The 144179-nt window shown below is 37.3% G+C and overlaps 1 protein-coding gene across 14 annotated transcripts; it reads left to right on the plus strand.

Moving 5' to 3' along the window:
* The first annotated feature begins 43991 nt into the window (after positions 1-43991).
* RRAGB (Ras related GTP binding B) lies at positions 43992-112981 on the plus strand. Of its 14 annotated transcripts, none has more exons than XM_082444971.1 (13): positions 47919-54733; positions 55559-55631; positions 58626-58725; positions 63101-63184; positions 65116-65182; positions 98833-99055; positions 101513-101608; positions 103776-103898; positions 104235-104313; positions 108882-108961; positions 110271-110362; positions 111426-111541; positions 112449-112981. In XM_082444971.1, the coding sequence occupies exons 1-13, from the start codon at positions 54642-54644 to the stop codon at positions 112544-112546; spliced, it is 1323 nt and encodes a 440-aa protein (XP_082301097.1). In that variant the 5' UTR covers positions 47919-54641; the 3' UTR covers positions 112547-112981. The 14 variants fall into 14 exon arrangements, 13 of the variants coding, with proteins under 13 accessions (XP_082301097.1, XP_082301104.1, XP_082301103.1 ...); XM_082444978.1 differs by having other exon boundaries at positions 47925-54251; XM_082444980.1 differs by having other exon boundaries at positions 47926-54251; positions 55559-55592.
* Positions 112982-144179: the final 31198 nt, after the last annotated feature.

Here is a 144179-nt window from a genome sequence, read left to right on the forward strand (position 1 = left end):
GGAAGTCTTAGCCAGAGCAATTGGGCAAGCAAAAGAAATAAAAGTCATCCAAATTTGAAAGGAAGAAGTAAAAGTGTCTCTTTTCACACACTTGTATTACTTATATGGAGAAAACCCTAATGGCTCCACAAAAACAAATTTAAAAAATTGTTACAACTAACAAATGGATTTAGGAGAATTACAGGCCACAAAATCAACAAACAAAAATTATTGCATTTCTACACACTAACAATGAATAATCTGAAAAGGAAATTAAGGAAACTATTCCATTGAAAAAAATCAAAAAGAATAAAAAACATAAAAATAAATTTAACCAGGGAGGCAAAAGACTTATACACTGAAAACTATAAAACATTGCTGAAAGACATTAAAGAAGATTCCAATACATAGAAGGATATCCTGTGTTCATGGACTGGAAGACATAATATTGTAAAGATATCATTACTATCTAATGCAATCTATGACTTCTTTGTAAACCCTATCAAAATTCTAATGCTGTTCTTTCTGGAAATAGAAAATTTCATACTAAAATTCATATGGAATCTCAAGGGAAACCAAATTACCAAAATAATCTTGAAAAAGAAGAACAAAGATGGAAGTATCACACTTCCTGATTCCAACTCACTGCAAAGTTAAAGTAATCAAAATAGTGTAGTAGTGCCATAAAGAGAGATACATAAGTCAACGTAACAGAGAGTCCATAAATAAACCCTGACATATATGGTCTAACGTTTTTTGACAAGGATGTTAAGAGCATTCAATGAGGATTTTGTTCAAGATGGCAGAGTAGAAGGACATGCTCTCACTCCCTCCTGTGAGAGCACCGGAATCACAACTAACTGCTGAACAATCATTGACAGGAAGACACTGGACCTCACCAAAAATGATACCCCACATCGAAAGACAAAGGAGAAGCCACAATGAGATGGTAGGAGGGGCTCAATCACAATAAAATCAAATCCCATAACTGCTGGGAGGGTGACGCTTAGACTGGAAAACACTTATACCACAGAAGTCCACCAACTGGAGTGAAAGTTCTGAACCCCATGTCAGGCTTCCCAACCTGGGGGTCCAGCAACTGGAATAGGAATTGCTAGAGAATCAGACTTTGAAGACTAGTGGAATTTGATTTCAGGACTTCAACAGGACTGGGGGAAACAGAGACTCCACGCTTGGAGGGCACACACAAAGTAGTTTGTGCATTGGGACCCAGGGGAAGGAGCAGTGACCCCATAGGAGACTGAACCAGACCTACTTGCTAGTGTTGGAAGGTCTTCTGCAGAGGCAGGGGGTGGCAGTGTCTCAGCATGAGGACAAGGACACTGGCAGCAGAAGCTCTGCAAAGTACTCTGTGGCGTGAGCACTCCCACAGTCCGCCACTAGCCCCACCAAAGAGCCAGGGTAGGCTCCAGTGTTGGGCCGCCTCAGGCAAAACAATCAACAGGGAGGGAATCCAGCCCTGCCCATCAGCAGACAAGCGGATTAAAGTTTTAGTGAGCTCTGCCCACCACAGCAACAGCCAGCTCAACCCACCACCAGTCCCTCCCATCAGGAAACTTGCTCAAGCCTCTTAGATAGACTCATCCACCAGAGGGCAGACAGCAGAAGCAAGAAGAACTACAATCCTGCAGCCTGTGGAACGAAAACCACATTCACAGAGAGATAGACAAAATGAAAAGGCAGAGGGCTAGGTAGGAGATGAAGGAACAGGATAAAACCCCAGAAAAACAACTAAATGAAGTGGAGATAGGCAACCTTCCAGAAAAAGAATTCAGAATACTGATAGTGAAGATGATCCAGGACCTCGGAAAAAGAATGGAGGCAAAGATAGAGAAGATGCAAGAAATGTTTAACAAAGACCTAGAAGAACTAAAGAACAAACAAACAGAGATGAACAATACAATAACTGAAATGAAAAACACACTAGAAGGAATCACTACCAGAAAAACTGAGGCAGAAGAATGGATAAGTGACCTGGAAGACAGAATGGTGGAATTCTCTGCTGCAGAACTGAATAAAGAAAAGAGAATGAAAAGAAATGAAGACAGCCTAAGAGACCTCTGGGACAACATTAAAGGCAACAACATTTGCATTATAGGGGTCTCAGATGGAGAAGAGAGAGAGAAAGGACCTGAGAAAATATTTGAAAAGATTATAGTCGAAAACTTCCCTAACATGGGAAAGGAAAGAGCCACCAAGTCCAGGAAATTCACAGTCCCATACAGGATAAACCCAAGGAGAAACACGCCGAGACACATAGAAATCAAATTGGCTAAAATTAAACACAAAGAAAAATTATTGAAAGCAGTAAGGGAAAAATGACAAATAACATACAAGGGAACTCCCATATGGTTAACAGCTGATTTCTCAGAAGAAACTCTACGAGCCAGAAAGGAGTGGCATGACATACTTAAGTGATGTAAGGGAAGAACCTAAAACCAAGATTACTCTACCTGGCAAGGATCTTATTCAGATTCGATGGAGAAATCAAAAGCTTTACAGATAAACAAAAGCTAAGAGAATTCAGCACCACCAAATCAGATCTACAACAAATGCTAAAGGAACTTCTCTAAGTAGGAAACACAAGAGAAGAAAAGGACCTACAAAAACAAACCCAAAACAATTAAGAAAATGGTCATAGGAATATACATATTGATAATTACCTTAAACGTGAATGAATTAAATGCTCCAACTAAAAGACACAGGCTCACTGAATGGATACAAAAACAAGACACATATATATGCTGTCTACAAGAGACCCACGTCAGACCTAGGGACACATAAAGATGTAAAGTGAGGGGAAGGAAAAAGATATTCCCAGCAAATGGAAATCAAAAGAAAGCTGGAGTAGCAATACTCATATCAGATAAAATAGATTTCAAATAAAGAATGTTACAAAAGACAAGGAAGGACACTACATAATGATCAAGGGATCAATCCAAGAAGAAGATATAACAATTATAAATATATATGCACCCAACATAGGAGCACCTCAATACATAAGGCAACTGCTAACAGCTATAAAAGAAGAAATCAACAGCAACACATTATTAGTAGGGGATTTTAACACCTCACTTACACCAAGGGACAGATCATCCAAAAGGAAATTAATAAGGAAACACAAGCTTTAAATGACACAACAGACCAGATAGATTTAAGTGATATTTATAGGACATTCCATCCAAAAACAGCAGATTACACTTTCTTCTCAAGTGCGCACAGAAAATTCTCCAGGATAGATCATATCTTGGGTCACAAATCAAGCCTCAGTAAATTTAAGAAAATTGAAATCATATCAAGCATCTTTTCTACCACAATGCTATGAGATTAGAAATCAATTAGAGGGGAAAAAAACGTAAAAAACACAAACACATAGAGGCTAAACAATACGTTACTAAATAACCAAGAGATCACTGAAGAAATCAAAGAGGAAATCAAAAAATACCTAGAGACAAATGACAATGAAAACACGACGATCCAAAACCTATGGGATGCACTAAAAGCAGTTCTAAGCTGGAAGTTTATAGCAATACAATCCTACCTCAAAAAAAAAAAGAAAAATCTCAAATAAAAAATCTAAACTTACACCTAAAGGGACTAGAGAAAGGAGAACAAACAAAACCCAAAGTTAGTAGAAGAAAAGAAATAATAAAAATCAGAGCAGAAATAAATGAAATAGAAATGAAGAAAGCAATAGAAAAGATCAATAAAACTAAAAGTTGGTTTGTTGAGAAGATAAACAAAATTGATAAACCATTAGCCAGACTCATCAAGAAAAAGAGGGAAAGGACTCAAATCAATAAAATTAGAAATAAAAAAGGAGAAGTTACAACAGACACCGCAGAAATAAAAAGCATCCTAAGAGACTACCACAAGCAACTCTATGCCAATAAAATGGACAACCTGGAAGAAATGGACAAATTCTTAGAAAGGTATAGCCTTCCAAGACTGAACCAGAAAGAAATAGAAAATATGAACAGACCAATCACAAGTAATGAAATTGAAATTGTGATTAAAACCTTCCAACAAACAAAAGTCCAGGACCAGATGGCTTCACAGGTGAATTCTATCAAACATTTAGAGAAGAGCTAACACCCATCCTTCTCAAAATCTTCCAAAAAATTGCAGAGGAAGGAACACTCCCAACCTCATTTTAAGAGGCCACCATCCCCTGAAAACAAAACCAGACAAAGATACTACAAATAAAGAAAATTACAGACCAATACCACTGATGAATATAGATGTAACTATCCTCAACAAAATTCTAGCAAACAGAATCCAAGAACACATTAAAAAGATCATACACCATGATTAAGTGGGATTTATCCCAGGGATGCAAGGATTCTTCAATATATGCAAATAATCAATGTGATACACCATCTTAACAAATGGAAGAATAAAAACCATAGGATCATCTCAATAGATGCAGGAAAAGCTTTTGACAAAATTCAGCACCCATTTATGATAAAAACTCTCCAGAAAGTGGGCATAGAGGGAACCTACCTCAATATAATAAGGGCCATATACGACAAACCCACAGCCAACATCATGCTCAATGGTGTAAAATTGAAAGCATTTCCTCTAAGATCAGGAACAAGACAAGATGTCCACTCTCACCACTATTATTCAACATAGTTTTGAAAGTCATAGCCACGGCAATCAGAGAAGGAAAAGAAGTAAAAGGAATACAAATTGGAAAAGAAGAAATAAAACGGTCACTGTTTGCAGATGACATGATATTATACATAGAGCATCCTAAAGATGCCACCAGAAAACTACTAGAGCTAATCAATGGATTTGGTAAATCCAAATTTTGTAGGATACAAAATTAATGCACAGAAATCTCTTGCATTCCTATACACTAATGATGAAAAATCTGAAAGAGAAATTAAGGAAACACTCCCATTTAGCATTTCAAGAAAAGAATAAAATACCTAGGAATAAACCTACCTAAGGAGACAAAAGGTCTGTATGCAGAAAACTGTAAGACACTGATGAAAGAAATTAAAGATGATACAAACAGATGGAGAGATATACCATGTTCTAGGATTGGAAGAATCAATATTGTGAAAATGACTATACCATCCAAAGCAATCTACAGATTCAATGTAATCCCTATCAAATTACCAATGGCATTTTTTACAGAAATAGAACAAAAAATCTTAAAATTTGTATGGAGATACAAAAGACCGTGAACAGCCAAAACGGTCTTCAGGGAAAAACCAGAGCTGGAGGAATCAGACTCCCTGACTTCAGATTATACTACAAAGCTACAGTAACCGAGACAATATGGTACTGGCACAAAAACAGATATATAGATCAATGGAACAGGACAGAAAGCCCAGAGATAAACCCATGCACCTATGGTCAACTAATCTATGAGAAAGGAGGCAAGGATATACAATGGAGAAAAGACAGTCTCTTCAATAAGTGGTGCTGGGAAAACTGGACAGCTACCTGTAAAAGAAAGAAATTAGATCACTCCCTAACACCATACACAAAAATAAACTCAAGATGGATTAGAGACCTAAATGTAAGACTGGACACTGTGAAACGCTTAGAGGAAAACATAGGAAGAACACTCTTTGACATAAATCACAGCAAGATCTTTTTTGATCCACCTCCTAGAGTAATGGAAATAAAAACAATAATAAACAAATGGGACCTAATGAAACTTAAAAGCTTTTGCACAGCAAAAGAAACTACAAACAAGACGAAAAGACAACTCTCAGAATGGGAGAAAACATTTGCAAATGAATCAATGGACAAAGGATTAATCTCCAATATATATAAACAGCTCAGACAGCTCAGTATTTAAAAAAACAAACAACCCAATCCAAAAATGAGCAGAAGATCTAAATAGACATTTCTCCAAAGAAGACATACAGATGGCCAAGAAGCACATGAAAAGCTGCTCAACATCACTAATTATTAGAGAAATGCAAATCAAAGTTATAATGAGATACCACCTCACACCAGTTAGAATGAGCATCATCAGAAAATCTACAAACAACAAATGCTGGAGAGGGTGTGGAGAAAAGGGAACCCTCTTGCACTGTTGGTGGTAATGTAAATCGATACAGTCACTATGTTAAACAGTATGGAGGTTCCTTAAAAAACTAAAATAGAATTACCATATGACCCAGAAATCCCACTACTGGCCCTATGCCCAGAGAAAACCATAATTCAAAAAGACACATGCACCCCAATGTTCATTGCAGCACTATTTACAATAGCCAGGACATGGAAGCAAACTACATGCCCATCGACAGACAAATGGATAAAGATGTGTACACATATACAATGGAATATTACTCAGCCATAAAAAGGAACGACATTGGGTCATTTGTAGAGACATGGATGGATCTAGAGACTGTCATACAGAGTGAAGTAAGTCAGAAAGAGAAAATCAAATATTGTATATTAACGCATATATGTGGAACCTAGAAAAATGGTAGAGATGAACTGGTTTGCAGTGCAGAAATTGAGACACAGATGTAGAGAACAAATGTATGGACACCAAGGGGGGAAAGTGACGGGGGGTTGTTCGTGGTGTGATGAATTGGGAGATTGAATTGACATATATACACTAATATGTATAAAATGGATAATGAATAAGAACCTGCTATATAAAAAAATAAATTAAATAAAATTTAAAAGTTAAAAAAAAATAAAGTCCAGGAGAAGAAAATTGGCTCTAGGTTGACATTGAATGCTGATTGGCTGGGGAAAGCATCATGATGCACTAATAAAGCTAATTGAAATCTCTGGGGAAAAAAAAGCATTCAACGAGGAAAGAACAGTCTTTTCAACAAATGGTGATTGAAAAATTGGATATCCACATGCAAAAGAATGATGTTTTACCCTTACCTTACAACATATACAAAAATTAACTTCACCTAAACATAAGACTTAAAATTGTAAAACTCTTAGAAGAAAACATAATGGAAATGTTTCATGGCATTGGATTTGTCAGTGATTTATTGGATATGACACCAAAAGCAAAGGCAAGAAGGAAAAAATTGATAAATTATACTACATCAAAATTCAAAACTTTGGTACATCAAAGGGAACAATCAACACAGTGAAAAGGCACTCTATGGAATGAGAGAAAATATTTACACATCATATATCTGATTAAGGGTTAACATCAAGGATATATAAAGAACTTCTAGAACAACAACAAAAAAACTCAATTAAAAATGAGCAAAGGAGAGGGATATCAAGATGGCAAATAAGAGGATATAGAACTCGCCTCCCCCCACAAACACATGAAAAATACATCCATATGGGGAGCAATTCTCCCTGAAAACAAAATGGAGACTGGCAGAAAGATTCTTATACAACCAAGGCTACAGGAAAAATCCACATGTATCAGGGAAGGGAAGAGAAGTGATCAGGTAAGGACCTGTGCCCCTGGGAGGGGACACAGAAGAGGAGGGGGATTACATGGGCTCAGAGATCCTCCCTGGGGAGTGAGCAATTTGAACCACATATTGGGTATCCCAGCCCTGGGGTCACACCAGGAGGATGAGTTCCCTTAGCTAGTTTGAAAACCAGTGGGACTGAAAACAGGGCTTTAAGAAACATAGACTCTGCTCATGAAGAGCACACACACGCTTGCTTACTCCTGAAACAAAGTAGAGAAAGCCAATTGAAATTGCCTGGGACTCTGGTTGGTTTCCGGCAAACACCCAAGTGTGCACCCCAGCCCCAGCCAAGCCCCCCCTCTGGCCCTGCTTCTTCCACAGTGCAGCACACACACGCTTGCTTACTCCTGAAACAAAGTAGAGAAAGCCAATTGAAATTGCTTGGGATTCTGGCTGGTTTCCTGCAAACACCCAAGCGTGCACCCCAGCCCCAGCCGAGCACCCACTCTGGCCCTGCTTCTTCCACAGTGCAGCTCCACACTAGGTTGAGGGCTGTGGCAGCTAAAGAGAGTGAACAGTTGTAGGGCACAGAGTTGGTTTGGACCTGGCATGACATCTGAACAGGGCAAGGGCAGCCATTGCTTGCACTCCTGAAGGCATCAGGTTGGGAGACATTCAGAAATCTGACTGGTGCAGGGACTAGAGCAGCCTGTGCATGACCCATGCCTAGTACCCACTCTGGCCCCTCTTACTATACAGTGCAACTCCACACTAGGGCAAGTGCTGTTGCAGCCAAGGGGAGTGCTCAGTTTGGGGGGACAGACTTGGGTTGGACATAGCAAGGCATCTGGATGGGGCAAGAGTGGTCATTGCTGGTGCTCATGGAGGCAGCAGATTAAGAGCAGTCCAGAACAATGAATGGTAATAGGAGAGCCACAGCCTGTGCCCCAACACATGACAAATGCCTGCTCCAGTCCTGTTCACCTCTGGGGCAAGAGTGACATTGCTGGAAGCAGGGAGAGCAAACACTAAGGGGAATGGAGCCAGCTTGAACCCAAACTTCAAAGTTTCTACTCCAGCAACTTGGGAATGGCCCACACCACCAATATGGTGGTGTAGGTCACTGAGCAGAAGGGAGTGTCTAGCTCACACCTTGCTCTGGCTCTAGCCCCTTCACCTGCAGCCCCACCTCCTACCAAGGTGATAGCTGCCAGCACAAACTGGGAAAAGACATGACTCATACTTACATCAGATTCAGCTCTCTCACCAAGGCCAATGGGCACATGCAGACTGTATAGGGATGCTCCCACACAAGGACACCAATTCAAGATTTGGATAAGTAACTCTTTCACCTAATTTAACAGAGACAGAGAAAGTTAAGCAAAATAAGAAGACAGAGTAATTTGTTTCAAGTGAAAGAACAAGAGAAAAACCCTGAGAAGACCACTAATGAAACAGAAACAATTAAACTGACAAAGAGTTCAAAACAATAGTAATAAGAGTGTTCACTTTTTTTTAATTTTATTTATTTTTTATACAGCAGGTTCTTATTATTCATCCATTTTATACACATCAGTGTATACATGTCAATCCCAATCTCCCAATACATGACACCACCACTCCCCACCCCCACCGCTTTCCCCCCTTGGTGTCCATACGTTTTTTTCTCTACTTCTGTGTCTCAATTTCTGCTCTGCAAACCGGTTCATCTGTACCATGTTCTAGGTTCCACATATATGTGTTAATATACGATATTTGTTTTTCTCTTTCTGACTTACTTCACTCTGTATGACAGTCTCTAGATGCATCCACGTCTCAACAAATGACCCAATGTCGTTCCTTTTTATGGCTGAGTAATATTCCATTGTATATATGTACCACATCTTCTTTAACCATTCGTCTGTTGATGGGCATTTAGGTTGCTTCCATGACCTGGCTATTGTAAACAGTGCTGCAATGAACATTGGGGTGCATGTGTCTTTTTGAGTAATGGTTTTCTCTGGGTATATGCCCAGTAGTGGGATTTCTGGGTCATATGGTAATTCTATTTTTAGTTTTTTAAGGAACCTCCATATGGTTCTCCATATTGGTTGTATCAGTTTACATTCCCACCAACAGTGCAAGAGGGTTCCCTTTTCTCCACACCCTCTCCAGCATTTGTTGTTTGTAGATTTTCTGATGACACCCATTCTAACTGGTGTGAGGTGGTACCTCATTGTAGTTTTGATTTGCATTTCTCTAACAATTGATGATGTTGAGCAGCTTTTCATGTGCCTCTTGGCCATCTGTATGTCTTCTTTGGAGAAATGTCTATTTAGGTCTTCTGCCCGTTTTTGGATTGGGTTGTTTGTTTTTTTAATTTTGAGCTGTATGTGCTTTATGTATTTTGGAGATTAATCCTTCATCCATTGATTCATTTGCAAATATTTTCTCCCATTCTGAGGGTTGTCTTTTTGTCTTGTTTATGGTTTCCTTTGCTGTGACAAATGTTAACTTAATTAGGTAAAAGAATAGATGAACACAGTGAGAATATTAAAAAGGAACTAGAAAAAAATTATTTTAGCTTGCTTTTTCTGAGAATATATTTTACTTTTATACTAGGACAATCCAAACTGCAGGTTGATTGTCACTACTCTACTGAATGCTTTGACAGAACAGTCCAGAACCACTCATGCCAGGTACTGGTATTTTCCAGAGTAGTCGGTGGAAATAACCTTTGGATGTAAGCTTCCTTTTAACTTATTTAAATGATTTTAACATACCCACCCGTAATATTACTAGATGAGAAAATGAAGATTTGGGTATTGTTTTATTTTACTTAGTGGTTAAGAGCATTTAAAATAATAAATATTCGATTTGATATGAGTTTGAATTTCTAAACTTCTGAAAATCCTACTGTCTCAGAAGTTGAGACCTATTCAGTGTTCATATTATAGCTGGCTCTGAATAAAATGTTTAAAACCACCACAAAGTTCAGTTCAATATATATATATATTATATATATATATATATATATATAATATATATATATATATATATATATATATATATATATATATATATAATCACTAAGCAGTTAAAACAATAGTTTTTGTTTCTGGAAAGGAAGCTTCAAAGCATTACTATTAATCCTAAAGAATACTCATTTATTCACTTTGCTGTGCAGCAGAAATTAACAAAACATTGTAAATCAACTATACTTCAATAAAATGTAAAAAAAAAAAAACTAGAAAATATAAAAAAGAACAAGTCTGAACTGAAGAATACAACAGCTTAAATAAAAAACACACTAGGAGAATTAACAGCAGACTATTAGATACAGAAGAACACATAAGTAACCTGAAAGAAAGATTGATAGAAATCACCTAATCAGAACAGCAAAAAGAAAAATAAATTTTAAAAAATGAGAAAAGTTAAAGCGACCTCTGAGACAACATCAAGCATAACAACATCTGTATAATAGGAGGCCCCAGAAGGAGAAGAGATAGAGAAAAGTGTTGAAAATGTATTAGATAAATTTATGGCTGAAACTTCCCAAACCTGAAGAAGGAAATGAATATCCAGGTACAGGAATTACAAAGAGTCCAAAAAAAGATGGCCACCAAGGCATATCATAATTAAAATAGCAAAAGTTAAATAGAGAATTCTAAAGGCAGCAAGAGGAAACCAAATAGGTATATACAAGAGAACCCCCATAAGTTTATAAGTTGATTTTTCTGCAGAAACTTTGCAGACCGAAAGGTAGTGGTATGACATATTTAAGTACTGAAAGGGAAAACCCTACAATCTAGGTTATTGCACCCAGCAAGATTCTCATTTAGGATAGAAGGAGACATAAATCACCTCTCAGACAAGCACAAACTAAAAGAGTTAATCAATACTAAACCTACCAAAAAAAAAGAAATATTAAAGGGACTTCTCTAAATGGAAAAGAAAAGGCTACAACAAGAAGTAAGACTCCATAGAAAAGTTAAAATCCCAGTAGTAAAGGAAAAACATATAGTAAAAGCTGTGGATCAACCACTTAAATAAGAAAGTACAAGGATTATGAGATAAAAAATTATACAATCAACTATAACTACAATAAACAGTGAAGGGATAAACATGGAGTTGTAAAATATGACATTAAAAACACAAAACTGGGGAAAGGGAGTAAAAAATGTAGATGCTTTAGAATGTGTTTGAACTTGAATGACTACCAGTTTAAAATACATGAACCCCATGGTAACCAGAAATATAAAACCTAAAGTAGATACACAAAAACTACAGAGAAAGAAGGAAAATAATACCAATAAAAAAAATCATTAAAACACAAGGGAAGAAACTAAAAGAAGAAGAAAAACACTGAAAAGATCTACAAAAACAACCAAAACACAAGTAACAAAATGAACCCCAATGTTCATTGCAGCACTATTTACAATAGCCAGGACATGGAAGCAACCTAAATATCCATCGACAGATGAATGTATAAAGAAGACATAGTACATATGTACAATGGAATATTACTCAGCCATAAAACAGAAACAAAATGCCACTTGCAGTGACATGGATGGACCTAGAGACTGTCATACTGAGTGAAGTAAGTCAGACACAGAAAGACAAAACCATATAATATCACTTATATATGGAATCTAAAAACATGGTACAAATGAACTTATTTACAAAACAGAAATAGAGTCACAGATGTAGAAAACAAACTTATGGCTACCAAGGGGGAAGAGGGGAGGGATAAATTGGGAGATTGGGATTGACATATATACACTACTATATATAAAATAGATAACTAATAAGAACCTACAGTATAGCACAGGGAACTCTACTCAATACTCTGTAATGACCTATATGGGAAAAGAATATAAAAAAGAGTGGACATATGTATATGTATAACTGATTCACTTTCTGTATAGCAGAAACTAACACAACATTGTATATCCAATAAAAGTTAATTATACTCCAATAAAAATTAATATTTAAAAAAAGGCAATAAGTACATACCTATAAATAATCACTGTAAATGTCAATGGACTAAATGTTCCATTCAAAACACATAGGGTGGCAGATTAGATAAAAAATAAGATCCATCTACATATTGCTTACAAGAGACTCACTTCAGAGCTAAAAACACACACAGACTGAAAGTGAGGGGATGGAAAATGATATTTATGCAATTGGAAATGAAAAGAAGCTAGGGTAGCAATACTTAGACAAAATAGACTATAACAAAAGACAAAGAAAGGCATTATATAATGATGCAGTGATCATACAAGAAGAGGAAACAAAACTTGTTAATATATATGTACTGAATATAGGAGCACATAAATATAGAAAATAAATATTAACAGACATAAAGGGAGAAATTGACAATAATACAATAATAGTAGGAAAAGTTAGCATCCCACTTACATAAATAGATCATAACAGACAGAAAATCAATTAGGAAACATTATCTTAAATGACATATTAGACCAGTTGAATTTAATAGATACTACTGGACATTCCATCCAAAAAACAGCAGAATATACATTCTTTTCAAGTGTCCATAGAACTTTCTCCAGGATAAATCACATGCAAGACCACTAAACAAGTCTCAACAAATTTAAGAGAATAGAAATTAAATCAAGCTTGTTTTCTGCCCCCCAGTGTATGAAACTAGAAATCAATTACAGGAAGAAAACTGGGAAAAACACATACATGTGGAGACAAAGCAACATGTAACTAAAAAGCAATAAGTCACTGAAGAAATCAAAGAGAAAATCAGAAAATACCTGGGGACAAGTGAAAATGGAAACAAAACACACCAAAATCTATGAGAAGCAGCAAAAGCAGTTCTAAGAGGAAAAGCAGTTCTAAGAGGGAAGAGCAATACCAGCCTTCCTTAAGAAATAAGAAAAATCTCAAATAAACAACCTAAACTACCACCAAGAGTTAGAAAAAGAACAAACAAAACCCAAAGTCAGCAGGAGAGAAACAATAAAGATCAGAGAGGAAATAAATAAAATAGAGATTTAAAAAATAGAAAATATCAATGAAACCAAAAACTGTTTTTTTGAAAAAATAAAAAATTGATAGGCCTTTAGCCAGGCTGATCAAGAAAAAGAGAGAGGAGAGCCCAATAAACAAAAAAGAATTGAAAGAGGAAAAATACCAATACCACAGAGATACAAAAAAATCATAAGAGAACACTATCAACAGTTATATGCCAACAAATTGTACAACCTAGAAGGAATGGATAAATTTGTAGGAAAATACAAACTTCCAAGACTGAATCACGAAGAAATAGATAATTTGAACACACCTATCACTAGTAGCAAAATTGAATTTATAACCAAAAAAAAGCTCCCATCAAACAAAATCCATGACTGGACAGCTTCACAGGGAAATTCTACTAAAAATATAAAGAAGAGACAATACTGCTCCTTTGCAAAGTAATCCAAAAAATTGAAGAGGAGGGAACACTCTCAAATTTATTCTATGAAGCCACCATCACCCTGATACCAATACCATGCAAAGACACTACAAAAAAAAGAAAATTACAGACCAATATTTCTCATGAATATAGATAAAATATCCTCAGTAAAATATTAGTAAACCGAATTCAAAAATATGTGAAAAAAATCATACACCATAATCAAGTGTGCTTATTCCAGGGATACAAGGATTGGCCAATATCCAGAAATCAATCTGTGTGATAAACCACATTAACAAAAGGAAGGATAAAAATCACATGATCATCTCGGTAGACGTAAAAAACAAAATTGACAAAATTCAACATCCATTCATGATAAAAACGCTAATCAAAGATGATATAGTGTCCAGTCTCACATTTAGATCTTTGAGACTGGACACTATAAAACTCTTTGAAGAAAACATAGGTAGAACACTCTCTGACATAAATTGCAGCAATATCTTTTTTGATCCATCTCCCAGAGTAATGTAAATAAAAACAAAAATAAACAAATTGGACTTAATTAAACTAAAAAATTTTTGCACAGCAAAGGAAACCATAAACCATACGAAAAGACAACCCAGGAATTTACTGAGGAAATTACACAGCAACCTCCAGAGGACAAGCTGAGTTAAATTAAGATCTGAAATAATTAGGAATAAAACTTGTCCTACCTCTAGGTTCAGTCAATTCATTCCAGTTAAGTAAACATTTACAAATCAAGCATGACAAAAATTGTGTTAATTTCCAAAGGAGATTAATAATACCTGAAAGCTATTGAATGTTTATATATATTAATTCATTTAATCATTACTACAGCCCTATGAGAAAAGTTATATTCTCATTTTTTCTTTCTTCTTTGTCAAAATTTTAATAGTGGTAAAATACATATACATAAAATTTACCATCTTAACAATTTTAAAGTGTACAGTTCAGTAGAATTAAGTACATTTACATTGTGGTGCAACCATCACCACTGTCCATCTCTAGAACCATTTTTGTCTTGCAAAATTGAAACACTTTATCCATTAAATACTAACTCTCCAATAGCCCCACCCCTCAACCTGGCAACCACCATTTTACTTTCTGTATGAATATGGCTACTCTGGGTGCCTCATGTAAATGAAATAATAAGGTATTTGGTTTTTGTGACTGGCTTAATTCACTTGGCATACGTTCTCAAGTTTCACACATGTTGTAGTGTGTGTCAGAATTTCTTTCTTTTTTTAAAGGCTGAATAGTATTCCATTCTATGTATATACAATATTTTGTTTATCCATTCATTCATCAATGGACAATTGAGATGTTTCCATTTCTATATCTCTTCAGGACTGCTTTTAATTTTGGGGTGTAAGTACCCAGAAATCGAATTGCTAAATCATAAGACATTTCTATTTTTAATTTTTTAAAGAACCATAATACTGTTTTCCATAGTGGCTGCACCATTTTACATTCCTAATAAAAGTGCACAAGGGTTCCAATTTTTCCACATCCTCACCAATACCTGTTATTTCTGTCTCTCTCGTTTTTTGTTTTTTTTTTTTTGATAGTAGCTTTCCTTATGAGTGTGAGGTAGTGTTTCAACTTGTTTTTTATTTACATTTTCCTAATGATTAGTGATGCTGAGCATCTTTTAATGTGCTTATTGTCCATTTGTATATCATCTTTGGGGAAATGTCTGTTCAAGTTCTTTCCCCTTTTTGTATGGGGGTGTTTTTTGTTGAGTTATATATTTTTGATATTAACTCTTTATCAGATATATGATTTGCACATATTTTCTCCCATTCCATGGGTTGCCTTTTTACTATGTTGATTGTCCCTTTTGATGCACAGAAGTTTTAAATCTTGAGGTAATTCAAGTTGCCTGTTTTTTTTTTTTTCTTTTGTTGCCTGTGCTTTTGGTGTCATATCCAGTAAACAACTGTGAAATCCAATTTCATGAAGATTTCTCCTATGTTTTCTTCTAAAGGTTTTATAATTTTAGCTCTTACATATAGATGCTTGATCCATTTTTAGTTACCTTTTGCATATGGTGTAAGGTAAGGGTCCATGGTCATCATTTTGAATGTGGATACCCAGTTTTCCCAGCATCATTTGTTAAAAGGCTGTCTTTTCCCCTTTTAATACTCTTTGCATATGCTATGGGCTGAATTGTTTCCCCTCAAAATTCATATAAGTCCTAACACCCAGTACCTCAGAATGTGACTCTATTTGGAGATAGGGCCTTTAAAGAGGTAATTAAGTAAAATGAAGTCATTAAGGTGGTCCATAATCTAACAATGACAGATACCCTAATAAGAAGAGGAAATTAGGACATAGACAAACACAGAGGGAAGATATGTGGAGACACCAAAGGAAGACAGCCATCTACAAGTCAAGGAGAAAGACCTTACAAGAAAATAATCTTACTGGCATATTGATCTCAGACTTCTAGCCTCCAGAATTGCAAAAAAATAAATTTCTATTGCCTAAACCACCTAGTCTGTGGTACTTTGTAATGGCAGATCTAGCAAACTAATACAACACCCTTGTTGAGAATCATTTGATCGTATATCCAAGAGTTTATTTTCTGGGATGCCTATTGTATTCCATTGATCTATATGTTTGTTTTTCTGCCAATACAACACTATTTGAATAAATTTTGAAATCAGGAAGTGTGAAACCTACAACTTTGTTCTTCTTTTTCAAGATTATTTGGACTCTTCAAGGCTCCTTGAGATTCCATATAAATTTTAGGATAAATTTTTCTATTTCTGCAAAAATGCTTTTGGAATATTGTTAAGTATTTCATTGAACAAGTAGATCATTTGGGTAGGATTGATATCTTAACAATATTAAGTTTTCCAATCTGTAAATATGAGATGTCTTTCTATTTATTAGTTTTGTCTTTATTTTCTTTCAGCAACTTTTTGTAGTTTTTAGTGTACAAGTCTTTTACTTCCTTGCTTAAGTTTATTCCTAATAATTTTATTATTTTAATGCTATTATAAATGGAATTATTTTAACTTTTTTTTCAGATTGTTCACTGTTAGTATATACAAATGCAAATTTTTCTGAGTTAATTTTATATACTCCAACTTTGCTGAATTTGCTTATTAGTTCTAACAGTTTTTTTGTGAAACTGTTCATGTTTTCTGCATATAAGATTATGTCATCTGTGAACGGAGATAACTTTACTTCATTCTTTCCAATTTGGAAGACTCAATTTATTTCTTTTCCTTGCCTAATTGCTCTGGATAGAACTTCCAGTAGTATGTTGGATAGGAGTGGTGAAAGCAGATATTCTTGCCTTGTTCCTGATCTTAGAGGAAAAGCTTTTAGTCTGTATTCTGTTATCTGTTGGATTTTTATATATGGCTTTTATTATGATGACATAGTTTCCTTCTATTCATAGTTTTAGTAGACTGCTTTTATTATGAAAGGGTGTTAAATTTTGTCAAATAGTTTTTCTACATCTATTAAGATGAATTTTCCCCTTCATTCTATTAATGTGGTATATTATATTGATTGACTTTCACGTGTTGAAACATTATTGCATTCCAGGAATAAATTGCATTTGGATATGAAGTATAATCCTTTTAATGTGCTGTTGAATTGTCTTTGCTAGTGTTTTGTTGAGGATTTTTGCATCAATATTCACCATAGATACTAGTTGGTAGTTTTCTTTTCTTGCAGTGTCTTTGTCTGGCTTAGGATCAGGGTAATTCTGGCCCCAAAGAATGAGTTTGGATTTTCAAAATTTTGAAAAAAATAACAATTTTTTTGGAAGAGGTTAGGAGAATTGGTGTTAATTCTTCTTTAACTATTTGGTAGAATTTACCAGTAAAGCCATGTGGTTCTTGGCTTTTCTTTTTGGGGGAGGATTTTGATTACGGATTCAATGTCTTTACTAGTAATTGGTCTGTTCAGATTTTTCTATTTCTTCATGATTAAGTCTTGGTATGTTGTTGTTTCTAAAAATTTGACTATTTCATCTACATTATCTAATTTGCTTGCACACAATTATTCATAGCACTCTCTTATAATCATTTTTTGTTAAAATTGGTTGTAATGTTTACTCTTTCCTTGATGGTTTTAGTTATTTGTGTCTTGCCCCTTTGTTAGTCAATGCTGTTAAAGATTTGTCAATTTTATTGATCTTTTTGAAGAATCAACTCGATTTATTGATTTTCTTTATTGTTTTGTATTACCTATTTATTTATCACTGCTCTAATCTTTATTAATTCCTTCCTTCTGCTAATTTTGGGTGCAGTTTGTTCTTGTTTTCCTAGTTCCATAAGGTGTAAAGTTAGACTATTAATTTGAGATCTTTCTTTTCTTTTTTTTATAAATTTATTTATTTTTTATTGATTTTTGGCTGTGTTGGGTCTTCATTGCTTTGCACAGTCTTTCTCTAGTTGTGGCAAGCGAGGGCTACTCTTCATTGTGGTGCATGGGCTTCTCATTGCAGTGGCTTCTCTTGTTGTGGATCATGGGCTCTAGGTGTGCGGGCTTCAGTAGTTGTGGCACACGGGCTCAGTAGTTGTGGCTCATGGGCTCTAGAGTGCAGGCTCAGTAGTTGTGGTGCATAGGCTTTGTTGCTCCGCGGCATGTGGGATCTTCCTGGACCAAGACTCTAACCCGTGTCCCCTGCATTGGCAGGCAGATTCTTAACCACTGTACCACCAGGGAAGCCTGAGATCTTTATTTTCTTAATGTAAACATTTGCAGCTATAAATTTCCCTCTTACCACTCTTTAGCTGCATTCCACAACTTTTGTTATATCTTGGTTTGGTTTTCATTTGTCTTAGAATATTTTCTAATTTCCTTGTGATTTCTTCTTTGGCCCATTGGTTGCTTAAGGGTATGTTAACATATTTGTGTATTTTCTAGTGTTCTTTTGCTATTGATTTCTAGTTTCATTCTATTATGAATGGAAAATATTATTTTTATGATTTTAATCTTTTAAAATTTATTAAACTTTTTTGTGGATGACCATATGGTCTATCCTGGAGAATGTTTCATATGTACTTGATTAAAATGTGCATTCTGTTCTTTTGGGGTGGAATGCTTTATATTTGTCTACTATGTCCAAATGTCCTATTATAGTGTTGTTTCAGGCTGTAGTGTTTTTCATTGATTTTATTTCTGGTTCTTCTATACAATTTTGAAGGTGGAGTATGAAATCTCCTACTATCATTTGAGCTGTCTTTTTTTCCCCTTCAATCTATCAATCTTTGCCGTATATCATAGAGCCTCTGAAGCTGATGCATATATATTTATAATTGTTATATATTTGCTATTGTCTACATGTTTTCCCTACCACAAATTCATATGTTGAAATACTGGCTCCCAAAGATGATGGTATTGGTAGTTAGGACCTTTAGGAGGTGCTTAAGTCATGAAGGTGAACCCATAACAAAAGGAATTATGTTTTTGCAAAAGAGACCCCACAGAACTCCCTAGCCCCTTCCATCATGTAAGGACACAGCTGGAGGAATCCATTTCTGTCCAGCAGCACAGATTTGTGAGGAGAGACGTCTGTGACTGGGGGAGAGAGAGGGAAGGGAAAGAAGTAGACAAGAATAACAAAGGTCATTGAAGGGACATGTTCCCTGCTGTCTGCGTTGGAATTTTAGCAGGAGGTTGGCCCATAGACCTCTGGGAGTACCCTCACTTGAGGATCCCCCTACCAGACTGTGGGAACCCACAAATCCCCAAATGCTAAGCCCACACCTCCCCCCACTCTGTCACCAGCATTTTCTATGCCAACTTTTTAATGTGCTTTCCTGAGTGTAGCCCCAGAGCAGGCACAGGAAAAGAGAAACCAAAACCTTGAGCTATAGCTCCACCTTCTGGAAAAAAGATATGTTTCTAATTGCCATTGTGTTGAACTGTAAAATCAAAGTAAAAACTAAGAAAGGTGTGTGCTACAACAAATGTGATGTCAGAGGCACTTCATATCAAACACTATGAAAAATCATGTTAATATGGTGTCACAAAAAGAAAATAATAATTCTCCAACAACCAAATCCAAAGATATGGAATATTTCAATCTAACTGATAAATAATTCATAATACCTGTTGTGAAGTGATTCAACAATCTAAACAAAAACCCAGGAAGGCACTTAAAAAAAAAACAACTTAGAAACAAAAGAAGGAGTTCTTAACCAAAAAGATTGAAATTTTTAAAATGAACCAGAGAAATTCTGGAACTGTAGAATTCAATGACTGAGATGAAAAATGCATGAGAGAGCTTAGGAAATAGGGCAGATCAGATTGAAGAAAGAATTAGCAACTTGGAGGATAGGAATTTAGAAATTACTCAGATGAGGAGAGAGAACTAAGATTTTTTTTTTTAATGAAGAAGTCCTACAAGACCTATCAGATATGATGAGAAAAACAAATATAAGAATAATTGGTCTACTAGAAGAAGAGAAGGAGAAAGGAGCAGAGAGCATATTTAGAGAAATAATAGCTGAAAACTTCCCAAACCTGGGGAAGGAATTGGACATACAAAGTTCAAGAAGCTAATAAAATGCCTATTACCTCAATGCAAAAAGACCTTCCCTAGATTGGTGATGTCAGCATGATGGAGGCATGAGTTGCTCCTTTTCCCTCCCATTTTATTTGCACCTAATTGGACATTTATAACTGAACAAAGGTGTTTCTGCACTGCATACTAGGACACAAGAGAGATCCATCCCTCCTTGCATCCAAATGTGAGTAGATTGGACCTTTAGGAGTCTGTGAAGCCAGTGGAGTTGCAGCAGCAACACTGGTGTGACAGTGATCACTCTAGCAGAAGAGGTAGAAAGTGAAAGGGGTCAGTGGAAGTATGTCCAGGCATAGGGGTTTCAACTGGAGGGACCCACTGCTCTTCAGTAAAACCTGGATTTTTTGGGAGAGACCTCCATGACTCAGGAGAGGGGAAAAAAAGGGGGGGAAAGCAAAGAAAACTAAATTAACATATTTCCTGCTGTCTACCCATGATTCCAGTAAGACCTCTGGAACTCACCCACATGAGGATCCCCCTGCTGAGCTGTAGGCACACACAAAGCCTCAAGATCTAAGCACACACCTCATCCACTCTGTTGCCAATCCTTTTTTGCTTCCCCTGCAAGCATATATGTGCACACTCCCTAATTTAGCAGCAAGTCAACTCCAGTAAGAGAAACAAAAAACTTGAGCTCTAGCATCACCTTCTGCCAACTAATTGAATTGTTGGAAACTAAGATTTTTTAAAAGGCTTTAGATTTCGCATATAAGTGATATCATATGATATTTGTCTTTCTCTGTCTGACTTACTTCACTTCGTATGATAATGTCCAGGTCCATCCATGTTGCTGCAAATGGCATTATTTCATTCTTTTTAATGGCTGAGTAATATTCCATTGTGTATATGTACCACATCTTCTGTATCCATTCACCTGTCAATGGACATTTAGGTTGCTCTCATGTCCTGGCTATTGTAAACAGAGCTGCAATGAACCTTGGGGTGCATATATCCTTTTGAACCATGCTTTTCTCTGGATATATGCCCAGGATAGGGATTGCTGGATCATGCAGTAGCACTATTTTTAGTTTCTTAAGGAACCTCCATATTGTTCTTTGTAGTGGCTCTATCAATTTACATTCCCACCAACAGTTTAGTAGGGTTCCTTTTTCTCCACACCCTCTCCAGCATTTATTGTTTGTAGACTTTTTGAAGATGGTCATTCTGACTGGTGAGAGGTGATATCTCATTTTAGTTTTGATTTGAATTTCTCTAATAATTAGTGACGTTGAGCATCTTTTCATGTGCCTCCTACCATCTGTATGTCTTGTTTGGAGAAATGTCTATTTAGGTTTTGTACCCATTCTTTGATTGAGTTGTTTGTTCTTTTGATATTGAGCAGCCTGAGCTGTTTGTAAATTATGGAGACTAATTCCTTGTCTGCTACATCATTTAGAAAATTTTCTGTGATTCTGTGGGTTGTATTTTCGTTTTGTTTATGGTTTCCTTTGCTGTGTAAAAGCTTTTGAGTCCCATTTCTTTAAAATTTCCATTAATCTAAGAGATGGCTCAAGAAAGATATTGCTGCAGACATAGAGAATGGACCTGAGGGCACAGGGAGGGGGAAGGGTAAGCTGGGATGAAGTGAGAGAGTGGCATGGACATACATACACTACCAAATGTAAAATAGATAGCTAGTGGGAAGCAGCCACATAGCACAGGGAGATCAGCTCAGTGCTTTGTGACCACCTAGAGGGGTGGGATAGGGAGGGTGAGAGGGAGACGCAAGAGGGAGGAGATATTGGGATATATGCATATATATAGCTGATTCACTTTCTTATACAGCAGAGACTAACACACCATTGTAAAGCAATTATACTCCAATAAAGGTGTTAAAAAAAAAAAGATATTGCTGCAATTTATGTCAAAGAGTGTTCTGCCTGTGTTTTCCTCTAGGAGTCTTATAGTATCCGGTCTTACATTTAGGTCTTTAATACATTTTGAGTTTTAATTTTGTGTATGGTGTTAAAGAATGTTCTAATTTCATTTTCTTACATGTAGCTGTCCAGTCTTCCCAGCATCATTAATTGAAGAGACATCTTTCCTCTATTGTATAGTTTTGCCTCCTTTGTTATAGATTAATTGACCATGGATGCGTGGGTTTACTTCTGGGCTTTCTATCCTATTCCATTCATCTATATTTCTGTTTTTGTGCAAGTACCATACTGTTTTGATGACTGTAGCTTTGTAGTATAGTCTGAAGTCAGGGAGCCTGATTCCTCCAGCTCCGTTTTTTTTTTTTTTTGTTTTGGCTATTCGGGGTCTTTTGTGTCTCCAGACAAATTTTAAGACTTTTTGTTCTAGTTCTGTGAAAAATGCCATTGGTAATTTGATAGGGTTCACACTGAATCTATAGATTGCCTTGGGCAGTATGGTCATTTTAACAATATTGATTTTTCCTACCCAAGAACATGCTATATCTTTCCATCAGTTTGTGTCATCTTCAATCTCTTTCATCAGCATCTTATAGTTTTTGGAATACAGGTCTTTTGTCTCCTTAGCTCAGTTTATTCCTAGGTATTTTGTTCTTTTCTTTTCTGGCTGCAGCACGTGGCTTGTGGGATCTTAGTTCCCAGACCTGGGATTGAACCCAGGCCCTCAGAAATGAAAGTGCAGGGTCTTAATCACTGGACCACCAGGGAATTCCCTATTCTTTTTGATGCAATGGTAAACGGGATTGTTTCTTTAATTTCTCTTTCTGATTTTTTCATTGTTAGCATACAGAAATGCAACAGATTTCTGTGTATTAACTTTGTATCCTGCAACTTTACCCAATTCAATGATGAACTCTAACAGTTTTCTGGTAGCATCTTTAGGATTTTCTATGTATAGTATCATGTCATATGCAAACAGAGACTATTTTACTTCTTCTTTAGCAATTTGGATTCTTTTATTTCTTTTTCTTCTCTGATTGCCATGGCTAGGACTTCCAAAACTATTTTGAACGAAAGTGGTGAGATTGGACATCCTTGTCTTGTTCCTGATCTTAGAGGAAATGCTTTCCGTTTTTCACCATTGAGTATGATGTTAACTGTAGGTTTGTTATATATGGCCTTTATTATGTTGAGGTATGTTCCCTCTATGCCCACTTTCTGGAGAGTTTTTATCATAAATGTGTGTTGAATTTTGTCAAAAGCTTTTTTCTGCATCTATTGAGATGATCATATGGTTTTTATTCTTCAATTTGTTGATGTGGTGTATCACACTGATTGATTTGGGGATATTGAAAAATCCTTACATCCCTGGGATAAATCCCACTTGATCATGCTGTATGATCCTTTTAATGTATTGTTGTATTCATATTGCTAGTATTTTGTTGAGGATTTTTGTGTCTGTGTTCATCAGTGATATTGACTTGTAATTTTCTCTTTTTTGTGGTATCTTTGTCTGGTTTTGGTATCAGGGTGATGGTGGCCTCATAGAATTAATTTGGGAGTATTTCTTCCTCTGCAATTTTTTGGAATAATTTCAGAAGGATGGGTGTTAACTCTTCTCTAAATGTTTGATTGAAGTTATTTACAAAACAGAAACAGACTCACAGACTTAGAGAACTTATGGTTACGGGGGGGTGGGGCGGCGGAGGGGAAGGACGGATAGATTGGGAGTTTGGGGTTGACATGTACACACTGCTATATTTAAAATAGATAACCAACAAGGTCATAATATAGCACAGGGAATGCTGCTCAATATTCTGTAATAACCTAAATGGGAAAATAATTTGAAAAAGAATAGATACATGTATATGTATAATTGAATCACTTTGCTGTATGCCTGAAACTAATGCAACATTGTTAATCAATTATGCTCTGATAGAAAATAAAAATTAAAAAATGATAAAATAAAAAAAAAAATTTTAAAGGCTTACCTAAATAAGAATGGCCTTTGTTACTTCAAATGCAGTGGGAGTGGCACAATGCATCAAACAGTATAAAAATCATCATAATACAGGTTCACAAAAAGAAAATGACAATTCTCTGGCAACCAAACCCAAATACACAGAATGTTACATATAACTAATAAGGAATTCAAATTACCTATCATGAAAAAATCCAGCGAGCTACAAGAAACATCAGAAAGGCAATTCAATAAACTCAGGAATAAAATTTATGAAGCGAAGGAGTACCTTACCAAAGAGATTGAAATTCTAAATGAGAACCAAACAGAAATTCTGGAGCTGAAGTATTCAACAAATAATAAGACGAATGCATTAGAAAGTATTAGAAATAGAGCAGATCAAATGGAAGAGAAAATAGGTGAGCTCAAAAATAGGAACTTAGACATTACTCAGGTGGAAGAGGAGAGAGAACTAAGATTTTTAAAAAGTGAAAAAAAACTCTACAAGAGCTCTAAGACTCCATTTTAAAAAGGCCAAAATAAGATTAATGGGTAGACAGAAAGAGAAGAGAAGGAGAAGGGGTCAGAGAGTTTATTAAGAAATAATTGCTGAGAACTTCCCAAAACTGGGGAAGAAACTGGGTATAAAATTCATGAAACTAATAGAACTCCTTATTTTAGCAATGAAATAGACCTTCTGCAAGACAAAATATAATGAAACTGTCAAAATCAATGATAAAGAAAGATTTTTAAAGGTGACCAAGGTGGGGTGGGGGGAACCAGTAACCTACAAAGGAACCCCCATTAGGCTATGAGCAGAATTCTCAGCAGAAACTATACTAGCCAGGAGAGAGCAGAATGACACATTTCAAGTATTGAAAGATAAAAATTGTCAACCAAGAGCACTCTATCCAGCAAAGTTATTCTTCAGATATGAAGGAGAAATTAACGTTTTCCCAAACAAAGGAAGCCAAGGGAACTCACCACCACTAGAAATGACTTACAAGAAATGCAGAAAAGAGCTCTTTAAGCTGAAAAGTCAAAGGTATGCAAAACTCTGATTAAGGTGATAGACAGAATTAGAAAACTACCTCTAGTTTAGAATAGTATATTAAACAATTAATGCATAAAGTTTAAAGAGAAAGAGCACACACATAACTATAACTACTACAATTTGGTAACAAATCCACAGCTTAAAAAGAGATAATTTGTGACATCAAAAACAAAGAGGGCAGTAGTAAAAGGGTGGAACATTTACAGGCAAATGAAGATAAATTGCTATCAGCATAAATAGAACTATTTTATCTATAAGATGTTTTATGTAAATCTCATGGTAACCACAAAGCAAATATCTAGGACAGAGACACAAAATGTAAAAAAGAGGAGATTGAGCAATCCATCATGGAAAATTACCAACTTACAAAAATAGACAGAAATAGAAGAAAAAAGTAATAATGGAGAGATAAAATAGCCAATCAAAAGACACAGAGTGGCCTACTAGACTCAACTACATGCTGCCTACAGGAAGTGAGCTTCACTTCTAAAGATACATATAAGCTCAAATTGAAGGGATGAAAGATGATATTCCAAGCAAGTGGAAAGAAAAAGAGAGTGGGCATTGCCATACTTGTATAAGACAAAATAGACTTCAAGCCAAAAATGCTAATGAGTCAAAGAAGAACATTATATAATAATAAAGGGGTCAATCGTCAAGAAAATATAAATTCATAAATATATATGCTCCCAATACCTGAGCACCAAAATATACTAAGCTGATACAAACAGAACTTAAGGGAAATATAGACAACAACATAATAATAGTAAGGGACTTTAATACTGCACTATTAGAAATGGATAGATCATCCAGAGAGAAAATCAACAAGAAAACATTGGAATTGTGTCATACTTTAGAACAAATATACTTAGCATATATGTACAGAACATTTCATCCAAATGAAGCAGAATTCACATTCTTCAAAAGTGCACACGGAACATCCTCCAGGGTAGATTATATAATAGTGCATGCACACACACACACACACACACACACACACACACACACACACACACACAGTTAGCAAATTTAAGAAGATGGAAATCATACCAACTATCTTTTCTGACCACAATGGTATGAAACTAGAAGTCAACATCAAGAGGAAAGTGACAAGATCTATAAATATGTGGATACTAAACAACACACTTCAGAACTACTAATGGGTCAAAGAAAAAATCAAAAGGGAAATAAAAAGCTATTTTGAAATAAATTAAAATGTCAATATTACATATCAGATTATATGGGATGCAGAAAAACAGTTCTGGGAGGAGAATTTATAGAGATCAATGCTTATATTAAAACATTAGAAAGATATTAAGCCACCTAATTTTATACTTCAAGTAACTAGAAAAAAGAAGAACAAATTTGGCCCAAAGTTAGCAAAAGGAGGCAAATAATAAAGAACAGAACAGACATAAATGAAATAAAGACCAGAAAAAAATAGAAAGGATCAAAAAACTAAGAAGTGTTTCTGTAAAAAAAATAATAATAATAAAATTGACAAATCTTTAGCTAGAATAACTAAGAAAATAAGTAAATAAAATTAAAAATCAGGCAGAAGGCCTTATAACTGATATTACAGAAATACATAAGATGATAAGAGACCACTATGAACAATTATATGCGAAAAAATACAAAACCTAGAAGAAATGGATAGATTTGTAGAAACACACAACCTATCAAGACTGAATCAGGAAGAAATAGAAAACCTGAACAGACCAATAACAAGTAAAGAAATTGGATCAGTAATCAAAAACCCCCCAACACAGAAAACTCCAGGACCGGATGACTTCACTGGTGAATTCAACCAAACATTTAAAGAAAAATTAATACCAATCCTCCTCAAACTCTTCCAAAGTATCAAGGAGAAGGTAATATTTCCAAACTCACACTACAAAGCCAGCATTACATTGATACCAACACCAGATAAGGAAACCACAAGAAAAGAAAACTGAAGACCAATATACTTGATGAATATAGATGCAAAAATTCACAACAGACTATTAATCACCTGAATTCAAGAACTCATTAAAAGGATTATACACCATGACCAAGTGGGATTTATTCTTCAGATGCAAGGATAGTTCAACATATACAAATCAAAATGTAATATATCACATCAATAAATGTAAAGATTAAAATCACATGATAACCTCAATAGGTGCATAAAAAGCATTTGACAAAATACAACATCCTTTCATGATAAAACCTTTAACCGATTGGGATAGAAGGAACATATCTCAACATAATAAAGACCATATATGACAAACCCACAGCTAACATGATACTCAATGGAGAAAAATTGAAAGCTTTACAACTAAGATCAGAAATAAGACAAGTATGCCCACTCTCACCACTCCTATTCAATATAGTGCCAAAATTATTAGCAAGAGCAATTAGGCAAGACAAAAGTATAAAGGCATCTAAACTGGAAAGGAAGAAGGAAAATTATCATTATTTGCTGATGATATGATCTTATATATATAAAAAAACAAGAAGTTAATTTAAAAACTGTTGGAACTAATCAACAATTTCAGTAAATTGGCAGGGTACAAAATCAATATAGAGAAATCAGTTGCATTCTTTTATGCTAATGATGAACTATCTGAAAAGACCACCTACTGAATGGGAGAAGATATTTGCAAATGATATATCCGATAAGGTGTTAATATCCAAAATACACAAAGAATTCATACAACTGTACACAAAAAAACCAAACAACCTGATTGAAAAATGGGCAGAGGAGATGAATAGGCATTTTTCCAAGGAAGACATACAGATGGCCAACAGGTTTATTAAGATATACTCAACATCACAAATCATCAGGGAAATTCAAATCAAAACCACAATCAAATATCACCTCACCTGTCAGTATGGCTATTATCAAAAAGACAACAAATAATGAGTGTTGGCAAGGATGTGGGGAAAAGGGAACCCTCATGCGCTATGGTGGGAATGTAAATTGGTGTAGCCACCATGGAAAATGGTATAGAAATTCCTCAGAAATTAAAAACAGAACTACCATATGATCCAGCAATACCACTCCTGGGTATTTATCCGAAGAAAACAAAACACTAATTAGAAAATATATGTGCACCCCAATGTTCATTACAGCATTATTTAAAATAACCAAAATATAGAAGCAACCTAAGTGCCCATCAATAGCTGAATGGATAAAGAAAATTATATGTGTGTGTGTGTGTGTGTGTGTGTGTGTGTGTGTGTGTGTATAATGGAATATTACTCAGCCATAAAAATAAATAAAATATTGACATTTGCAACAACATGAATGGGCCTAAATGGTATTTACGCTAAGTGAAATAAGTCAAGCAGAGAAAAACAAATGCTGTATAATTTCACTTATATTTGGAATCTAAAAATAACAAAACAAATGAACAAACATAACAAAACCATAAACAAGAGTCATAGATACAGAAAAGAAACAGGTGCTTGCCAAACGGAATGGGGGTAGGGGGAGGAAAGGAATAGGTGAGAGAGATTAAGAACTACAAACTTCCAGTTGGAAATAAATGAATCACGGGTATGAAATGTACAGTGTGGGAAGATAGTCAATAACTAAGTAATATCTTTGCATAGTGACATATCATAACTAGACTTATCATGGTGATCCGTTTGAAATGTATAGAAATATCAAATCACTATTTTGTGTAACAGGAACTAACATAGTGCTGTAGGTCAATTATATTTCACAAACAAACTCATATAAAAAGAGATCAGAATTGTGGTTAACAGAGGCGAGAGAGGGAAGGGGGAATTGGATGAAGTCAGTCAAAAGGTACAAACTTCCATTTATAAGATAAATAAGTACTAACGATATAATGTACAACACGATAAATATAATTAACACTGTAGGTTATATGTGAAAGCTGTTAAGGGAATAAATCCTAAGAGTTCTCATCACAAGAAAAAAATTCGTTTATATTTCTTTAAATTTGTACCTATATGAGATGATAGATGTTCACTAAACTTATTATGATAATCATTTCATGATGTATGTAAGTCAAATCATTATGCTGTACACCTTAAACTTATACAGTGTTTTATGTCAATTATATCTCAATAAAGCTGTAAGTAAAAAAAGTAACCCCTCCCCCCAAAAAAAACTTCATAGTGGTTGAAGACCCCATTTCTTCTTTAAGTCTGTGTTCTTTGGCCAGTTTTACAACACTTTCAGTCTGCTTACCACCCTCAAGCCTCTGGTTTAGTCAAACACACAGCATTATTAAGACTCAATTGGCAAAATTTGTAGAGGTCCTCCAAATACTTTGGCCAAAAGCATTGCCATTGGTCCTTCTAAATCTTAGATCCATGCATTTTGGAACTCATAAACTCTCACCCTTTGAAAGAGTCACATGATGCCCAATGCACTAGGCTCCTTCTTGTTTTGACCCACAACTGATAAAAGGAAAGCTACTCTAGTATTGCAAGGGCCTAATTGCTTCTATTAAAATTAACCATGTTTTGGTAGAGCAATCTTTTCACAGCATGCCGTTGGGAGATGAAGACCTTAAGCATCACATCTCGCAACTTGGAGATTTTATCTACTGAAAAAGACACCTCCAGAACTTTCTTCTACCTCACTGGAGAGGTCCCTTTCAGGTATTGCTAATCAACCCTTGTGCTGCCAGTTCCAAGGAATGGACTCTTGGATTCATGTGACACATCTAAAGAAAGTACCAAACCCTGAATGGACATGCACATCATCTGGTGACCTGAAAGTAAAGATTTCCTGGAATTGAAGCAGAGGACATCTGATGAGACAGCTTTCCTAAGATATCTGGACCAAGCCTGTTGGAAGTTAGTCTGCCAAATCTTTGGTGATGACATATCACTACCGGTGATCTCCAATGTCTATGATCTTGCAAACATATGGACTTTAGATTAAAAGCGCCTGAAATTTCTCCCTCTTACCCCTCCTTGTTATTCGAATGTGATCTCTATAGATTTTCAATCTGTACTCATTCCTTCTGATGTGAGACACTGCACCCAGGAAAGGTCCTTTGCAGCACTGAGGGACAAAAAGCCACTGAAACTAGAAAACCTGACTCTTGATCAGCAATGCTTTCAGAGAAAAATCTTGATCAAAAGGGAAAAATATAATAAACAGAAACCTCAATTGAACAGAGTCAGGAGACCAGAAGGGGGAGCTCTCTTGCCCTGCAACAATAGCAGAAGGCACAACAGAAAGAAGGAAAAACTCTTCTTTCCTGGCAAGGACTAAGCCAATGAAAAGCCAAGGACTTTTTGTTTACTAAAGCCCTCCCAACTTCCTTTCCCCCTCTATAAAAGCGTTCTCCTTCCCTTTCCATGGGGGGACCTGTACATGGCTCCTTATGTTGCAGACCCTGAATTACAATTCTCAGCTGATCCCAAATAAACCTATCTTTGTTGGAGAAATATCTGGCAGTCAACACTGCCAGTCCATTTCTTTTGATTGGGGAGTTTAATGCGCTTACAGGTAAAGTAATTACTGATAGGAAAGGACTTACTATTGCCATTTTGCTATTTCTTGAATTTCTTATAGCCTTTGTGTCCTTTATTTCCTCCCTTACTGCCTTCCTTTGCATTTAGTTGATTTTTGTAGTGACACATTTTGATTTTCTTTTCATTTCCTTTTCTGTATATTCTATAGATATTTTCTTTGTGGCTACCATGGAGATTACTGGAAATATCTTAAAATTACAATAATCCATTTTAAAGTGATAACAAGTTAATTTAAATCACATGAAAAATTCTACTTTTTATAGCTCTGTCCCCAACTTTATTTCATTGATGTATCAAGTTACATATTTATTTATTATATATCCTTTAACATAGATTTACAATTTTTTTATGTTTTTGTCTTTTAATCCTATGAAGAATTAAAGGTGAAGTTACAAACCAAAATAATAATAATACAGGTTTCTATATTTTACATAAATTTACCTTTACCAGAGAACTTTATGGGTTCACATGGTTTCAATTTACTTTGTAATGTTCTTTTCTTCCACCTTGAAGGACTCTAGTTGTAGTGATCTCCCTCAACTTGGTTTACCTAAGAATGCTTTCATTTCTCCCTCACTTTTTTCCTCTTTTAAATAGATTTTTAGAACAGTTTTAGGTTCACAGCAAAATTGAGCAGAAGATATAGAGAGTTCCTATATATTCCCTCTCCCTACACATGTACAGCCACCCCCACTATCAACACCTCTCACCACTGTGGTGCATTTGTTAAAACTGATGAGCCAACATTGACACATCATTACCACCCAAAGTCCACAGTTTACATTAGGGTTCACTCTTGGTGTTGTGCATTCTATAAGTTTGGAAAAAATGTTTAATGACATATTTCCACCACTATAGTATTACGCAGAATAGTTTCACTGCCCTAAAAGTCTTTTGTGCTCTGCCTATTCATCTCTCTGGCCCCCCAACTCCAGGAAACCACTGATCTTTTTACTGTTTTCATAGTTTTTACTTTTTCAGAGTTTCATATAGCTAGAATCATAAAATATGTAGCCTTTTAATAGACTTCTGTCGTTTAGTGATATGTATTTAAGATTTCTGTATGTTTTTTTCGTGGCTTGATAGCTCATTTCTTTTCAGTGTGGAATAACATTCCGTTATTTGGATGCACCACAGTTTATCTACTCACTTACTGAAGGACATCTTGGTTGCTTCTAAGTTTTGTCAGTCATGAAAAAGCTGCTATAAAAGTCTTTCTGCAGGTTTTTTGTGGACATAAGTTTTCAGCTCCACTGAGTGAATATCAACAAGTGCAATTGCTGGATCATATGGTAAGAGTATGTTTAGTGTTGTAAGAAACCACCAAATTGTCTTCCAGTGTGGCTGTACCATTCTGCATTCCTACCAGCAATGAATGAGAGTTCCTGTCATTCCAAATCTTTGTCAGCATTTACTGCTGTACGTGACCTGGATATTGGTCTTTCTAATAGGTATGTAATGGTATCTCATTGTTTTAACTTGCATTTCTTTGATGACATATGGTGTGGAGAATCTTTTCACATGTTTATTTGCCATCTTTGTCTGTTTTCTGGTGAAGTGTTTCTTAAGGTCTTTGTCCCATTTTTTAATGAGGTTGTTTGTTATTGTTAAGTTTTAAGAGTTCTTTGTATATTTTGGGTAACAGTCCTTTATCAGATGTGTCTTTTGCAAATATTTGCTCCCAATCTGTGGTTTGTCTTCTAATTGCATTGACAATATAGTTTGCAGAAGGGAAGTTTTAAATTTTTAATGAAGTCCAGTTATCCATTATTTCTTTCATGGATCAAGTCATGTCATTGATACGTGTCTAAATACGTATCACCATACCCCAGGTCATCTAGGTTTTCTCTTATATTTTCTTCTAAGAGCTTTATAGTTTTCCGTTTTATATTAGGTTTATGATCAAACCATTCTGAGTTAATTTTTGTGAAGTGTTTAAGTTTTGTGTCTACATTTATTTTTCTGCTTCTGGATGTCCAATTTTCCAGCACCTTTTGTTGAAAAGACTGTCTTTGCCCCATGGTACAGCCTTTGCTCCTTTGTCAAAGATCAATTAACTATATATATGTGGGTCTTTTTCTGAGCTGTCTATTCTGTCCCATTGGTCTCTTTGTCTCTTCTTTTTCTAATACCACACTCTCTTGATTACTGTGACTTTATAATCAGTCTTGAAGTTAGGTAGTGTCAGTGTTCCAACTTTGTTCTTCTCCAATATTATGCTTGTTATTATGGGTCTTTTATCTCTCCATGTTAACTTTAGAATCAGTTTGTTAATATCTGCAAAATAATTTGTTGGGATTTTGATTTGGATTGCATGGAATCTATAGATCAAGTTGGGAAGAACTGACATCTTGACAATACTGAGTCTTCTTATCTATGAACATGAAATATCTATACATGAATTTGGTTCTTTATCAGAATCTGAGGTTTTCCTCACATAGATATTGTACATTTTTAAAGATTTATACCTAAGTGTACAAAGTTTTTGGTGGTAATGTAAATAGTATTGTGTTTTTAATTTTTAAAAAAAAACATTTGTTCATTGTTTGTATATTGGGAATCTATGGACTTTCTATATTACCCTTGTATCCTGCAACTTTGCTATAATTGCTTTTTAGTTCCAGTTGTTTTTCATTGATTCTTTCATATTTTCTACATAGATGATCAAGTCAACTGCAAACAAAGATAGTTTTATTTATTCCTTCCAAATCTGTATGCATTGTATTTCCTTTTCTTGTCTTATTGTATTAGCTAAGACTTCCATTATGATGGTAAAAAAGAGTAGTGAGAGGTGACATCCTTGCCTTGTTCCTGAACTTAGTAGGAAAGCTTGAAGTCTATCATCATTAAACTATTCTTAGTTTGCTTAGTTTTTATCATGAATCGGTGTTGAATTTTGTCAAATGTTTTTTGTGCATTTATTGATGCTATCATGTGACTTTTCTTGTTTAGTCTGTTGATGTAATGGATTACTTTAATTAATTTCCAAATGTTGAACCAGACTTGTATACTGGGATGTATCACACTTGGTCATGCTGTATAATTCTTTTTATACATTATTGGATTTGATTTGGTAAATATTTGGGGGGGGATTTTTGCTCTGTGTTCATAAGAGCTATGGAAATAACAAAGAATAAGGTGGTATGGTATGATGGCTAAGAGCTCAGCACTGGTGTTAGGCCACCTGAGACAGAAACCTAACTTCTTCACCCACAAAAGAGGGGGGTAATCTATCTCACACTACAGATACCTGGATACAGCTTGTGTTAGTGCTGCTTAAACATGTCACATATTTAAGAGGGCACTTAACAATGACATAAAAGTCAGAGATCTTTATTCAATCAAGTGCCAGTTCTGAAGTAATTTCTATCTAATTTATCTATTACAAAAAGTAGTTACTCTAGTGTATTCTCTGTGCTGATTATACTAGATGCCATGATTACTGCCATTTGTCTCACAAAAAAATTAAGCAGATGGTACTTACCCACCACAGTCCCACAGGTCCAATACCAATGCATTGGTCTATAGGTTTCTTTTCTTGTAATTTTTTATATGGTTTTGGTATTAAGGCAATGCTGGCCTCATAGAATAAACTAGGAAGTAGTCTCTCTTCTTTTATCTTCTGAGATTGTAGAAAATCGATACAATTTCTTTCTTAAATAATTGGTAGAATTCACCACTGAATCCAACTGGATCAGGTGCCTTCTCTTTTAGAAGTTAATTAAAATTCAATGTGTTTTATAGATATAGGCTATTTCAGGTTGTCTATTTCTTCTTGTGTGAGTTTTGGCAGATTTTGTCTTTCAAGGAATGGTCCCTTTCATCTAGGTTATCAAATATGTGGACATAGAGTTGTTCATAGTATTCCTGTATAATCTTTTTAATTTCCATGGAATCTGTAGTGATGTGCCTTCATTCATTTCTGATATTAGTAAATTGTTGTCATCTCTTTTTTTCTTAGTTAGCCTGGCTAGAAACTTATAATTTTATTGATCTTACAATTTTAAGATCAATAATTTTATTGACCAATTTTATTGGTTTTTTAAGAACCAGCTTTACGTTTCATTGATTTTCTCTATTAATTTCCCATTTTAGATTTTATTGATTTCTGCTCTAATTTTTATTATTTCTTTTTTTGGCCTACTTAGGATTTAATTTACCATTCTTTTTTTAGTTTCCTAAGATGGAAGCTTATTAATTTTAGATCTTTCTTCTTTTGCAATATATGCATTTAACGTTACTATTTCCCTGTAAGCAATGCTTTCACTGCATTCATAAATTTTAGTAAACTATATTTTCATTTATTTAAAAGTATTTTAAAGTTTCTCTTAAAATTTATTTGACCCATATGTTATTTAGAAGTACATTGTTTAACCTCCAAGTATTTGGAGATTTTTCAAATATCTTTCTGCTATTGATTTCTATTTTGATTCCATTGTGGTCTCAGAGCATTCATTGTATGTTTTCAATTCCTTCAAATTTGTTAATGTGTGTTTTATGGACCCCAAAGTGGTCTATCTTAGCTTATGATCTATGTGCACTTGAGAAGAATGTGTACTCTGCTGTTGTTGGATGTAGTCTATAGATGTTATGCCCAGTTGATTGGCACTGCTGTTGAGTTCAGCAATGTTCTCACTAATTTTCTGTCTGCTAGACCAATCCATTTCTGATAGAGCAGAGTTGAAGTTTCCAACTATAATAGTGGATTCATTTGTTTCTATTTGCACTTCTATCATTTTTTTTGCCTCACAGATTTTGATGCTCTGTAGTTAGGTGCATGCATATTAAGAATTGTTATGTATTCTTGGTGTATTGACGCTTTCATCATTATGTAATGCCTCTCTTTATCTCAGATAATTGTCCTTCCTCTGGAATCTGTCCTGTCTAAAATTAATATAGGTACTTTAGCTTTCTTTTTATTAATATTAGTATCTTATAACTTTCTCCATTCTTTACGATTAATCTATATGTGTCATTATATTTAAAGTGGGTGTCTTGTAAACAAGGTTCAGGACACGCTACCCCAAAATGAGGAACCTTGGAATATTGAATATTTTGACCTAAAGAAATTTGAGAAAACAAGAGAAGCAGGAATGTTACTCTATTATCAGAAAGACAAAAAACAATAGGTGTTGGCAGAGACGTGGAAAACAGGAAACCCTCCTGCATTGTTGGTGGGAATGCAAATTGATTAGCCACTATGAAAACAGTATGTCTGTTCCTCAAAAATTAAAAATACAACTACCATATGATTCACCAATGCCACTTCTGGGTATTTCCCCAATGAAAACAGAAACACTAATTCAAAAAGATATGTACAGCCATATGTTCATTGCAACATTATTTATAATAGCCAAGATATGGACACAATGTAAGTGTCCATCAAGAGATGAATGGATAAAGAACATGTGGCATATATGTACAATGGAATATTACTCAGCCATAGAAAAGAATGAACTCTCACATTTGCAACAACATGGATGGATCTAGACTGTATTATGCTAAGTGAAATAATTCAGGCAAAGTCAAATACCATATGATTTCACCTATATGTAGAATCATAAAAAACAAAATAAATGAACAAACATAACAAAACAGAAATAGACTCATAGTTACAGAGAACAAACTGGTGGTTGCCAGAAAGGATGGGGTGGGGTATGAGTGAAACAGATGAAAGAGATTAAGAGGTACAAGCTTCTAGTTATAAAACAAATAAGTCATGGTAATGTACATCATAGGAAATGTAGTCAATAATATTGCAATAACTTTGTATAGTGACAGATATTTACTAGACTTATTGTGGTGATCATTCTGTAATGTTAAAAAGTATCAAATTGCTATGTTGTACTCATGAAACTAATACAATATTGTAAGTCAATTATGTTTCAATAAAAAATTTAAAAATAAATAAGTAAATAAAAAATAAACAATTAATTAATTAAAATACTGAGGTCAAGACGGCAAAGGAGAAAGATGTGGAAATCACCTTCCTCCCCACAAATACATCAGAAATACATCTACATGTGGAACATCTCCTACAGAACACCTACTGAATGCTGGCAGAAGACCTCAGACTTCCCAAAAGGCAAGAAACTCCCCACGTACCTGGGTAGGGCAAAAGAAAAAAGGAAAAACAGAGACAAAAGAATAGGGACGGGACCAGCACCTCTGAGAGGGAGCTGTGAAGGAGGAAAAGTTTCCACACACTAGAAAGCTCCTTCACTGGCAGAGATGGTGGGGTGGGTGGGGGGGAGATGGGGGGGTAGCAGGGGGAAGTTTTGGAGTGACAGAAGAGAGCACAGCAACAGTGGTGCATAGGGCAAATAAGAGAGATTCCCGCACAGAGGACCGTTGCCAACCAGCACTCACCACCCTGAGCGGCTTGTCTGCTCACCCACCGGGGCTGGTGGAGGATGAGAGCTGAGGCTCTGGCTTCAGAGGTCAGATTGCAGGGAGAAGACTGGGGCTGGCTGCGTGAACACAGCCTGAAGGGGGCTAGTGCACCACAGCTAGCTGGGAGGGAGTCTGGGAAAAAGTCTGGAACTGCCTAAGAGGCAAGAGACCATTGTTTTGGGGTGCCCGAGGAGAGGGGATTTGGAGCACCTCCTAAACGAGCTGCAGAGATGGGCGTGAGCCGCAGATATCAGGACGGAACCAGAGACGGGCATGAAACTCTAATGTGGCTGCTGCAGCCACCAAGAAGCCTGTGTGCAAGCACAGGTCACTATCCACACCTCTCCTCCTGGGAGCCTGTGCAGCCCGCCACTGTCAGGGTCCCGTGACCCAGGGACAACTTCCCCAGGAGAACACACAGCTTGCCTCAGGCTGGTGCAATGTCACACCAGTCTCTGCCGCCGCAGGCTCACCACGCATTCCATACACCTCCCCTCCCCGCCTCCCCTGAATTGAGTGAGCTAGAGCCCCCTAATCAGCTGCTACTTTAACCCCGTCCTGTCTGGGTGAAGAACAGATGCCCTCAGGTGACTGACATGCAGAGGCAGGGCCAAATCGAAAGCTGAACCCCAGGAGCTGTGCCAACAAAGAAGAGAAAGGGAAATTACTCCCAGCAGCCTCAGGAGCAGCGGAATAAATCTCCACAATCAACTTGATGTACCTTGAATCTCTGGAATAAGAGAATAGAAAAAGAATCATCCCAAAACGAGGCGGTGGACTTTCTCTGATTTTTGTCTGTACAGCTTTGCTTTCACCACTTGTCCTAGGGTTCTGTCTGTACGTTTTTTTGTATTTTGTTTTAATAGTTTTTAGAGCTTGTTATCATTGGTGGATTTGTTTTTTGGTTTGGTTGCTAGCTTCTTTCTTTTTCTTTTTTTTATTACTTCTTAATTTTTAATTTTTAAAAATAACTTTATTTTCTTTCTTTCTTTCTTTCTTTCTTTCTTTCTTTCTTTCCTTCTTTCTTTCTTTTATTCTCCCTTTTCTTCTCAGCTGTGTGGCTGACAGGGTCTTGCTGCTCCGTCCGGGTGTCAAGCCTGTGCCTCTTAGGTGGGAGAGCTGAGTTCAAGACATTGGTCCACCAGCGACCTCCTGGCTCCCCGTAATATCAGGCATGAAAGCTCTCCCACAGATCTCCATCTCAACGCTAAGACCTAGCTCCACTCAATGACCAGCAAACTACCGTGCTGGACACCCTATGCCAAACAACTAGCAAGACAGGAACACAAACACACCCATTAGCAGAGAGGCTGCCTAAAATAATAATAAGGTCACAGACACCCCAAAATACACCACCAGATGCAGTCCTGCCCACCAGAAAGACAAGACTCAGCCTCATCCACAAGAACACATACACCAGTCCCCTCCATCAGGAAGCCTACACAAAACACTGAAAAAACCTTGGCCACTGGGGGCAGAAACCAATAAAAACGGGGACTACAAACCAGCAGCATGTAAAAATAAGACCCCAAACACAGTAAGTGAAGCAAAATGAGAAGACAGAGAAATACACAACAGATGAAGGAGCAAGGTAAAAACCCACCAGACCAAACAAATGAGGAGGAAATAGGCAGTCTACCTGAAAAATAATTCAGAGTAATGATAGTAAAGATGATCCAAAATCTTGGAAATAGAATGGAGAAAATACAAGAAACATTAAGCAAGGACATAGAAGAACTAAAGAGCAAACAAACAATGATGAACAACATGATAAATGAAATTAAAAATTCTCCAGAAGGAATCAATAGCAGAATAACTGAGTGAGAAGAAGGGATAAGTAACATGGAAGATAAAATAGTGGAAATAACTACCACAGAGCAGAATAAAGAAAAAAGAATTAAAAGAATTAAAAGAATTGAGGACAGTCTCAGAGCCCTCTGGGACAACATTAAACACACCAACATTCAAATTATAGAGGTCCCAGAAGAAGAGAAAATAAAGGAACTGAGAAAATATTTGAAGAGATTATAGTTGAAAACTTAACTAATATAGGAAAGGAAATGGTCAATCAAGTCCCGGAAGTACAGAGAGTCCCATACAGGATAAATCCTAGGAGAAACACACCAAGACACATATTAATCAAACTATAAAAAATTAAACATAAAGGAAAAATATTAAAAGCAGCCAGGGAAAAGCAACAAATAACATACAAGGGAATCCCCATATGGTTAACAGCTGAATTTTCAGCAGAAGCTCTACAAGCCAGAAGGGAGTGGCTGGATATATTTAAAGTGATGAAAGGGAAAAACTGACAACCAAGATTACTCTACCCAGCAAGGATCTCATTCAGATTTGATGGAGAAATTAAAACCTTTACTGATAAACAAAAGCTAAGAGAATTCAGCACGACCAAACCAGCTTTACAACAAATGCTAAAGGAACTTCTCTAGGCAGGAAACACAAGAGAAGGAAAAGACCTACAAAAACGAAAAACAATTAAGAAAATGGTAATAGGAACATACATATCGATAACTACCTTAAATGTAAATGGATTAAATGCTGCAACCAAGAGACATAGAATGGCTGAATGTATACAAAAACAAGACCCATATATATGGTGTGTACAAGAGACCCCCTTCAAACCTAGAGACACATACAGAGTGAATTGAGATGATGAAAAGATATTCCATGCAAATGGAAATCAAAAGAAAGCTGGAGTAGCAATTCTCATATCAGACGAAATAGACTTTAAAATAAAGATTATTACAAGAGACAAAGAAAGACACTACATAATGATAAAGGGATCAATCCAAGAAGAAGATGTAACAATTGTAAATATTGATGCACCCAATATAGGAGCACCTCAGTACATAAGGCAAATGCTAACAGCCATAAAAGGGGAAATCGACAGTAACACAATCATAGTAGGGGACTTTAACACCCCACTTTCACCAATGGACAGATCATCCAAAATTAAAATATATAAGGAAAAACAAGCTTTAAATGATACATTAAACAAGATGGATTTAACTGATATTTATAGGACATTCCAACCAAGAACAACAGAATACACTTCCTTCTCAAGTGCTCATGGAACATTCTCCAGGATAGATCATATCTTGGGTCACAAATCAACCCTTGGTAAATTTAACAAAATTGAAATTGTATCAAGTATCTTTTCTGACCACAACGCTATGAGACTAGATATCAATTACAGGGAAAAAAAATCTCTAAAAAATACAAACACATGGAATCTGAAGAATACACTACGAAATAAACAAAAGATCACTGAAGACAACAAAGAGGAGATTAAAGAATACCTAGAAAAAACTACAAGGCAAACATGATGACCCAAAACCTATGGGATGCAGCAAAAGCAGTTCTAAGAGGGAAGTTTATAGCAATAAAATCCTACCTCAAGAAACAAGAAACATCTCAAATAAACAACCTAAACTTACACCTAAAGCAATTAGAGAAAGAAGAACAAAAAAACCCCAAAGTTAGCAGAAGGGAAGAAATCATACAGGTCAGGTTAGAAATAAATGAAAAAGAAATGAAGGAAACAATAGCGAAGATCAATAAAACTAAAAGCTGCTTCTTTGAGAAGATAAACAAAACTGATAAACCATTCGGCAGACTCATCTGGAAAAAAAAGGGAGAAGACTCAAATCAATAGAATTATAAATGAAAACTGAGAATTAACAACTGACACTGCAGAAATACAAAGGATCATGAGAGATTACTACAAGCAACTGTATGGCAATAAGGTGGACAACCTTGAAGAAATGGACAAATTCTTAGAAAAGCACAACCTTCCGAGACTAAACCATGAAGAAACAGAAAATATAAACAGACCAATCACAAGCACTGAAATTGAAACTGTGATTAAAAATCTTCCAACAAACAAAGACCCAGGGCCAGACGGCTTCCCAGGCGAATTCTATCAAACATTTAAAGAAGAGCAAACACCTATCCTTCTCAAACTCTTCCAAAATATAACAGATGGAGCAACACTCCCCAACTCACTCTATGAAGACTCCATCACCCTGATACCAACACTAGACAAAGATGTCACAAAGAAAGAAAATGACAGGCTAATATCACTGATGAACATAGATGCAAAAATCCTCAACAAAATACTAGCAAACAGAATCCAACAGCACATTAAAAGGATCATATACCATGATCAAGTGGGGTTTACCCCAGGGATGCTAGGATTCTTTAATATACACAAATCAATCAATGTGATAAAACATATTGACAACTTGAAGGAGAAAAAACATATGATGATCTCAATAGATGCAGAAAAGCTTTTGACAAAATTCAACACCCATTTAGGATAAAAACTCTCCAGAAAGTAGGAAAAGAGAGAACTTACCTCAACATAATAAAGGCCATATATGACAAACCCACAGCCAACATCGTCCTCAATAGTGAAAAACTGAAGCCATTTCCACTAAGATCAGGAAAAACACAAGGTTGCCCACTGTCACCACTATTATTCAACATAGTTTTGGAAGTTCTAGCCACAGCAATCAGAGAAGAAAAAGAAATAAAATGAATAAAAATTGGAAAAGAAGAAGTAAAACTGTCACTGTTTGCAGATGACCCGATACTATACATAGAGAATCCTAAAGATGCTACCAGAAAACTACTAGAGCTAATCAATGAATTTGGTAAAGTAGCAGGATACAAAATTAATACACAGAAATCTCTTGCATTCCTATACACTAATGATGAAAAATCTGAAAGAGAAATTAAAGAAACACTCCCATTTACCATTGCAGCTAAAAGAATAAAATACCTAGGAATAAACCTACCTAAGGAGACAAAAGACCTGTATGCAGAAAACCATGACACTGATGAAAGAAATTAAAGATACTACAAATAGTTGGAGAGATATAGCATGTTCTTGGATTGGAAGAATCAACATTGTGAAAATGACTATACTACCCAAAGCAATCTACAGATTCAATGCAATCACTATCAAATTACCAATGGCATTTTTCCCGGAACTAGAAAAAAATTTTTCACAATTTCTATGGAAACACAAAAGACCCCAAATAGTCAAAGCAATCTTGAGAAAGAAAAACAGAGCTGGAGGAATCAGGTTCCCAGACTTCAGACTATACTACAAAGCTACAGTAATCAAGACAGTATGGCACTAGCACTAAAACAGAAATATAGATCAATGCAACAAGACAGGAAGCCCAGAGATAAACCCACGCACATATGGTCACCTTATTTTTGAAAAAGGAGGCAAGAATATACAATGGAGAAAAGAGAGTCTCTTCAGTAAGTGGTCCTGGGAAAACTGGACAGCTACATGTAAAAGAATGAAATTAGAACACTCCCTAACACCATACACAAAAATAAACTCAAAATGGATTAAAGACCTAAATGTAAGGCCAGACACTATAAAACTCTTAGAGGAAAACATAGGCAGAACACTCTATGACATAAATCACAGCAAGATTCTTTTTGACCCACCTCCTGGAGAAATGGAACTAAAAACAAAAATAAACAAATTGGACCTAATGAAACTTAAAAGCTTTTGCACAGCAAAGGAAACCATAAACAAGACGAAAAGACAACCCTCAGAATGGGAGAAAATATTTCCAAATGAAACAAGTGACAAAGGATTAATCTCCAAAATATACAAGAGCTCATGCCCCTCAATATCAAAAAAACAAACAACCCAATCCAAGAATGGGCAGAAGACCTAAAGAGACATTTCTCCAAAGAAGATATACAGATTGCCAACAAACACATGAAAGGATGCTCAACATCACTAATCATTAGAGAAATGTAAGTCAAAACTACAATGAGGTATCATGTCACACCAGTCAGAATGGCCGTCATCAAAAAATCTACAAACAATAAATGCTGGAGAGGGTGTGGAGAAAAGGGAACTCTCTTGCACTGTTGGTGGGAATGTAAATTGATACAGCCACTATGGAGAACAGTATGAAAGTTCCTTAAAAACTAAAAATAGAGCTGCCAAAGGACCCAGCAATCCCTCTACTGGGCATATACCCTGAGAAAACCATCATTCAAAAAGAGTCATGTACCACAGTGTTCATTGCAGCACTATTTACAATAGCCGGGACATGGAAGCAGCCTAAGTGTCCATTGAGAGATGAATGGATAAAGAAGGTGTGGCACATGTATACAATGGCATATTACTCAGCCATAAGAAGAAACGAAATTGAGTTATTTGTAGGGAGGTGGATCGACCTAGTGTCTGTCATACAGAGTGAAGTAAGTCAGTAAGAGAAAAGCAAATACCGTATGGAATCTAAAAAAAACAAAAAACAAAAAAAAGCGTTCTGAGGAACCTAGGGGCAGGAGAGGAATAAAGATGCAGAGATAGAGAATGGACTTGAGGACAAGGGGAGGGGGAATGGTAAGCTGGGACGAAGTGAGAGAGTGGCATGGATATATATACACTACCAAATGTAAAATAGATAGCTAGTGGGAAGCAGCCGCATAGCACAGGGAGATCAGCTCCGTGCTTTGTGACCACCTAGAGGGGTGAGATAGGGAGGGTGGGAGGGAGGGAGATGCAAGAGGGAAGAGATATGGGAACATACGTATATGTATAACTGATTCACTTTTTTATAAAGCAGAAACTAACACACCATAGTAAAGCAATATACTCCAATAAAGATATTAAGAAAAATAATGCTGAGGTCTAAGTGTTTCTTCGGGTACTTATTTCCTTATGAAATCTCCCGTGTCACATAAAACATATTAAATTTCATGCTTTTCTTTTGCTAGCCTGTAATTGTTAATTTAATATTCAGATCCAACCATGGTCCCTGAGAGGGTTAAGGAAAACCTTTTCCTCCCTATAACAACATGTACTTGGATCTTGTTTTTTGATCCATTCTGAAAACCTGTGTCTTCTTGCTTGATTTATATCATCAACTTTTGTTTTATTCAAAGGCACAAGAATGTATGAGATGTAACCTATTTATTTTAAATTGTGCAATTTTCTGTTTTTAAAATGTATATATTTTATTTACTTTATTTTTAGCTGCATTGGGTCTTCATTGTTGTACGCGGGCTTTCTCTAGTTGCAGTGAGCGGGGCTACTTTTTGTTGTGGTGCTCGGGCTTCTCATTGTGGTGGCTTCTTTTGTTGCGGAGCAGGGGCCCTAGGCATGCGGGCTTCAGTAGCTGTGGTGTGCAGGCTCAGTAGTTGTGGCTCACGGGCTCTAGAGTACAGACTCAGTAGTTGTGGTGCAGAGGCTTAGTTGCTCCATGGCATGTGGGATCTTCCCGGACCAGGGATCAAACCCGTGTCCCCTGCATTGGCACGTGGATTATTAACCACTGCGCCACCAGGGAGGCCCTATGCCATCAACTTGAAAAATGATTATTGATTTACTGGATTAAGATCTACCATACTTTTTTACTGTTTTCTACTTATTGTCCTTGTTCTTTTTTCCCATTTTTGTTTTCCACTCTTTTTCTGCCATTTGTGGTTTTAATTCATTCCATGTTCTCTCCTTTCTTTGCATATTAAGTTTATTTCTTTTAAAATTTATTTTAGTGGTGACCTAGATTTTGCAATATACTTTTACAACTAATCCAATTTCACTTTTAAATAACACTATACTACTTCACTGTATAGCAGTACAAGTAACTTATAATAACAAAATACTCCTAATTCTTTTCTTCCATTCTTTGTCTCATTGCTGTTATTCATTTCTTTTATATATGTTATAGTCATCAAATATATTACTGCTATTATTATTTTGAAAAAAATGCTATCTAGCAAATCAGTTAGAGTAAGAAAAATAAATTCTCACTTATTCTATTTTTAATGTTCTTCCCTTCTTTATCTATATCTGAGTTCCTGAACTATATCATTTTCCTTCTCTTTGAAGATCTTCTTTTAACAATTCTTGCAAGGCAGATCTACTGGTCACAAATTTCCTCTGATTTTTGTTTGTCTCAAAAGTCTTTATTTCTCCTTCATTTTGAAGAATAATTTTGTAGGGTACAGAGTTCTAGGTTGGTGGGTTTTTTCCCTCAACATTTGAACTATTTCACTCCACTCTCTTCTTGCTTGCAGGTTTCTGAGGAGATGTGAGTTGTGATTCTTATCAGTTATCTACTATAGATAAGGTGTGGGGGGTTTCTTTGGCTTCTCTAGAGATTTCTTTCTTTATCCTTGATTTTTATGTAATATTAAAATGATATACTTAGGAGTAGTCTTTTTTTTTTTTTTTCTTTTCTTGGCCTTTATCCTGCTTGGTGTTCTTTGAGCTTCCTGAATTTGTGAGTTGGTGTCTGACATGAAGTTAGGAAAAATTCTCAGTCGTTATTGCTTCAAATATTGCTTCTGCTTCTTTCTCTTTTTCTTCTCCTTCTGATATTCCCATTATGCATATATTACCCCTTTTGTAGTTATCCCACAGTCCTTGGATATTATTGTTATTCTTTTAGTCTTTTTTTCTCTTTGCTTTTCAGCTTTGGAAGTTTCTTTTTACATATCCTCCAGGTAAGAGATTCTTTCCTCAGCCATGTCTACTCTACTAATGAGTGCAAACAAGGTGTTCTTCATTTCTGTTACAGTGCTTTTGATCTCAAGCATTTTTTTATTCTTCATTAAAAATTTCCATCTCTTTGCTTAGATCATGTATCTGTTATTGCATATTATCTATTTTTCCATTAGAGCTCTTAGTATACTAATCATAGTTATTTTAAATTCACAGTTGAGTAGTTCAAAAATTTCCCTCAGGTAGGCAAGGCACTGATAAAACTCCAGTAGGTTATGCTCCAGTAAAATAGATTCTCCTGATGAGAGGCCTTGTTAAGAAGAACATAAAGTTCTAGTTTATTTCAAAAAGGTTACTTTTCCTCTCCCACTGCCAGTAGCAGGAGGTATTCACTGTGAGGACCTGGTAGAATTCCTGGGGATAAAACTCACAAAAATGTGGAGCCTCCCACTATGACTAGGCTGCTCTGGAGTTTTTAACTTTCAGATTTGTCCACACTGAGCCTCCAGCAAATTGTCAATTACAATTCAGGTTTTCCTACCTTGGTGGCAATTCCCACAGAGGTCTCTGTGTGGGTTTCTGCTCTGGAGAGTTATCATTCTCTGTATCCATCCATCTCTCTCTACAATTTTAATGGAAACAGTTTGCCCTGTGACTTCATTGTCTCTGATGAATCCAAGAAGTCTTGTAGGTTTTTCAGTTTGCTCAGCCTTTTACTTGTTGCTAGTATTGTGTAGCAATTCATAAGCTCCTTACATGCTGGGCAGGAAACCAGAAGTCCCTCCATTAGACTTTCATTCATCAAATACTTAAGTCTAGTTAACTGAAAGATTATTTCCTGATATTTCAAGCAAAGGAGTGGGAATGGGGAAGAAAGAGCTGCCCACAGGATGTAGGAATAAGCTCATGGGACTCTGGGCAGTAACAGTGAGCTATGGGAACAGAGGAAGAAGGGAAGGGTGGAGGAGAAGAAAGGCAGGGAAGTTATGAGGGACACTTTGGAATTGGAGACCCATGGGTGTGGTTGAGGATAAGGTGACTAGAATGAATTTAGGGAATAAAAGGAAACACATCTTATTGGATCTTAGGGGCTCTATATTACTTTTTCTTGCTGAGATGGATGGTTAAAAAAATATGGGGTGGTATCTGGACAGATGGAATGCTGATATGTTTGTATGTGTGTGTATAAGTGTGTATGAGTATAGTAAAGCTGAGGTGTTAGATATAAGCATCCGACAGATATAAGCATCCGACAGGCAGTGGTACCTGAAATAAAGGAATGTTTGTATCTCTAGTGTCTAACACAGTTTCTGGAACTGTTCAATAAATATTTGTTGCACGAACGCATGAATAACTCCACAGAGCTTAATCAACACCTTCGGAAAAGAACCTATAATAAAAAGTTTAAAAATTAACTTGACATAAATAAAAAGTAACTTTCATCTCCTATCTATGTAAGACTCTTTAATGAAAATGTAAAAATAAGCACCAATGATACTTGGGTGAAAACCAGAATCTTAACTTCTAGACCGTATAGGAATGCATTGTATCAACAGTCTTATTTATTCTCTGGAATCAACTCTTAATTTGGTTTAGTTCCTCAATCTTTTTCAAATTCCTTTCTTCCACTCCCATCCTCCTACCTCTATTCCTCTTCTTTCCTCTTCTCCTTTCTTCTCTCTTCCTTCCCTTTCCCCATCTCCCGACTTCTTCCCCTTTTCTTCTTCATCCCTTCTCCATTTCTTCACCTTTTCCACATGGAACTTGAGGGAGGTAGTGAGAAAGGGCAAAAGTGTGATGGTTTGGAGAAGGAAATGGAGACTAGCATCAGGGAGACAGTGACTTTCTATAAAAGAGTGGTTTAAGGGAGCAATGTGGCTGGTGAACCCTGGTGTTAGTAGGGGTTGAAGGATATATTGAAAGCTGCCTTTACATAACAAGCACATATTATTATATTGAATGCTTTTTGAAGGGTGAGATGACTGATGAAGATTATTCCACCCACTCCAAACTCCTTTGAAACTGGCACTGTAGGAAAATCACTTATGAGGCTATTGCAATTATCCAGGGCAGATATTATAACAGCTGGAACAAAAACAGCAGCAGTAAGTATAGGGAGGAGCATAGAGATTGTAGAAAATGGACTAACGAGAATTGCAGAAGTCTCAGCACATAACTCTGTCCAAACCCCTGCACCAAGAGACTTGCCAAGCCCCTAGGGTGACCCCCAATTCCCCATTGACCCCACCCCTACCCCCATTAAAAAGCCTGCTTGAGAAATCTCAACACTGCAAGGACAATTTACTGTTTGGTCCAGCCTGATGACAGGACCCTGACCTACTTTTTTTAGAGCATTTACTCAAAGGAGCTTACAACTGTGAATATGTATCCGCTACAACTCAGAAGTGTCTTTCTCAAGGATCTGAGAGCCATTCCTTTGAAACGTAATCATCAGGAAGGATAGGTGAGGGAGATTAAGAGGTACAAACTTCCAGTTGCCAACAAATGAGTCATGGGTATGAAATGTACAGTGTGGGGAATATAGTCAATAACTATGTAAAATCTTTGTATGGTGACATACAAAGATTTGTATGGACTTCCCATGGAGATCATTTTAAAATGCATAGAAATAGCGAATCGCTATGTTGTGTAACAGAAACTAACATAGTGTTGTAGGTCAATTATACTTAAAAAACAGCAACCTAAATGTCCATTAATAGATGGATGGATAAAGAAGATGTGGTACATATATACAATGGAATATTACTCAGTCATTAAAAGGAATGAAATTGGGTCATTTATAGAGACGTGGATGGACCTGGAGACTGTCTTACAGAGTGAAGTAAGTCAGAAAGAGAAAAACAAATATCGTATATTAACGCATATATGTGGAATCTAGAAAAATGGCACAGATGAACCTATTTGCAAAGCAGAAATAGAGACACAGACGTAGAGAATAAACATATGGACACCAAGGGGGGAAAGGCAGGGTGGGATGAATTGGGAGATCAGGATTGACATATATACACTGCTATGTATAAAATAGATAACTAATGAGAACCTGCTGTATAGCACAGGGAACTCTACTCAGTGTTCTGTGGTGACCTAAATGGGAAGGAAATCCAAAAAGGAGGGGATATATGTATATGTATAGCTGATTCACTTCACTGTACAGCAGAAACTAACACAACATTGTAAAGCAACTATACCCCAACAAATAAATAAATAAAGTAAGTAAGTCAACTGATTAGGAATGGTAATTACATCTGCAAAACTCCCTTCAGAGCAACAACTGAAGATTCGTTTGACTGGGAGAAGCTGTGTGTGTGTGCACGCGTGCACACGTGCACACGGCTACTTTCATTCTTCAAACCATTGCAAAAGAATATTTTTTGAACTGTCCTTTATTCCCCATCCAGGCACATATTAGAAAGAATTCTTGGGAGCATAGTTTAGCCTAGAGAAATTGACACACTGCAAAGTCATTATCGACCCTCAATTTGGGATGTGTCTCTCCTATCTGTCCTGCATCTATCAATCTCCCTTCAGCTTCTGTTCTGAAGAGGATATACAGCCTCTTACTACCAAGTATATTTTGCTTCTTCCAGAGTACCAGCGATAGCAGGAATGTCATGAATTTGAAGGATAACAAGTGGTCAGAGATGGTAAGGAGCATACTGTGCATAGTTCTCAGTAATAAACAAAACAGAAAATGTTTAACATTTCATTTTGAGTGGGATCTTATATCTTACCTCTCTAAATTTATTCCCTGCCATGCTTGTTGCTTACTGTCTTGCTGCCAAACTGAAAGCACTTGTCTGTTTTCCACCTGTGGGAGGCCTTTGCCCATTCTATTCCCCTGGCCTGGCATGCTAGCTACAGAATTTCACAGGACTTTCTCCATTGGTTCATTCAGGTCTGATCTATGATCACATCCATGTTGGTCTCTCTTTATGCTTTCATACTACTTCATTGTTATTTATTTCTAGAACTAATTACTACTTTAAATTTCATTATATGTTGGCTTACTGCATTATTTTCTGCTCTCCCTCTACAATTAAAGCTCCTTGAAAGTGGGAGATGTCTCTCTTTAGTTCAACATTGTATATCTAGCAATCAGAACTTTACTTAGCACTGTCAGTAGAATGTGCTTCATTCTGAGGTTTAGCTTAAATGAATGAGTGATTGAAAGTTCTCAAACATTAATGGAAGAATTCCTAGGCATTTATATATCTTAATTTGGAATAGATAACTTAAAATTTTTCAATGAATAATATTTCACTAATGCTAATAAGACAACCAAAGGCAGTTTTTTTAATATTAAAAAGATGTTTCACAGCTCATTATATTTTGAAAAGGTTTTTTGAATATAGAATGATTATTTACTTATTATTGGGAATTTTTAGTATCCTAAATAGTAACTCTGAGTTGGAAAAATTCAGAGACCCAAGTTGGATCATAGTTCCATCACTTCTCAACTATGTGACTGTGAGCAAAATTAGCCTCAGGCTTTATTGTCTTTCAAGTGGGGATAATATTGGACACATTTTAATGAGGATTACTTGAGGTCCACATACAGTAAATCCTCAATGAATGCTATCTACCTATTCATTTCTTATCAATTGTAATATAGAAAATCTTCTAGATTTTCATAAAGAAGTTACATATAATCTTATTTAATAATTAGTATTTAGAACAGGCTGCCTATAAAATACGGATAACAGCATCCTTTCATTGCATTGAATATTTAATTTTAAATGATATGCCTAATTTTATTTTTTATTAAAACATTTTGCATGGCACAACCACGAGAATGGCTAAATTAAAAGAAATTTCAGAAAAAAAACAAGTGTCACTGCCAAATATCAAGAATATGAAGCTAACTAGATATTCACCCAGAGGCCATGTGTCCCATCTTGCTGTGATACTCTAGAGTGACACCTGTTGTTATGGTATAAGTAATAGCATCTCCTTTCATTCTCAAAAGTATATTGGTTTGGCTTGTGAATTTTATTGTTGCCTTAATTGAAATAAACAACATGAAGGTTGGGAAGAGAGACCTAACTATAGGTATTTCAGAGATTAAAAAAAGATTAAAAAGATATTATGGACAATTGCATACCTGTGTATTAGAGAATTTAGATGAAATAGATATATTCATTTTAAAGCAATATGTTAAAATTGACAACTATATATATAAAACTTTATAAATGTAAGACCTATAACTATATATATAATGTATATTATATACACATATGTAATATATATAATATATATATACAATTTGAATAGTTTTAAAAATCATTAGAGAAGTTGAATGTGTTAAACGTCTTCTGACAAAGAAAATACCTGAGATGGTAATATCCAAGAATAAATAATCCAATTTTAATATAATCCTCACAGAGAGAGAAAAAGAAATAATCTCTCAATCTTCATGAGGCAAACATAACTTTAATAATAACATTAGATAAGGATAATCTAAAACAACAAAAAAAGAGAAACTATAAAAGCACCCTTACTTGAGAACATAGGTACAAAATCCTAAACAAAATATTGGCAAAACAAATATAAATATTTTTCTTCATAAAAAATCCAAAGGGGTGATTTAATGGACATATATAACACATAACTCCCCCCAAATAGAAGAATACACATTGTTTTCAATAACAAATTGCTTATCTCCAGTCTAAGTCTTACCTCTTAGATAAAATCTACAAATTAAACTCTTCATTAGAGTGATCTGATTGGATAAAACTGTAAGCCCATCAAATTCAAAATTTCCATAACTGCATTTATCAGACGATAATTAATAAATCTTTCTCACATCCTCTTTTTTCCTACATCAACCAGTTCACCAAGCAAGAACTCTTGAAGTCATCATAAAATACTTCTATCCCTAGGCCAGAGACTTCCAATTGGTTACTGAGTCCTGCCAGTTCTATTGTTGACATGGCTCCATCTCCAGTGGTAATACCTCAGTAGGACCCTTGTTATTACCATGTAGACCAGCGTTCCCCAACCTTTTTGGCACCAGGCGTTGGGGACCCCTGATGTAGACCACTGCAGCCCCCTTTGATGTCATCATCCTCTTACCCATTTTACCCAGTCTTGAAACTCCTGCAGATTTATCTCTTTAATATGTGAATCTGATCATTGCTGTCTACTTAAACCTTTTTGTGTTTTTCTATCCCCTTCAGTATTAAAATCTAATGTCAACATAATATTTAGTGGGTTTCTGGCCCCTGACTTCTAGATATGTTACCATATTCCTTTACACTATGCTCTACTAATACTAAATTACTTGTAACACCTAAAAAATAGCATATTAATTTATGTTTCTTGCTTTTGCAAATGCTTCTTTTGCTTGTAATATTCTTTTTTCTTTCTTAAATGGTTGATCCATATTTTCTTCAAAGAAGCCAATCACAGGAATCATCTACTTCGAGATTCTTCCCAACTATTTTTTACGTTTCTCATGAAACCTCCTTTCCCCCTTTTCCATTCCTACTGTACTTATCACACTATAGTTTAATTTTCTTTTTATTTATTTTTTCCTATCTAGACTGAAAGCTCCTTGAAAGAAGGGATCATGGCTTGATCTCTGTGTTCACAGTGCCTAGCATATGCACTCAATGAAGATTTGTTGAATAAGTGACAAATGAATATAAAGAAGTAGAATATGAAAGCATGTGTACTAGTATACATATGTACAGTCAAAATTTTGAAAGTGATTCTTTCTGTTTTGACTAAATATGAGATAATTTTTCCTTTTAGTACCCTCCTTAGTTTGTATTTTGAGAAATAATGTGTACATATGCAGTTCTTAAGGTGGAAAAATCATTAATATAAAAATTCACTGTTGAATGAGTTAAAACAAACAAACAAACTCAGCAACAGAGATCAGATTTGTTGTTACAGAGACCAGGTGAGGCAGGAAGTGGGGGGGAGGAGGAATTGGATGAAGGCTGTCAAAACGTACAAACTTCCAGTTATAAGACAAGTAAGTACTAAGGATGTAATGTACAACATGATAAATATAATTAACACTGCTGTCATACTTGAAAGTTGTTAAGAGAGTAAATTTTAAGAGTTCTCATCAAAAGAAAATTTTTTTTCTATTTCTTTAATTTGGTATCTATATGAGATGAAGAATGTTCACTAAACTTATCGTGGTCATCATTTCATGCTGTATGTAAGTCAAATCATTATGCTGTACACCTTAAACTTATACAGTGCTGTGTGCCAATTACATCTAAATAAAACTGGAAGAAAAAAAAATAATAAAATGACTTCCTGGTTTGGGACTCAGGGTCTTTCACCACACAGGGAAAATTAGAATAGGAGCTGGTTTGGGGTCGGGTGGTAGAGAGGAGGAAGAAGATTTAGCAAGTGATAGGGCTAAGGAATCATGGTCAGAATACAATGAATTTTTCTTGAGGCATATCAGTTGTGGTAAGAAAGGATCATATAGGAGGGTAAATGGGGACGTCTGGGGGCAAGACAGCACCCCATTTTTGTCCAGTTTCCCTTTCCTTCCTTCTTTCCTTCCTTCTCTCCCTCCAGTCCTTCTTTCCTTTCTTTTCAAGGAATATGTACATGTGGTTTAAATACATAAATATATGAATATATATATATCACATATATATGTGGTTTAAATATATATATATATAAATATATATATATCACAAAAGGGAATAAGATGAAAAGCAACAGTCCCCTCACTTCCTATCTCCTGCCCCTCTCCAGAAGCAACCCCTTTAAACTACTTCAGCCGTTTTTTCTTGTAGCCTCTGTATCTAAATACAGTATGTATATGCCTACCAGTAGTCCTTCAATCATCAACTCTAGATTTTGTCTATTGACTTTTACTATGGTGTATGATAATTCATTTCCCTTTCAGTTTTAAAGTGGGGAGATAAGTTAAGTCCTAAATTTCCTGATGAATCCCTGATTCCAGCAATAATTACTTTTATTGAGCACTACGTGAAAGACACAGTTGTAATCACTTTGGATGTATTAACTCATTTAATTACAAGCTCGGTTACAAGGACGGGGCTAATAACAAAAACAGGAAAACAAAGACTTAAAAAACAGCGAGAAAAAAAGACAATGCTAGGCCTTCCCCACTGAAAAACGTTAAGGGTGAATGAAATAGCAGTTAGAAAAAAAAAAAAAGGCCAGCTTTGAGGCACTAAAATTGCAACCGGCTCCTTTAATTCCCCGCGGCAGGCGGGGCGTGGCGCCAGATGGCCTACACTGAATGCCCCTTCAAGCTGGCAGCGCCCTACCAAGCCTGTGGCTTTGTAAGAGCCCGGGCCACGTGACGGCGACAGGCGGCGCTCTGTCTTTCTCCGCGCAATCTCTATGGTGTTCTTCTCAGCCCACCGCCCCTAGGGAAGCGGCAGTCACGTGACAAACTCCGGGTTTACGGCAGGTGTCCACGTGATCCTGGCCTGCAGTAGGGTGGCTGCGGTGAGGTACCTGCGCTCGTGAAGGGTGGGCGGTTAGGTCGTAGCCGCCGCAGCCTCCGGCGGACTCTCCCGAACGGCCAGGCTCGGGAAAAACGAGCCGACTGAGGCATTCATCGCTTAGTGCCTACGGCACGGGTCTGTTCTTTATGCCACCTCCGCCTTCCTCCTCCCCACCTCTTTGCGGGTGAAGTCCCCTTTGGGTTTCGAGACCTTGGGGCCTGAGGCCCAAACTCGAAACGAACCCCCCACCCATCCCTCTTTCCTTCTCATCCTCCATCTCTTCCTTTGCATCACCGAATCACTTAGCCGTTGAGCTGGCCAGCTCGGCGGTGCCTTGAGGCCAAGTTCGAGGCGGTAAAGGTAACGGTGGGGAAAGCAGCCCCCCAGTGGACAAAGGTGGAGGCAAGACTAGAGCAGGCCTAAGGGCCGCAGGCAACGAGAATAGGCGGCTGAGGGGGTGAACAGGAAAAAAAAAAAAAAAGAGTACTGCGGATTTAGAAGGGACTGGAAAGGACTTGTTGCACGATGGAAGAATCTGACTCTGAGAAAAAGATGGAGAAAGAGAATCTGGGGACGAGAATGGATCCTCCCATAGGGGAACCGGAAGGATCGCTTGGGTGGGTGAAGGGTATTAAGTCAAACCTGGAAGGGAGGGGGCAGGGGGGACGTTCTAACTGAAGAGAGTATTGTGAATTAGAATACCCCACCTATGATAAATTCTTTCGATTTACCAGTAAGGTTGCTTTTGGTGATTGGATAAACTAGCTAGAGGTCTGGTTGCTAACTGGGGAGAAACAATCCTTAGGACAGGCCTGATATCACTCCGGGGAGGGGGAAGTGTTCTAATTGAGGAGGCAGTTCTGAATTGCTTTGAATTGTCAATAAAGGAGACTTTACGTCATCATGTTGACGATAAGAAGACTAGGAAGAGGGTTGGCTTTTCCTGGGCAGAGATCAGTGGCTCAAGAGTGCTTCCTGTGCCACTTTATACCTGAATTTGAGAATTTATATGCTTTGTGCCTGTGATGAGTGAAATATGACTTGGAAGGACAGCTGAAGGACTTAAGATTTTTAGAAATATGCTGACTTTGAAAAACAGGATATTCAAATATGACAATATTGTTTGATTTATTAAAGCATTTGTAAATATTGCTTTGGTAAATTTTTTAAGGTGATAAAAAATGGAATCTTGAATTTTAATGGCTCATTTATATTCCTAAATAAAAATTCCTAGGAGCTATTTCCTGAGCACATAATTAGGGGAGAGGGAGCATAAACCCAGTTTTATAATTTAGGAAAATGAGGGCCTCTACCTAACTGAGGTCCCCCACACAGCTGTACTCAGCTGTTGTGCTAAATGTGCTCTTTTGCACCTCTACGTTAATTCCAATTTCTAAGGCAACTGGATCATGGAAACTCTGTCTTTTGGTTTATATCTGCAGGTGGGTGCTACCAAATACAGCCATGAAGAAAAAGGTAAGACGTGTTAGGTACATCAAAAACATGAAGGTAAAGGTAAGAAGTTACTGTTCAGGAAGTATATTTGTGGTCATATATGCCATCTTTCCTTGACTGTTGTAGGAACCTTCTACATGCTCTCCCTGACTCTTGTCCCCTTCTTTGCTATCAGATTTAATTTTTCTAATATAGAAATCTAACTAAGTCATTCACATACTTAAGAACTTTTTGTAACTTCCTGAAGCCCATAGAATACAATCCAAAAGATTTCATCTCATAGAATGCCCTTTAAAAATCTATTCCTGACTAAACCATCAGCCATACCTTTGCACCCTATCATAGCCATGCAGAATCTGTTTTTCTCCAAGTTTACAAATTAATTTGCATTTTGTGCAAGCCATACACACACACTACACAGGCCTCTGCCTGCACATTTATGTTGAACCCAACTCAAATGTTATCACTATTAGGTTTCATGTGAGTTCTCCAAATGGAATTGAACACTTCTTCCCTTGTGCTCTTATGGTACCGTGCCCCACCTTGGGGTTTAAGAAGAATCGATAAGGGCACAGTTCTAGAGTAAGTTTCTGAATCTTTAGGGCTTTCAGTTTCTCCATTTATAAAATGGTGATAATAAGGTTACCTGTCTCATAGAATTATTATGAAGTTTTTAAACAAGCAAATGCACGTAGAGCACTTAGATTAGTACTTAATACAGTTAGCCTTGATAAGTCTTTCATAAGCTATTAAAGTAAGATTTCTTAAACAACAAAAGCTCATAACAAAGAATGAAATATTGCCATTTGCAGCAATATGGATGGACCTAGAGAATATTATGCTTAGTCAAATAAGTCAGAGAAAGACAAATGCTATATGATATCACTTATATATGGAATCTAAAAAATAATACAAATGAATCTGTATACAAAATAGAAACAGACTCACAGACATAGAAAACAAACTAGTGGTTACAAAGGGGAGAGAGACAAATTAGAGGTATGAGAGTAACAGACATAAACTACTATACACAAAATACATAAGCAACAAAGATTTACTGTATAGCACAGGGAATTATACCCAGTATCTTGTAATAACCTATAATGGAATATAATCTGCAAAATGAATCACTGCTGTACATCTGAAACACAATATTGTAAATCAACTATACTTCAATTAACAAAAAAAAAAGAAATACACTGTATTTAGCCTTAACTTTATCTAATAAGTCAGTTATATAACTTCAGTTTGCTAAGGGAATGTTCTTGATGAGCTGGTCTAAAGTTGCTATCAACAAGGATGCCTAAAAATACCAGAAATTTGTAAATGATAAAGAATAAAAGCAAAACGTTTTTCTAACAACTTTAGACTATCTCCTCAGTAACGTTTCCTTAGTGAGATAAAGTTATATAGCTAAATAGATTAAGCCTGAGGCAGTATACTTTTATTAATACTCCCTATATTTGTAATTAGAAATTTTTATAAAATATCTTGGAATTGAAGATAGAACATGTACCCTCTCATTTGAAAATCAAGGTAATTGGAATTATATTTCATAAATTTTGAGTTAGAAAACACTCTTAAAAGTTACCTCGGGCTTCCCTGGTGGCGCAGTGGTTGAGAGTCTGCCTGCCAATGCAGGGGACGCGAGTTCGTGCCCTGGTCTGGGAAGATCCCGCATGCCGCGGAGCAGCTAAGCCCGTGAGCCACAAATACTGAGCCTGCGCGTCTGGAGCCTGTGCTCCGCAACAAGAGAGGCCGCGATGGTGAGAGGCCCGCGCACCGCGATGAAGAGTGGCCCCCGCTTGCCGCAACTACAGGAAGCCCTGGCACAGAAACGAAGACCCAACACAGCCATAAATAAATAAATAAATAAATAATTAAAAAATAATAATAATAATTAAAAAAAAAAAAAAGTTACCTCACCCAATTTCCCCCCTAGTGCAAGAATCTACAGCATCTTTGGTAGGTGTTTTTCTGTCTTTTTTAAATGCTGTCTTTGACAAGAAGGTGTTTACCTTCACCCTTTCCACTGTTAAAAAATTGCTTGTTTTATATCTTTGTTTTGATAGCTTGCTCATTCTTTTGATGAACATATTTTGAGCATCTGTTATATGTTAGGCACTGAAGACTCAAAGGGGATTTTCCCTGCCATTCAGGCGCTCAGAGTCTTGTGAGAGACCAAAAAAAAAAAAATTTGGATAACTGCAATGCATTATGGTCTTAGCAGTGTCATAAGAGTGTCATGGGAGGACAGAGGTGAAATACATCTAAGCCAGCCTAGGGCATTGGGATCAGAGAAGTTCTTGAGATGATTACTGAACCAAGAAGGGTAAGTGGAGCTTAGCTGAAGGAAGAAAAGGGAGTGGAAAGTTACTGGCAGAGAGTTCAGCATGAAAAAAAGACCTGGAGCAATCAAAGGGACTACAAGCAGTTCAGTTCAGTATGGCTGGACTCGACAAGTTCCAGGCTAGGAGGGTCAGAAGATGAAGGCAGAGGAGTAGATAAGCCAGATCAAGGAGGGTCTTATATGTAGTTTAAAGACTTGATCCTGTAGGTGATGGGATGCTCTTGAAAAGAAAAGAGTAATTAATGGAACAAAATCATGAAGGTAAGTAAAAGGGATGAAATTAAGGGCAGAGGTGGTAAGGTTGATCTTGAGGAGGAGAAAGAACTTTCAGTTATACTGAAATACCCTGCCAGATAGTTCAGTGCATAAAACATTACATTATGAGAGTTCCTCTCAAGTTGATATTTTGCTAACATAGTACTGAATGCATGATAGTATATATTAATAGCATAATAAATTCACTGTGATTCTATCACCAAGAGAATGTGTGACTCATGACAGGTAAGTGGCTGGCCTCTGGAATTCTCGGTACCTCTGCATTCACCACTGGTCAGAGAACTAGTCAGTTACAAGTATCCACTCTAGGTTATTAGTACTGTCACTTCAGTGAAACATCAAGTTCAAGAGAGAAATAGATCCCTTTAGACTTGATTTGCTCTTGATCGCTGACTTCTTTCCTTTCTTTTTTCCCATTTTGTCCTTAGGTGCTGTTGATGGGTAAAAGTGGGTCTGGTAAGACCAGTATGAGGTCTATTATCTTTGCAAATTATATTGCAAGAGACACACGTCGCCTTGGTGCAACAAGTAAGATGTTTTATCTTATTGTAAAGTCAGGTGATCTTAATAATTCGCATAACACACTTGGTTGCAGTAACTTGGGGATGCAGAGCTTGACAGATTTGTTTTTGAGCATGTTTCCTTTTTTTTCATTCCTTCTCAGAAGGATGTGACCTAATTCTGGTTACTACTGCTTGCTCTCTTGGGGAGGTTCTTTCCTTTCTAGGTTGCTTACCAAATGGGATAACCTTGTCCAACTTCGTTTTTATCCTGCTCTTTCTCTACAAGCATAGGGGTCCTTTTGTTTGTTCATTTTTTAGGAGGGGGAGGGTGTTTGTTTTTAACAGTTATTATATAAACAGAAATTAATTTATAGGCATTAACAAGCATAACATTAAAATCTAAGATTTTATAAAGCAGTAGTCCTAGTCTTCATTAAAAGGTAAATTGTTGGGTTTGGGAGGCTGTCAGAGGTAGGTTACCCAGATCTGTACTCTGCTACTTCTCTTCCTGGATACATATAGATGTTTTCTTTGGAGTTATAGCTTTGACTTGAGAAATGTTTCCTTGCCCTTTATGGTTTGAATGTTAAATCTGGTTTCTTAGTATAGGCTAGCTGGGCTGCCATGGCTATGTGGATCTATATTCAGTGGATCTATGCTCCTGGGAGACCCTTTCTGTCTTTAGGCTATAACGCCATTTCGTTTTGTAGCACCTAAGGATTTCTGGATTCTTCCTTGGTCCTTGGCCTCTAGGTGACGAAACCATTGCTCTACCTGGCTTTCAAATTTTCCTGATCTGGGTTGCTAGCATCTTGGACACTTTTAGGGACAAGCCACCCACTACTTCATAAGGTATCTCTGGTTTCAAGAACAACAAATATTTTTAAAATACCCTATGTTCCAGAACCTAGGATACAAAAGAGAAGGAAACCTCATTTCTGTTCTTAACGTGCTTGGAGTGTAGAATAGACTGTCATAATTAGGGAAGCTTTAATGATTAGAAAGTTATTTCTTAGAGCCCTGAATCTATTTCCATTTATTTCTGTTAGGTGGTACCCTTTCTGTTCTCTTGAGCCTCTCCAAATATTTTAGTATGATTAATGTCTCAATCTATCCTAGCCATTCCTTGCCTCCCAAATCTTATCTTCCTTAAGTTAAATATCTCCAGTTCCTTCATCTATTCCTCATTTGACATCATTTTGAAGCATTTTTAAGGACTTGTTAGAATATGTCTATATTTTTTTAGTGATGAGACTTAAATGAAGATGTGGTCTAATCAGAGCAGAGTAGGACTGTTACATCTCTTGTTCTATAGGCATCACACTACTGTTAGCACAGTCTAGCCCTTACTCTCCTGTGGAGCAGCCTTCATCATACTGAGTCATACTAAAAAAAAAAATCCTTTTCACATATATTTTTATTAAAACAACATATCCTCCTTCTGATTCTTGTGAAGTTAATATTTTGAACCTAAGAATAAATGCTTATCTCTGTTAAATTATTCAGTTTTGATTGTTTTAGCCCATGAAAGGTTAACTTAAGTCCAGAACAAGTTACTATCTCACTGGGCCTCAGTTTCCTTATCCATAGAAAAGGGGTTGGATCCTATTTTCATTTTAGCTACTTATTCTCTCATCTGATATGTTAGCTATCCTTCCTAGCTTTGTGCAGTTTGTACACTTGATAAGCATCTCATCTAGTTTTCATCTAAGTCATTTATCAAAAATTTTGGTCAGGACAGGGTCCTATGGCCTGTTGTGCCTCAAGAGACTTCCTTCTAGAAAGTACCTGTCCAAACTTCTCCCTGTTTTGATTTGCTGTATTTTAATTTTTTTCTATTTTTCCAAGTTTAATATCTAGACCTAGTAGTCACATGGTTTCAGTAGATCAGAGGAAGCTAATGTTTATTGTATGGTGTTTTATTTACTTTAGTTCTCATATTAACTTCATTTTAATAGGTGAAGAAAATATGACTTAGAAGTTAAGGTCACGCAACTCATAAGTGTTAGAGCTAGAATGTCAATCTATGCTTCTGCTTTATTCATTGTTCTACAGCCACAATTCCTGGCAGACTTCTTTCTGTTTATGTTTTAAATTCTGCACATTTCATTGATGTACTTTTTTCTAGTCCAATTAATATTTTTGTTTTTAGCTAATCAGCAGAGTTGATTGACTACCTAAGTCTGGTGAATAATCTTAAAACCCAAATTTCAGAGCTAGTCAAGCTATTTAATAGTTTTGAAATAATCTAGCAGATTCGTTAAAAAGTTATGAACAGAATGTTGCAAATTACATGAACCCTGTACATGAAGCAGGCCATTTATTTTAACAAGTGTTTTTCTGGAGCTTCCTGTGGATGGGACAGGGCTCTTGACCTTAAGAATATCTCAAGTGAGACCTGTATCGATAATACTTTGTTAGTAAGTACTGTATTTCTTAAAGGTGATAAAAGTATACTTCAAAATATTATGTTGGCCTGATGCTTTAGTGTGTCACTAGCTAGTTTGTCATTGCTGAAGAAAGGTCTTGGTTCTACTTGCTAAACTTATAGACTAATTAAAAGTACATATAGTGTATTGATTTTTACTTACTATTCCTTTTTGTGAAGTTGCTGATTTTCTTTAAAAGTAGTGAAAGAGTACTTATTCTAAAGTATTATATCACCTTGAATGTTTTAGTGTTTCTCTAGTTTGTCATTGCTGAAAAAAGTCCAGGTTCATTTTGTTAAACTTAGAGTGTACTGTGTTTTGAAATTTGAAGTAAGGATACAGAATGGTGGTATTTATTTATCAGGGGGCTGTTAAAATGTGTTTGTTGGAATAGTAAACTTGTCAATAAAAATGTGATTATGAAGTATCTTAGTCTCAAACACTGTTGACGGCTCCAAGATTTCCTGCCTTCTCAAAATTCTCTGATCCTTTGGCTTTTATTTAATGCTTTATTACCCTGGTTTTATTCCTTTATCTTTAACCATCCCTTCCTTTTAAAAAAATGAATATTTTCTTCTTTCTGCCCCATAAGTGTATGTGATTTCCCAAAGCTCTGTTCTTGGTTCTTTTCAGTTGCTGTTATGATAGCAGGACAGAAAGATTAGGAGAGCCAGAGGGCCCTATAGGAGACCTGAGACTAAAGAGGGAGGCAGAAAGTGGGGGTTAGATCATAAAATGCCCTATAAGCCAAGTCAGGTAGTTTAAACTGAGGGTAGAGGGCAACCCTTAGAGAGTTTCAAACAGAAAAGTAATATGATCAGATTTCAGTATTTTTAATTTTCAATTTTAATTGGAAAAGTAATACTTGTGAAAAATTCAAACATTGCAGAAGTGTAGAAAGTCTACTCTGTCCCTCATTCTCAGGCCTACTTCCTAGGGACAACCACCATTAGTAATTTGAGGTTATCCTTTTGGCCTTATGTTTTCTGGGTATATACAGTCATACATAGACAGAGACATGTTATTTTTTTTTCTTTTTAAAGAAGAATGAAATAAAATCTGCACTGTGGAGAGATCATTATACCTGTAATATAGAGGATAGACTGGAGGGAGGCAAGGGAAGAGACAGATTGACAGATTAAGGAACTGTTTTTAGTAGACCAGGTAAGAGATGATAGGGGCTTAACTTGGGTTAGGGTGGTAATAGTGGGTATGGTGAGAAGCAAATGGATTTGGGATATTTAAAAGGTAGAGTCAATATGACTTGCTGGTAGGTTTGGGGGGAATGGTGGGGGAAAGAGTGGACTCAAGGATGAAACTTAGTGTTTGGCTTAGGCAACTGGTTAAATTCACTGAGTTAAGGAGGACTGAAAGAGGAATAGATTTTGTGGGAAGAATGGGCAGATGATGAGTTATATTTGGATACATTGAGTTTGGGATACTTGTGGTTTATGCAAGTAAAGATGTTCAGTATATGATTCAGAAAGGGAAGAGAGAAATCTGTATTATAGATACATGTTTATGGATTATCAGTATCCAAATGGTAAATAAGATGATATGAATTGATTAGCTTGCCTGGGGGAAAGAATACATAGAGAGAAGAGTAGGTGGCCAAAGATGGAATCCTGAAGAACTCCAGCATTTAAGGGACAGAAAGAAGAATAGGAGCCTGTGAAAGAGGACCTGCCAGAGAGGTTATAGGTATGCTCTCAGAGGCCAGGAGAAGAGAATTTTTTGAGAAGAGAGTAGTCAACAGTGTCATGCTGCAGAAAGTAAGACAAGGACTAAAAAGGTCCATTGGATTTGGTAATGGGGCCATTGGTCACTTGATGAGAACAATTTCTATGACATGGGAGTAGAAACCAGATTTCTATCCCATGTGCTCCATATCTAAACAATCGCTGAATCCTGTCACTTCTTTTATTATTGTCTTTCCCTTTCTCAGTAGCACTTCTTTCCATTTTTTTTTAGTACTAGACCGTTTACATAGTCTTCAAATTAATAGCAGTTTGAGCACCTACTCTCTCGTAGACTCTGTTGGAAATACAAAGACATGTAAGATATGATTCCTTTTCCAAGGAGGGGGAAGTAAAGGGGAGAAGGGAAGTAGTTTGAGCACCTACTACGTGCCAGGCACTTGATGTATGATAACTCCTGTAATCCTCACAGTAATATGAGGTCAATAGTATGCCTCCCACCTTTTTTTTAACAGAAGAGGAAACTAATACTCAGAGGTTAAGTGACTTACCCAAGGTCACACAGAGAGGTAGAGCTGGTATTTGAACTAAGAACTGTTTGACTCCAATGCCCATGTTTTTTTTAAGTAATGCTTTGCTGCTTATGATCTAGTTAATGAGAAGACAAAATTGCACAAAAGTTAGATAGCAGTCAATTTAAGCAACAGCTTCAAGGTAGTCATAAAAGAAACACCACTGTGTGATGTTTAACTGTTACATAAATTGTAAAGATGATAATTGCTGGACTTTGAGAAATTTCCAGGATAAGAATTTTCATTATTGTTCCTTGTGATTTTTAGTGCCTGGCAGAGAGTAGATGCTTAATAAATGTTTAAATGAATTCAGAGGGAGTGATGATGATAAGTGGGGGTGGCCAGGTAGGGATTTTAGAGGAGGTGGGATTTAAGCTGGGTCGTAGAAGATGAATCTAACTTTGGAAGAAAGGTGGGGAGGACTTTCTAGGCAGATGGACAGAGTAGGCAAAGTAAAGGGTGGGGAGGGAATTGTAAGGCAGAGGTCGCAAACAGGCAGCCTGTATGCTGGATAAGGCCTGTAGATGTGTTTTGTTTGGCCTGTGTAATGTTTTAGAAAAATTGGAATTAGTTATTAATATGTAAAATTTCCATAAAAAATCTGGATTTTCTACTACTATTGAAAAATTTAAAGATCTGGTAATCCTGAGCCCACGTTCGTGCATGGCAAATGAGCTAGAGCTGTGTAACTGCTACCCACTCCATCGTCCCCTTGGGTGGATATTTACTCTCCATACATGATCAACTTCACTCTTGTACGTTTACCGGCCTGGCTCCTATTAGCAAGTTTGCGACCCCTGATGTAAGGTATGTTGGAGGTTGGGGTGGTAGAGGGGTTTAGGAGGACTATGAATAAACCAAATTGGACTGGAGCAAAAGGCTTCATTAATGGGAATCATTGGGGAACATAAAGGTAGATTGGAAGCCAAATTCTGAAGGACCTTGAATGCCCCCCGTGTAGGTATGGAGGAGCCATTGAAAGTTTTTTGAATGGGGAGTGACATGTTCAAAGTAGTGTTAAGAAGATGAATCTGGCAGTAGCCTATAGGATGAAGTAAAGTGAGTAAGGCTTCCTGGTGGGAGGTAATTATGGAGCTACTGTAGTTGTACAGGCTTGAGAAAGTAAGGGCCTTCCTTAATGTTAGTAGCAGGTTGTAAAACAAAGAGTGGAATTGAGAGAGATTACAAAGGAATAGCAATGACTTGAATGTGGACAGAGGAGTCAAAAATGACCCCTTCAAAATGGGAAAATGGTAGGGTCATTAACCAAAATAAGGAAATCAATAGAGGGAGCGAGTTTGGTTATGTTTTATGTTTCTTTTGTATTTGGTTTTTGTTGTCTTTTTTTAATTTTTAAAGTTTAAAATTTTTTGTGGAGGGTGTTGATGGGTCAGAAAAGAGCTATTAAATGGTATATGTCTCTGTCTTACATGTTGAAATTTTAACAGTATTATAATTGGAGATTGTTTCTGCTCTAAGCACTAAAACAACTAAAAAGTAAAACGACTTATGTGAGAGCCAGTTCTGTAGCTCAGGGTAGTTTAGGTGCCCGCCTTGCCACTAAACCACACTACTAAGCTGAAAATCACCTTCTTGTTGTAGCTTTGAGCATTTCACTCCACTTTGGTCCTTCTAAATTCCATGGGTTAGCACGTTGCTTATTTTGAATTTCATCTCGCATGCTACAATTACTAGATTTGTCATGTTTGTCTTCCAGTTGATGTAGAACATTCTCATGTTCGATTTCTGGGAAACCTGGTATTGAACCTGTGGGACTGTGGTGGGTAAGTACCATCTGCTTAATTCTTCATGAGGCCAATGTCAATAATCATGGCATCTAGTATAATCAGCACAGAGAATACATTAAAGTAACTATCATTTGTAATAGCTACATTAGTTAGAAATTACTTCAGAATTGGCACTTGATTAAATAAAGATCTCTGACTTTCATGTCATTGTGAAAATGCCCTCTGTATGTGACGTGTTTAAGCAGCACTCACACAAGCCGTATCTAGGTATCTGTAGTATGGGATCAAGCATTCTTCTCTTTTTCTGATGAAGGAATTAGGTTTCTATCTCAGGTGGCTTAACACCAGTCCTGAGATCTTAACCATCACACCATACCGCCTCATTCTTTGTTATTTCAATAATTATCTCCAGGCAGTCTAAGCACTGTTGATTGGACCTCAGTTCTCCAGCTGAGTTTCCCACTGTTGGAGGAATAGGAGACAGTTTTTCCTCTCATGTCCAAGACACTTCCAGAATATCCTATCATAAATACACATTCACTGTGCATATGGTGCTCCCTTGCATCTCTGTACTGAAGCAACATGTAGCAACATGTAGTGCACAGTGGTTAGGAGCCTAAGCTATGGAGTTAGATTGGGGTTTGTATCTCAGCTCTGTTAGCTGTGTTATCTTGGATAGATCATTTAAACTCTCTGAGCTACAGTTTCTTTATCTATACAATAGGATTCATGATCGTACCAACTCGTATGGTTGTTTTGATGATTAAGATTATATATATGTATATATATGTGTGTGTATATATATTATATATACATAATATATATATATATATATCTCAAGAGTACCTACAAAATAAATAAATGTTATAATTAGCTCAGTGTCTCCCAGCTCCTAGTATAGAGCCAGCCATGGAGTAGGTACTCAATGAATATTTGTTGAAAGAGTAACAAATAAGAAAATGACTTCCTTATTGCTAGCAGATGGATAACACCCTAGTAGCTTTCTCCATGTAAATCCTTCCTCAGTATCATTGCTTCCAATTCTGTAATCTGTGTCAAGAGATTAGTTCAAGTCCTTTGCTTTTAGGCACTAACATGTTATTGTCATTTTTACAGATAAGGCACAGCTACTTAATAGCAAAGTGTAGGACTAGAAGCTAGGTTCGTGATTTTTTTTTAAAGAAACTGCTGTTTATTGAGAGCATGCTGTATGCCAGGTTTCATGCTAGATTCTTTCCTGTAGGAAAGAAAATCTATAGATTTTCAGGATAGCCTCCAGAAATGTAGAAAATTAAATTCACCAGAAACCCCCACCCCAGTTCACTGATTATTCTTGTTTTCTAGAAATCTATTAAACATTCATTCAGCAAACATCTATTGATCACCTACCATTTACCACACAGTGAGCAAAGCATTGAAAGTTACACCATAGTAGATTAACATACACAGTATTTGGTGGCTATGACAAAAACCTTCAAAGTAAATATAATCTTTTTTCTTTCCTTTATTTATTTAGTTGTTTTCTTTTTGTCTGTTTTTTAAGATTTAATTTTTGTTGAGGTAACATTGGTTTAAACATAAGTTTCATGTGTACAACATTATATTTCTACTTCTGTATACCCTACAGCATGCTCACAACCAAAAATTTAGTTTCTATCCATCCATCAGCATACAGTTGACCCCCTTTACCCTTTCTGCCCTCCCCGCTGCCCCTTTCCCTCTGGTAACCACTACTCTGTTCTCTGTATATATGGGCTTGTTTTTGTTTTATTTGGTTTATTTATTGTTTGTTTGTTTTTTATATGATGGGTGAGATCGTATGGTATTTGTCTTTGTCCATCTGACTTATTTCACTTAGCATAATACCCTCAAGATCCATCCGTGTTGTTGCAAATGGCAAGTTTTCATTTTTTTTATGGCTGAGTAGTAGTACATTGTATACAGATACCACATCTTTTTTTTTTTCCTACTACTTTACTTCTTTAGAGCAGTTTTGGATTCACAGCAAAATTGAACAAAAAGTATAGATATTTCCCATTACCCCCTGTCTCCACACGTGCATAGCCTCCCCCATTATTAACATTCCCTGTCAGAGTGATACATTTGTTACAAGTGATGGACCTACATTGACACATCATTATCACCCAAAGTCCATAGTTTACATTAGGGTTCATTCTTGGTATTGCACATTCTATGTGTTTGGACAAATATATAATGACATGAATCCACCATCATAGTATCATAGAGTAGTTTCACTGCCCTGAAAATCATATGTGCTCTGCCTATTCATCCCTCCCTCCACCCTAACTCCTGGCAACCATTAATCTTCTTACCATCTCCATAGTTTTAACTTTTTCAGAATGTCATAAAGTTGGAATCACACAGTGTGTAGCCTTTTCACATTGGCTTCTTTTTTTTTTTTTCCTTTTTTTTCTTTTTGGCTGCACCATGCAGCATGTGGGATCGTGGCTCTCTGACCAGGAATTGAACCCGTGCCCCCTGCATTGGAAGCACGGAGGCTTAACCACTGGACCACCAGGGAAATCCCCATATTGGCTTCTTTCACTTACTAATGTACATTTTTTTAACATGCTTATTGGAGTATAATTGCTTTACAATGGTGTGTCAGTTTCTGCTTTATAACACAGTGAATCAGTTATACATATACATATGACCCCATATCTCTTGCCTCTTGAATCCCTCCCTCCCACCCTCCCTATCCCACCCCTCTAGGTGGTCACAGAGACCGAGCTGATCTCCCTGTGCTATGCGGCTGCTTCCCACTAGCTATCTATTTTACGTTTGGTAGTGTATATATATCCATGCCGCTCTTTCACTTTGTCCCAGCTTACCCTTTCCTCTCCCCGTATCCTCAAGTCCATTCTCTAGTAGGTCTGCGTCTTTATTCCTGTCTTGCCCCTAGGTTCTTCATGACGATTTTTTTCTTCTTAGATTCCATATATATGTGTTAGCATACAGTATTTGTTTTTCTCTTTCTGAATACTTCACTCTGTATGACAGAATCTAGGTCCATCCACCTCACTACAAATAATTTCGTTTCTTTTTATGGCTGAGTAATATTCCATTGTATATATGTGCCACATCTTCTTTATCCATTCATCTGTCGATGGACATTTAGGTTGCTTCCATGTCCTCGCTATTGTAAATAGAGCTGCAATGAACATTTTGGTACATGACTCTTTTGAATTATGGTTTTCTCAGGGTATATGCCCAGTAGTGGGATTGCTGGGTCGTATGGTAGTTCTATTTTTAGTTTTTTAAGTAACCTTCATACTGTTCTCCATAGTGGCTGTACCAATTTACACTCGCACCAACAGTGCAAGAGGGTTCCCTTTTCTCCAAACCCTCTCCAGCATTTATTGTTTCTAGATTTTTTGATGATGGCCATTCTGACTGGTGTAAGATGATATCTCATTGTAGTTTTGATTTGCATTTCTCTAATGATTAATGATGTTGAGCATTCTTTCATGTTTGTTGGCAATCTGTATATCTTCTTTGGAGAAATGTCTATTTAGGTCTTCTGTCCATTTTTGGATTGGGTTGTTTCATTTTTGATATTGAGGTGTATGAGCTGCTTGTAAATTTTGGAGATTAATCCTTTGTCAGTTGCTTCATTTGCAAATATTATCTCCCATTCTGAGGGTTGTCTTTTGGATTTGTTTATGGTTTCCTTTGCTGTGCAATAGCTTTTAAGTTTCATTAGGTCCCATTTCTTTATTTTTGTTTTTATTTCCATTTCTCTAGGAGGTGGGTCAAAAGCATCTTGATGTGATTTATATCATAGATTGTTCTGCCTGTGTTTTCCTCTAAGAGTTTGATAGTGTCTGGCCTTACATTTAGGTCTTTAATCCATTTTGAGTTTATTTTTGTGTATGGTGTTAGGGAGTGTTCTAATTTCATACTTTTACATGTACCTGTCCAATTTTCATAGCACCACTTATTGAAGAGGCTGTCTTTTCTCCATTGTATATTCTTGCCTCCTTTATCAAAGATAAGGTGACCGTATGTGCGTGGGTTTATCTCTGGGCTTTCTATCCTGTTCCATTGATCTATATTTCTGTTTTTGTGCCAGTACCATACTGTTTTGATTACTGTAGCTTTGTAGTATAGTCTGAAGTCTGGGAGCCTGATTCCTCCAGCTCTGTTTTTCTTTCCCAAGATTGCTTTGCCTATTCGGGGTCTTTTGTGTTTTCATATAAATTGTGAAATTCTTTGTTGTAGTTCTGTGAAAACTGCCACTAGTAGTTTGATACGGATTGCATGGAATCTGTAGATTGCTTTGGGTAGTATAGTCATTTTCACAGTGTTGATTCTTCCAATCCAAGAACATGGTATATCTCTCCATCTCTTTGTATCATCTTTAATTTCTTTCATCAGTGTCTTATAATTTTCTGCATACCGGACTTTTGCCTCCTTAGGTAGGTTTATTCCTAGATAATTTTTGTTGCAATGGTAAGTGGGAGTGTTTTCTTAATTTCACTTTCATATTTTTCATCATTAGTGTATAGGAATGCAAGAGATTTCTGTGCATTAATTTTGTATCCTGCTACTTTACCAAATTCATTGATTAGCTCTAGTAGTTTTCTGGTAGCAGTTTTAGGATTCTCTATGTATAGTATCATGTCATCTGCAAACAGTGACAGCTTTACTTCTTCTTTTCCAATTTGGATTCCTTTTATTTCTTTTTCTTCTCTGATTGCTGTGGCTAAAACTTCCAAAACTATGTTGAATAATAGTGGTGAGAGTGGGCAACCTTGTCTTGTTCCTGATCTTAGTGGAAATGGTTTCAGTTTTTCACCATTGAGGACAATGTTGGCTGTGGGTTTGTCATATATGGCCTTTATTATGTTGAGGAAAGATCCCTCTTTGCCTACTTTCTGGATGGTTTTTATCATAAATGGGTGTTGAATTTTGTCGAAAGCTTTCTCTGCCTCTATTGAGATGCTCATATGGTTTTTCTCCTTCAATTTGTTAATATGGTGTATCACATTTATTGATTTGCATATATTGAAGAATCCTTGCATTCCTGGGATAAACCCCACTTGATCATGGTGTATGATCCTTTTAATGTGCTTTTGGATTCTGTTTGCCAGTATTTTGTTGAGGATTTTTGCATCTATGTTCATCAGTGATATTGGCCTGTAGTATTCCTTTTTTGTGACATCTTTGTCTGGTTTTGGTATCAGGGTGATGGTGGCCTCGTAGAATGAGTTTGGGAGTGTTCCTCCATCTGCGGTATTTTGGAAGAGTTTGAGTAGGATAGGTTTTAGCTCTTCTCTAAATGTTTGATAGAATGCGCCTGTGAAGCCATCTAGTTCTGGGCTTTTGTTTGTTGGAAGATTTTTAATCACAGTTTCAATTTCAGTGCTTGTGATTGGTCTGTTCATTTTTTCTGTTTCTTCCTGGTTCAGTCTCGGAAGGTTTTGCATTTCTAAGAATTTGTCCATTTCTTCCAGGTAATCCATTTTATTGGCATATAGTTGCTTGCAGTAATCTCTCATGATCCTTTGTATTTCTGCAGTGTCAGTTGTTACTTCTCCTTTTTCATTTTTAATTCTGTTGGTATGAGTCTTCTCCCATCTTTTCCTTGATAAGTCTGGCTAATGGTTTATCAATTTTATCTTCTCAAAAAAACAGCTTTTAGTTTTATTGATCTTTGCTATCATTTCCTTCATTTCTTTTTCAATTACTTCTGAGCAGATCTTTATGATTTCTTTCCTTCTGCTAAGTTTGGGGGTTTTTGTTCTTCTTTCTCTAATTGCTTTAGCTGTAAGGTTAGGTTGTTTATTTGAGATGTTTCTTATTTCTTAAGGTAGGATTGTATTGCTATAAACTTACCTCTTAGAACTGCTTCTGCTGCATCCCATATGTTTTGGGTCGTCGTGTTTTCACTGTCATTTGTTTCCGGGTATTTTTTGATTTCCTGTTTGGTTTTTTTAGTGATCTCTTGGTTATGAAGTACTGTAGTGTTTAGTCTCCATGTGTTTGTATTTTTTACAGATTTTTTCCTGTAATTGATACGTAGTCTCATAGTGTTGTGGTTGGAAAAGATACTTGATACGATTTCAACTTTCATAAATTTACTAGGGCTTGATTTGTGACACAAGATATGATCTATCCTGGGGAATGTTCCATGAGCACTTCAGAAGAATGTGTATTCTGCTGTTTTTGGGTGGAATGTCCTATAAATATCAATTAACTCCATCTTGTTGAATGTATCATGTAAAGCTTGTGTTTCCTTATTTATTTTCATTTTGGATGATCTGTCCATTGGTGAAAGTGGGGTGTTAAAGTCCCCTACTATGATTGTATTACTGTCGATTTCCCCTTTTATGGCTTTTCATAGTTGCCTTATGTATTGAGGTGTTCCTGTGTTGGGTGCATAAATATTTATAATTGTTATATCTTCTTCTTCGATTGATCCCTTGATCATTATGTAGTGTCTTTCTTTGTCTCTTGTAATAGTCTTTGTTTTAAAGTCCTTTTTTTTGATATGGGAATTGCTACTCCAGCTTTCTTTTGATGTCCATTTGCATGGAATATCATTTTCCATCTCCCCACTTTCAGTCTGTATGTATCCCTATGTCTGACGTGGGTCTCTTGTAGACAGCATATATATGGGTCTTGTTTTGGTATCCATTCAGCCAGTCTATGTCTTTTGGTTGGAGCATTTAATTCATTTACATTTAAGGTAATTATCAATATGTATGTCCCTATTACCATTTTCTTAAATGTTGTGGGTTTGTTATTGTAGGTCTTTTCCTTCTCTTGTGTTTCTTGCCTAGAGAAGCTCCTTTAGCATTTGTTGTACACCTGGTTTGGTGGTGCTGGATTCTCTTAGCTTTTGCTTGTCTGTAAAGCTTTTAATTTCTCCATCAAATCTGAATGAGATCCTTGCTGGGTAGAGTAATCTTGGTTGTAGGTTTTTCTCCTTCATCACTTTAAATGTGTCCTGCCACTCCCTTCTGGCTTGGAGAGTTTCTGCTGAAAGATCAGCTGTTAACCTTATGGGGATTCCTTTGTGTGCTACTTGTTGTTTTTCCCTTGTGGCTTTTATGGTGTTAGGGTCTAGTTTCATTCTTTTACATGGAGCTGTCCAGTTTTCCTAGCACCACTTATTGAAGAGACTGTCTTTCTCCATTGTGTATCCTTGCCTCCTTTGTCATAGATTAGTTGACCATAGGTGCGTGGGTTTATCTCTGGGCTTTCTATCTTGTTCCATTGATCTATGTTTCTGTTTTTGTGCCAGTACCATATTGTCTTGATTACTTGTAGCTTTGTAGTATAGTCTGAAGTCAGGGACTCTGATTCTTCCACCTCTGTTTTTTTCCCTCAAGACTGCTTTGGCTATTCGGGGTCTTTTGTGTCTCCATAGAAATTTTAAGATTTTTTGTTCTAGTTCTGAAAAAAATGCCGTTGGTAATTTGATAGGGATTGCATTGAATCTGTAGCTTGCTTTGAGTAGTATAGTCACTTTCACAATATTGATTCTTCCAATCCAAGAACATGGTATGTCTCTCCATCTGTTGGTATCATCTCTAATTTCTTTCATCAGTGTCTATAGTTTTCTGCATACAGGTCTTTTTTCTCCCTAGGTGGGTTTATTCCTATGTATTTTATTCTTTTTGTTGCAATGGTAAATGGGAGTGTTTTCTTAATTACACTTTCAGACTTTTCATCATTACTGTATAGGAATGCAAGAGATTTCTGTGCATTAATTTTGTATCCTGCAACTTTACCAGATTCATTGATTACCTCTAGTAGTTTTCTGGTGACATCTTTAGGATTCTCTGTGTATCGTATCATGTCATCTGCAAACAGTGACAGTTTTACTTCTTCTTTTCCAGTTTGTATTCCTTTTATTTCTTTTTCTTCTTTAATTGCCATGGCTAGGACTTCCAAAACTGTTGAATAATAGTGGTGAGAGTGGATATACTTGTCTTATTCCTCATCTTAGAGGAAATGCTTTCAGTTTTTCACCATTGAGAATGATGTTTGCTGTGGGTTTGTCGTATATGGCCTTTATTACGTTGAGGTAGGTTCCCTCTATGTCCACTTTCTGGAGAGTTTTTATCATAAATGGGTGTTGAATTTTGTCAAAAGCTTTTTCTGCATCTATTGAGATGATTATATGGTTTTTATTCTTCAATTTGTTAATATGGTGTATCACATTGATTGATTTGCATATAGTGAAGAATCCTTGCTCCCTGGGATAAATCCCAGTTGATCATGGTGTATGATCCTTTTAATATGTTGTTGGATTCTATTTGCTAGTATTTTGTTGAGGATTTTTGCATCTATATTCATCACTGATATTGGTCTGTAATTTTCATTTTTTGTAGTATCTTTGTCTGGTTTTGGTATCAGGGTGATGGTGGCCTCATAGAATGAGTTTGGGAGTGTTCCTTCCACCACAGTTTTTTGGAAGTGTTTGAGAAGGATAGGTGTTAGCTCTTCTCTAAATGTTTGATAGAATTCACCTTTGAAGCCATCTGATCCTGGAGTTTTGTTTGTTGGAAGATTTTTAATCACAGTTTCAATTTCATTACTTGTGATTGGTTTGTTCATATTTACTATTTTTTCCTGGTTCAGTCTTGGAAGGTTATACCTTTCTAAGAATTTTTCCATTTCTTCCAGGTTGTCCGTTTTATTTGCATAGGGTTGCTTTTAGTAGTCTCAGGATGCTTTGTATTTCTGCGGTGTCTGTTGTAACTTCTCCTTTTTCATTTCTAATTTTATTGATTTGTGTCCTCTCCCTCTTTTTCTTGATACGTCTGGCTAATGGTTTATCAATTTTGTTTATCTTCTTGAGGAACCAGCTTTTAGTTTTATTGATTCTTGCTATTGTTTTCTTTGTTTCTATTTCATTTATTTCTGCTCTGATAGTCATGATTTCTTTTCTTCTGCTAACTTTGGGTTTTGTTAGTTCTTCTTTCTCTAGTTCCTTTAGGTGTAAGGTTAGATTGTTTATTTGAGTTTTTTCTTGTTTTTTGAGGTAGGCTTGTATAGCCATAAACTTCCCTCTTAGAACTGCTTTTGCTATATCCCATAAGTTTTGGATCATCGTGTTCTCATTGTCATTTGTCTTTAGGTATTTTTTGATTGCCCCTTTGATATCTTCAGTGATCTCTTGGTTATTTAGTAACGTATTGTTTAGCCTCCATGTGTTTGTGTTTTTTATGTTTTTTTCCCCTGTAATTAATTTCTAATCTCATAGCGTTGTGGTCAGAAAAGATGCTTGATATGATTTCAATTTTCTTAAATTTACTGTGGCTTGATTTGTAACCCAAATTGTGATCTGTCCTTGAGAATGTTCCGTGCGCACTTGAGAAGAAATTGTATTCTGCTGCTTCTGGATGGAATGTCCTATAAATATCAATTAAGTCTATCTGGTCTATTGTGTCATTTAAAGCTTCTCTTTCCTTATTTATTTTCATTTTGGATGATCTGTCCTTTGGTGTAAGTGAGGTGTTAAAGTCCCCCACTGTTATTGTGTTACTGTCGATTTCCTCTTTTATAGCTGTTAGCAGTTGCCTTATGTATTGATGTGCTCCTATGTTTGGTGCATATATATTTATAATTGTTATATCTTCTTCTTGGATTGATCACTTGTTCATTATGTAGTGTCCTTCCTTGTCTCTTGTAACATTCTTTATTTTAAAGTCTATTTTATCTGATATGAGTATTGGTAGTCCAGCTTTCTTTTGATGTCCATTTGCATGGAATATCTTTTTCCATCTCCTCTCTTTCGGTCTGTATGTGTTCCTAGGTCTGAAGTGGGTCTCTTGTAGACAGCATATATACGGGTCTTGTTTTGGTATCCATTCAGCCAGTCTATGTCTTTTGGTCGGAGCATTTAATCCATTTACATTTAAGGTAATTATCAATATGTATGTTCCTATTACCATTTTCTTAATTGTTTTGGGTTTGTTATTGTAGGTCTTTTCCTTCTCTTGTGTTTCTTGCCTAGAGAAGTTGCTTTAGCATTTGTTGTAAAGCTGGTTTGATGTTGCTGAATTCTGTTAACTTTTGCTTGTCTGTAAAGGTTTTAATTTCTCCGTCAAATCTGAATGAGATCCTTGCTGGGTAGAGTAATCGTGGTTGTAGGATTTTCCCCTTCATCAATTTAAATATGTCCTGCTGCTCCCTTCTGCCTTGGAGAGTTTCTGCTGAAAGATCAGCTGTTAACCTTTTGGGGATTCCCTTGTATGTTATTTGTTGTTTTTCCCTTACTGCTTTTGATATGTTTTCTTTGTATTTAATTTTTGATAGTTTGATTAATATGTGTCTTGGCGTGTTTCTCCTTGGATTTATCCTGTATGGGACTCTCTGTGCTTCCAGGACTTGATTAACTATTTCCTTTCCCATATTAGGGAAGTTTTCAACTATAATCTCTTCAAATATTTTCTCCGTCCCTTTCTTTTTCTCTTCTTCTGGGACCCCTATAATTCGAATGTTGTTACGTTTATTGGTGTTCCAGAAGTCTCTGAGACTGTCCTCAATTCTTTTCATTCTTTTTTCTTTATTCTGCTCTGCAGTAGTTATTTCCACTATTTTATCTTCCAGGTCACTTATCCATTCTTCTGCCTCAGTGATTCTGCTATTGAGTCCTTCTAGAGAATTTTTAATTTCATTTATTTTGTTGTTCATCACCGTTTGTTTGCTCTTTAGTTCTTCTAGGTCCTCTTTACACGTTTCTTTTATTTTCTCCTTTCTATTTCCAAGATTTTCGATCATCTTTACTATCATTATTCTGAATTCTTTTTCAGGTAGACTGTCTATTTCCTCTTCATTTGTTCAGTCTGGTGGGTTTTTGCTTTGCTCCTTCATCTGCTGTGTATTTCTCTGTCTTCTCATTTTGCTTAACTTACTGTGTTTGGCGTCTCCTTTTCATAGGCTGCAGGTTCGTAATTCCCGTTGTTTTTGGTGTCTGTCCCCAGTGGCTAAGGTTGGTTCAGTGGGTTGTGTAGGCTTCCTGGTGGAGGGGACTAGTGCCTGAGCTCTGGTGGATGAGGCTGGATCTTGTCTTTCTGGTGGGCACGTCCACGTCTGGTGGTGTATTTTGGGGTGTCTGTGGCCTTATTATGATTTTAGGCAGCCTCTCTGCTAATGGATGGGGCTGTGTTCCTGTCTTGCTAGTTGTTTGGCATAGGGTGTCCAGCACTGTAGCTTGCTGGTCGTTGAGTGGAGCTGGGTCTTGGCGTTGAGATGGAGATCTCTGGAGATTTTGCTCTTTGATATTATGTGGAGCTGGGAGGTCTCTTGTGTACCAGTGTCCTGAACTTGGCTCTCCCACCTCAGAGGCACAGCCCTGACACCTGGCTGGAGCACCAAGAGCCTGTCATCCACACGTCTCAGAATAAAAGGGATAAAAAGAAGAAAGAAAGATAGAAGAAGATAAAATAAAGTAAAATAAAACAAAATAAAATAAAGTTATTAAAATAAAAGTAAAAAATTATTATTAAGAAAAATTTTTTGAAAAGTAATAAAAAAAAATCAGACAGAATCCTAGGACAAATGGTAAAAGCCAAGCTCTACAGACAAAATCACATGCAGAAGCATACACATACACACTCATAAAAAGAGAATAAGGGAAAAAAATATATACATCGTTGATCCCAGAGTCCACCTCCTCAATTTGGGGTGATTCGTTGTCTATTCAGGTATTCCACAGATGCAGTGTATATCACGTTGATTGTGCAGATTTAATCTGCTGCTCCTGAGGCTGCTGGGAATAATTTCCCTTTCTCTTCTTTGTTCGCACAGCTCCCAGGGTTCAGCTTTGGCTTTAGATCTGCCTCTGCCTGTAGGTCGCCTGAGGGCCTCTGTTCTTCGCTCAGACAGGACGGGGTTAAAGGAGCAGCTGATTCGGGGGCTCTGGCTCACTGAGGCTGGGGGTAGTGATGGGTACGGAGTGCTGGTCGAGCCTGCGGCGGCAGAGGCCACCATGTCGTTGCACCAGCCTAAGGCGCGCCGTGTGTTCTCCCGTGGTAGTTGTCCCTGCATCACGGGACCCTGGCAGTGGTGGGCTGCACAGGCTCCCGGGAGGGGAGGTGTGGATAGTGACCTGTGCTTTCACACAGGCTTCTTGGTGGCTGCAGCAGCAGCGTTAGCGTCCCATGCCCTTTTCTGCGGTTCACGCTGATAGCCGCGGCTCGCGCCCATCTCAGGAGCTCCTTTAAGCAGCGCCCTTAATCCCCTCTCCTCACACACCAGGAAACAAAGAGCCAAGAAAATGTCTCTTCCCTCTTCGGCAGCTCCAGACTTTTTCCTGGACTCTCTCCTGGCTAGCTGTGGCACACTAGCCCCTTCAGGCTGTGTTCATGCAGCCAACCCGAGTCTTCTCCCTGGGATCCGACCTCTGAAGCCCAAGCCTCAGCTCCCAGCCCCCTCCCATCTCGGCGGGTGAGCAGACAAACGTCTCAGGCTGGTGAGTGCTGCTCGGCACCGATCCTCTGTGCGGGAATCTCTCCGCTTTGCCCTCCGCACCCCTGTTGCTGCGCTCTCCTCTGTGGCTCCGAAGCTTCCTCCCTCCGCCACCCACAGTCTCCGCCCACGAAGGGGCTTCCTAGTGTGTGGAAACCTTTCCTCCTTCACAGCTCCCTCCCACTTGTGCAAGTCCCGTCCCTATTCTTTTGTCTCTGTTTTTTCTTTTTTTTTTTTTTTGCCCTACCCGTGTACGTGGCGAGTTTCTTGCCTTTTGGGAGGTCTGAGGTCTTCTGCCAGCGTTCAGTAGGTGTTCTGTAGGAGTTGTTCCACATGTAGGTGTATTTCTGATGTATTTTTGGGGAGGAAGGTGATCTCCGCATCTTACTCTTCTGCCATCTTGAAGCTCCTCCTCCCATACCATATCTTTTTCATCCGTTCATCTTTTGATGGGCACTTAGGTGGTTTCCATATCTTAGCTCTTATAAATAATGCCACAGTGAACATAGGGGTGCATGTATCTTTTCAAATTAGTGTTTTCATATTCTTTGGGTAAATACCCAGAAGTGGGATAGTTGGATCATATGGTAGTTATATTCTTGATGTATTTTTACATTTTACTTATATATTTATGTATTTATTTTGGGCTTTGTTGCTGCACACGGGCTTTCTCTAGTTGCATCGAGTGGGGGCTACTCTTCTTTGCCATGCACAGACTTCTCGTTCCTGTAGCTTCTCTTGTTGCGGAGCACGGGCTCTAGGCGCGCGGGCTTCAGTAGTTGTGGCTCACAGGCTCTAGAGCGCAGGCTCAATAGTTGTGGCACACGAGCTTAGTTGCTCCATGACATGTGGGATCTTCCTGTACCAGGGATCAAACCCATGTCTCCTCCATTAGCAGGCAGATTCCTCACCACTGCACCAACAGGGAAGTCCATATTTTTTATTTTTGAGGACTCTCCATATTTCTTCCATAGTCGTTGCACCAATTTACATTCCCACAAACAGCATATGAAGGTTCCCCTTTCTACACTTGTTATTTCTACACTTGTTATTTCTACACTTGTTATTTCTTGCCTTTTTGATAATAGGCAATCTAAGGGGCGTAAGTCAGTATATTATTGTGGTTTAGATTTACATTTCCATACTAATCAGTGACATTGAACATTTTTTCATGTGCCTGTTGGCCATCTGTATATCTTTGGAAAAATGTCTATTCAGCTGCTCTTCCCATTTTTTTTTAACTCATCTTTTTTTTTATTTATTTATTTTTAGCTGTGTTGGGTCTTTGTTTCTGTCCGAGGGCTTTCTCTAGTTGCGGCAAGCGGGGGCCACTCTTCATTGTGGTGTGCAGGCCTCTCACTATCGTGGCCTCTGTTTTTGCGGAGCACAGGCTCCAGACGCGCAGGCTCAGTAGTTGTGGCTCACGGGCCTAGTTGCTCCATGGCATGTGGGATCTTTCCAGACCAGGGCTCGAACCCGTGTCCCCTGCATTGGCAGGCAGATTCTCAACCCCTGCACCACCAGGGAAGCCCCTCTTCCCATTTTTTAATATGGTTGCTTGTTTTGTTTTTGATGAGTTTGTATGAATTCTTTATGTATTTTGGATATTAACTGCTTATCAGATATATGATTTTCAAATATCTTTTTCCATTCAGTAGGTTGCCTTTTTGTTCTGTTGATGGTTTCTTTTGCTATGCAGAAGCTTTTTAGTTTGATGTAGTCCCATTTGTTTATTTTTGCTTTTGTTTCCTTTGTCTGAGGAGACATATCTAGAAAGACGTTGCTAAGACTGATGTCAAAGAGAGTACTGCCTATGTTTTCTTCTAGGAGTTTTATGGTTTCAAATCTTGTGTTGAAGTCCTTAAACCATTTTCAGTTATTTTTTCTGTATGGTGTGAGATATTGGTCTAGTTTCACGTTTTTGCATGTCACTCTTCATTTTCTCCAACACCATTTATTGAAGAGACTATTCTTTCTCCACTGTGTATTCTTGCTCCTTTGTTGTAAATTAATTGTCCATATATGCATGGGTTTATTTCTAGGCTCTCAGTTTTACTCCTTGCTCTGTGTGGTTTTTCTGCCAATACCATGCAGTTTTGATTACTGTGGCTTTGTAGTATATTTTGAAGTCAGGGAGTGATGCACCTCCAGCTTTGTTCTTTTTTTCAGGATTGCTTTGGCTATTTGGGATCTTCTATGGTTCCATACAAATTTCAAATTTTAGGATTATTTGATCTGTTTCCGTGAAAAATGTTAGAATTTTGATAGGGATTGCATTCAGTTTTTATGTTGCTTTGGGTAATAGAGACAGTTTAACGATACTAATTCTTCTAATCCAAGAACAGAGAATATCTTCCCATTTATTTGTTTCTTCAATTCCTTTCATCATTGATTTATAGATTTCAGTGTACAGTTCTTTTTTACTTCCTTGGTTAAATTTATTCCTAGGTATTTTATTCTTTTTGTCACAGTTATAAATGGTATTGTTCACTTAATCTCTCTTTCTACTAGCTCATTATTGGTGTATAGAAACACAACAGATTTTTGTATATTGATTTCATATCCTGCGAATTTAATGTCTTTGTTTCTTATTTCTAATAGTTTTTTTTGGTGGAGACTTTAGGATTTTCTATATATAAAATTATGTCATCTAAAAATAGTAACAGTTTTACTTCTTTCTTTCCAATTTGGATGTCTTTTATTTCCTTTTCTTGCCTAATTGCTCTGGCTAGGACTTCCAATACTATGTTGAATAAAAGTGGCTAGGGTGGGCATTCTTGTCTTGTTCCTGATTTTAGAGGAATAGCTTTCAGTTTTTCACCATTGAGTATGATGTTAGCTCTGGGTTTTTCATATATGGCCTTTATTATGTTGAGGTACATTCCTTTTATACCTACTTTATTGAGAGTTTTATCATAAATGTGTGTTGAATCTTGTCAAATGCTTTTTCTGCAGTTACTCAGATAATCATATGATTTTTATACTTTATTTTGTTAATGTGGTATATCACACGGATTGATTTGCAGGTGTTGAACCATCCTTGTATAACTGGAGTAAATCCCACCTGATCATGGTGCATGATCCTTTTAATGCATTGTATTTGGTTTGCTATTATTTTATTGAGGATTTTTGCCTCTATGTGCATCAGAGATACTGGCTTGTAATTTTCTTTTTGTGTGTTTTGGCTTTGTCTGGTTTTGGTATCATGGTAATGTTGGCCTCATAAAATGAGTTAGGAAGTGTTCCCTTCTCTTCAGTCTTTTGGAGTAGTTTGGGAAGGATAGGTATTAAATCTTCTGTGAATGTTTGGTAGAATTCATCTGTGAAGCCATGTGGTCCTGGACTTTTGGTTTTTGGTAGCTTTTTGATTACTGTTTCAATCTCTGTACTAGTGATCAGTCTATTCAAACTATTTCTTCATGGTTCTGTCATAGAAGGTTGTATGATTCTAAGAATTTGTCCATTTCTTCTAGGTTGTCCAATTTGTTGGAATATAGCTGTTCATAGTATTCTCTTATAATCCTTTGTATTTCTGTGGTATCTTTTGTTATTCTCCTCTTTTGTTTCTGATTTTTTAATCAGGATTTTCTCTCTTTTCTTCTTTGTGAGTCTAGCTAAAGGTTTGTCAGTTTTTTTAATCCTTCAAAAGAACCCACTGTTAATTTCATTGACCTTTTCTCTTGTCCTTTTAGTCTCTATTTCATTTATATCTGCTCTGATCTTTGTTATTTACTTTCTTCTACTGATCTTGGGCTTTGTTTGTTCTTCTTTTTCTAGTTCCTTTAGGTATAAAGTTATTTATTTGAGATTTTTCTTGTTTCTTGAGCTAGGCCTGTATTACTATAAACTTCCCTATTTGTGCCACTTTGCTGGATCACATAGATTTTGGTATGTCATATTTTCATTTGCCTTCAGGTAGTTTTCGATTTCTCCTTTGATTTCTTCATTGACCCAATATTGTTCAGTAACATGTTGTTCAGTCTCCACATATTTGTTATTCTTCCAGCTTTATTCTTGTAGTTGATTTTAGTTTCATACCATTGTCAGAAAAGATGCTTGATATGATTTCAGTCTTCTTAAATTTATTGAGCCTTGTTTTGTGTTACAACATATGGTCTATCTCTCAGAAAGTTCCATGTGCAGAAGAATTTGTATTCTGCTGCATTTGGATGGAATGTTCTGTACAAATCTATCAAATCCATCTGGTCCGATATTTCATTTAAGGCCAGTGTTTCCTTCATTTAAGGCCATCTGTCTGGATGATCTATCCATTGATGTAAGTGGGGTATCGGTGTTAAAGTTCCCTACTGTTATCATATTGCTGTCAATTTGTTTTCTTACTTCTGTTAATAATTGCTTTATATATTTTCGTGCTCCCATACTAATCACTGTTATGTCATTTTTATCTCTTACTACCGTTTTTCGGCTTGAAGTCCATTTTGTGTGATATGAGTATGGCTACACCCACTTTCTTTTCACTGACATTTGCTTAGACTATCATCTTCTGTCTGTTTACTTTTAGCCTATAGAGCTGAGGTGAATCTCATGGAGGCAGCACAGAGTTGAGTATTGTTTTATAACCTCTCCAGCTACTCTGTGTCTTTTGATTGGTGAATTCAGTTCATTTACATTTTGGGTGATTATTGATGGATGAGTACTTAGTACTGCCATTTTATCTTCTGATTTCTGCTTCATCTATATTATCATTGTTTCTTTTTTTTAACAACTTTATTGGAGTATAATTGCTTTATAATGTTGTGTTAGTTTCTGCTGTACAACATTTGGTAGTGTATATATGTCAGTGCTACTCTCTCACTTCGTTCCAGCTTACCCATCACCCTCCCCATGTCCTCAAGTCCATTCTCTACGTCTGCGTCTTTATTCCTGTCCTGCCCCTAGGTTCATCAGAACAATTTTATTTTAAGATCCTATATATATGTGTTAGCATATGGTATTTGTTTTTCTCTTTCTGACTTCACTCTGTATGACAGACTGTAGGTCCATCCGGCTCACTAAAAATAACTCAATTTCGTTTCTTTTTATGGCTGAGTAATATTCCATTGTATATATATGCCACATCTGCTCTATCCGTTAATCTGTTGATGGACACTTAGGTTGCTTCCATGTCCTGGTTATTGTAAATAGAGCACCAAAGAACATTGTGGTGCATGACTCTTTTTGAATTACAGTTTTCTCAGGGTTTATGCCCAGTAGTAGTATTGCTGGGTAGTATGATAGTTCTATTTTTAGTTTTTTAAGGAACATCCATACTGTTCTCCAGAGTGGCTGTATCTATTTACATTCCCACCAACAGTGCAAGAGGGTTCCCTTTCCTCCACACACTTTCCAGCATTTATTGTTGTAGATTTTTTGATGATGGCCATTCTGACTGGTGTGAGGAGATACCTCATTGTAGATTTGATTTGCATTTCTCTAATGATTAGTGATGTTGAGCATCCTTTCATGTGTTTGTTGGCAATCTGTATATCTTCTTTGGAGAAATGTCTATTTAGGTCTTCTGCCCATTTTTGGATTGGGTTGCTTCTTTTTTTGATATGGAGCTGCATGAGCTGCTTGTAAATTTTGGAGATTAAACCTTTGTCAGTTGCTTCATTTGCAAGTATTTTCTCCCATTCTGACAGTTGTCTTTTCGTCTCGTTTATGGTTTCCTTTCCTGTTCAAAAGCTTTTAAGTTTCATTAGGTCACATTTGTTTATTTTTCTTTTCATTTCCATTTGTCTAGAAGGTGGGTCAAAAAGGATCTTGTTGGCTATTGTAAATAGTGCTGCAGTAAATATTGTGGTACATGTCTCTTTCTGAATTATGGTTTTCTCACGGTATATGCCCAGTAGTGGTATTGCTGGGTCATATGGTAGTTCTATTTTTAGCTTTTTAAGGAACCTCCATACTGTTCTCCATAGTGGCTGTGTTAATTTACATTCCCACCACCAGTGCAAGAGGATTCCCTTTTCTCCACACCCTCTCCAGCATTTATTGTTTGTATATTTTTTGATGTTGGCCATTCTGACTGATATGACGTGATACCTCATTGTGGTTTTGATTTGCATTTCTCTAATGATTAGTGATGTAGAGCATCCTTCCATGTGTATTTTGAAAATCTGTATATCTTCTTTGGAGAAATGTCTATTTAGGTCTTCTGCCTATTTTTGCATTAGGTTGTTTGTTTTTTCAATATTGAGCTGCATGAGCTACTTCTATATCTTGGAGATTAAACCTTGGTCAGCTGCTTCGTTTGCAAATATTTTCTCCCATTCGGAGGATTGTCTTTTCGTCTTGTGTATAGTTTGCTTTGATGTGCAAAAGCTTTTAAGTTTCATTAGGTCTCATTTGTTTATTTTTGTTTTTACTTCCACTTCTCTAGGAGGTGGGTCAAAATGGATCTTGCTGTGTTTTATGCCATAGAGTATTCTGCCTATGTTTTCCTCTAAGAGTTTTATAGTGTCTGGCCTTACATTTAGGTCTTTAATCCATTTTGAGTCTACTTTTGTGTTCGGTGTTAGGAAGTGTTCTAATTTCATTCTTTTACATGTAGCTGTCCATTTTTCGCAGCACCATGTATTGAAGAGACTGTTTTCTCCATTGTATGTTCGTGACTCCCTTATCAAGGATAAGGTGACCATATGTGTGTGGGTTTATCTCTGGGCTTTCTATCCTGTTCCATTGATCAGTATTTCTGTTTTTGTGCCAGTACCATACTGTCTTGATTACTGTAGCTTTGTAGTATAGTCTGAAGTCAGGGAGCCTGATTCCTCCAGCTCCATTTTTCTTTCTCAAGAGTGCTTTGGCTATTCAGGGTCTTTTGTGTTTCCATACAAATTGTGAAATTTTTTGTTCTAGCTCTGTGAGAGATGCCATTGGTAGTTTGATAGAGATTGCATTGAATTGTAGATTGCTTTGGGTAGTTAAGTCATTTTAATAGAGTTGATTATTCCAATCCAAGAACATGGTATATCTCTCCATCTTTTTGCATCGTCTTTAATTTCTTTCATCATTGTCTTATATTTTTTTGCATACAGGTCTTTTGTCTCCTTAGATAGGTTTATTCCTAGGTATTTTATTCTTTTTGTTGCAGTGGTAAATGGGAGTGTTTTTGTAATTTCTCTTTAAGATTTTTCGTCCTTAGTGTATAGGAATGCCAGAGATTTCAGTGCATTAATTTTGCATCCTGCAACTTGGCCAAATTCATTGATGAGCTCCAGTAGTTTTCTGGTAGCACCTTTAGGATTCTCTATGTATAGTATCATGCCATCTGCAAACAGTGGCAGTTTTTCTTCTTCTTTTCTGATTTGGATTCCTTTTATTTCCTTTTCTTCTGTGATTGCCATGGCTAAAACTTCCAAAACAATGTTGAATAATAGTGGTGCAGGTGGGCAACCTTGTCTTGCTGCTGACCTTAGAGGAAATGGTTTCAGTTCTTCACCATTGAGAACAATGTTGGCTGTGGGTTTGTCATGTATGGCCTTTATTATGTTGAGGTAAGTTCCCTCTATGCCTGCTTTCTGGAGAGCTTTTATAATAAATGGGTGTTGAATTTTGTTGAAAGCTTTTTCTGCATCTATTGAGATTATCATATGGTTTTTCTCCTTCAGTTTGTTAATATGGTGTATCACATTGATTGACTTGCATATATTGAAGAATCCTTGCATTCCTGGGATAAACCCCACTTGATTATGGTGTATGATGCTTCTAATGTGATGTTGGATTATTTTTGCCACTATTTTTTGAGAATTTTTGCATCGATGTTCATCGGTTATATTGGCCTGTAGATTTCTTTTGTTGTGACATCTTTGTCTGGTTTTGGTATCAGGGTGATGGTGGCCTCGTAGAATGAGTTTGGGAGTATTCCTCCCTCTGCTATATTTTGGAAGAGTTTGAGAACGATAGGTGTTAGCTCTTCTCTAAATGTTTGGTAGAATTCACCTGTGAAGCCATCTGGTCCTGGACTTTTGTTTGTTGGAAGATTTTTAATCACAGTTTCAATTTCAGTGCTTGTGATTGGTCTGTTCATATTTTCTATTTCTTCCTGGTTCCATCTTGAAAGGTTGAGCTTTTCTAAGAATTTGTCCATTTCTTCCAGGTTGTCCATCTTATTGGCATATAGTTGCTTGTAGTAATCTCTCATGATCCTTTGTCTTTCTGCAGTGTCAGTTGTTACTTCTTCTTTTTCATTTCTAGTCATGTTGATTTGTGTCTGCTCCCTTTTTTCCTTGATGAGTCTGGCTAACGGTTTATCAATTTTGTTTATCTTCTCAAAGAACCAGCCTTTAGTTTTATTGATCTTTGCTATCGTTTCCTTCATTTCTTTTTCATTTATTTCTGAGCTGATCTTTATGATTCCTTTCCTTCTGCGCACTTTGGGATTTTTGTGTTCTTCTTTCTCTAATTTCTTTAGGTGTAACATTAGGTTGTTTACTTGAGATGTTTCTTGTTTCTTGAGCTAGGGTTGTATTGCTATAAACTTCCCTCTTAAAACTGCTTTTGCTGCATCCCATAGGTTTTGGATCGTCATGTTTTCATTGTCATTTGTTTCTAGGTATTTTTTGATTTCCTCTTTGATTTTTTTCAGTGATCTCTTAGTTATGAAGTAGTGTATTGTTTAGCCTCCATGTGTTTGTATTTTTTACAGTTTTTTTTACTGTAATTGATACCTAGTCTCATAGCGTTGTGGTTGGAAAAGATACTTGACACGATTTCAATTTTTTTTAATTTACCAAGGCTTGATTTTACCAAAGATATGAATCTGTCCTGGAGAATGTTGCATGAGCACTTGAGAACAAAATGTATTCTGTTGTTTTTCGATGGAATGTCCTATAAATATCAATTAGGTCCATCTTATCTAATGTGTTATTTAAGGCTTGTGTTTCCTTATTTATTTTCATTTTGGATGATCTGTTCATTGGTGAAAGTGAGGTGTTAAAGCCCCCTCCTATTGCTGTGTTACTGTCGATTTCCCCTTTTATGGCTGTTAGTGTTTGCCTTATGTATTGAGGGGCTCTTATGTTGGGTACAGAAATATTTTCAATTGTTTTCTCTTCTTCTTGGATTGATCCCTTGATCATCATGTAGTGTCCTTCTTTGTCTCTTGTCTGTATTTTAAAGTCTATTTTGTCTGATATGAGAATTCCTGCTCCAGCTTTCTTTTGATTTCCATTTGCGTGGAATATCTTTTTCCACCCCTTCAGTTTCAGTCTTTATGTGTCCCTTGGTCTGAAGTGGGTCTCTTGTAGGCAGCATACATAGGGGTCTTGTTTTTGAATCCGTTCAGCCAGTCTTTGTGTTTTGGTTGGAGCATTTAATCCATTTACATTTAAGGTAGCTATTGATATGTATGTTCCTATGACCATTTTCTTAATTGTTTTGGGTTTGTTATTGTAGGGCTTTTCCTTGTCTTGTTTTTCCTGCCTAGAGAAGTTCCTTTAGCATTTGTTGTAAAGCTGTTTTGGTGGTGCTGAATTCCCTTAGCTTTTGCTTGTCAGTAAAGATTTTAATTTCTTCGTTGAATCTGAATGAGGTACTTACTGTGTAGAGTAATCTTGGTTGTAAGTTTTTCCCTTTCATCACTTTAAATATGTCCTGCCACTCCCTTCTGGCTTGCAGAGTTTCTGCTGATAGATCAGCTGTTAACCTTTTGGGGATTCCCTTGTATGTTTTTTGTTGCTTTTCCCTTGCTGCTTTTAATATTTTTTCTTTGTATTTAATTTTTGATAGTTTGATTAATATGTGTCTTGGCATGTTTCTCCTTGGATTTATCCTGTATGCGATTCTCTGCGCTTCCTGTACTTGATTGACTATTTCTTTTCCCATGTTAGAGAAGTTTTCAACTATAATCCCTTCAAATATTTTCTTAGACCCTTACTTTTTCTCTTCTTCTTCTTGGACTCCTATAATTCGAATGTTTGTGTGTTTAATGTTGTCTCAGAGGTCTGTGAACCTGTCCTCAATTCTTTTCATTCTTTTTTCTTTATTCTGCTGTGTGGCAGTTATTTCCACTCTTTAATCTTCCAGGTCACTTATCCATTCTTCTGCCTCAGTTATTCTGCTGTTGATTCTTTCTAAAGAATTTTTAATTTCATTTATTCTGTTGTTCATCATTGTTTGTTTGCTCTTTAGTTCTTCTAGGTCCTTGTGAAACGTTTTTTGTATTTTCTCCCTTCTATTTCCAAGATTTTGGGTCATCTTTACTCTCATTACTCTGAATTGTTTTTCAGGTAGACAGCCTATTTCCTCTTCATTTGTTTGGTCTGGTGGGTTTTTACATTGCTCCTTCATCTCCTGCATTTTTCTCTGTCTTCTCATTTTTTTTAACTTACTGTGTTTGGTGTCTCCTTTTCGCAGGCTGCAGGTTCGTAGTTCCCGTTGTTTTTGGTGTCTGCCCCCAGTGGGTGAGGTTGGTTCAGTGGCTTCTGTAGGCTTCCTGGTGGAGGGGACTGGTACCTGTGTTCTCATGGGTGTGACTGGATCTTGTCTTTCTGCTGGGCAGGGCCATGTCTGGTGGTGTGCTTTGGGTTGTCTGTGAACTTAGTATGATTTTAGGCAGCCTCTCTGCTAATGGGTGTTTTTGTGTTCCTGACTTGCTAGTTGTTTGCATAGGGTGTCCAGCACTGTAGCTTGCTGGTTGTTCAGTGGAGCTGGGTCTTTGCATTGAGATGGAGATCTCTGTGAGAGCTTTCACCATTTGATATTAAGTCGGGCTGGGAGGTCTCTGGTGGTCCAATGCCCTGGACTTCGCTCTCCCACCTCTGAGTCTCAGGCCTGACACCTGGCTGGAACAGCAAGACCCTGTCAGCCACATGGTCATTTCTGCACTGCTGCCCTGCCAGGAGCGTCCCAATGTGGCGACCAACTCAGTCTCCAGCTTCCCTTTCCTCAGGACGGGCTCATTGTTTCTTTCTCCTTGTGTTTCTGGCTTCCATTTTTGTTTGGTGGTTTTCTATGATATTTTTCTCAGTTTCCTCATTTTGTTTTGTGTCTCCGTTCTAGATTTATGTTTTGTAATTAACATGAAGTTTGTATCAAATGTCACATAGATAAATAGTTTTTTTTGCTGATAGCATCTTATCTTCATTTAACTGTATGGTTTTCCTCTTCCCCTTTTGTGTTTTTGTTGTCTCAAACTTTCCCTTTTTATGTTGTAAGTTTATTACCAAATTGAAGTAGCTATAGTTATTTTTTCTGCATTTTGTCCCTTTTTTAACCTTTATACTGTAATAAAGTGTTTAAGAACGTTTTCTGATAAATAGTTGCAATTTTCTGATTCTGTCTGTCTATCACCTTACTTACTCCAAGTTTTGTGTACTTTTGTCTTTGTTTCTGGTATACGACCTCTGTTCAGCATCTCTTGTAAGGCACGTCTAGTGTTGATGAACTCCCTCAGCTTTTGTTTGTCTGGGAAAGTCTTTATTTCTCCTTCATATCTGAATGATAACTTTGGTGGATACAGTATCCTTGGGTGACAACTTTTATCTTTTAGTATTTTGATAATGTCATTCCATTCCCACCTGACCTGTAGAGTTTCTGCTTAGAAATCTGCTGATAGCCTAATTTGGGTTCCTTTGTAGTTTACCATTTTTTTCTCCCTGGCTCCCTACAAAATTGTTTCTTTGTCATAGACTTTTGGCAGTTTTAATATGTGTCTTAGAGAAGGTCTTTTTGCATACAGGTAATTACGTGTTCTCTTAGCTTCATGGACTTGTATATCCAGTTCCTTCCACAGTTTAGGAAATTCTCAGCTATTATTTATTTAAATAAACTCTGTGCTCCCTTCTCCCTCTTTTCTCCTTCTGTGATGTCCATTATCCTAATGTTGCCCTACCTAAAAGAGTCAGATAGCTCTTGTAGAATTTCCTCATTTTTTTGCATCTTATTTTTCTTTCCTCTTCTACTTGTATCTTTTCTAGATTTCTATCTTCACACTCACTAATTCTCTCTTCCATATGGTCTGCTTTATTTCCAGTGCTTTTTAATTCATTCTTTTTTTTTAAACATCTTTATTAAAGTATAATTGCTTTACAATGGTGTGTTAGTTTCTGCTTTATAACAAAGTGAATCAGTTATACATATACATATGTTCCCATATCTCTTCCCTCTTGCATCTCCCTCCCTCCCACCCTCCCCATCCCACCCCTCTAGGTGGTCACAAAGCACCGAGCTGATCTCCCTGTGCTATGCGGCTGCTTCCCACTAGCTATCTATTTTACATTTGGTAGTGTATATATGTCCATGACACTCTCTCACCCTGTCATATCTCACCCCTCCCCCTCCCCATATCCTCAAGTCCATTCTCTAGTAGGTCTGTGTCTTTATTCCCATCTTGCCACTAGGTTCTTCATGGCCTTTTTTTTTCCTTAGATTCCATATATATGCGTTAGCATACTGTATTTGTTTTTCTCTTTCTGACTTACTTCACTCTGAATGACAGACTCTAACTCCATCCACCTCATTACAAATACCTCCATTTCATTTCTTTTTATGGCTGAGTAATATTCCATTGTATATATGTGCCACATATTCTTTATCCATTCATCCGATGATGGACACTTAGGTTGCTTCTATGTCCTGGCTATTGTAAATAGAGCTGCAATGAACATTTTGGTACATGATTCTTTTTGAACTATGGTTTTCTCAGAGTATATGCCCAGTAGTGGGATTGCTGGGTCGTATGGTAGTTCTATTTGTAGTTTTTTAAGGAACCTCCATACTGTTCTCCATAGTGGCTGTATCAATTTACATTCCCACCAACAGTGCAAGAGGGTTCCCTTTTCTCCACACCCTCTCCAGCATTTATTGTTTCTAGATTTTTTGATGATGGCCATTCTGATCGGTGTGAGATGATATCTCATTGTAGTTTTCATTTGCATTTCTCTAATGATTAATGATGTTGAGCATTCTTTCAAGTGTCTGTTGGCAATCAGTATATCTTCTTTGGAGAAATGTCTATTTAGGTCTTCTGCCCATTTTTGGATTGGGTTGTTTGTTTTTTTGTTATTGAGCTGCATGAGCTGCTTGTAAATCTTGGAGATTAATCCTTTGTCAGTTGCTTCATTTGCAAATATTTTCTCCCATTCTGATGGTTGTCTTCTGGTCTTGTTTATGGTTTCCTTTGCTGTGCAAAAGCTTTTAAGTTTCATTAGGTCCCATTTGTTTATTTGTGTTTTTATTTCCATTTCTCTAGGAGCTGGGTCAAAAAGAATATTGCTGTGATTTATGTCATAGAGTGTTCTGCCTATGTTTTCCTCTAAGAGTTTGATAGTGTCTGGCCTTACACTTAGGTCTTTAATCCATTTTGAGTTTATTTTTGTGCATGGTGTCAGGGAGTGTTCTAATTTCATACTTTTACATGTATCTGTCCAATTTTCCCAGCACCACTTATTGAAGAGGCTGTCTTTTCTCCACTGTATATGCTTGCCTCCTTTATCAAAGATAAGGCGACCATATGTGCGTGGGTTTATCTCTGGGCTTTCTATCCTGTTCCATTGATCTATATTTCTGTTTTTGTGCCAGTACCAAACTGTCTTGATTACTGTAGCTTTGTAATATAGTCTGAAGTCAGGGAGCCTGATTGCCCCAGCTCCATTTTTCGTTCTCAAGATTGCTTTGGCTATTCGGGGTCTTTTGTGTTTCCATCCAAATTGTGAAGTTTTTTGTTCTAGTTCTGTGAAAAATGCCAGTGGTAGTTTGATAGGGATTGCATTGAATCTGTAGATTGCTTTGGGTAGTAGAGTCATTTTCACAATGTTGATTCTTCCAATCCAAGAACATGATATATCTCTCCATCTATTTGTATCATCTTTAATTTCTTTCATCAGTGTCTTATAATTTTCTGCATACAGGTCTTTTGTCTCCTTAGGTAGGTTTATTCCTAGATATTTCATTCTTTTTGTTGCAATGGTAAACGGGAGTGTTTTCTTAATTTCACTTTCAGATTTTTCGTCATTAGTGTATAGAAATGCAAGAGATTTCTGTGCATTAATTTTGTATCCTGCTACTTTACCAAATTCATTGATTACCTCTAGTAGTTTTCTGGTAACATCTTTAGGATTCTCTATGTATAGTATCATGTCATCTGCAAACAGTGACAGCTTTACTTCTTCTTTTCCGATTTGGATTCCTTTTATTTCTTTGTCTTCTCTGATTGCTGTGGCTAACACTTCCAAAACTATGTTGAATAATAGTGGTGAGATTGGGCAACCTTGTCTTGTTCCTGATCTTAGTGGAAATGGTTTCAGTTTGTCACCATTGAGGACAATGTTGGCTGTGGGTTTGTCCTATATGGCCTTTATTATGTTGAGGAAAGTTCCCTCTATGCCTACTTTCTGCAGGGCCTTTATCATAAATGGGTGTTGAATTTTTTTGAAAGCTTTCTCTGTATCTATTGATATGATCATATGGTTTTTCTCCTTCAATTTGTTAATATGGTGTATCATGTTGATTGATTTGTGTATATTGAGGAATCCTTGCATTCCTGGGATAAATCCCACTTGATCATGGTGTATGATCCTTTTAATGTGCTGTTGGATTCTGTTTGCTAGTATGTTGTTGAGGATTTTTGCATCTATGTTCATCAGTGATATTGGCCTGTAGTTTTCTTTCTTTGTGACATCTTTGTCTGGTTTTGGTATCAGGGTGATGGTGGCCTCGTAGAATGAGTTTGGGAGTGTTCCTCCCTCTGCAATATTTTGCAAGAGTTTGAGAAGGATAGGTGTTAGTTCTTCTCTAGATGTTTGATAGAATTCACCTGTGAAGCCATCTGGTCCTGGGCTTTTTTTTGTTGGAAGATTTTTAATCACAGTTTCAATTTCAGTGCTTGGAATTGGTCTGTTCATATTTTCTATTTCTTCCTGGTTTAGTCTCGGCAGGGTGTGCATTTCTAAGAATCTGTCCATTTCTTCCAGGTTGTCCATTTTATTGGCATAGAGTTGCTTGTAGTAATCTCTCATGATCTTTTGTATTTCTGCAGCATCAGTGGTTATTTCTCCTTTTTCATTTCTAATTCTATTGATTTGAGTCTTCTCCCTTTTTCTCTTGATGAGTCTGGCTAATGGTTTATCAATTTTGTTTATCTTCTCAAAGAACCAGCTTTTAGTTTCATTGATTTTTGCTATTGTTTCCTTCATTTCTTTTTCATTTATTTCTGATCTGATATTTATGATTTCTTTCCTTCTGCTAGCTTTGGGGTTTCTTTGTTCTTCTTTCTCTAATTGCTTCAGGTGCAAGGTTAGGTTGTTTATTCGAGATATTTCCTGTTTCTTGAGGTAGGCTTGTATTGCTATAAACTTCCCTCTTAGCACTGCTTTTGCTGCGTCCCATAGGTTTTGGGTCGTCGTGTCTCCATTGTCATTTGTTTCTACGTATTTTTTGATTTCCCCTTTGATTTCTTCAGTGATCACTTCGTTATTAAGTAGTGTATTGTGTAGCCTCCATGTGTTTGTATTTTTTACAGATCTTTTCCTGTAATTGATATCTAGTCTCATAGCGTTGTGGTCGGAAAAGATACTTGATACGATTTCAATTTTCTTAAATTTACCAAGGCTTGATTTGTGACCCAAGATATGATCTATCCTGGAGAATGTTCCATGAGCACTTGAGAAAAATGTGTATTCTGTTGTTTTTGGGTGGAATGTCCTATAAATATCAATTAAGTCCATCTTGTTTAATGTATCATTTAAAGCTTGTGTTTCCTTATTTATTTTCATTTTGGATGATCTGTCCATTGGTGAAAGTGGGGTATTAAAGTCCCCTACTATGATTGTGTTGCTGTCGATTTCCCCTTTTATGGCTGTTAGTATTTGCCTTATGTATTGAGGTGCTCCTATGTTGGGTGCATAAATATTTACAATTGTTATACCTTCCTCTTGGATCGATCCCTCGATCATTATATAGTTTCCTTCTTTGTCTTTTGTAATAATCTTTATTTTAAAGTCTATTTTCTCTGATATGAGAATTGCTACTCCAGCTTTCTTTTGATTTCCATTTGCATGGAATGTCTTTTTCCATCCCCTCACTTTCAGTCTGTATGTGTCTCTAGGTCTGAAGTGGGTCTCTTGTAGACAGCATATATATGGGTCTTGTTTTTGTATCCATTCAGCCAGTCTGTGTCTTTTGGTGGGAGCATTTAATCCATTTACATTTAAGGTAATTATCGATATGTATGTTCCTATTCCCATTTTCTTAAATGTTGTGGGTTTGTTATTGTAGGTGTTTTCCTTCTGTTGTGTTTCTTGCCTACAGAAGTTCCTTTAGCATTTGTTGTAAAGCTGGTTTGGTGGTGCTGAACTCTCTCAGCTTTTGCTTGTCTGTAAGTGTTTTAATTTCTCCATCAAATCTGAATGTGATCCTTGCTGGGTAGATTAGTCTTGGTTGTAGGTTTTTCTCCTTCATCACTTTAACTATATCCTGCCACTGCCTTCTGGCTTGCAGGGTTTCTGCTGAAAGATCAGCTGTTAACCTTATGGGGATTCCCTTATGTGTTATTTGTTGTTTTTCCCTTGCTGCTTTTAATATGTTTTCTTTATATTTAATTTTTGACAGTTTGATTTATATGTGTCTTGGCGTGTTTCTCCTTGGATGTATCCTGTATGGGACTCTCTGCGCTTCCAGGACTTGATTAACTATTTCCTTTCCCATATTAGGGAAGTTTTCAACTATAATCTCGTGAAATATTTCCTCAGTCCCTTTCTTTTTCTCTTCTTCTTCTGGGACCCCTATAATTCAAATGTTGGTGCGTTTAATGTTGTTCCAGAGGTCTCTGAGACTGTCCTCAGTTCTTTTCATTCTTTTTTCTTTATCCTGCTCTGCAGTAGTTATTTCCACCATTTTATCTTCCAGGTCACTTATCCTTTCTTCTGCCTCAGTTATTCTGCTATTGATCCCGTCTAGAGTATTTTTAATTTCATTTCTTGTGTTTTTCATCATTGCTTGGTTCCTCTTTAGTTCTTCTAAGTCCTTGTTAAATGTTTCTTGCATTTTGTCTATTCTATTTCCAAGATTTTGGATCATCCTTACTATCATTATTCTGAATTCTTTTTCAGGTAGACTACCTATTTCCTCTTCATTGGTTAGGTCTGGTGTGTTTTGACCCTGCTCCTTCACCTGCTGTGTGTTTTTCTGTCCTGTCATTTTGCTTATCTTACTGTGTTTGGGGTCTCCTTTTCACAGGCTGCAGGTTCGTAGTTCCCGTTGTTTTTGGTATGTGTCACCAGTGGCTAAGGTTGGTTCAGTGGGTTGTGTAGGCTTCCTGGTGGAGGGAAGTAGTGCCTGTGTTCTGGTGGATGAGGCTGTATCTTGTCTTTCTGGTGGGCAGGCCCACGTCTGGTGGTGTATTTTGGGGTGTCTGTGGCCTTATTATGATTTTAGGCAGCCTCTCTGCTAATGGATGGGGCTGTGTTCCTGTCTTGCTAGTTGTTTGGCATAGGGTGTCCAGCACTGTAGCTTGCTGGTCGTTGAGTGAAGCTGGGTCTTGATGTTGAGATGGAGATCTCTGAGAGATTTTCACCGTTTGGTATTACGTGGAGCTGGGAGGTCTCTTGTGGACCAGTGTCCTGAAGTTGGCTCTCCCACCTCAGAGGCACAGCCCTGATGCCTGGCTGGAGCACCAAGAGCCTTTCATCCACACAGCTCAGAGTAAAAGGGAGAAAAAATAGAAAGAAAGAAAGAAAGAAAGAGGCTATAATATAGTGAAGTAAAATAAAGCTATTATAAAGCAAAGCTATACAGACAGATTCTCACCCAGAAGCATATACATATACACTCACAAAAAAAGGAAAAGGGGAAAAATTATTATATCCTGCTCCCAAAGTCCACCTCCTGAATTTGGGATGATTCGTTGTCTATTCAGGTATTCAACAGATGCAGGCACATCAAGTTGTTTGTGGAGTTTTAATCCGCTGCTTCTGAGACTGCTGGGAGAGATTTCCCTTTCTCTTCTTTGTTCGCACAGCTCCCCGGGTTCAGCTTTGGATTTGGACCCGCCTCTGCGTGTAGGTCGCCTGAGGGCGTCTGTTCTCCCGCTCAGACAGAACGGGGTTAAAGGAGCAGCTACTTCGGGGTCTCTGGCTCACTCAGGCCGAGGGGAGGGAGGGGTACGGAGGAGGCGGTGCAAGCCTGCAGCGGCAGAGGCCGGCGTGACGTTGCACTAGCCTGAGGCGCGCCGTGTGTTCTCCCGGGGAAGTTATCCCCGGATCACGGGACCCTGGCAGTGGCCGGCTGCACCGGCTCCCGGGAGGTTCGGTGTGGAGAGTGACCTGTGCTCACACACAGGCTTTTTGGTGGCAGCAGCAGCAGCCTTAGCGTCTCATGCCCGTCTCTGGGGCCCGCACTGATCGCCGCGGCTCGCACCCATCTCTGGAGTTCCTTTAGGCGGTGCTCTGAATCCCCTCTCCTTGCGCGCCGCGAAACAAAGAGGCAAGAAAAAGTCTCTTGCCTCTTCTGCAGCTGCAGACTTTTTCCCTGGACTCCCTCCCGGCTAGCTGTGGTGCGCTAAACCCTTCAGGCTGTGTTCACGCCGCCAACCCCAGTCCTCTCCCTGCTATCCAACCGAAGCTGAGCCTCAGCTCCCAGCCCCGCCCACCCCGGCGGCTGAGCAGACAAGCCTCTCGGGCTGATGAGTGCTACTCGGCGCTGAGCCTCTGTGCGGGAATCTCTCCGTTTTTTCCTCTGCGCCCCTGTTGTTGTGTGATCTGCACTGATAGCCGCGGCTCGCGCCAGTCTCTGGAGCTCGTTTAGGCGGCGCTCTGAATCCCCTCTCCTCGCGCACCAGGAAACAAAGAGGGAAGAAAAAGTCTCTTGCCTCTTCGGCAGCTGCAGACTTTTTCCCGGACTCCCTCCCGGCTAGCTGTGGTGCACTAACCCCTTCAGGCTGTATTCAAGCCGCCAACCCCAGTCCTCTCCCTGCGATCCGACTGAAGCCCGAGCCTCACCTCCCAGCCCCGCCCGCCCCGGCGGGTGAGCAGAGAAGCCTCTTGGGCTGGTGAGTGCTGCTCGTTGCCGTACCTCTGTGCGGGAGTCTCTCCGCTTTGCCCTCCGCACCCCTGTGGCTGTGCTCTCCTCCGTGGCTCCGAAGCTTCCCCCCTCTGCCACCCGCAGTCTCCGCCCATGAAGGGGCTTTCTAGTGCGTGGAAAGCTTTCCTCCTTCACGGCTCCCTCCCACTGGTGCAGGTCCCGTCCCTATTCTTTTGTCTCTGTTATTTCTTTTTTCTTTTGCCCTACCCAAGTACATGGGGAGTTTCTTGCCTTTTGGGAGGTCTGACGTTTTCTGCCAGCGTTCAGTGGGTGTTCTGTAGGAGAAGTTCCACGTGTAGATGTATTTCTAATGTATCTGTGGGAAGGAAGGTGATCTCCGCATCTTACTCTTCCGCCATCTTCTCTACCTCACCCCTTAATGCATTCTTTATCTCATTTATTGAGTTTTTCAGCTCCAGAATTTTAGTTCTTTTTTTTTAGTTTCAACGTTTTTGGTAAAGCATTCCTGTTTATTAATTTTATTCCTGAGCTAATTGATGTGCCTTTCTGAGTTTTCATGTAGCTTGTTGAATTTCTTCATGACAGCTATTTTAAATTCTCTATCAGATCATATTATTCTGTGACTTTGGTTTCTGGAGAATTGTCATTTTCTTTTTGTGGTGCGGTGTTACTGTGCTTCTTCATGGTACTTCCTTCTGCCAGAGCATGTGAAGTGAGACAAGTTAGAAATTAGGGGTCTTTTCTTTTTTCATAGGTGGCACTATAGCACAAGTTTTTGGTTTCTCTTACCTGAGCTGCCTCTGTCAGAGCTGTGCCCCCTGTCCCAACTCTCATTATCACTTCTGGTGTTTTCAGGATCATTGGCACCTTGCTTCTGCCTATGTCACTGGCAGAAGCTGCCTGGTTCACCTGGATGGTGGGTTCTTCCCTAGCTTCCAGGATCCTCTGAGTCTCAGGCTCTGCCACCGTGGGGGAAGGGGTGGGGGGAGCCAGGGTCATACCAGTGCCTCTTCCTTATCTGGTTTTCTAAGTTTCTCAGGCGCTGCCACTGCTGGTGGGAGAGCAGAGGGGCTGGAGGCTTGGGCACCTCAGTGGCTGGAGGGACAGGGCTGCAGGCCCCATTCCCACTGCTGTACAGTTAGATGTGGCCATGGGTGCCACTGCAGCCAGGAGGCTGGTGTTGTGTGTGCTGTCTGCTCTGCTGCTACCAGGTTCTCTGGGGCTTCAGGCTTAGCTGCCACGGCCAGAGGGCCAGGATTATAGGCACTACCTCTACTGTTCCTTCAGTTCTGCCTCCTCTATCTGTTCCAGTCCATCCACCTTTAGATGTACAGGTGTGTGGAATTCTCTAGCATCCTGGTGTGTTGGACAAAAGTACCTTTGTTGAGTTGTAAATGTTTTACTGGTTGTAGATTGAAGGGGAGAGACAGAGGTAGCTTTTCATTCCATCATGTTGTTGATGCCACTCCTTGATTTTTTTGTTCAGGATAGAACACTACTGTATTCTTCTAGCCAGCTGGCAATTGAGAATTTCTTGGGAAGCTGCACACAGCCTAAGGAGCAAAGAGCAACATTCTGCTAAAAAGTTAACTTGGAGCCATTTTCATATAGTTTAGAGTGTTTGACTAGTTATTCATTCAGTAAATATTCATTGAGCAAGTACTCTGTGGCAAGCTCTGTGCTAAAAGCTGGGAAACAGTGTCAAACTGTAACAGACATGGTCCTTACCTTCATGGAGCTTGCCGTCTAGGGGATTGAATGCCATTAATTAAAAACTCACACAAATATGTATAATATCACACTTGTGGTGAGTGTTAAAAATAAAACCAATGTGTTAGTATAATTGCCTATGGTGACTAGATTTGCCCAAGTCAGTGAGGTCAGGGATAGTTTCTTTGAGGAAGTATGGATTGAACTGAAATCCAGTGGAACAAGTAGGAGTTAATTAGGTATAAAAGTAAGGGGATAGCATGTGAGACAGAGTGAAAAGCATGTGTAAAGGCCCCTCGGCGGATAGACCATGGGCCACTAGAACTGAGGGAAGGTCAAAGTATATTTGGAACACAAGGAGGGGAGCAAAAGGTGGCACAAGATGTGGCTTAAGAAGTAAGAAAGTGAGGCCATCCTAATTTGCTATCATTTTCCCTTTAATTTGAAGCTTTAGGATTATCTTTCACACTGATTAAGCCAACAAAAATAGATCGTAAATAGGAGTGATTAAGTGATGACTTGCTTATTACCTAGATTTTTTTCCCTACTAGACAGGACACCTTCATGGAAAATTATTTCACCAGCCAACGAGACAACATCTTCCGTAATGTGGAGGTTCTGATTTATGTCTTTGATGTGGAAAGCCGCGAACTGGAAAAGGACATGCACTATTACCAGTCGTGCCTGGAGGCCATTCTGCAGAATTCTCCAGATGCCAAAATCTTTTGCTTGGTGCATAAAATGGATCTGGTACAGGAGGATCAACGAGACCTGGTAAGAAATAGAAGGGGTGGTGCACCAAATAATTGACATCCTTTGTAGACTTCTTCTGTAGAGATATAGGTAAACTTGTACCATTCTTTTTTAGGAAAAAAAAATCTCAGCATAAGCTTTCAAAATAAAGTTGACATTTGTTTTTAAAAACACTTATAAACAAATGTTCCATGGTAAGGGAAATATAATGTTCATTTAGCAAATAATTTTCAAATTTAGGAAAGGATCCTGGCCAGGTGATATCACTAAGCAGCTTTATGTATTTTAAAAATATATTTGCTACCACTGTTTTACTGTCCTTCAGAGCAGGCAGTTATTGTCAAGGCTAGAAGACCCACCAGGGGTGAGATAAAGAAAGGTCATAGCTGTCACTAGGTTGACCTAGGAAACTGGTATGCACCAATTCAAATGCCAACTATACTGTGTTAGGCACAATGCCAAGGCCCTCATAATTGCACTGATATGGTATATTTATCTTCTTTTCTAGCATGGGAGTTAGTACACATAAATTTAAACCAGAAAAGACACAGTAGAAAGGGCAAACTCCTAGCTAGCTATGAGACCCCAGGACTGGCAAGTCACAAATATAGTCTAGCGTTAGTTTGCTCCATATAAAATAAGAGGATTGGATTTTAAAGTCTAAGCTGAAAGAGAAGATCCTCTGTTTCCAAGGGTAAAGTTGAGGAAAGCAGTTTTAGAATATGCTGGTGATGTAGAAGAACACAGTTCCTCTTTGGGTTGGAACCTAGGAGTCTAAGGATCCCCTTTAACTTAAGAATTTTTTGGTAATAGCTGTGGTCAGGAATACTTTTTTTTTTCCATAATTAGTTACAGGATTGGCTTCAGTGTTCCAGTATTTGAGTATGTTTTGGTGTTTCTAGATTAGCTTACAGGCTTTCAGAAACCACTTGACAGGTTTCCGTATTTGACTCTGAAAAGGACTTTTGAGTATTCTTTTTAATTCCTTCTCCCTCTCACTAAGTATCAATTCTGTTTTAATTCAGCAGAAAATTCTGTATGTAGCTTGATCTTGAGATTGTGAGGGGTTTGTTATTATTACTGTTCTTTGTTTTGTTTCCCTGGCCCAATTTGCAACAGAAAAACCTAGAGCATTCCAATAAATGACCTCCTTATGGATTTTTTAATTACTTGTAATTTTTAGTGATCAACATATTGTTTTCTAAATGCTTATGTAAATATCCCCAAAGATACATTCATGTTCTTTGTGGGATTTTAAGCTTAATTAAGAAAAGTATACTCTGTTTCATAAAAGATTCAGACTTGGAGGTTTTGAAATAAAATGGCTAGGCTGCTTCCCTGAATATCAGTTTCAAGCAAGATAGGTGTTTCCCTCTATGTGTGTGTATTAGTCAGGGTTCCTCAGAGAAACAGAACCAATAAGAAGTGTGTGTGTGTGTGTGTGTGTGTATGTGTGTGTAGAGAGAGAGAGAGAGTGAGAATAAGAGAGAGACTGATTAATTTTAAGGAATTGACTCATATGATTGTGGAGGCTAGCAAGTCCGAAATCTGCAGGGCAGACTGATAGGCTGGAGACCCTTGTTGCAGCTTGAGTCAGAAGGCAGTCTGGAAGGCAGAATTCCCTCTTCCTGGGGAATGGCAGTCTTTTTCTCTTAAGGCCTTCAACTGGTTATATAAAGCTTACCCATATTATGGAAGGGGATCTGCTTTACTAAAAGTCCACTGATTTAAATATTAATCTCATCTAAAAAATACCTTCATAGCAACATCTAAATTGGTGTTTAACCAAATGTCTGGGTATTGTGGCCTAACCTAGTTGTTGCATAAAATTATCCATCACAGTGTGAACAGTGCACTCACTATAAGCCCACCCAGTCCTGGAAAATATCTGTGTATGTGTTTATATTTGTATAAATAGATATTTTCCCATGTATATATGGGCATATATATAGATAGGTAGATACATAGCCAAGAAGAATAGATATTTGTGTGTAAGGGGTTGTTATATCTATGTAGCCAAATAAATACAGTCCATACAGAAATAATATATAAGTGTATGCATGTGTGTATGAGAGAAAGATATCTACAAAAGTTGAAGTATTTTGATTTATAAAATCTTGATATTGGTATGGATATCTTAAAAATGACCCAGATTGGATTATTTGGAATGTTAGATATATTTTATTAAGATTCCTCTGTATGGTAAATTTTATTTTCCAGCATAGTGTTCTCAGTGAGTACTCAGAACAAGCAGCACAGTCCTGAAGAATTCTAGTAGCCGTTGCACTTTGTAGACCTGACCTGAAATCATTTCTGCCATCCTAGTCTGTAAAGTAACGTACACATTTAAAAATTCCTCTGAGGAAAAACGAAATGCCCCTGTTTAAAATATGCTAAAATATTACACCTCAGATTTTGCAGTGAGAGAGGAGAGCTGTTAGTTATATGCTAATCTGTATGTTGGTCTATTTACTTCAGATTTTTAAAGAGCGAGAAGAAGATCTGAGGCGTTTGTCTCGCCCATTGGAATGTTCTTGCTTCCGAACATCTATCTGGGATGAAACTCTCTATAAGGTGTGTATGTTTCCCTGAGTTCTCTCATTTAAAGAGCATGAAAAAAAAGCTAGAAGGGTATTATCAAAACTAAAAGATTTTAAACTCTTTCATAGCCATCTAGATGTGTTGAACTAAAAGAAGAAATAATCTACATAAATTGTGTGAAAAATACCCAATTTAACCTTAAGAAATTTTGCTTTTGATCTTAGATTGGGTCGACATACCTACCAGATCACACTGAATTAACCCAGTTTGGTCCTGATTAATTTGATACAGATCTTCATGACAGTAGAGGTTTCACTGGCCATCATCCATTTTGACCTGTTGTGGTCTCAATGCTGATTGGAGTTGTATCTAATATTCAGGTACCTCTACAGGATATAAGCTAGTCTGCCTAAGTTTGGATGACAATAGAAGAACAATATTTAGGGGAGAGATTGGAGAAGGGAATCTTAGAATGGGATATGTTATTTCTAGAGTATGATAGCTTCAACTTTCATGCCAAATTAGAGACTAGCATTCTTTCAACCAGAGAGATTGTTCCCATTGGTGGAATGGATGCCACACTGCTTGTAGTAGTTGTAGAGGTTACAAACAATAGCTGTGTTATGGATGAAGCTGAAATTACCTTATTGGCACATAGGCTCCTTATCCTGCTTCCTCCCTTTCTCCCACTGATTTAGTGATTTGAAAGACTGGCTCCTTTTGGGTCCTCCTGTGGTCAGACTGCTTCTGGTATCCATTGACAAGTCTGGGTAGGAAAGCATCCTTCTCTGTGACTCGTAGCTACAGCCTCAGTATCAACTCCATCTGACAAGTATCTACAACCAAAAGCACAGAAACCTGATTTGCCAAGGAGAAAAACAATTGGACTTTAAACATAGCCACTGATTTATTTTTTTAACTAATTCATTTTTTTCCCCAATATGTTGACCCAGCCTCGCTCTAATAACAGATCATTTTGAGATACCTATCTAGGAAATACTGTTCTAGATTAATTTGGGCCGAATTTCTCTCAAAGCCTTATTCCCATAGAACAGGTAACCGTGAATAAGGATGGACATGACGCACTGATAAGAACCAACTGCGGTGTGAAGGATGGCAATACATAACACGACCAAAGACAATTGGCTAATCACAACACTGCTGTGAGTGACAATGTCTCTGCTGTGGTTAGCTTTGGTGCCTTCTCCAAGGTAAATTCAGCAGTGACATTAACACCGACCTGGGAACTTGGAACCTGAACCCCCATGCCTAAGTAATAAAACTAATTGGAACAGAGACATGGCTCTACTCTCTCTTACATCAATGTTGCATAGAGCTGACATAAATTTTTATATTAAGTTTTATTCTACAAGCACTCATTGCAATATGCTGGATGCTGTTGGACACACAGATGACTAAGACCAGGTTCCTGCCCTCTAGTAGGGGAGAGAAGAACATTGTACACCTTACCAGACAAATTGGAGCAAAATTGAAAGAAATATTATAATGAAAATTCAAATAAAAGAGCCTTAAGAGAATAGAGGGAGGGTGTGGTTAATTTCAACTCCTTATTTTAGTCATACTCCTCTGGATGAAGTCAGTTTTAGGCAAACACGCAGTGGACTATTTTTAATTCAATTGGATCAATAATTTATACAGCTGACAATAAGCCTTTTGGAATGATAATGCCACTAATTTCTCTTGTAATTTCTATTGTATGTTATCCCATTGAGGGGAGGGGCCATTTTTCTACGTGGCTCTGATATTTTCATAAAATTGATTCTTAGATGTATGTTAAATATAGCATTATTAGGTTCTGATCTTTAGAGCAATCTACACTATTGGACTTAATATCTGTTTGAATGGCTGTATTAGAAGTTCTTTAGCCCAGTATATCAGAGTTTTCAACTTCCCTAAGGCAATGTGATGGAATTAAATATTTGTTTATTTTTAATTATCAATGGAAAGAAGTATTTTACAGAAGTGTTTGAAACTTTCAAAAATCCAACCGAAGGATAAAAATCAAATATCTTCATTTTCTCACTTTGTTTGTGTTATATCATACTTCTTGCCAGAATTTGTTTGGGACTCAATTATCACCATATTTTGCTGTCTGTATGTTATAGTATACTTACTCATTTGCAAAGATCTGGGACTGGCTACCTGTTAGTAATATTACACTGTGCTTCTGTTCTGTTAGGCTTGGTCCAGCATTGTTTATCAGCTGATTCCCAATGTTCAGCAGCTGGAAATGAACCTAAGGAATTTTGCTGAAATTATTGAGGCTGATGAAGTGCTTCTATTTGAGAGAGCCACTTTTCTGGTGAGAACTTTCTGCTCTGCAGATGTACTTCACACTCACCTTCTTCTATTCAGCAACGGAGAATATGTTGCCACTTTCAGGAAGAACCTTTTTCCCTCTTGTCATTACTTCACCATGCATAGCCTTATTTATAAAGTAGTATTGTCAGCAAGTAACTTGAAAGAAGTTCTTTGGTGTGTGGATCTTTAGTAATTAGTAAAACTTAGCTGTTTGCAGGTAAGCCTTACTATAGAGTTTAGATTATTTTTGTGAATAATTGTTCATTTGTGTTAAAGAATTCCTATTTCCTATTGACTTTTATTATGAAATGATGGGTATTTTTCTTTGAGTTTAAAGCTTTTAACATGGAAGAGATGTAATGGTCAACTCAGTGACGTAGCTAAGAGTTCAGATGGGGAGGTGAAAGGGCAAAGAGGTATGTTGGTATTTTTATTTTTCTTATAAATTCGGCTTAACAATGATATTAGCACTTACTGTGTACTTGGCCATGAGGGGGTATGCAAAACCCAATATTATATTTATAAGTAAAATTTTTAAATAACTAATAAAAATTGACTTGAGATGTCACAAAGCACTGCTTAAGTAATTGCTGATCAGCTTAATAAATATAGCTCTAAGAGCAGCTCACAGTAAATAATTGGTTTCTGAGCTCTACCAGTGCTTGGTGATTTTAGACACATTTCTTGCTTTTTTGGTTTTTACATAGACACGTATCCTTTTTCAAATTCTTTTCTCATTTAGGTTATTACAGAATATTGAGCAGAGTTCCCCATGCCGTACAGTAGGTCCCCGTTGGCCATCTATTCTAAATATAGAAGTGTGTACATCTCAATCCCAAACTCCCAATCTATCCCTACCCCCACCCTTCACCCCTGGCAACCACAAGTTCCTTCTCTAAGTCTGTGAGTCTGTTTCTGTCTTGTAAACAAGTCCATTTGTATCATTTCTCTTGGATTCCACATATAAGCAATATCATATGATATTTGTCTTTCTCTGTCTGACTTACTTCACTTAGTATGATAATCTCCAGGTCCATCCATGTTTCTGCAAATGGCATTATTTCATTCTTTTTAATGGCTGAGTAATATTCCATTGTATATATGTACCACATTTTCTTTATCCATTCATCTGTTGATGGACATTTAGGTTGCTTCCATGTCTTGGCTATTGTAAACAGGGCTGAAATGAACATTGGGGTGCATGTATCCTTTCAAACCATGTTTTTCTCCGGATATATGCCCAGGAGTGGGATTCCTGGATCATATGGTAGCTCTAATTTTAGTTTTTTAAGGCACCTCCATACTGTTCTCCACGGTGGCTGTACCAATTTACATTCCCACCAACAGTGCAAGAGGGTTCCCTTTTCTCCACATCCTCTCCAGCATTTATTGTTTGTAGACTTTTTGATGATGGCCATTCTGACTGGTGTGAGGTGGTACCTCACTGTAGTTTTGATTTGCATTTCTATAATAATTACTGATGTTGGGCATCTTTTCATATGCCTCCTGGCCATCTGTATGTCTTCTTTGGATAAATGTCTATTTAGGTCTTCTGCCCATTTTTTTATTGGGTTGTTTGTTTTTTTTCATACTGAGCCACATGAGTTGTTTGTAAATTTTGGAGATTAATCCCTTGTCTGCTACATCATTTGCAAATATTTTCTCCAATTTTATGGGTTGTCTTTGCGCTTTCTTTATGGTTTTCTTTGCTGTGCAAAAGCTTTTGAGTTTAATTAAGTCCCATTTGTTTTTTGTTTTTTAATTTCCATTACTCTAGATGTGGATTGAAAAAGATCTTGCTGCAATTTATGTCAGAGTGTTCTGCCTATGTTTTCCTCTAAGAGTTTTAGAGTATCCAGTCTTACATTTAGGTCTTTAATCCATTTTGAGTTTATTTTTGTGTATGGTATTAAAGAATGTTCTAATTTCATTTTTCTTACATGTAGCTGTCCAGTTTTCCCAGCAGTATTTATGGAAGAGACTGTCTTTTCTCCATCATATAGTCTTGCCTTCATTGTCATAGGTTAATTGACCATGGTGCGTGGGTTTATTTCTGGGCTTTCTATCCTATTCCATTGATCTATATTTCTGTTTTTGTGCCAGTTCCATACTGTCTTGATGACTTTAGCTTTGTAGTATAGTCTGAAGTCAGGGAGCCTGATTCCTCCAGCTCTGTTTTTCTTTCTCAAGATTGCCTTGGCTATTTGGAGTCTTTTGTGTCTCCATACAAATTTTAAGATTTTTTGTTCTAGTTCTGTGAAAAATGCCCTTGGTAATTTGATAGGGATTGCATTGAATATGTAGATTGTCTTGGGTAGTATAGTCATTTTGACAATATTGATTCTTCTAATCCAAGAACATGGTATGTCTTTCCATCTGTTTCTGTCATCTTTGATTTCATTCATCAGTATCTTATAATTTTTTGAAGTACAGGTCTTTTGCCTCCTTAGGTAGGTTTATTTCTAGGTATTTTATTCTCTCTGCTGCACTGGTAAATGGGATTGTTTCTTTAATTTCTCTTTCTGATCTTTCATTGTTAGTGTATAGAAATGCAAGAGATTTCTGTGTATTAATTTTGTATCCTACAACTTTACCAAATTCATTGAGCTCTAGTAGTTTTCTAGTAGCATCTTTAGGATTTTCTATGTATAGTATCATGTCATCTGCAGACAGAGACTGTTTTACTTCTTTTCCAATTTGGATTCCTTTTATTTCTTTTTCTTTTCTGACTGCCATGGCTAGGACTTCCAAAACTGTGTTCGGTAAAAGTGGCGAGAGTGGACATCCTTGTCTTGTTCCTGATCTTAGAGGAGATGCTTTCAGCTTTTCACCATTGAGTATGATGTTAGGTGTAGGTTTGTCATATATGGCCTTTATTATGTTGAGGTAAGTTTTCTCTGTGCCCACTTTCTGGATAGCTTTTATCATACATGGGTGTTGAATTTTGTTAAGAGCTTTTTCTGCATCTCTTGAGATGATCATATGGTTTCTATTCTTCAGTTTGTTGCTGTGGTGTATCACACCGATTGATTTGGGGATATTGAAAAGTCCTTTCATCCCTGGGATAAATCCCACTTGATCATTGGGTCTGATCCTTTTAATGTATTGTTGGATTCGGTTTGCTAGTGTTTTGTTGAGGACTGTTTTTGCATCTATGTTCACCAGTGACATTGGCCTGTAATTTTCTTTTTTGGTGGTATCTTTGTCTGGTTTTGGTTATCAGGGTGATGGTGACCTCATAGAATGAGTTTGCAAGTGTTCCTTCCTCTGCAATTTTTTGGAATAGTTTCAGAAGGATAGGTGTTAACTCATCTCTAAATGTTTGATAGAATTCACGTGTGAAGCCATCAGGTCCTGGACTTTGGTTTGTTGGGAGTTTTTAATCCCAGTTTCAATTTCATTCTTGTAATTGATCTGTTCATATTTTCTGTTTCTTCCTGGTTCAGTCTTGGGAGATTGTACCTTTCTAAGAATTTGTCCGTTTCTTCTAGGTTGTCTATTTTATTGGCATAGAGTTGCTTGTAGTAATCTCTCATGATCCTTTGTATTTCTGTGGTGTCTGTTGTAGCTTCTCCTTTTTCATTCCTAATTGTATTGATTTGAGTCCTCTCCCTTTTTTCCTTGATGAGTCTGTCTAAAGGTTTATCCATTTTGTTTATCTTTTCTAAGGACCAGCTTTTAGTTTCATTCATCCTTTCTATTGTTTTCTTTCTCTCTATTTCATTTATTTCTGCTCTGATCTTTATGGTTTCTTTCCCTCTATTAACTTTGTGTTTTGTTTGTTCTTCTTTCTCTAGTTTCTTTAGGTGTAAGGTTAGGTTGTTTATTTGAGATTTTTATTGTTTCCTGAGGCAAGATTGTGTTGCTATAAATTTCCCTCCTAGAACTGCTTTTGGGGTGTCACATAGGTTTTGGATCCTCATGCTTTCATTTTCATTTGTCTCTATATACTTTTTAATTTCTTTGATTTCTTCAGTGATCCATTGGTTATTAAGTAGCATATTGTTTAGCCTCCATGTGTTTGTGTATTTTACAGCTTTTTCCTTGTAGTTGATTTCTAATCTCATAGCGTAGTGTTTGGGAAAGATGCTTGATATGATTTCAGTTTTCTTAAATTTACCAAGGCTTGCTATGTGGCCCAGCATGTGATCAATTCTGGAGAATGTTCCATGTGTACTTGAGAAGAATGTGTATTCTGCTGCTTTTGGATGGAATGCTCTAAATATCAATTAAGTCCATCTAGTCTAATGTGTCATTTAAGGCCTGTGTTTCCTTATTGATTTTCTGTCTGAATGATCTTTCCATTGATGAACATGGGGTGTTAAAGTCCCCCACTATGATTGTGTTACTGTCGACTTTTCTTTCTATGGCTGTTAGTATTTGCCTTATATATTGTGGTGCTCCTATGTTGAGTTCATATATATTTACAATTGTTATGTCTTCTTCTTGGACTGATCCCTTGATTATTATGTAGTGTCCTTCTTTGTCTCTTGTAACATTCTTTATTTTAAACTCTGTTTTGTCTAATATGAGTATTGCTACTCTAGCTTTCTTTTGATTGCTGTTTGCATGGAATGCATTTTTCCATCCTCTTACTTTCAGTCTGCATGTGTCCCTAGATCTGAAGTGGGTCTCTTGTAGACAGCATATATATGGTAGACATATATCTTAATCTCTCTGAGTTTGGTTCCCCTTTTATAAAATGGAGATAATAATATCTATATCATAGGTTTATTGTGTGGATTAATATGGGACAAGGTAACATTAAGCACTAGCACAAAGTTTAGCATACAGTTGGCAAACTGTTAAACGTTGATTTCTTTTGCTATTGCAGCCAACAGAGGGCAGAGAACGCAAAGTGAAATTTTTTCTCCTTCCTTTGTGGAAACATTATTTTTAACGGTAGCATATTTGGGAGTCATCCTTCCTGCTAACTGGTATAGCTGAGGCAAGGAGTCCTAACTAGAGTGTCTTTCTGCCTCAGCCCATAGGCAGGGATCACTTCCTTGGAAGTTCACTACCCTGAGCCCTGTCTTTCCTGCTAGTGGTAATAGCAACAAGCAGGTGAGCTCTTCTGTCTATCTTGAGACACGTGGCATGGTAGAATCCTGCTTCAGCAGTATTCTCCTGCCACATCTACCACACATGATCATAGAGGTTAACCTAATATAAACTCTGTTTTTCACTGGCAGTAACAAGTAGCTTTTGCTTTCTCTTGAGGACTAAGTTTAGGTGTGATTGACCATTTTCACTATAGCTCTTGAAGTCAAGCAACAGGAACCTATTCCACCGTTGGTCTAGGAATTATGTTTTGAAAATTTCACATGGTTTCAGGGAATTGCCCTGTGAATTTTCTTCTGGCAAATGAGTCAGTTTTGCTTCCTACTAGAAAGTTTACATCAGCCTATGGGAAATACTTGTGTGGTTTTATTAATCTGAAAGTGTTAGGGGAAGTATTTTCAGCTGGCATTGGTGTCCATCATGAATAGGTTCATTTATAAATAGTAAATCCTCAGAGGTTAGAATCGTTCAGTTAAGATTTTTAAATATGATACCAAAAACCACTTGGTTATAGCCTTCATTAAAATTAAATACATTAAGTACACCTCAACAACAGCTAAGAGGGACTTCCCTGGTGGTTCAGTGGTAAAGAATCCACCTTCCAGTGCAGGGGATGCAGGTTCAGTCCCTGGTCAGGGAACTAAGATCCCACATGCCGCGGGACAACTAAGCCTGTGCACCACAACTACTGAGCTTGCACACCTCAACTAGAGAGCCCGCATGCTGCAAACTACAGAGCCCACACACCCTGGAGCCCACGTGCCACAAATAGAGAGAAGCCTGAGTGCTGCAACGAAGAGCCTGCACGCCACAGCCAAAAGATCCCACATGCCTCAACGAAGATCCTGTGTGCCTGCAATTAAGACTCAGTGCAACCAAAATAAATAAATAAATAAATAAATAAATAAATAAATAAAATACTAAAAAAAGAACAGCTAAGAATTTTTATTTATTTTTCCTTTTTGATTTGTACTTTTTTTGAATCAAAGACATCCTATTGAAATAAGATGAATATTTAATGATTAAAGTAAGTGAGAAAGGACAGCAATGAACCAAAATAGATAATACAATACTTAAATGATCTAATAAAATTATAACCAAACAATACTGGATGGGTCATCCTTAGGGATGTTGAAATTATGCAGATGTTGACAGGATATGGGACAGAGGAATAGAGGCAGTAAAGCCAGGTGCCAAGTCTACCCTGAAAATCAGGGTGACCAAGAGACTGACAAATGTATTGCCTTGAGGAGTAGTAGAGGGTGATATGACAACACTGCATGGATTTAAAGGGCATTGCTCTTTTTCGTAGGTGATTTCTCACTACCAATGTAAAGAACAGCGTGATGTCCACAGATTTGAGAAAATCAGCAACATTATTAAGCAATTTAAGCTGAGCTGCAGGTAAGAGATCTTATGTGATGTATTTATCTCTGGAACAAATTGTCATTTTTTGAGAGGTTCAAATAACTATAGTAGACTGCACTTCTATATTCAGCATACTTTATATTAAAAATAAAGCTAAACTCTAAGGGAGCCTACAGTTGACTGAAGTGAAAGACATCTTTAATGCAAAGTCAACTGATGCAGAAGAAGCATATGAAAAATATCTAAGCAGAGTACCCCTTCAAGATGTTTGATACTATTTGGGAAAAAATAAACAGAAAATGTCCAAGAGAGTTTTGAAAAACAAGAAAGGAGAATTTACCCTACCAAATACCAAGATTTACTATAAAACTACAGTAATTAAAATAGTGAGGTACTGATTCAAGAATGGTACAAAGTAGAGAGTCTAGAAATGTCTGATCATATTGTCTCAGCTTTGTTTAAATACAATTTGAATCTTAGCATTGTGAATATAGGAAGAAGGAATGGCTGAACATCATAATCTAGTAAAGATTTAATAATCATATCCTGGTAAAACTTTGATGCCCAGTGCCCAGACAATAGAATAAGTGTAAGTTTTTCCCTTTTATGCCGTAGCACACTTTGAGACTTTCTAGCATGTTTATTCTAACATTTTTAAGAAGAAATAGCAAATGGCATATAAGTATCATTACCCTTTTTGTTTTCAAAGAAATGGGATCATTTCTAGAATTTCAGCATAACTAACATTCAAAAGATACAGTTATTAATCTCAATGATAGGGAAATTTCAACTGAATAAACTTCTTAAATATTAGAGAAATCTTTGGTAACATGATTTTAAATATGAATCTAGGTCTAAGCCCACTTTTCATTTCACAGTCACTATCAATTCCTAATCCACTTTCTAAGTCACTTTCCAGCACGTGTTAAATTTGTCATTAGAGTTTCCTTGGAAAACAAAGCGGGATTAGTGATTAACTGTCTTAATGCGGTGGTGGATTGAGATATAATGCTATGAAAATGTTTAACATGAAAGATAAGAATATCTTATGTTGCTATTATTTTACGTTCTTTACTCACTTTTCTCCTTTCTCCTATAGCAAGCTGGCTGCCTCTTTCCAGAGCATGGAAGTCAGGAACTCTAACTTTGCTGCTTTCATTGACATCTTTACATCCAACACTTATGTGATGGTCGTGATGTCTGATCCATCCATTCGTAAGTTTAAACTTAGCTGACATAGGTTCAAAGCCACATATTCTTTAAACTAATTTCCCTAGAGGTAGTATATTGTTAAAGATACTGAAAAGCTATTTTGTAGTGCATAACACTGTGAATGTACTTAATGCCACTGACCTGTACATTTAAAAATAGTTAAAATGGTAAATTTCATTTTATGTGCATTTTACCACAATGAAAAAAAAATTTTTTAGTACTAGTGGTAAATACTTTTTATTTAATAGACTTATATTTTGAAACTTAAAGATAATTTAGACTCTAGGGTATTATATCTTCTTCATGGGAACTTTAAAAATTACTTATGTATAGTTACTATATCTAAGGATTTTAAAGAAAAAGAACCCAAATGTATGACTTAGCTCCATGTGGGGTAGATTTTTAAAAGACTAGTCAGTCTAAGCTCTGAACTATTAAATGTTGAACAATTTTATATGTCATTGTATATTCCTAAGTACCATACCCCCATATTTCTGTTATGGGCATAAAGAGAGATATTTAGTGCTTCCATGCCATAATAGCCATATCCATGACAACCATTGAAATAAAGGTTCTAGCAATATTTCCAGGATGCTCCCAGAAGTTTAAATTATCTCTTGTTATCTATCTTAGGTTAATATTAGAATACAACATAAGACAATGTTTTTTTTTTACTATTAGCCCCAAACCAAAAGAGTTTGAAAATTTATTTTGAAAATACTATGTTTAGAATATAAACAAATCTTTTATTTATTCAGAAAAATTAAACTCTGGTTAACTTGGGACTTATGTTCTCTCTGACATACATTGAGGGATTTGGCTCTCTTTTGTTTATTTGTTTTTACTAGTCAATTATTCCTTTGGCTGCTTGTACTTAGTCTGTTGGTTATCTTCCCTACCACACCCTCAGCTTCTGCAGCTACTCTGATCAATATCCGCAATGCCAGGAAACACTTTGAAAAGCTGGAAAGAGTGGATGGACCAAAGCAGTGTCTTCTCATGCGCTAAAACATTGCCAAATGCTGTTTCAGAAAAAAATTGGAATACTGTTTCTTAATCTTAATGTTGTATTAGTATATATAGGCTCTGAAATGTTGTGATGCTTATCACTTCTGTATTTCTTCCCTACTCCCCAGTCTTAACGTTTAACCTTGAATGCTGTTTACTCAAATAGCCAGTGAGGAGTTAGAAGATGAGCTGTTTATGAAGTTGGTGTGACATATAAAGTAGGTGATATATAAGTGTTCTGATAACAACGTTCTAATAGTGCAAGTGTTGTGTTAACCTGGTTCCAGTTGTTGTGTATGCCAAAGCCTTTCCCAACGTCATCTTGTATTCCTTACCAGAGAGTAACCTATACGTTTGGAATATTACTGTTTTCTCAGCATGCATTAAAACTATTCCTTAACTACAATTGTAAATAAACTTTTGCTGTTAGGGATTTCAGTGTCTGTTTTTCTTTTCCTTGTTTCTTCAACTTTTCCCTAAGAAAGAGCAAATGAATTTCAGTTATCCTAGGGGAAGGGGACCTGCTGTTTGGGAAATAGTACAAAATAAAGTTGGATAGGAAGGATGAGCCAAATGATAGCCTTAAAGCTAGGCAGAAGAGTTTTGGTACAATGTGATAGGAAATGACAAAGGAATTTTGAAAGAAAGTTAACCTATAGACTGACTGATGGCAGTCAGAGAAGCTGTGGTAGTAATCCAGGCCTGAGGTGTGCTGGAAGTCTATTTCAGGATGCAGCTGGAGAAGGAATGAATAAAAAGTTGAGGGAAAATAATGTTTATGAGATGTAAGTCTTCTTTCTGTGAGGTCCAGGAATGGTTAATTTTATATATTCCGTAACACCTGGTGGGATGTGCCTTCATTATACTAGTTAAGTAGTATTAAAACCTCTTTCAGGCTGGGAGTTTATTTGACTTCATCCCCTAAGGAAAAGATGAGGCATCATGAACTGGGAGAAATAGAGCTTGACAACACTGACTAGAACTACTCAAAGCCCTTTTTCAGTTTCCATAGAACTGAAACAGAACACAAAAGCATTTAGGGAATCTACAGCAGAGTAGACTCATCTCAATTTTCTTGTCTCTATGTCATGAAGAAACTTCTTCCAGACTGCCAGAACCTCACCTTTCCCCATCTTATTGTCCCCAATTGAGATAGAGTTTTTACTGAGCAGCAAAGAACATGTTGTTTTTTAGGCAGTTTAACATTATGTAGACTAAAACTATCAATTCTTAAAAGAATCTCATTGGACTAATTTTATCAACAGTTGTATTAATCTTCTACAGAAGGAGAGTTTTTTAAGTAGGTGTTCCAGATTCTTTATCCTAGTAACATCTAGGAAAATGAAAAGAGCAAATGAACCGAGTGGGTAGGGGGTGTCTGTTCTGTGACTAATGATTTGGCAAGTTCTCCTTATCCTCTGTCTGGGGTGAGGTTTGAAGGAAAACACCCGAAAGTGTTTTTTTTGTATTTTGGAAGGTGGATAGATATAGATAATATATTCAATTAGATGAGCACAAAAAATAAAACAGTTATATAATTACTCTGTTCACTCTTGGTTCAGCCCTTTCTCAGATTCTAGTTATAACTTGGACTTAGAGGATGTATAAAAGTATGAAAGGTTAGAAAAATAAGGTTATTATTTGACTTAATCCTTATGGTAATGAGCAGCCAGTCGTCTTTGTCACTGAAGAAAAAAAAAAAAAGGTTTTGAGATAGATATTTGTCCAAAGATGGAGCCGCTTAGAAACTGAAGTAAACACAAGTGGACAGTGAAGGCATGTACACGGAAAGAGTTGGAGAGAAGAAATCAAAACCAGAGGTGCAGAAATTATGAGATCAGTGATACAATGAACTGATTCTTTTTACGGGTCATGTTAGCTATGTCAGTAGGATAGGGCAATGGTTCTCAAACTTGAGCATGCATAAGAACCACTTGGAGGGTTATTGTTAAAACACACACTGCTGTCCCACCCGCTACCACTGAGAGTTTCAGATTCAGTAGGTCTCGGGTGGGGTCCATGAATCTACATTTCTAACAAGTTCCCAGGTGTTGCTGATACTGATCCTGCTGGTCCACAGACTATATTTTGGGGACCACTGCTTTAAGGAAAAGAAGAGGAAATGTAGACCTGGAAGCAGGAGTGGGAAAACATGTGCTCACCAGGTTTGTAAGGATAAGTTGAAGGCATTATACCAAATAAGATATATGTAGTTTATACCAAATGTAAAATAGATAGCTAGTGGGAAGCAGCCGCATAGCACAGGGAGATCAGTTCATGCTTTGTGACCACCTAGAGGGGTGGGATAGGGAGGGTGGGAGGGAGACGCAAGAGGGAGGAGATATGGGGATATGTGTATATGTATAGCTGATTCACTTTGTTATAAAGCAGAAACTAACACCATTGTAAAGCAATTATATTCCAATAAAGATGTTAAAAAAATAAACACATGTTAAGAGGTTAAAAAAAAGATATATATAAAAAAAGAGATTAAAAAAGATACATATAAATCAGACCACTGATTCTCAAAGTAATCTAAAAGTTTGTAAAGCATTGTCTTAGATAAAAGCAATGACTAGGAAGCTTCTATTTCATAAGTAATGTGTTGCAAATGGAAACCATTTCTAGCATAGAGTATGGGTAGTGATTTGTGTAGGGACCTAACTTTTTCCAGTTTCAACCAGCTTTATTTGCTAACTTAATAGGATATCATGAAAATGTAGGTGGGTTGCAAATGAAAACAGTGCTACATTTTGTTCAGTATTTACTAAGTGTCATGCTGTAAATGCTTTATAAGGATTGTCTCATTAGTCTTCACAAGGACCCCGTGAGGTAAGTACTATCACTATCCCACTTTTTAGATGGGGGAATTGGGCCCAGAGAAGTAAGAAACTTGCCCACATTTAAACAGTAGTGGGTAGTAGAGCTGGGATTTGAATTCAGGTATTCTAACTCCAGAGCTTATGCACTTAACCTTAACCTTGAAATTGTATGGCCTTCCTGAATTTAAGGGCCTTCTCAGGATGGAGAGTTTGAGGTGCATCCAGGTATGGTACCTAGCTTTGAGACTACCACTGTGTTGGCAACTATGGAAATAGTAAGCCAAATGCTTGTGAACCTGTATTACTCTTGTTTTCATTGGGGCTTTGCCACATGGAATAAGAAGCTTTACCACAGTTGGCAGTGAAAAGCAGAGTCGAATAGGAGGGGGGAAAAAAATCTCTAGCTTGAAGGATTTAGGTCAAATCTAAGCAGTTTTTCAGTATTTGTGGGTTTTCCCCAAGAATTGGACTACTGTGAGCAGTTAGTTATAGCCTCTACTTCTCTGGGGCCTTTTAAAAATAGGAGGGAAAAAGTTTATAACTCTTTTGGATCTCCCACAGCAATATTTTGCAAAGGCCAGCTTATGATTTCCCACTTAAATTCCTGACTTCCTTTTAAAGCAGGCAAACAGTCAGGGTCTTCCTGCAGTCTTCACTAACAAGATTTCCAGCCTCATTGCATATAAATGTCCTCACTGCATGTGATTTAGTGGCACATAATCAGCATTTTTTTCCAGCTTTATTGAAGTATGATTGACAAATAATAATTGTATATGTGTAGGTTGTACAATGTGATGTATTTTTTAAGGTGTACAACATTATGATTTAATATGCAAATACATTGTGAAACGATTACCACAATCAAGTTAATTAACACATCCATCACCCTACACAGTTACCTTTTATTTTTCAGGTAAAGAACACTTAAGATCTACTCTCTTAGCAAATTTTAAGTATACAATACAGTATTCTTAACTATAGTCACCATGCTGTAATTAGATCCCGAGAACTTATTCATCTTATCACTGGATATTTGTTCTATTTGACTAAAATCTCCCCATTTCCCACACCCCTCAGGCCCTGGCAACCATCATGCTATTCTGCTTCTATGAGTTCGACATTTTTAGATTCCACATATAAGTGAGATGATACAGAATTTGTCTTTCTCTAACATCTTGCATAGCATTATGTCCTCAAGGTCAGTCTGTGTTGTTAAAAATGGTTACATTGGAGTGAAGGAGGCAGAAACCATACTCAGTGGGCCTGAAGAGTATGTGGACGGTGATGAAGCAAAGAAGTGACAACTGCTTCAAGAAGTATAGTTATGTAGGGAAGAAAAGAGGATGGCAGCAATGTCCAGGGAAGTATTTTTTCATAACTCCTGAAGAATTTCTTCCTTAGGCTGGTCTCAACCCAAAAGAAATTTCTCAAAGTCTGACCAGCAGCTTCTGAGTGAAAGATTGCCTCATTTATAATCTATTTTCAACACCACATATATGTTCCTCTTGAGCACTTCTTGAAACTGGAAAGACAAAACTCAGTGTAGAGGAGAAAGTAGCCAAATTCTCACCCCATAAAAAATAGGAAACTGAATTTCTTTGGAGTAGCTCAATTGAAAACAACTAACTTTTGGTAGCTCCCTTCATTGTAGCTCCAGAACAACAATTATGATTTCCAACATTTATTGATTGCTTACCATATATTATGCACTCTTCTAAATATTTATATTAATTATTTAATCAATTATTTAAGTATATTAATTATATTGTTAATATATATTAATTCATTTTGTCCTTAAAATTACATTAATTAGGTACTGTTATATATGATAAAACTGAGACACAGAGAGGTTAGGTTACTGGCCCACAGCTCACATGGTTTGTGAGTGACAGAGCCGGGACTTGAATCTAGGCTTCTAGTGTGTGCCACTAACCTCTCCTGCTGTACTGCGTGAGTAGCAGAAAAGATTTTAGAGAAGGAGACGTCTGCACCTACTTCAGAATAAGGTAGATAGAACTGGACAGACACACTATCTCTAGATGAGATTTAATCTAAATTAGCCCCATAGGGTATCAATTCCAATTTCCCTTCATATGCTAGTAAGCATTGACTGAGAAGCCCTGTATATTCAGCTGTTTTAGGCGTTGTGGTTAAGAAGACAAAAAGACAGTCTGCTTGCAAAAAAAGGTTTTCCCACAATACTGGAAACTCCTTGAGGGCATAAACATGTCTATTTTCCCTCCTCACTGACTCCACAATATAAGACAATTCCTGACATGTCATAAGCATTCAATAAATAGTTGATGAATTAATGAATAAAGCTTCCGTTCTAGACAGTCCCTAGAGAGAAAGCAAGCAATGCTGGCTGGATTAATTGAGGTCAAGAACAAATCTAGCTCTAGTTACTAGCTTTTAGATTGTTGTATAGTCAGACTTTTTTTTTTTAGGTTTCCCTTTGGAGGCAGGGTTCAAATTCCTGAGTGAGCTGCTTGGTGTTTTTCCTAGCCAGACTGCTAAAATACATCCTGAAACTTTGGGCAACATAAAGGCATTCTGCTGCTGTGGACCTTTGAGAATAAGATCGGTTCTTTTCACACTTTGTGACATAATCTGAGGTAAGGAGACATCGTCTTACTTTGAGGCTATTCTCATTGGTATCTAGGAGGAAGAGGATGGCCAAGATCATGCATACTTTATACTTTTCCACTCCAGACACTTTCTCTGCCTCCAGCCATGCTTTCTTAGGTAGAACTCTCAGGGACTGGGGTCTGAAAACCCCAAAAGCAGATGTCTTGTCTTCCTTCTGCCACCTACTCAAGGGGATAGGTGGGGTACAACTTTCAGTGGCTCAGGTTGCCAAGAACTACCTAGATGTCCGAATATGAAAGACAGTGACTTTTCTCTAAGGTATCCTGGTGTAGAAGTAAATGATTGGGCATTAAAGTCAGACCAGGTGTTTACTTTCTAGGTGGATTATTTTGGATAGTCTCTTAACCTCTCCCAGCCTCAATTTCCTCATCAATAAAATGGTAGTAACAACATCAGCTTCACAAGGTTTTATGTAGAATGAGAGGAGATGAGATAATGTACCTAAAGCTCCCTAACAATGCCTGGTGTATATTTGGTACTCAACAATGGTAAGTAATAATAATAACAATAATAAAAGTTCATTCAGTTGGTAGATCCATAGTGAGATGAAGCTGGAATACCTGACTCAGGAGGATGTTAAGGGGGAGATGACTTGATTAACTACCCAGAAACTGGAGTTCTGAACCACTGAAATGTCATGAGACATTGGAGTCTCTACAAATCTCTGGCAATATTGAGCCTGGGCAGGGCCACTAGCCTTCTTAAGGCTTCACATGAGCAGAGATACTACTTGTGGTAGTGAGAGAGCTTAGCTGAGAAGTGTGCCTGACTCTCTGTGGCTCTCTACAGACCTGGTTCTGATTTGATAGCCATGCTGGCAATAACTCCTTTACCTTATCCATATCCATCCCTATTAAGTCTACCATACCTTGCTCCTGGCTGGCTTTCCCTCCCAATCTGATCCTCAGTTCTGTCTCCAGTCTTCTTGGTCATTCTGGTCTCAATCTCATTCAAGATTGCAACTTCATCAGCATCCTGCCAGAGTAATAGTGATAATAACTGCTATTTGGAGAGCACCTACTATGTAATAGGGTCTTTACTTATATACTTTTGTTACATCCCCAAAGTAATCTTCCTTACTTAACACTCCCTTGTATAAAACTCTCAGATGGTCCTTACATTTCAGAATAAATGCCAAATGATGAAAAGATAGGAAGTGTGAAATTTGCTTCAAAATTATCTGAAGTTGTGTGGGGAGTAGGTAGCTATATAGATAAAACAAGAGAAGCCATGACTTGATGACTTGATAATTATTAAAGCTGGGTGATGAGTGTAAGGGGTTCATTATATTATTCTCTCTACTTTTGTATATATTTGAAACTTTCCATAATAAATATATTTTAATTAAAGAGAAAAGTAAAACAGACACACACATGTGCAAAGCAAAAATAAACAAAAATTCTCTCAGATGGCCTGTCATCGCACAGCACAAATACTGCTTAATAAGAATTACAGAGTAGATAGCCTCAACCAGCAAAGGGCAGACAGCAGAAGCAAGAAAAACTACAATCCTGCAGCCTGTAGAACAAAAACCAGATTCACAGAAAGATAGACAAGATGAAAAGGCAGAGGGCTATATACCAGATGAAGGAACAAGATAAAACCCCAGAAAAACAACTAAATGAAGTGGAGATAGGCAACCTTCCAGAAAAAGAATTCAGAATAATGATAGTGAAGATGATCCAGGACCTCGGAATAAGAATGGAGGCAAAGATCGAGAAGATGCAAGAAATGTTTAACAAAGACCTAGAAGAATTAAAGAACAAACAAACAGAGATGAACAATACAATAACTGAAATGAAAACTACACTAGAAGGAATCAATAGCAGAATAACTGAGGCAGAAGAACGGATAAGTGACTGGAAGACAGAATGGTGGAATTCACTGCTGCAGAACAGACTAAAGGAAAAAGAATAAAAAGAAATGAAGACAGCCTAAGACACCTCTGGGACAACATTAAATGCAACAACATTCGCATTATAGGGGTCCCAGAAGGAGAAGAGAGAGAGAAAGGACCCGAGAAAATATTTGAAGAGATTATAGTCGAAAACTTCCCTAATATGGGAAAGGAAGTAGCCACCCAAGTCCAGGAAGCGCAGAGAGTCCCATACAGGATAAACCCAAGGAGAAACACGCCGAGACACATAGTAATCAAATTGGCAAAAATTAAAGACAAAGAAAAATTATTGAAAGCAGCAAGGGAAAAACGACAAATAACATACAAGGGAACTCCCATAAGGTTAACAGCTGATTTCTCAGCAGAAACTCTACAAGTTAGAAGGGAGTGGCATGATATACTTAAAGTGATGAAAGGGAAGAAACTACAACCACGATTACTCTACCCGGCAAGGATCTCATTTAGATTTGATGGAGAAATCAAAAGCTTTACAGACAAGCAAAAGCTAAGAGAATTCAGCACCACCAAACCAGCTGTACAACAAATGCTAAAGGAACTTCTCTAAGTGGGAAACACAAGAGAAGAAAAGGACCTACAAAAACAAACCCAAAACAATTAAGAAAATGGTCATAGGAACATACATATCGATAATTACCTTAAAAGTGAATGGATTAAATGCTCCAACCGAAAGACACAGGCTCACTGAATGGATACAAAAACAAGACCCATATATATGCAGTCTACAAGAGACCCACTTCAGACCTAGGAACACATACAGACTGAAAGTGAGAGGATGGAAAAAGATATTCCATACAAATGGAAATCAAAAGAAAGCTGGAGTAGCTATACTCATATCAGATAAAATAGACATTAAAATAAAGAATGTTACAAGAGACAAGGAAGGACACTACATAATGATCAAGGGATCAATCCAAGAAGAAGATATAACAATTATAAATATATATGTACCCAACATAGGAGCACCACAATACATAAGGCAACTACTAACAGCTATAAAACAGGAAATCGACAGTAACACAATAATAGTGGGGGACTTTAGCACCTCACTTACACCAATGGACAGATCATCCAAAATGAAAATAAATAAGGAAACAGAAGCTTTAAATGACACAATAGATCAGATAGATTTAATTGATATTTATAGGACATTCCATCAAAAAACAGCAGATTACACTTTCTTCTCAAGTGTGCATGGAACATTCTCCAGGATAGATCACATCTTGGGTCACAAATCAAGCCTCAGTAAATTTAAGAAAATTGAAATCATATCAAGCATCTTTTCTGACCACAATGCTATGAGATTAGAAATTAATTACAGGGGAAAAAATGTAAAAAACACAAACACATGGAGGCTAAACAATACACTACTAAATAACCAAGAGATCACTGAAGAAATCAAAGAGGAAATCAAAAAATACCTAGAGACAAATGACAATGAAAACACATGATCCAAAACCTATGGGATGCAGCAAAAGCAGTTCTAAGAGGGAAGTTTATAGCTATACAAGCCTACCTCAAGAAACAAGAAAAATCTCAAGTAAACAATCTAACCTTACACCTAAAAGAACTAGAGAAAGAAGAACAAACCAACCCCAAAGTTAGCAGAAGACAAGAAATCATAAAGATCACAGTGGAAATAAATGAAATAGAAACAAAGAAAACAATAGCAAAGATCAATAAAACTAAAAGCTGGTTCTTTGAGAAGATAAACAAAATTGATAAGCCATTAGCCATACTCAACAAGAAAAAGAGGGAGAGGAATCAAAGCAATAAAATTAGAAATGAAGAAGGAGATGTTACAACAGACACCACAGAAATAAAAAACATCCTAAGAGACTACTACAAACAAGTCTATGCCAATAAAATGGACAACCTGGAAGAAATGGGCAAATTCTTAAAAAGGTATAACCTTCCAAGACTGAACCAGGAAGAAACAGAAAATATGAACAGACCAATCACAAGTAATGAAATTGAAACAGTGATTAAAAATCTTCCTACAAACAAAAGTCCAGGACCAGAGGGCTTCACAGGTGAATTCTATCAAACATTTAGAGAAGAGCCAACACCCATCCTTCTCAAACTCTTCCAAAAAATTGCAGAGGAAAGAACACTCCTAAACTCATTCTATGAGGCCACCATCACCCTGATACCAAAACCAGACAAAGATACTACAAAAAAAGAAAATTTTAGACCAATATCACTGATGAATATAGATGCAAAAATCCTCAACAAAATACTAGCAAACAGAATCCAACAACACATTAAAAGGATCATACACCATGATCAAGTGAGATTTATCCCAGGGATGCAAGGAATCTTCAATATACGCAAATCAATCAATGTGATACACTATATTAACAAATTGAAGAATAAAAACCATAGGATTGGGCTTCCCTGGTGGCACAGCGGTTGAGAGTCTGCCTGCCGGTGCAGGGGACTTGGGTTCGAGCACTAGTCTGGGAGGATCCCACATGCTGCGGGGCAACTGGGACCGTGAGCCACAATTGCTGGGCCTGCGCGTCTGGAGCCTGTGCTCCACGGCAGGAGGGGCCGCGGTGGTGAGAGGCCCGTGCACCGTGATTGAGGGTGGCCCCCGCTTGCCACACCTGGAGAGGGCCCTCACACAGAAACGAGGACCCAACACAGCCATAAATAAATAAATAAATAATTAAAAATTAAAAAATGACTAAAAAAACCCCAAAAAACTATAGGATCATCTCAATAGATGCAGTAAAAGCTTTTGACAAAATTCAACACCCATTTATGATAAAATCTCTCCAGAAAGTGGGCATAGAGGGAACCTACCTCAACATAATAAAGGCCATACATGACAAACCCACAGCCAACATCATTCTCAATGGTGAACAACTAAAACCATGTCCCCTAAGATCAGGAACAAGACAAGGATGTGCACTCTCACCACTATTATTCAACATAGTATTGGAAGTCCTAGCCTTGGCAATCAGAGAAGAAAAAGAAATAAAAGGAATCGAAATTGGAAAAGAAGAAGTAAAACTGTCACTGTCTGCAGATGACATGATACTATACATAGAGAATCCTAAAAATGCCTCCAGAAAACTACAGAGCTAATCAATGAATTTGGTAAAGTAGCAGAATACAAAATTAATGCACAGAAATCTCTTGCATTCCTATACACCAATGATGAAAAATCTGAAAGAGAAATTATGGAAACACTCCCATTTACCATTGCAACAAAAAGAATAAAATACCTAGGAATAAACCTACCTAGGGAGACAAAAGACCTGTATGCAGAAAACTATAAGAAACTGATGAAAGAAATTAAAGATGATGCCAACAGATGGAGAGATATACCATATTCTTGGATTGGAAGAATCAATATTGTGAAAATGACTCTACTACCCAAAGCAATCTACATATTCAATGCAATCCCTATCAAATTACCAATGGCATTTTTTACAGAACTAGAACAAATCATCTTAAAATTTGTATGGAGACACAAAAGACCCCGAATAGCCAAAGCAGTCTTGAGGGAAAAAACGGAGCTGGAGGAATCAGACTCCCTGACTTCAGACTATACTACAAAGCTACAGTAATCAAGACAATATGGTACTGGCACAAAAACAGAAACATAGATCAATGGAACAAGATAGAAAGCCCAGAGATAAACCCACGCACCTATGGTCAACTAATCTATGACAAAGGAGGCAAAGATATACAATGGAGAAAGGACAGTCTTTCAATAAGTGGTCCTGGGAAAACTGGACAGCTACATGGAAAAGAATGAAATTAGAATACTCCCTAACACCATACACAAAAATAAACTCACAATTGATCAGAGACCTAAATGTAAGACCAGACACTATAAAACTCTTAGAGGAAAACATAGGAAGAACACTCTTTGACATAAATCACAGCAAGATCTTTTTTGATCCACCTCCTAGAGTAATGGAAATAAAAACAAAAATAAACAAATGGGACCTAATGAAACTTGAAAGCTTTTGCACAGCAAAGGAAACCATAAACAAGACGAAAAGACAACCCTCAGAATGGGAGAAAATATTTGCAAATGAATCAACGGACAAAGGATTAATCTCCACAATATATAAGCAGCTCATTCAGCTCAATATTAAAGAAACAGACAACCCAATCCAAAAATGGGCAGAAGACCTAAATAGACATTTCTCCAAAGAAGACATACAGATGGCCAAGAAGTGCATGAAAAGATGCTCAACATCATTAATTATTAGAGAAATGCAAATCAAAACTACGCTGAGGTATCACCTCACACCAGTTAGAATGGGCATCATCAGAAAATCTACAAACAACAAATGCTGGAGAGGGTGTGGAGAAAAGGGAACCCTCTTTCACTGTTGGTGGGAATGTAAATGGATACAGCCACTATGGAGAACAATATGGAGGTTCCTTAAATAACTAAAAATAGAATTACCAGCAATCTCACTACTGGGCATATTCCCAGAGAAAACCGTAATTCAAAAAGACACCTGCACCCCAATATTCATTGCAGCACTATTTACAATAGCCAGGTCATGGAAGCAACCTAAATGCCCATCGACAGGCGAATGGATAAAGAAGTTGTGGTACATATATACAATGGAATATTACTCAGCCATAAAAAGGAACGAAATTGAGTTATTTGTTGAGACGTGGATGGATCTAGAGACTGTCATACAGAGTGAAGTAAGTCAGAGAGAGAAAAACAAATATTGTATATTAACACATGTATGTGGAACCTAGAAAAATGATACAGATGAACCCGTTTGCAGGGCGGAAGTTGAGACACAGATGTAGAGAACAAATGTATGGACACCAAGGGGGGAAAACTGCGGTGGGGTGGGGATGGTGGTGTGCTGAATTGGGCGATTGGGATTGACATGTATACACTGACATGTATAAAATTGATGACTGTTAAAAAAAAAATTTGAATGGGATGTGCCAGGAAAACCCCCCACAAGTTTATTTCTCAAAAAATAAATAATCAGAGATATGTAATTTTCTTTAGCCATGGTCACTGCTAGCTTTGAGGGGTATGCCACTATGTTTAAATTAACCAACATTGGGATTTACAAGTGAGTTAGGAGGAAGTTGAAGATAAAAAAAAAAAAAAAAGACTTACAGGGACTTACGTGACCTGTTTTGATCTCATTTTGTACCACTCTCCCCTTGGCCTGCTGAATTCCATCCATACTGTTCTCCTTGGTGTTCTTTGAATATGCTAAGTCTGCCTATGTATCAGGGCTTTGCACTTGTTCCCTCTGCTTGGACCACTCCTTTTTCAAATATTCTCTTACCTTCCTCCTTCTTTTCATTCAGGTCTCTGCTCAAATGTCACTTCCTCAGAGAAATCTTTTCTGACTTTGAAAGATAGCTCCACTCCCACTTGTTACTCTCTAGCCTTTTACCCTGTTTTTCAGCTTTTAAAAAGTACTTATCACTATCTGAAATGGTAATAAACATTTTTTGTTTACTTGTTTATGTTTTGTCTATCCCACTAAATTGTGACTTTTCTGAAGACAGGGACTTTGTCTTGTTCCCTGTTATATCCTAAAAGACCTAAAGCAGTCCATGGGAAATGATAGCTCTCAAATGTTCATTAAGAGAACTTAATTGAAGTATAAGTAATTGTCATGGCTCTTAAATGAAGTCCCAGGAAATGTTACTGCCATACTAAAGTCAGACATGTGTGTAACACAGGCAAGGTAATTACTTAGTTCCCCACCAAAGCCAATAGTCTTGAAACACTAATTCAGCATTTTTGAAATTATAATCAGTTTTTCTACTAATATACTTTTATATCTCTTTATTTCAAAATAGAGGATTTGGTATGTATTCATTACATATAATGTTCTAAAATCAGACAACTTCTTGGAAGACATTTTAAGGAGACATAATATTCAGCTAATAAAACAACTCTCTTTTTTCCAGTGAACAATATACATCAAGTACTATTTGGTTTCAGAATTCCATCTGACTTAGACTACCAACTTTAGACAACTCTCAGTTGATTGGTCTCAGGTTGGTGATCCAAATTTATAACTTCACAATGCAGTTGGCAAGTGTGTGTTGCAAAATTATTCATCTGGGGATTAATTAATTGGTGCTGATGAGTGAGATTTCTTTTTAAATTTCAATTTCCATTTGAATGTGCTTTCTACTTCAGCAGTAGGCAGTAGAGAGACAAATTCACATTTCCATAGTTAAATTAAAAATATTATGCTGAGACCTAAGTTATCTAAAGTGCTTATAAAGATCTGGATAATATACAACATGCAGTTAATGAGGCCTAAAACTCTGGTAGAGCCCTAAAAAGAGCTGTTGATAAAAGATGAGATAAGGAAGGGCTTACATTGTACCTTTAAAACTGAGGAACTGCCCTAGGCCTCAACTTTTCCCCTCCATTCTCATTCTGAGTTAATATGATCAACAGCTATTTCTAAAGAGAAAAATATATAAAGACTTTATTACCACACTGATACCACACTTACCTGTTTTACCACCTGGGCACTGCTTTCCTGCCAATAGCAACTTTTCTATAGACACAAGGGGAAAAAAAGGACTGTACTTGTAGTCAAAAGACCTGGGTTCTAGTGCACTGCTCAGTCATGCCACTGAGAGGTAAAGTGCAAGTCACTTAACCTCTTCAAGCCTCAATTTCCTCATAAGATAATCTGGGATAATAACATCTATCTCATTAACTTGTTGTACCTATCCTTTTATGGGAATTCCCAGAGCACCCTCTACATGTTTCTAGCATTCTGCTTCCCAAGTTATATTGAAATGAGATATTTATATCTTTCCCAACAGAACTTCAGCTGCTCATTGGCGGAAATTGTGCCTTACTCATTGATGTAACCCCAAATACTTAGGATTAGGGTCTTTAAGAAATGATGTGCAACTAAACACAACACTCGTAAAGCAAAAAAGGCATTGAGAGTAGTTGAGAACAAGTTTTCAATCAATTTTGCTAGCACCTGACTAATATAACATAAATTAGAGGGACATTCAAGATGGCAGAGGAGTAAGACGTGGAGATCACCTTCCTTCCCACATATACATCAAAATTATATCTACATGTGGAACAACTCTTACAGAACACCTACTGAACGCTGGCAGAAGACCTCAGACTTCCCAAAAGGCAAGAAACTCCCCATGTACCTGGGTAGGGCAAAAGAAAAAAGGAAAAACAGAGACAAAAGAATAGGGATGGGACCTGCACCTCTGGGAGGCAGCTGTGAAGGAGGAAAAGTTTCCACACACTAGGAACCCACTTCACTGGTGGAGACGGGGGTGGCAGGGGGAAAGCTTCAGAGCCACGGAGGAGAGCACAGCAACAAAGGTGTGGAGGGGAAAGTGGAGAGATTCCCGCACAAAGGATCACTGCTGATCAACACTCACCAGCCTGAGAGGCTTGTCTGTTCACCCACTGGGGTGGGTGAGGGCTGGAAGCTGAGGCTCGGGTTTCGGAGGTCAGATCCCAGGGAGACAACTGGGGTTGGCTGCGTGAAGAAAGCCTGAAGGGGGCTAGTGTGCCACAGCTAGCTAGAGGGAGTCCGGGAAAAGTCTGGACCTGACTAAGAGGCAAGAGACCATTGTTTTGGGGTGCGAGAGTAGAGGGGATTCAGAGCACTGCCTAAACGAGCTCCAGAGACGGGTGTGAGCCACAGCTATCAGCACAGAAACCAGAGAAGGACATGAAATGCTAAGGCTGCTGCTGTAGCCACCAAGAAGCCTGTGTGCAAGCACAGGTCACTATCCACACCTCCCCAGCAGCCTGTGCAGCATGCCACTGCCAGGGTCCTGTGATCCACGGACAACTTCCCCGGGAGAGCACATGGCATGCCTCAGGCTGTTGCAACGTCACGCCAGCCTCTGCTGCCACAGGCTCGCCCCACATTACGTACCCCTCCCTCCCCACGCCCTGAGTAAGCCAGAGCCCCCTAATCAGCTGCTACTTTAACCCCATCCTGTCTGAGCAAAGAACAGTTGCCCTCAGGCGACCTACATGCAGAGGCAGGGCCAAATCCAAACCTGAACCCCAGGAGCTGTACAAACAAAGAAGAGAAAGGGAAATTTCTCCAAGCAGCCTCAGGAGTAGCAGATTAAATCTCTACAATCAACTTGATGTACCCTGCATCTCTGTAATACCTGAATAGACAACAAATCATCCCAAAATTGAGGCAGTGGACTTTGGGAGCAACTGTAGACTTGGGGTTTGCTTTCTGCATCTAATTTGTTTCTGCTTTTATGTTTATTTTAGTTTAGTATTTAGAGCTTATTTTCATCGGTAGATTTGTTTATTGATTTGGTTGCTTTATTCTTTTATTTTTTAAATATACATTTTTTCCTTTTTCTCTTTCTGTGAGTGTGTATGCGTATGCTTCTTTGTGTGATTTTGCCTGTATAGCTTTGCTTTTACCATTTGTCCTAGGGTTCTGTCTGTCCATGTTTGGGTTTTTTTTTTGTATAGTTTTTAGAGCTTGTTATCGTTGGTGGATTTGTTTTTTGCTTAGGTTGTTCTCTTCTTTCTTTTTTTTTAATTACTTTTTTATTTTTAATAATTTTTTTTATTTTTTATTTTAATAACTTTATTTTATTATTATTTTCTTTCTTTCTTTCTTTCTTTCTTTCTTTCTTTCTTTCTTTCTTTCTTTCTTTCTTTCTTTCTTTCTTTCTTTTCTCGCTTTTATTCTGAGCGGAGTGGTTGACAGGGTCTTGGTACTCTGGCCGAGTGTCAGGTCTGAGCCTCTGAGGTGGAAGAGCCAAGTTCAGGACATTGGTCCACCAGAGACCTCCCAGCCCCGTATAATATCAAATGGTGAAAGCTCTCCCAGAGATCTCCATCTCAACACTAACACCCAGATCCACTCAATGACCATCAAGCTACAGTGCTGGACACCCTATGCCAAACAACTAGCAAGACAGGAACACAACCCCACGCATTAGCAGAGAGGCTGCCTAAAATCATAATAAGCTCAGAGACACCCCAAAACACACCACCAGACGTGGTCCTGCCCACCAGGAAGACAAGGTCCACTCTCATCCACCAGAACACAGGCACCAGTCCCCTCCACCAGGAGGCCTACACAACCCACTGAACCAACCTTACCCACTAGGGGAAGCCACCAAAAACAAAGGGAAATATGAACCTGCAGCCTGCAAAAAGGAGACCCCAAACCCAGTAAGTTAAGCAGAATGAGAAGACAGGGAAATACATAGCAGATGAAGGAGCAAGGTAAAAACCCACCACACCAAACAAATGAAGAGGAAATAGGAAGCCTACCTGAAAAAGCATTCAGAGTAATGATAGTAAAGATGATCCAAAATCTTGGAAATAGAATAGACAAAATACAAGAAATGTTTAACAAGGACCTAGAAGAACTAAAGAGCAAACAAACAATGATGAACAACACAGTAAATGAAATTTAAAATTCTTTAGAAGGAATCAATAGCAGTATAACTGAGGCAGAAGAACGGATAATTGACCTGGAAGATAAAAGAGTAGAAATAACTACTGCAGAGCAGAATAAAGAAAAAAGAATGAAAAGAATTGAGGACATTCTCAGAGACTTCTGGGACAACATTAAACGCACCAACATTCAACTTATAGTGGTCCCAGAAGAAGAACAAAAAAAAGGGACTAAGAAAATATTTGAAGAGATGATAGTTGAAAACTTCCCTAATATGGGAAAGAAAATAGTCAGTCAAGTCAAGGAAGCACAAAAAGTCCCATACAGGATAAATCCAAGGAGAAACAAGCCAAGACACATATTAATCAAACTATCAAAAATTAAATACAAAGAAAAAATATTAAAACAGCAAGGGAAAAGCAACAAATAACATACAACGGAATCCCCATAAGGTTAACAGCTGTTCTTTCAGCAGAAACTCTGCAAGCCAGAAGGGAGTGGCAGGACATATATTAAAGTGATGAAGGAGAAAAACCTACAATCAAGATTACTCTACCCAGCAAGGATCTCATTCAGATTTGATGGAGAAGTAAACATCTTTACAGACAAGCAAAAGCTGAGAGAGTTCAGCACCACCAAACCAGCTTTACAACAAATGCTAAAGGAACTTCTCTAGGCAGGAAACACAAGAGAAGGAAAAGACCTACATTAACAAACCCAAAACAATTAAGAAAATGGAAATAGGAACATACTTATCGATAATTACCTTAAATGTAAATGGGTTAAATGCTCCGACCAAAAGACACAGACTGGCTGAATGGATACAAAAACAGGACCCATATATATGCTGTCTACAAGAGACCCTCTTCAGACCTAGGGGCACATACAGACTGAAAGTGAGGGGTTGGAAAATGATATTCCATGCAAATGGAAATCAAAAGAAAGCTGGTGTAGCAATTATCATATCAGACAAAATAGACTTTAAAATAAAGACTATTACAAGAGACAAAGAAGGACACTACATAATGATCAAGGGATCAATCCAAGAAGAAGATATAACAGTTGTAAATATTTATGCACCCAACGTAGGACACCTCAATAATTAAGACAAATGCTAACAACCATGAATGGGGAAATCGACAGTAACACAATCATAGTAGGGGACTTTAACACCCCACTTTCACCAATGGACAGATCATCCAAAATGAAAATAAATAATGAAACACAAGCTTTAAATGATACATTAAACAAGATGGACTTTATTGATATTTATAGGACATTCCATCCAAAAACAAGAGAATGCACATTTTTCTCAAGTGCTCATGGAACATTCTCCAGGATAGATTATATCTTGGGTCACAAATCAAGCCTTGGTAAATTTAAGAAAATTGAAATCATGTCAAGTATCTTTTCTGACCATAATGCTATGAGACTACATATCAATTACAGGAAAATAATCTGTAAAAAATACAAACACGTGGAGGCTAAACAATACACTACTAAATAACCAAGAGATCACTGAGGAAATCAAAGAGGAAATCAAAAAATACCTAGAAACAAATGACAATGAAAACACGACAACCCAAAACCTATGGGATGCAGCAAGCAGTTTTAAGAGGGAAATTTATAGCAATACAATCCTACCTCAAGAAACAAGAAACATCTCAAATAAACAACCTAATGGAATGGAATGGAATTAGCAATTCCATTATAAAATATCTTCTTGTTTATCTTAGAAGTCTTTCATCATTTTTCTGTTTATTTCATTCATTCATTAATTTATTCATTCATTCACCAAATATTTATTTACTCATCTATTCCACTTCCACTACCAATTGCCTTAAATATCCGCTTTTTTCAAGGTTTCATCCTCAGCTCATTGGTCTTCTTGAAATGCAAATTATCCTTGGAAGAATTCTTCCACTTGCACAGCTTTAATGACCATCAATAAGCTCAGGGCTGCCACTAATGTATATGGCAACTTCGTGAGAATATGAAAAAAGGTCCCCCCTCTTGTGGACCCATTGCTGTGGGCACAATGCTTGGACAGTGAATAACAATATTGTGCCAATTTTTTAAAAATCACATCTTCCTCTATGCAGTTTTTTGTTGGAGTGCACAGGTTAGTGTGCAGCATGTGGACTGAACTTCAGTCTCAAGTGAGCCCCTCAACTGAGCACCATGCATAGTACACAACCTGCACAACTATATGTGCTTATGTATTTGATGATGATTCATAAATTTATATGTCCAGCCCTCATTTCTCCTATGAGATCCAGACTAAGATATCAAACTTCCTATTAGACATTTCTGCCTGGACATACCACAGATATCTTAAATTCAACATGTCCAGAACTGAAACTTCCAACTCCTACTCCTGCTTTCCCTCTCTCAGTTATCAGGTTAACCATCGATTTAGGAATTCCAAAAAAAAAAAAAGAAAGGATTTCTATTGTTTCTCCTTCTCCCACATGCAATCACTAAACCATCGCATTTGGATTTCCTAATATTTCTCTCTTCCTACTATTGCTATCTTGCTTTAGACCTTCATAATCCTTCACCTGCCCTACTACATTAACCTCCTAACTTGTAACCCAGCTTCCAGGCTTGTTTTTCCTCTCCAAGTATAGACCTCCGAAATACTTTTTTTTTTTTTCATTCTGCTACTTCTTTTTAAAAAATTCTGCAATGTCTTCCCATTACCTGGTAGATAAAGTTCAAGATTTTTCTCATGGCATACTATGACCCTTCATACTTCTCTTGCTTTATTTATTTCCATTTATTGCTTCCCAGTTTATACTCCAGCAATACTGGATAGCTTGCACTTCCATAAACACAGCATGATCTTCCATGCCTTATAACTCACCTTTTCCTGAAACTCCCTTTCCCTCAGTCTTCATCTGGCTTTACCTCCTGCTTTTCCTTCATGGCTCAGCTCAGGTGTCACCCTGCTCTATGAAGGTTTCCCTGATCACACCTTCAAAGTAAGCAGATGTGCTTACTTTTGTGTATTGAAATCATCTATTGTATTTGCCCTATTTTTTTTCTTGACTCTAAACCTTTCAAAGGGAAGGGGCTGGGAGTAAAAGTATTGTTAGAACACTTCCAAGAGGAGGTGACACTTGAACTAAGTCTGAAAGGATGATGAGTTATTAGATGGATGGATTAGCTGGGGAGGGTGTTATGGTCAGTAGGGCAGAACATTTAAGGCAGAGAGAACAGTATAAACAAAGGAAAGGAGCAGAGCTTACGAATGGATTTCCCTTGGACAGAATTCAGACTGTAAATGTGTTTTACTTGGCCTTCACCACTTTAAAAAATGAATTAGTTGCCAACATAAAATAAATCAGGAGACCTAACATAAAAATTGGATTTCTGACTTCTCTTCAATAACTAGAAGATCTGGAGACACTAGACAAGTAATTCCACATGACAACAACTGGTTGGAGGGAAATAGTGGTTACCATCTTTAGAGGAGAATTTCAGTACTTTGGTCTATCATTGTCTCCATCTTTTCCACTTGCTTATACTTGGCCTGCTTTCCTCATATATGTTGCTCACCTTATCACTGTAGGATTTTGAGTTTGTGAACCTTTACACAGAGTCATAAAGGAGTATGACAGGTTTGGGAATCTGTAATTAAGTCAGCATGGCACATAAAAGAGAAAAAAAACATTGTCCTCTGCCTTTCAGGAGCTTAACTGGAATATAAGACAAAACCGGATAAAGAGCTAATTGTAAGTATTAAAATTATTGGTATACTGTAGTGTTCTAAACCAGTAGTTGTCAAAATATTTAAAAGCAATGGAACTTTTTCAAGTGAAATCTACAGAAATTCTAGTTCTAGTTACCATCAACTCTCCACCGTAGCTTTTGCCCTTGCCCTTCTACAAATAGAGCCACAAGGCGAAAAAAGTGATCAAGCCACTCCTTTGCTCAAAATTCTTTATTATCTTCCTATTTTTCTCATAGTAAATCCCAAAGTTTTTACAATAGCCTTCAAAACTCTTCAAGGTCTGGTCCCTGAATACCTCTGTAACTTCATCTCCTACAATTCTATCCCCCACTCACTTCATGCCAGCCCTGTGAGTCTGCTTGTTGTTCCCTGAACACGTCAGGAAACTTTGAGTTTGCCATTCCTCTGCTTGGACTGCTTTTCCCAAAAATAACTGTATGGCTCACTCCCTCATTCAGGCCATCTTGTCATACGTCACGTTGTCAGAGAGGCCTTCCCTGACCACCTTATATAAAATAGTACCACTTTCACTCTTTATCATTTTATTCTGGTTTATTGGGTTTTCATAGCACTTATCACTATACAACTTTATCATCATATACTTATTTACTTGGTGTGTATGTATGTATGCATTATATGTATTGTATGTATGCATACCTTATTGGGATATAACTTCCATGTAGCAGGATTCATATTTTTTGTTCATTTATGTGTCTCTAGCATTGCTAGAATAGTTGGCACACTGTAGACAGTGCATATTTGCTCAAGAAAGGAACTAAGGAAAGGAAAAAGGAAGAGGAAAATAAGGAAGATGGAGGATAATTTCTGAAAGATGCTGAAAATCAGGCCCAGGAGTTTGTTTTATAGGTAATGATGAGCCATTGAAAGTTTATGAAAAGAGATTTGTATCTTCAAAGCAACATTTTAGGAAGATTAAAGTGACATCAGGTTGTCAGAACAGATAATGCCTCCTTGTAGAACCCCATGCACATTATCTTTCCAAATAAAAAATCTCCCTTTCTCCTTCAACAGTCCTAGGAACCTCCAAATAAGGTTATTTGAATCCTCCTGAAATGGACATCTATGTGCTATGGGCCAAGATTTAAGCCTTTGTCCAAGAGCTGATTTGCATCTCTCATTTTCCAGTTCTATATCCACTTTATCAATGGAAATCAACATTAAAATGAGAAAGGACATTAATTGTTACCTCTACCCCAAAATTATCATATTTATTTGATTTGGAATTTAAAATAGAACTCTTAAGAAGCTTAAATTTCTCGAGTAAAATGTGAGTCACAGAAAAGAAGTTTGCCATTTTTTTCCTGTGGGTATATATATATATATATATATATATATATATATATATATATATATATATATATACACACCCACACACACATATATATGTGTGTGGGGGTGGGTTTATATACAGTTAGAGAAATATATGAAAGGATACACACTGAATTTTTTTGGAAAATTAAACTGATGGTACGTTGTAAGTAAGCAAAATGTGAGCTGGTTAGGAAAACAAGCTTTTCAAATTTCCTGGATGAGTCTTTTCTGAAGGACAGATGAAGCCAGGAATTGCTTACCTAAGGAAGGGCTTTCACAAGTTACCAGTTTGATTCTCAGAAGAAAGATTAGATAAAGTACTTAGAATAGTGGCTGGCATACTATGTACTTAACAAATATTAGTAATTATGATAAGGATAATGATACTAATGATGATGATGATTTTCTGCATCAGTGAGGCTAGTCTGGTCCCTGCCTTGAGTTTTATCATTGCTATTTATGCTGTAATGCTTTCTTTCTTTTTCAATGTCTGCTTTTCAGTGTATAGTTTGGAGATACTGGATGCTTAGTTTTTGGTATTTTATAATCCAAATCTCTTAGCTTGTATGTTAGTATTTCAGGGATCCAAGTCTGAATTAAAATTGTGTGAACCCAGGATTTATCCATGACTGGAAGAGGTGGCTCCTCCAGGAACTATATATATAAGGAGCTGCATCTAGTGAAGAACTCGCTGCTCTATGTGAGATGATAGATGTTCACTAAACTTATTGCAATGATCATTTCATGATGTATGTAAGTCAAATCATTATGCTGTACACCTTAAACTTATACAGTGCTGTATGTCAATTATATCTCAATAAAAATGGAAGAATAAAAAGCAGGGGAAAAAAAGAACTCACTCCAAGGGAGAGAGAATCTACATGAACATATTCAGTTCAAGTATCAGCCTTAAAGAGGGAAGATACATAAAATGACTTCACCAATATTTTCTTTTGACCCAGCACCAAGGGACTTGTGTCCGATCCCTAAAGTGATGGGGCTAAAACAAAAGAATGAAAAGAATAATTACAAGAACTAGTTCAGTGAAAGTGTTGAAAAGGGGTGTTGAAAGCACGTGTTTCAACTTTTGATGTCTTCAGTCCAAAAATTCATTACTCTAGTTGGTGGATCAAAAAAGATATTGCTGCAATTTATGTCAAACAGTGTTCTGCCTATGTTTTCCTCTAAGAGTTTTATACTATCCAGCCTTACATTTAGTTATTTAATCCATTTTGAGTTTATTTTTGTGTATGGTGTTAGGGAGTGTTCTAATTTCATTCTTTCACATGTAGCTGCCCAGTTTTCCCACCACTGTTTATTGAAGAGACTGTCTTTTCTGCATTGTATATTCTTGCCTCCTTTATCATATTAGGTGGCCATAGGTGCGTGGGTTTATCTCTGGACTTTCTATCCTGTTCCATTGATCTATATTTCTGTTTTTGTGTCAGTACCATAGTGTTTTGATTACTGTAGCTTTGTAGTATAGTCTGAAGCCAGGGAGTCTGATTCCTCCAGCTCCGTTTTTCTTTCTCAAGATTGCTTTGGCTATTCGGGGTCTTTTGTGTCTCCATATGAACTGTAAAATGTTTTGTTCTAATTCTGTGAAAAATGCCATTGATACTTTGAGAGGGATTGCATTGAATCTATACATTGCTTTGGGTAGTATAGTCATTTTCACAATATTGATTCTTCCAATGCAAGAACATGGTATACCTCTCCATCTGTTTGTGTCATCTTTGATTTCTTTCATCAGTGTTTTATAGATTTCTGCATACAGGTCTTTTGTCTCCTTAGGTAGGTTTATTCCTAGGTATTATATTCTTTTTGTCGTGATGGTAAATGAGATTGTTTCCTTAATTTCTCTTTCTGATCTTTCATTGTTAGTGTATAGGAATGCAAGAGATTTTTGTGTATTAATTTTTTATCCTGCAAATTCATCAAATTCATTGATTACCTCTAGTAATTTTCTGGTGACATCTTTAGGAATTTCTATGTAGAGTACCATGTCATCTGCAAACAGTGACAATTTTACTTCTTCTTCTCCAATTTGGATTCCTTTTATTTTGTTTTCTTCTTTGATAGCCATGGCTAGGACTTCCAAAACTATGTTCAATAAAAGTGGCGAGAGTGGACATCCTTGTCTTGTTCCTGATCTTAGAAGAAATGCTTTCATCTTTTAACCACTGAGAATGATGTTAGCTGTAGGTTTGTCATACATGGTCTTTATTATGTTGAGGTAGGTTCCCTCTATGCCCACTTTCTGGAGAGTTTTTATCTTAAATCAGTGTTGAAATTTGTCAAAAGCTTTTTCTGCATCTATTGAGATGATCATATGGTTTTCATTCTTCAATTTGTTAATGTGGTGTATCACAATGATCGATTTGCATATATTGAAGAATCCTTGCATACCTGGGATAAATCCCACTTGATCATGATGTATGATCTTTTTAATGTGTTGTTGGATTTGGTTTGCTAGTATTTTGTTGAGGATTTTCGCAACTTTGTTCATTAGTGATGTTGGCCTGTAATTTTCTTTCATTGTGATATCTTTGTCTGGTTTTGGTATCAGGGTGATGGTGTCCTCATAGGATGAGTTTGGGAGTGTTCCTTACTCTGCAATCTTTTGGAAGACTTTCAGAAGAATAGGTGTTAACTCTTCTCTAAATGTTTGACAGAATTCACCTGTTAAGCCATCAGGTCCTGGACTTTGGTTTGTTGGGAATTTTTTAATCCCAGTTTCAATTTCAGTACTTGTGGTTGGTCTGTTCATATTTTCTATTTCTTCCTGGTTCCGTTTTGGAAGGTTGCACCTTTCTAGAAATGTGTCCATTTCTTCTAGGTTGTCCACTTTATTGGTATACAGTTGCTTGTAGTAGTCTCTTATGATACTTTGTGTTTCTTTGATGTCCACTGTAACTTCTCCTTTTTCATTTCTAATTTTATTGATTTGAGTCCTCTCCTTTTTTTTCTTGATGAGTCTGGCTAAAGTTTTATCAATTTTGTTTATCTTCTCAAAGAACCAGCTTTTAGTTTCATTGATCTTTTTTATTGTTTTCTTAGTCTCTATTTCATTTATTTCTGCTCTGATCTTTATGATTTCTTTCCTTCTTCTACGTTTGTGTTTTGTTTGTTCTTCTTTCTCTAGTTGCTTTATGTGTAGGGTTAGGTTGTTTATTTGCAATTTTTCTTTTTTCTTCGGGTAAGATTGTATTGCTATAAACTTCCCTCTTAGAACTGCTTCTGCTGCATCCCATAAGCTTTGGATCAATGTGTTTTCATTGTCATTTGTCTCTAGGTATTTTTTGATTTCTTCTTTGATTTTTTCAGTGGCCCATTGGTTGCTTAGTAGCATATTGTTTAGCTTCCATGTGTTTGTGTATTTTACAGTTTTTTTCTCCTGAAATTGATTTCTAATCTCATAGCATTGTGGTCAAAAAAGATGCTTGATATGATTTCAGTTTTCTTAAATTTATCGAGGATTGATTTGTGACCAAAGATGTGATCTATCATGGAGAATGTTCCATGTGCACTTGAGAAGAAAGTGTATTCTGCTTCTTTCAGATGGAATGCCCTATAAATTTTCAATTAAGTCTATTTGGTCTAATGTACAAATGGGACCTAATTAAACTTAAACACATTTGCACCGCAAAGGAAACCATAAACAAAACAAAAAGACAACTGTCAGAATGGGAGAAAATATTTGCAAATGAAGCAACTGACAAGGGGTTAATCTCCAAAATACACAAACAGCTCATGTAGCTCAATATCAAAAAAACAAACAACGCAATTTTAAAAATGGGTGGAAACATCTAAATAGACATTTCTCCAAAGAAGACATACAGATGGCCAAAAAAGACATGAAAATATGCTCAACATCACTAATTATTAGAGAAATGCAAATCAAAACTACAATGAGGTATCACCTCACACTGTCAGAATGATTATCATTAAAAAATATACACACAATAAATGCTGGAGAGGGTGTGGAGGAAAGGGAATCCTCCTACACTGTTGATGGGAATGTAAACTGGAACAGCCACTATGGAGAACAGTATGGAGGTTCCTTGAAAAACTAAAAATAGAATTATCAGATGACCCAGCAATCCCACTCTGAGCATATATCAAGCAAAAACCATAATTCGAAAATATACATGCATCCTGATGTTCATTGCAGCACTATTTACAGTAGTCAGGACATGGAAGCAACCTAAATGTCCATCGACAGAGTAATGGATAAAGAAGATGTGGTACATTTATACAATGGAATATTACTCAGCCACAAAAAGGAATGAAATAAAGTCATTTGCAGTGACATGGATGGACCTAGATATTATCATACATGGTGAACTAAGTCAGAAAGAGAAAGACAAATATTTTATAATATCACTTATATGTGGAATCTAGAAAAATGATACAGATAAACTTATTTGCAGAGAAGAAATAGAGGCACAGATGTAGAGAACAAACTTATGGTTACCAAGGGGGGAAGGGGAGTTGGGGTGAATTGGGAGATTGGGATTGACATATATACACTACTATATATAAAATGGATAACTAATGAGAACCTACTGTATAGCACGGGGAACACTACTCAATGCTCTGTGGTGACCTAAATGGGAAGGGAATCAAAAAAGATTGCATATATGTATATGTAGAACTGATTTACTTTGCTGTACAACCGAAACTAACACAACATTGTAAAGCAATTATACTCCAATAAAAGTTAATAAAAAAAGTCATTTGGAAAATTTGAGTACTATGCACTTGTTCCACTTCTTGCCTGGCACCAGGGAGTCATGAGAGAACACAAGATCATGGTGTGGCTTATATTGGATCCTCACAAACACCCAGGATGTGATGGCTTCGGAAGGGTGTAATCTCAAGAAAACAGTCCTGTAAACTACATCTTACCCATGTAACGTGACTAACTTGGTTATGATCTACTCCACTACTATATAGAGTTGACTCTGAATTGGCTAAGGAGAGAAAGGAGAAGAGTATGTTAAAAACTCAAAGTGGACTTGGAAATGGTCTGGTACTTTAAAAATCCCCTAGGATAAGAGTCACCACTGTGTGGCAAAGCCAATAAAAACTTACTAAAGCATTAGAGAAAGCATTTATTTATGAAAAGTATTATCTCTTTTGAACATCTAACAGGTGGTATGTACTGGGGATCAAAGAGCAGTAAGACAGAGAAGGGGAGAAAGGAAGAAACTAAACTGTGAGTTCCACGGAACTCTTTCACAGTATTTCCCACAACAGTCCTAGGATTGGCTCTCATTGGCTGGATTGGGTCACATATCCATTTCTATGTAAATCACTGTGGCCACAGGAACAAATTGGCTTGGCCTGAGTCATGCATATACCCCTTTAGCTGGGAGTCAGATGTTTGGGTCAAAAAGGAAACTGGAAGGAGGGGCAATTACCAAGAATAAAATCAAGATGCTATTAACCAATTAAAGTCGGGATGGGTGCTGGGCCAGAAAAAAACACTGGATATACACTATAGAAACTAAATTCAGGGAATATAATGGGAGCTAACAGAGCAGGAATGAGAATGTTTGGGGAAGTATGGCAAAATTTTCGGCCCTGGGGGTGGGCCAAAAACTGCAAACTGAGCCTGGAGAAAGTACAGTGAGCTCATCCACATCCTGGCTTGGGTTCAACTGTGCAAAGGAAAATTGAAAAAATCCCTTTTAAGGGATTGGGGTGAGGATAGTTGCAGAAGTGTGGAAACAGAAAGAGACCAGTTACAAGCCAGCTCAGGCAAACAAGAAGGAGGCAGTACCCAGCCCTCTGGGAATAACTCTTCATAGTAAGAATCTGTCTCATAGGCCTGATACCCTGGAAGGAGGTAGAGAAACGTAACAAATTTTATAAAACCTTGCAGTGTAACTCAAAGTTAGGAAGGAGGCAGAAGCCTTTTTTCTCCATAATGAGGTTTTAAAGTAATGCCAGTAGGGGCAATAAAAATCTTGTATGTAGTTTATGTAGTTTGGTGAGAGTTTTTGGTCCCACATTCATGGATGGAGCTTTATTAGGAGATAATAATGTAAAGAGTTAGTTCACTGGGTGGCTGAGACGTAATAAAGCTAGTAATTAAGTGCTCAGATTTTGGAGCCAGACTGCCTGAGTTGGAATCCCAGCATCTCCACACATCATTAGCTGTATGACTTCAGGCAAGCTAGTTGACCTTTCTGTCCCTCTGTTTCCTAACCTCTAAAACAGGTATAATTAAGAGTATATACCTCATAGGGCTAATGTGAGCATTAAGTGAATTAATATATGTAAAGCTTACAGTAGTACAATGCTTGACTTTTCACCCCATCTCCACCTCAGCTCTTTATGATTTGGATTCTTTCACTAGGAGCATGAAGTCAAACTGATGGAAATTGATTTGAGCTTTTGTCTTTGTGTATTCACTCAGCAGAGGATGGAAAGTAGGTCTCTCACCTTTACCAGAGTCAAAAACAGACCCCTGACACCTTCAGTGAAGACTATGGGGACAAAGAAGCTATCAAGGTGATCACCAAGCCAAACAAAACAGCAAGCCCTTGAGTTATTTGTAGTGAGGTGGATGGACCTAGAGTCTGTCATACAGAGTGAAGTAAGTCAGAAAGAGAAAAACAAATACCGTATGCTAACACACATATATATATGGAATCTAAAAAAAAAAAAATGTTTCTGAAGAACCTAGGGGCAAGACAGGAATAAAGACACAGACGTAGAGAATGGACTTAAGGACACTGGGATGGGGAAGGGTAAGCTGGGACGAAGTGAGAGAATTCATACATTCCTAATGAGGTAATGTCACTTCCAAGGGGTTAACTGGTTCCTGGAAAGTGAAAAATTCATAGATTTTACAATGGTTTGGTACCCTCTAAAGTTCAACCCTACCTGACAAAGTCTTATTCCTTAGTATTTAATTTCTCTTTAAGGAGGTGACAATTAAAAAAAGATTGAGAAACACTGGCTTAAAGTATGGGTAATGTGGTTGTGCAGCATTGTAGCCTCAGGGAATGATATGATATGACTGGTGCCAACTGCAAGCTTCTTGCATTTTACTTGTTAGTGTGTGGGAAGCACTTCACACAGAACCTGGTAGATAGTAAACAGTGAAATGTTAGTTTTTCTCTTGGCAGGTAGCTAAACAGATTAAAGAACAGCAAATAGTAATGAGGGGCCACAGCAATACCTCTATGGTTCATGAGCTTAATAGGTAAGGTCATTAGACTCAGTCCTTGATACAAGTGTGTGTGTGTATGTGTGTGTGTGTGTGAGTGTGTGTTACATACACATGTACTTGGTTTTCAATCTATCGTTCATTTATTTTCAAATATTATTTGTTTAAATTCATATTTGAAGCATTTTTCTTCTACTTCACACAAAAGAACCAAAATTTAACACAAAACTCAATTGCTTTCCACATAAAAATTGACACCTAAATTATTTTAATTCAAATTGTGTTCCCTTCACTGCTCAGCCCAGTGTTAAGATGCTGTAGATCAGAAGTTCTCATACAACAGTCTTAATAATAACACAGTTGGCACTAAGCTACTCATTCTCACAATAATTAGCCAGAAAATTTGCTACTAAGTTTGCTTCTAGTGCTTTCTCAATAGTTAAGGAAAAACTATTTGAAGGAATAAGGGCTTTGGGAGAGGATGTTAATACAGTGTAAAGGAATGTTTTCTTCTTTTAAAATTAAACAGTTTTTTTTACTTTTTGACTAATGAAAGTTAGCCTTTCATGTACTAACTTATATTGAGCAGCTTCAAGTGGCAAGCTTATTTGAGGGCAGAACTCTTTGTTCTTTGAGCACCAATTAACATTTGAATGCTACAATACTATTATGCAAATGCTGTTAAAATTATTTTCTTATTATTAGCACCTAGCATAACCATAACACATAGTAAGTATTCACTGAATTTTTGTTCAGTGAATGAATTATAAATGAAAACTATATCAAGGGGCTTCCCTGGTGGCGCAGTGGTTGAGAATCTGCCTGCTAATGCAGGGGACACGGGTTCGCGCCCTGGTCTGGGAAGATCCCACATGCCGCGGAGCAACTAGACCCGTGAGCCACAACTACTGAGCCTGCGCATCTGGAGCCTGTGCTCCACAACAAGAGAGGCCACGATAGTGAGAGGCCCGCGCACCGCGATGAAGAGTGGCCCCCGCTTGCCGCAACTAGAGAAAGCCCTAGCACAGAAACGAAGACCCAACATAGCAATCAAGCAATCAATCAATCAATAAATTAAAACTTAAAAAAAAAAAACTATATCAAGTTATTGAAATGTGTTTAAAAGAAGGGGATCAGGACAGTTAAATTTTTTAACTTTTTGTGTTGAGTAGAGGTATTGTGCAGTCGGCTTATGAAATTCCACTCCAAGGTGGCTGAGTAAAAAAGTTATTTCAAGAATGATATATGTTGCAAACAATATTATGTTATCAACTTTTCTTTATGAGATAAAAATAATAGTGATTTATAGAAATGTTAAATAATCGTCATATTCTACTTGTTATAGTGGAATTGTAACATTAGAATTGTCATAACCTAGCTGTAGGCCTGCTGGAAGTCCCTGGGAGACATGCTGGGAGAGGGAGTGAACTGAAGTCTACTGCTGAGAGGGCTGGGGAGAGACAGAGACTAGAAGAGTAGGTCTGGCCACCAATAGGAAGAGGCCAGAACTCCAAATCACCAAGTCCAATAGGAATACAATGACTCCAGCAATCATCAATGTCCGAAGGTCTGAATGGATGGGAAATGGCTTCTAAACAGTTCTTGGAGTTAGATGAGTGTCAAAATTATAGTTTAGGTTTACTGGAAGTGGGGCAGAGTCAGGCCCCCAGCTAATTGGGCTGTTATTCATGGTCCAGGCTCTAGTTTTGGTAGGATTCTAGAGTGGGGACCAGGAATCAACAATCTGAGAGAAAGTCATCAAAGTAACCTGGCTATCCCCTGCAGGAGGGAGGGAGGAAGAGATGTTACAGGTCTCAAGTGACCTATCTTTCCCCAGACACACTCCTGGTGGAGGGATGGAAAGCTAATTCCATGTCTCATCCACCCACTGGCCAGGGGCTTGCAGAAATAACTAGGTCTAAAATCTTTTTCCCATATATTTGGTTGAGAAACACATTGATAATTGTAGTTAAGATTTATTCAGGGTCTATGGTGTACCAGATTCTAAGTCTAATCCTCACAACAACCCTGTGAGACATAATTATTCTCATTTTATAGATGAGAATGCCAAAGAATGGAAAGGATAAGTGACTAAAGTGACACAGCCTGTAAGTAATAGAGCTGAGATTTGACTAGGTCCTTTCAGCTCCAGAGCCCATGGAGCTCTTTTACACCCCCAGAATTTAAAATGTTGGCGCTTTGGCTGAATCCAGTCCACAAGACCCATTATGTTATGCTGGAACAATGTTTTAAGCTGTTTAAAAATTTAAATGTCTTTAGGCGAGGTATGGCTTTCCACTTTGCCACAGAACCCACTATTCCCTATTATTTTACTCATGACCACTTCACATATTTATATTACTAGTTTATCCTTGGAAAGCATTGAAGTTTTTAAGTTCTGTATACTGCCTCCCACATTTCTCACAGTCCTAGATACTTCTGCTTATTAAGTAGGCAACGCATTGGCTCCATGGCTAAAGTAATATATGTTATTCCCACTCGGCTTATCCCATAAACTGTATTTTAGCATGATTATATTGTCATCATAAATGACTTTGATGAAGATATTACTCCTATGCCTCTATC

The sequence above is a fragment of the Balaenoptera physalus genome (assembly GCF_965194825.1).
Source record: "Balaenoptera physalus genome assembly, chromosome: X".
NCBI lineage: Eukaryota > Metazoa > Chordata > Mammalia > Artiodactyla > Balaenopteridae > Balaenoptera > Balaenoptera physalus.

Coding starts and splice junctions, on each gene's coding strand:
- RRAGB (XM_082444971.1), top strand. CDS start 54,642: ATGGAAGAATCTGACTCTGAGAAAAAGATGGAGAAAGAGAATCTGGGG. Junction 54,734..55,558: donor GAACCGGAAGGATCGCTTGG/GTGGGTGAAGGG, acceptor TTATATCTGCAG/GTGGGTGCTACCAAATACAG. Junction 58,726..63,100: donor ACGTCGCCTTGGTGCAACAA/GTAAGATGTTTT, acceptor ATTTTTTTTTAG/TACTAGACCGTTTACATAGT.